The 125,894-nt window shown below is 50.1% G+C and overlaps 19 protein-coding genes, 1 long non-coding RNA gene and 1 other non-coding gene across 44 annotated transcripts; 12 read left to right on the top strand and 9 right to left on the bottom strand.

Annotated features, from left to right (window-relative positions):
- Nucleotides 1-9,270: 9,270 nt before the first annotated feature.
- On the top strand, nt 9,271-30,921 carry LOC6503742. 3 transcript variants are annotated; one of them, XM_032452527.2, is made up of 11 exons: nt 9,271-9,948; nt 20,088-20,264; nt 22,088-22,300; nt 23,235-24,053; nt 24,114-24,293; nt 24,351-24,746; nt 24,802-25,291; nt 26,011-26,634; nt 27,416-27,517; nt 29,121-29,279; nt 29,341-30,921. In XM_032452527.2, the coding sequence occupies exons 1-11, from the start codon at nt 9,846-9,848 to the stop codon at nt 29,555-29,557; spliced, it is 3,480 nt and encodes a 1,159-aa protein (XP_032308418.1). In that variant the 5' UTR covers nt 9,271-9,845; the 3' UTR covers nt 29,558-30,921. The 3 variants fall into 3 exon arrangements, with proteins under 3 accessions (XP_032308418.1, XP_001963824.3, XP_032308417.1); XM_001963788.4 differs by lacking the exon at nt 26,011-26,634 and having other exon boundaries at nt 9,272-9,948; XM_032452526.2 differs by lacking the exons at nt 9,271-9,948; nt 20,088-20,264; nt 26,011-26,634 and adding an exon at nt 21,493-21,739.
- A 251-nt stretch (nt 30,922-31,172) lies between these two features.
- Nucleotides 31,173-31,993, top strand: LOC6503743 (probable 60S ribosomal protein L37-A). The gene is made up of 3 exons (XM_001963787.4): nt 31,173-31,288; nt 31,493-31,628; nt 31,695-31,993. Exons 1-3 carry the CDS (start codon nt 31,286-31,288, stop codon nt 31,838-31,840), a joined length of 285 nt encoding a protein of 94 aa, XP_001963823.2. The 5' UTR covers nt 31,173-31,285; the 3' UTR covers nt 31,841-31,993.
- LOC6503908 (nose resistant to fluoxetine protein 6) lies at nt 31,901-41,801 on the bottom strand. 2 transcript variants are annotated; one of them, XM_001963786.4, is made up of 8 exons: nt 41,147-41,801; nt 37,776-37,922; nt 36,640-36,899; nt 34,773-35,061; nt 34,002-34,710; nt 33,627-33,943; nt 33,409-33,557; nt 31,901-33,351 (listed from the first exon to the last, which is right to left on the bottom strand). In XM_001963786.4, exons 1-8 carry the CDS (start codon nt 41,517-41,519, stop codon nt 33,160-33,162), a joined length of 2,436 nt encoding a protein of 811 aa, XP_001963822.1. In that variant the 5' UTR covers nt 41,520-41,801; the 3' UTR covers nt 31,901-33,159. The 2 variants fall into 2 exon arrangements, with proteins under 2 accessions (XP_001963822.1, XP_032308419.1); XM_032452528.2 differs by lacking the exon at nt 41,147-41,801 and adding an exon at nt 38,186-38,301.
- A 6,611-nt stretch (nt 41,802-48,412) lies between these two features.
- On the top strand, nt 48,413-50,624 carry LOC6503744 (probable cytochrome P450 4s3). The gene is made up of 4 exons (XM_001963785.4): nt 48,413-48,729; nt 48,852-49,305; nt 49,358-50,064; nt 50,337-50,624. The coding sequence occupies exons 1-4, from the start codon at nt 48,579-48,581 to the stop codon at nt 50,516-50,518; spliced, it is 1,494 nt and encodes a 497-aa protein (XP_001963821.1). The 5' UTR covers nt 48,413-48,578; the 3' UTR covers nt 50,519-50,624.
- A 185-nt stretch (nt 50,625-50,809) lies between these two features.
- LOC6503906 (MAP kinase-activating death domain protein) lies at nt 50,810-73,470 on the bottom strand. 16 transcript variants are annotated; one of them, XM_044716804.1, is made up of 24 exons: nt 73,108-73,468; nt 70,005-70,147; nt 69,529-69,938; nt 68,732-69,290; nt 68,309-68,670; nt 68,128-68,254; nt 66,448-66,480; nt 65,821-65,915; nt 64,640-65,756; nt 64,383-64,586; nt 64,103-64,153; nt 63,394-63,787; nt 62,947-63,332; nt 62,409-62,888; nt 61,909-62,025; nt 61,489-61,746; nt 61,192-61,431; nt 60,855-61,127; nt 60,625-60,792; nt 57,496-57,504; nt 54,289-54,361; nt 54,150-54,196; nt 53,298-53,518; nt 52,850-52,973 (listed from the first exon to the last, which is right to left on the bottom strand). In XM_044716804.1, the coding sequence occupies exons 2-23, from the start codon at nt 70,125-70,127 to the stop codon at nt 53,342-53,344; spliced, it is 5,703 nt and encodes a 1,900-aa protein (XP_044572739.1). In that variant the 5' UTR covers nt 70,128-70,147; nt 73,108-73,468; the 3' UTR covers nt 52,850-52,973; nt 53,298-53,341. The 16 variants fall into 16 exon arrangements, with proteins under 16 accessions (XP_044572734.1, XP_032308512.1, XP_032308513.1 ...); XM_044716799.1 differs by lacking the exon at nt 53,298-53,518 and having other exon boundaries at nt 50,810-52,973; nt 73,108-73,469; XM_032452621.2 differs by lacking the exon at nt 53,298-53,518 and having other exon boundaries at nt 50,810-52,973; nt 68,732-69,266; nt 73,108-73,469.
- Nucleotides 67,203-68,008, top strand: LOC6503745 (tubulin-specific chaperone A). Its single transcript, XM_001963784.4, has one exon. The coding sequence runs from the start codon at nt 67,334-67,336 to the stop codon at nt 67,781-67,783; it is 450 nt and encodes a 149-aa protein (XP_001963820.1). The 5' UTR covers nt 67,203-67,333; the 3' UTR covers nt 67,784-68,008.
- Nucleotides 73,471-74,343: 873 nt separating the features above from the next.
- Nucleotides 74,344-76,571, bottom strand: LOC6503905 (lipoamide acyltransferase component of branched-chain alpha-keto acid dehydrogenase complex, mitochondrial). Its single transcript, XM_001963782.4, has 4 exons — nt 76,401-76,571; nt 75,487-76,173; nt 75,026-75,424; nt 74,344-74,968 (listed from the first exon to the last, which is right to left on the bottom strand). The coding sequence occupies exons 1-4, from the start codon at nt 76,473-76,475 to the stop codon at nt 74,735-74,737; spliced, it is 1,395 nt and encodes a 464-aa protein (XP_001963818.1). The 5' UTR covers nt 76,476-76,571; the 3' UTR covers nt 74,344-74,734.
- A 123-nt stretch (nt 76,572-76,694) lies between these two features.
- Nucleotides 76,695-77,440, top strand: LOC6503746 (translation machinery-associated protein 16 homolog). Its single transcript, XM_001963781.4, has 2 exons — nt 76,695-76,810; nt 76,866-77,440. Exons 1-2 carry the CDS (start codon nt 76,808-76,810, stop codon nt 77,403-77,405), a joined length of 543 nt encoding a protein of 180 aa, XP_001963817.1. The 5' UTR covers nt 76,695-76,807; the 3' UTR covers nt 77,406-77,440.
- Nucleotides 77,441-77,615: 175 nt separating this feature from the next.
- On the top strand, nt 77,616-78,358 carry LOC6503747 (cytochrome c oxidase copper chaperone). Of its 2 annotated transcripts, XM_001963780.4 has the most exons (3): nt 77,616-77,820; nt 77,899-78,114; nt 78,184-78,358. In XM_001963780.4, the coding sequence occupies exons 2-3, from the start codon at nt 77,939-77,941 to the stop codon at nt 78,266-78,268; spliced, it is 261 nt and encodes an 86-aa protein (XP_001963816.1). In that variant the 5' UTR covers nt 77,616-77,820; nt 77,899-77,938; the 3' UTR covers nt 78,269-78,358. The 2 variants fall into 2 exon arrangements, with proteins under 2 accessions (XP_001963816.1, XP_044572742.1); XM_044716807.1 differs by having other exon boundaries at nt 77,713-78,114.
- A 441-nt stretch (nt 78,359-78,799) lies between these two features.
- Nucleotides 78,800-79,745, bottom strand: LOC6503904 (microsomal glutathione S-transferase 1). Of its 2 annotated transcripts, XM_014905627.3 has the most exons (4): nt 79,406-79,745; nt 79,301-79,336; nt 79,126-79,205; nt 78,800-79,069 (listed from the first exon to the last, which is right to left on the bottom strand). In XM_014905627.3, exons 1-4 carry the CDS (start codon nt 79,583-79,585, stop codon nt 78,817-78,819), a joined length of 549 nt encoding a protein of 182 aa, XP_014761113.1. In that variant the 5' UTR covers nt 79,586-79,745; the 3' UTR covers nt 78,800-78,816. The 2 variants fall into 2 exon arrangements, with proteins under 2 accessions (XP_014761113.1, XP_001963815.1); XM_001963779.4 differs by lacking the exon at nt 79,301-79,336 and having other exon boundaries at nt 79,406-79,741.
- Nucleotides 79,746-79,775: 30 nt separating this feature from the next.
- Nucleotides 79,776-80,513, bottom strand: LOC6503903 (microsomal glutathione S-transferase 1). Its single transcript, XM_001963778.4, has 2 exons — nt 80,085-80,513; nt 79,776-80,032 (listed from the first exon to the last, which is right to left on the bottom strand). The coding sequence occupies exons 1-2, from the start codon at nt 80,342-80,344 to the stop codon at nt 79,780-79,782; spliced, it is 513 nt and encodes a 170-aa protein (XP_001963814.1). The 5' UTR covers nt 80,345-80,513; the 3' UTR covers nt 79,776-79,779.
- Nucleotides 80,514-80,949: 436 nt separating this feature from the next.
- LOC116655177 lies at nt 80,950-82,700 on the bottom strand. Its single transcript, XR_004310334.2, has 2 exons — nt 81,856-82,700; nt 80,950-81,774 (listed from the first exon to the last, which is right to left on the bottom strand). It is a non-coding gene; the product is annotated as an uncharacterized LOC116655177 (long non-coding RNA).
- Nucleotides 82,701-83,887: 1,187 nt separating this feature from the next.
- LOC6503748 (lipid storage droplets surface-binding protein 2) lies at nt 83,888-89,399 on the top strand. 4 transcript variants are annotated; one of them, XM_014905582.3, is made up of 5 exons: nt 83,888-84,359; nt 85,540-85,977; nt 87,391-87,441; nt 87,832-88,013; nt 88,187-89,399. In XM_014905582.3, exons 1-5 carry the CDS (start codon nt 84,164-84,166, stop codon nt 88,328-88,330), a joined length of 1,011 nt encoding a protein of 336 aa, XP_014761068.1. In that variant the 5' UTR covers nt 83,888-84,163; the 3' UTR covers nt 88,331-89,399. The 4 variants fall into 4 exon arrangements, with proteins under 4 accessions (XP_014761068.1, XP_014761066.1, XP_001963813.1 ...); XM_014905580.3 differs by lacking the exon at nt 87,391-87,441; XM_001963777.4 differs by lacking the exon at nt 87,832-88,013 and having other exon boundaries at nt 83,892-84,359.
- Nucleotides 89,400-91,033: 1,634 nt separating this feature from the next.
- On the bottom strand, nt 91,034-92,804 carry LOC6503902 (1-acylglycerol-3-phosphate O-acyltransferase Pnpla3). The gene is made up of 2 exons (XM_001963776.4): nt 92,141-92,804; nt 91,034-92,084 (listed from the first exon to the last, which is right to left on the bottom strand). Exons 1-2 carry the CDS (start codon nt 92,597-92,599, stop codon nt 91,239-91,241), a joined length of 1,305 nt encoding a protein of 434 aa, XP_001963812.1. The 5' UTR covers nt 92,600-92,804; the 3' UTR covers nt 91,034-91,238.
- A 159-nt stretch (nt 92,805-92,963) lies between these two features.
- Nucleotides 92,964-96,743, bottom strand: LOC6503901 (T-complex protein 11-like protein 2). Its single transcript, XM_001963775.4, has 5 exons — nt 96,499-96,743; nt 94,712-95,702; nt 94,351-94,651; nt 94,120-94,286; nt 92,964-94,056 (listed from the first exon to the last, which is right to left on the bottom strand). Exons 2-5 carry the CDS (start codon nt 95,475-95,477, stop codon nt 93,788-93,790), a joined length of 1,503 nt encoding a protein of 500 aa, XP_001963811.1. The 5' UTR covers nt 95,478-95,702; nt 96,499-96,743; the 3' UTR covers nt 92,964-93,787.
- A 116-nt stretch (nt 96,744-96,859) lies between these two features.
- Nucleotides 96,860-99,931, top strand: LOC6503749 (ubiquitin carboxyl-terminal hydrolase 30 homolog). The gene is made up of 5 exons (XM_001963774.4): nt 96,860-97,590; nt 97,669-98,158; nt 98,222-99,038; nt 99,098-99,303; nt 99,361-99,931. Exons 1-5 carry the CDS (start codon nt 97,509-97,511, stop codon nt 99,476-99,478), a joined length of 1,713 nt encoding a protein of 570 aa, XP_001963810.1. The 5' UTR covers nt 96,860-97,508; the 3' UTR covers nt 99,479-99,931.
- Nucleotides 99,932-100,045: 114 nt separating this feature from the next.
- On the top strand, nt 100,046-102,878 carry LOC6503750 (males-absent on the first protein). Its single transcript, XM_001963773.4, has one exon. The coding sequence runs from the start codon at nt 100,154-100,156 to the stop codon at nt 102,704-102,706; it is 2,553 nt and encodes an 850-aa protein (XP_001963809.2). The 5' UTR covers nt 100,046-100,153; the 3' UTR covers nt 102,707-102,878.
- A 103-nt stretch (nt 102,879-102,981) lies between these two features.
- Nucleotides 102,982-105,592, top strand: LOC6503751 (glycosylphosphatidylinositol anchor attachment 1 protein). The gene is made up of 4 exons (XM_001963772.4): nt 102,982-103,331; nt 103,387-103,938; nt 104,002-105,134; nt 105,203-105,592. Exons 1-4 carry the CDS (start codon nt 103,154-103,156, stop codon nt 105,383-105,385), a joined length of 2,046 nt encoding a protein of 681 aa, XP_001963808.1. The 5' UTR covers nt 102,982-103,153; the 3' UTR covers nt 105,386-105,592.
- Nucleotides 105,593-106,068: 476 nt separating this feature from the next.
- On the bottom strand, nt 106,069-107,544 carry LOC6503900. Its single transcript, XM_001963771.3, has one exon. The coding sequence runs from the start codon at nt 107,289-107,291 to the stop codon at nt 106,098-106,100; it is 1,194 nt and encodes a 397-aa protein (XP_001963807.1). The 5' UTR covers nt 107,292-107,544; the 3' UTR covers nt 106,069-106,097.
- Nucleotides 107,545-108,160: 616 nt separating this feature from the next.
- Nucleotides 108,161-108,233, top strand: Trnar-ucg. Its single transcript has one exon. It is a non-coding gene; the product is annotated as a tRNA-Arg (tRNA).
- A 3,184-nt stretch (nt 108,234-111,417) lies between these two features.
- On the top strand, nt 111,418-111,863 carry LOC6503753. Its single transcript, XM_032452634.2, has one exon. The coding sequence runs from the start codon at nt 111,584-111,586 to the stop codon at nt 111,812-111,814; it is 231 nt and encodes a 76-aa protein (XP_032308525.1). The 5' UTR covers nt 111,418-111,583; the 3' UTR covers nt 111,815-111,863.
- Nucleotides 111,864-125,894: the final 14,031 nt, after the last annotated feature.

The raw sequence follows: 125,894 nt of genomic DNA, 5'->3' as shown, positions 1-125,894 counted from the left end.
CAAACGCATCTTAACGGCTCATTTTAATTCAGCGGTTCGACATTCAGGTCGGGCAGTCTTGAGCTTGAGCCAGAGCCCCTGGAATCGCAATGCCGGCCGCCAACTAACCGCCCATGGCCACGACAACCGCTACAGCATGTTGACAACTGGCGTCGATTTATATGCCCAGCTTTTCCCAAACCAAACTCCCCGATTTCCATGCCTGCCAGGGCACTTCCAGCCACTCACTCCCCGTCCCCCAGCTGAGCAGCTCAGCAACGTGCCTCGCATGCCGACTCGAATCCGCTTTGCGAAATTTGCCCCTCAATTGCAACTCGCGATGCCAATTGAAACCGAAACGGTAAACACAGCCTGGAGCGGACTGGAGTGCTATTCGTTGGGGCTCCTCCGGCTCAGCCACCTCCTCCTCCAGGCAACGTGCCAGCCAAAGACCAATAAGCCATCAATCAGAGGATCTGAGAAGGCACCTGAAGCCGTGAATGGTTCTCACCTAATACCTCATGCAGTTAATTCATTTTAAATAAAAAGAATCAAAGGATTAGTCCATCGTTTGGGGCCATACGGTGCCATTTGCAGGGGTACCCCTAGAAAAAATTTGAAAAATGGGGATCCAAAATTTTGTATCCAGGTTTTGATGCAGAATGATCAGGAATCCATCCACGATTCGTATTCCGCTTGAAATTCGGATGCGAATTGGCCAAGATATGGCCATCGTTTGGGGCCATATGGGGAAATCCAGGATTTCGCAGGGGTACCCCTAGGAAAAATTTGAAAAATGTGGATCCAAAATTTTGTATCCAGGTTTTGATGCAGAATGGTCAGGAATCGATCTACGATTCATTTAAGGTATTCCGCTTGAGAATCGGATGAGAATTGGCCAAGATATGGCCATCGTTTGGGGCCATATGGGGAAATCCAGGATTTCGCAGGGGTACCCCTAGGAAAAATTTGAAAAATGGGGATCCAAAATTTTGTATCCAGGTTTTGATGCAGAATGATCAGGAATCCATCCACGATTCGTTTAAGGTATTCCGCTTGAGAATCGGATGCGAATTGGCCAAGATATGGCCATCGTTTGGGGCCATATGGGGAAATCCGGGATTTCGCAGGGGTACCCCTAGGAAAAATTTGAAAAATGGGGATGACAAATTTTGTATCCAGGTTTTGAGGCAGAATGATCAGGAATCCATCCACGATTCGTTTAAGGTATTCCGCTTGAGAATCGGATGCGAATTGGCCAAGATATGGCCATCGTTTGGGGCCATATGGAGAAATCCAGGATTTCGCAGGGGTACCCCTAGGAAAAATTTGAAAAATGGGGATCCAAAATTTTGTATCCAGGTTTTGATGCAGAATGATCAGGAATCCATCCACGATTCGTTTAAGGTATTCCGCTTGAGAATCGGATGAGAATTGGCCAAGATATGGCCATCGTTTGGGGCCATATGGGGAAATCCAGGATTTCGCAGGGGTACCCCTAGGAAAAATTTGAAAAATGGGGATGAAAAATTTTGTATCCAGGTTTTGAGGCAGAATGGTCAGGAATCGATCTACGATTCATTTAAGGTATTCCGCTTGAGAATCGGATGAGAATTGGCCAAGATATGGCCATCGTTTGGGGCCATATGGGGAAATCCAGGATTTCGCAGGGGTACCCCTAGGAAAAATTTGAAAAATGGGGATGAAAAATTTTGTATCCAGGTTTTGAGGCAGAATGATCAGGAATCCATCCACGATTCGTTTAAGGTATTCCGCTTGAGAATCGGATGCGAATTGGCCAAGATATGGCCATCGTTTGGGGCCATATGGGGAAATCCGGGATTTCGCAGGGGTACCCCTAGGAAAAATTTGAAAAATGGGGATGACAAATTTTGTATCCAGGTTTTGAGGCAGAATGATCAGGAATCCATCCACGATTCGTTTAAGGTATTCCGCTTGAGAATCGGATGCGAATTGGCCAAGATATGGCCATCGTTTGGGGCCATATGGAGAAATCCAGGATTTCGCAGGGGTACCCCTAGGAAAAATTTGAAAAATGGGGATCCAAAATTTTGTATCCAGGTTTTGATGCAGAATGATCAGGAATCCATCCACGATTCGTTTAAGGTATTCCGCTTGAAATTCGGATGCGAATTGGCCATGGTTGGGGGCTCTCGAGGGATCAACGTGTTTCCTTTGGGAGACCCTGCCCCTGCAGCAGCACCTGCCCCACGCCTGGACCTGTCCCACCCCCCCAGAAGACAATCGCGTGTCGTTTATCGAACTTATGCAACCGAGAGATGCCTATCTGGGGCCGAGGCCCTCATCTGAATTGTAAAAAATTGTAAATCCGAGTCTATCCCAGTGGACCGCTAAGGTTTTATGATCGTTTTATGTATGAGAAATATTTGTGGAGGGGCTGCGGCGGGATTGATAAAAACTTTCGCATTTTTTCGTGTCAGTGGTGTTAACGCGGGTTAACTTAACTGATTCACATGCCCCCTCCCCCACGGGGGCGTGGCAGATTGAATCATCAATGGCCGCAAAAAGGCATTTCACTTTCGCTTCTTGTCATCGCCCGGTCGCTGTTCAATTTCTTTTCACGGCTGCGTCTCTCCGGTTTTTTCAGTGCGTTGTTTTCAGTCAGTTTTTGTATTTTCTTTCCATTTCGTATCTCGACTCCCCGAAAAGTTTCACTTTCTTTTGAGTCATCCTCCCGGCATGGACCGCTTCTGCTTCTGCCTGGTTTATGACTCCATTTTACGTGGGTGACAACTATTGCAGCATCACCCTAGCTCTATATAGCATCCCCGGAGACAATGCCCCGGCTCTGTGCACAGTTTGGGTCTCAGTTTCGGTTTCATCATCCGCGGTGCGACATCCATCACAACAATTAATGTGCATTATTATGGGATGGGACAAACAAAAAGCCAGAGAGGCCACAAAGCCAGAAAGCCAGAAAGAAACGGGCGAGTTTATTTATTTGTTACAGTAGAAATTGTTAAGCAAATATTTTGCTTCGAAAGCCCACCAAGAGATCGAGAAAAAAACAGAAACAGAAACCGAAACCGAAAAACCTGTCGAGAAATTCGAGAAAATTGCTCGGCTTGTTGTGTTTGTTGTGTTTGTATTTGCACAGTTGTTGTTGCCTTTTCGTCCCATGTTTTCGTTTTCATTGCAAAGGGCAGGGGGGGGCTCCTCATGAGTCAAAAACGGCCAGCGGCCAACGGCAACTTTCTTTCATCCGCTCCTCGATTCTGGCCAAAAAGGCCCGGGCTGGGGGCTGGGGGCTGGGGGCTTCGGGCTTTCGGGCCTTCAGTCGCGAAGTCACGTTCCTTGGCGATGCCCTGAATCGGCCAGAGTTCAGTTGCCTCTGCCTTTTGTTTTGCTTCGTTTTTTTGGCCGGGCCAAGTGCCTTGATCAGGGAGTCGGGCTGCGCACAGAAATCATAATTTGCTAATAAATTTTCATTTCCATGTCGCAGCGCCGTCTCGTTGTCGGCCTGGCAGGTTGAAGCGTTTGCCGGAGTGAAAGTCAGCCGGAATCCTCCATGGAATCCGACCCCGCCTCGCCCCTCTTTGTGGGCCAGGCATTCCGATCGAAGTAGGTGGCATTTCGGATTAAACGACTCCGTTGGCCAGGTGTTGTTCAGATAATGGCTAAGACTACTTATAATCTAATACTGCTCAGTCCAAATATGAGTCATAAAATGCAAGCTTTTTCCTCGGCAAACAAAAGACTTAGGCCACAAACTTGGCCAACAACCAACGACCAACGGCCAGCAGCCACTTCCGCTTCTCTTCTGCGTGGATTTTAGTTATTTTTGTCGGCCAACAATATGTTTTAACTACAAATTTCACTCTCGTTTTCTGCTTAGAAACTAAAATAGCCGCGCCGCGGCTCGTAAACTTGTTCCAGCAGCGAGAGAAAGAGAGACAATTTCACTTTTATTAAGTAATTCCAGCATAAGCCAGGCAAGCGCAGAGTGACACTTGCCGCTGCCAGCCACCGAGATGCTCAGATACAAAGATACTCAACGAAACAATTAAGAAATAAAGGCAATCGGTTAAATGCCGCATGCCAGATGCAGGTATGCTGATAGCCCGGAATCAGAAAAATCAGAGCCAGAACCGCAGCCAGAAACTTTCTTGGCTGCACATCGGGCACAAGCTCCACTGCGGCTGCTTTTTGCTTTTTTGACATCATGACATCGAAACGCGGCCAATGATAACAATCAGTGGCATAAATGAGCCAATTTCAGGCAAGACTAGGTTTCTGTGTCTCATCTGCGGCCACGACTCGTGCCTCCGAGCCGACCCCGTACTCGTCCTCGTCCTCCCATCCCATCTCCGTGCCACTCTCGATTTTCTCGAACTTCTCCAGCACTTTCTCCGAATCCGATTTTGGGGAAAGGGCTGCTCGCTTATCCCTCCTGGATGGCCAACTAGTACTACTACTAGCAGTGTCATAAGTCATAAGTAAGGTGTCGGGGCCTTGTCTTTCCATCTTTCCACAATCTCTGCTGTTTCTCAGCCCGGCCGGTTCTCACGCATTTGTCACGGGGGCTGGCACCGCGTTTTTCTCATTTAGCGACTGTTTTCGGCTGTAAATTATACCAGTGCGGCTCTTGCACAAGTTCCACTGTCTTTCTGGCTCTCCGGGCAACAGGATTTCGGCGGCAGAAGGATTTGTGAAAATAAATTCCATCCAAGCCAGGCAGCCAAGCAGCCAGGCCACAGACTTTCCCCCAAAATTTCGCCACTTTTTGGGTATTTTTTGTTCAAACAGCGACTGTTGCAGTTGATGTCATTGTTTACCTCTTGAGTTTTCCCTTTCCCAGACAGAGTTTCTGTTTAGTCTTGCCCGTTTTTTTTGGCACAATTGACACATCTCTGGGCTGTCAGCTGGCTGACCTTGTGGCCGCTTTCACGCTGCAGGTTGCAAGCTGCTCTCTGATCGTTGCACGCTGCAGGTTGCTCGCGATGCGGAAATGCCAAATTCAGGCCCCGATTCTGCCGCACTCACTGCACTTTCAGGCCAATCGTCACACGTCTCGATTCGCTGACAACTGCAATCCTCCCAGCAGCAGCAGCAGCAGCAACATCGGTCGCTGCAACATCTAGAGGCAGCCACACTAATCAACTTTTAGTCAATTTGGAAACAAGCGACAAGTGTTTTTTTCACTGTGATTCTCGCTGTTCGGTGACTTTCTCCCGACCTCGTTTAGTTCACCGGCGATTCCGATTCCAATTCCAATTCCGATTCCCAAAATAAGCTATTGACACAGAAATCGTGTGTGCCGCGGCCTGCCTCGTTTCTTCCAGTGCAGACTGTTTTGGTTTTTGGCTATTGACCTGCTGAATCACATACTTGATATCGCTTTTAGAAACTTTTCGGCAGGGCCATAATCATAAGTAGTCCCCCCGAAATCGCATTTGCATATATCAGAGCCTGCCTCCCCTCTGGCCAGGCCAGCCAGGGCACTGGTGGGGGGCAGGGAGAACTCCCAACTTGGAATGCGTTAATTGGCCGGGCAGGCAGCCAACTGAGTAAACAGTTAGCCATGTTTTCGGGTTCTTGTGGCTCCGGTCTTTGGACTTCTTCTGCTTCTGCTTCTGCCTCTGCCTCTGCCTCTGCTTCTCGTTTTCATTTTTTCATTTTTTATATTCAGGTGGCAGCCAATATTTCACCTGCCGCTGATGGGCAACGCTTAGCAGCCTAACGAGGCGTTACTGCGCTTGCCCAACAACACCGGGCTGGGGGTAAAGAGACACAAGCACTTGACACCGAGGGGCACGAGACCAGGGGCAGCTAGGGAGGGGCAGGAGGAGGAGGAGGCGATCGAAAGTGAAGCGCCATAAAACCATTGAAGACTCACAGCCCGGCCATAAAAGAATCTCGAGAATCCCCAAACGAAATTGATACGCACTTCTACGAATGCGGTATCCGAAAGTTTCGCCATAAATTCCAGGCCATTTAAGAACTATGCTGGTATCTTGATGGCCTCACCGTACACCGTACACCGTACACCGCACTTTTCGCACTCCGCGGCCTCTTCATTAAATTATCATTATCAAAACGAAAGTTCGACGACTGAGGAGGTTTCTTTTCGTCGGCCGCTGGCCGTGCGTGAGCCGGACAATGGGCACGTAACTGCCGGCCATCAATAAAATTGTCAAATTGTCAAATTGTCAAATTGGCAATTGGCAGGGCCCGGGGAAAAGCAGAAGCTCCGTGCATAGAATCGCCAAATCGGAAAGCCAAGCTCCTCGGCGTGAGCTCGGCGTGGGTGTGAGAGCGAGCCGGGCAATTAAATGCAAATTTCTCCAAACGAACCGAACGAAAGACTGAGGCAACGAACTCGGAGTGGAATGATTAGGGCCAGAGGCACAGGTCGCTGGGATCACTTAGCAGGGCCGCTGTTGGTCTGCTGGTGTGTGTATTGGTGTGTGCTAATGCCACGAATTATTGTTTTCCGAGCAGATGAAACATGTCATCTCAGTGGCATTTTTTTCGCTGCTCCAAATGAGCTGCGATTGCTCCACTAAGGTGACACAATCAACGACGCTAGCTCTGTCCAGAGCGACCTGATCTACTTGAGCTACTGCCAGTGCACAGAGAGAAATGTGTAGTTAGAAGATAGGTCACTACTCTGGCTTTTAACCTAAAAAGTAAAAGAGCCAGAATAAGTTCTGAAACAAATTACTAAACCAAACACCTTTCAAGACCCATTTTTTTTCAGTGCTGTGCCTTCTGCTTCAACTGCTTTGTTTTTCTTTGGCTGATTTTCTTTCAGTTTCCTCAGTTTTTAGCTTTTTCTGCAATGTTTATTGTTGCCACTGTCACACAGTCGCCGGTGGTTGGCGGCCTCTTGGTGGGTTACCCGCTTATGTAAGCCAGTGTCTAAATTCTCTCGACTCCGCTCTGGACATCCACTCGAGCCACTGGCGGCTGTTTCTGTGCCTGTTACTGTTGCTGTTGCTGTTGCTGTTGCTGTTGCATTCATCATCGTCATTAGTGTCCAAAAATGAAATGATTGCAAATATCAGAAACGCAACAAAGAGCACTTCACTTGTCAGAGAAGCGGGGGCTTGTGTGTGTCGTTCAGGAGCCGGAGTTGGAAAACCTCGAGTTGCTCAAGAGTTTTACTTTCGTTTCCCCGGCTAGTACACATTTCACTGGGATTTGGCACGGCTGTGGGGTGTGGGGTGGAGAGGGCTAAGGGCGGAGAACCTCCGCGGCGTACCGCCCCCAAAAGCCGCGCTCAAGTGCAGTCACTTTTTCTGCAGACCACTCGCACTCCGTTGCGCAATCATAACTATGTGCACTTGCCACACAGAGACCCCCCGTGCGCCCGCCACTGGCCGTGGATGGGAAAGCGTTTGGCAATCCGAAAACCACCAAACCTAACCGAAAACCAGGAAAGTGCCAAGTCGGATATTATCCAACGCGCCACTTTGCAAAACCCACGAAAATAATCAACAATTAGTGGCGAGCGATTGGTTGAGTAATCCCAGATTCTGGAAGGGATCGATCATAATCAAAAGGCCATTAGGACCAGCTTCAATCGGATCTCTGGCAGAATGGAATCTGGAGCACTGAGACTCCCCTGGAGCCAGTGCCAGAGCCAGTGCCAGAGCCAGAGCCCGGAGCCCCAGAAGACAGAAGGTAGAAAGGTAGCGACTCAGAACATTAATCTTGCGAGTCTTTGGAAATTAAAAATAATAAAGCACTAAATGGAAAATGAAGCTCGGGATAGTTGGGCGAGCAGTGAGCAGCGAACTCCAAGCCCCTTCGGGATGCAATTCTCTGCGCTTGGCTGCCGCTCTCCTCCCCCTGGAAGACTCCTCCCCTCGGGTTTCGTTGCGTGCGCCTGCCGCCCCTTGATTTCCTAGTTGTGGTCACTCCGCTCCGGACTCCGGAGCAACTCTGATCACCCATCCACACTGGTGGGCGGCAGCAGCACGTGGCCAGTGGCAAGTACAAGCTTGCTGGCCGGCCAAGCAAGCGGAACCAGCCACCGAGCATCCACCTCCCATATCCCACATCCCACATCCCAGCTTGCACCAGCGGTTTTCTAATTAAATGTTGCCACAAGTCGGCAGCTTTTGGGCGGTGTTCCAGGTGGAGATAATTGAATGCCAGAAAGGGGGATTAATTCAGGAGGTTCTTCCTCTATCTTTTATCCATCTATCTGTGTATCTATCTATCTTTGTATCTATCTATCTGTCGTTCCATCGATCCACCAATCAACTCCTCTCCAGAAGCCTTCCATCAATCGCCTTCCGCCCAGGGCACCCTGCTCGCCCGGAGCGGTCACGCTGACAGTGTCTGTCCAGATAATTCTCCGTTTGTTCCGTTTTTCCATTTTTCCATCTTACATTTTCCATTTTCCATTCTGCATTTTGCATTTTCCAGATCGTGTGGAATGCTCGACTGCACTTTGCTCGCAACCCAATTCAAACAGAGGCCCTGGGTGGCTGGCTGGCTGGCTGGCTGGCTTTTTGCGCTCTTCATTGGCTTCATTGGCTTCCGATGACCATTGGGCCGTGTTCTCTGGACCATTTTGCATTTGGCCCACATGTGTCAGAGCCATAAAGAGCTGGAAGTGTGCGTTGGCAGTGCCAGCCAGCCACAAAAACAAAATAAATGCCCACAACATTGGCAGCAAAAAGCGGCCTCCGAGATGCTGCCTCCGAGAACCTCGCTGCTGTCCGATGCTCTAATTTTCTGACCATTTGGCTTACTTTCCGCCCATTCGTGTGGCATGCAAATGCGGCGGCCATTGTGCAACGCTGGTGCCTGCCACGTCCAGTGGCACGACCACATCTCTCCAGAGCAGGTCTGCTCCGAGCAGGAATGCTTCTAAATTGGTCCACTTCAGCCGTTACACTGGGGGAAATAGGCTTGCAGCCTGGATTCGAGGGTCAAGTGGACATATTGGATAGAACTTGGCTCTCTACTTATCCCTACAGGATGAGCTACACCCTCAGACCTATCCAGACCACCTGTCCACCTTCTGAGGACCGATTTCTGCGAGTGTTCCGTTACAGTTGCATAACCTGTATTAGTGGTTATTACCGTTTTAGAGATGATGGCCCAAGAACCGATTGATCAGCGCGGAGGGGCAAGAGCAGGGGCACTCACTTGCCACTTGCCACTTGCCACTTGCCAAAAGCGCAGCAGTGGCAGTGGCAGCAAGTGCGCATGCGTGCACCTCTGCCGACGTCGACCGAGACTGAGACAGAGGCCGAGGCCGAGGCAGAGACTGAGCCAGGTGGGCAACCAGCTTACAAGACGCACGATCCAAGTTGTTCGACTTTCAGTTGCTTTCGAGCTGCACAAGACGACGGTTTGAATCCGGCTCTTCACCGCGAAGAAAGAAAGAGAAAACGAGTAGAGACTCCCAGAGCCCCCAGTGAGTGAGTGAGAGCGAGAGCGAGAGCGAGAGCGAGAGGGGAGCGCCAAGCGAAAGAGACCGCACGATAGGAAGACACCGACTTGGAGCGACTTGCGACTTCAGTTGCCCAGCGGACTTCCAAGCGAACGGTTCGACCACCGGATGCGGTGTCGCGACTTTTTTTTTTGTTGATCGTCAAGTTAACGGTGCTCGTGAACAGTGACCAAAGCCCACCTCTTTTTTTTCGAGTGCTCAAACACACAATACTCCGGTCTGGATGTCGATTCGAGCGGCCGTCCACTCCAAACTCCAGTGCTAGAAGTGCTAGAAGCCCCAAAGGAAGTTCACAGTGCGAAAGCCCGTTGCGAGTTGCAAGTCCGGCGAAAGGCTGCGGAGAAACTACACTGAGAAAAAGCCCCACCACTGACACCACTGACACACGGCAGGTGTGAGCGAGAGAGCCGCAATGCAACGCACGCAGCCCGAGTGGCTGCCGCTGGTGGTGCTGCTGCTGCCGCTGGCTCTGGCTCTGGCTGTGGCGCAGGCGCAGGCGCAGGCGCAGAATATAGGTGAGTGTGTCAAGCGAAAGACGAAAAAGTACGAAAACAACAAGAAAGTCGGCCTGCGAAAGGGGCTGGAACGACTGGGGGATACCCTACAAGGGGTTCTGGGTGGTATATCATGAAAATCAAGGATTGCAACCAGAACCTATAGAACTTGCAGCATGATCTTGTAGAGGCCTCGTTATCGCAACTATCCAAGAACCGATAGAGATCTCTGGGAGACCTTTGGGAGTCTCAAAGTAGCCACTTCATAATACTTCATAATATTATCTCTCACCATTTATCTCTTGAGTCCCAATTGAAGCCTTGACATGTGAGAGATTTTCTTGCAATTCTATGGCCAGTTGGCCTCAACTCCTATCCATTTGCATAATGTATGAAGACTTAATTAACTTAAGTTCAAGTCTTAAATCATTCGGCAACAATGCACCTTGCGATTATGGTTTCAAGGAGATCCCCAATCTCTCAAAGCCTAATCATGGGAATTCTTCCAAGATTTTTGAAGAAAGAAACCTCTAGGTTCTCCAAATTCATCCGAAACTGCATATGCCCCAGGTACTTAGGGTATTGGGGGAAAAAACCGCACCATCGTAGCCAAAGCAAACAAATTTTCTCTCGTTCTCGTTTGTTGTGGATCCCACTTGTTGCTGCCTCTGCTGGCTCTTTCTCCGGCCGCCTCTGTCTCTTTCTGCCCCTCGAACTGCTCCGTTCTCACCCCCTTTTCGGGCAGTGTATGTGCGAGGCGCACCTTCCCCCGAAACACTTCTCATCTTTTCACATTCAACTTTTTATTTGGTTTTTGCATACAATTTTGTTATTCTTCGTTTTTCGGTTGTTGATTTCCGGTTCTGGGTTCGAAACAAAAGCAGCACTTAACAAATTATATCCAGCGACTTTTGCATTTTTCCCACGTTAATAAAATGCGTCCAGGCTGTCAGCAAACTGGCCCGAAACTGCCCAGCAACTTGGACTGGGAGCCCCACTCCCAGTTCCAAGTCCAGTTTCGGGCCAGTTCCAGTTTCCGAGTCAAGTGCTCCCTGGTTAGTGGCTGATTGTGGTGCCAGAACGGCCCCAAGAAGAAGGGGGTGTGGCCAGGAAACGGATGTTTGCGTCGGCCGGCCAGCACTTGTCCGAAAAAATGTGCCAACACGAAAGACTTAGGCAACGAACTCGCTCGCTGCCTGCACGTGGCGGCGGGAAAATCAATTTTTGGCGCAAGCTCTCGGAAAACTCTCAACTATTTCCTGTTTCGGCGTACAGTTTTCACTGCTCCGGAGGAAAATCTGTTAATTAATTTGAATTAATCTCAACGGCGAGACAAGTCGTTAAAAAAATATTTATAAGCCGCAGAGAACAAGCTGAAACTGAAATTAAAAGAAAATTTATGATCTGCGGGAGCCGAGCAGCAGCTCACTACTCACTACTTACTACTTACTACTTACTACCCGGGCCTGTAATGTTGGGAAAGTTCGCTTCTGCGGCTTTCCTTCCAGCAATCACAACAGCAGTCGGCACCAGCCAACACTCGCTGACAATAAGAAAAGTAAAAGTGCCAGGGAAAGAGCCACAACAAACAGACAGTCGGTCGGCGGACAAAGGCTGTTCCTGCTTCTTGTCGGATGATCGGGCCCATGGCCAACATCCAATGGCCGAAACGTAATGGTCCCACTGTATGATAGTGTGCAGCCAGGGCAGATATGGAAATCATGCATGATAGCCCCCTGCTCACGGCTCATCATAATCATCATCAGCAGATGCGGAAACTCCCCGGCTAATTGCAATGCGAAACTACCTTTTGCAACCTGGAGATAGCTGGAGATACTCGGAGATACTTGGAGATACCTGGAGATATATCCAATATCTGCACAATGAACCGCAGCCAGCGAAAGGGCGGACATGGCCGGGGGCGTGGCAGTGTGCACGCATGCCTGCATTTGGCAATTGCAGCCTCTCCTTGCGGCTTACCGCTTGGCTTCTTTATATAAGTTGCAAGTTACAAGGAAGTAGGAAGCTGCAACAAATATTCAAATACTTGTTATTTGTGGGCTGTGGCAACTGCGACTGCAACTGCAACTGATTGCAGTGCTGCAGCTCTGAGCAACTGAGACCTTCGAAACTCTTGTTTTCGACTTCGACTCGTCGGGTTTTCACTTTCGGCTCATTAATGATGATGTTCATGCGGGTGACAGTGCCTGCCAAAAGCCTGCCCCCACCTGCCCACCTCGGCCTGTTTGTCTCAACAGTTTTACGCAACAGTTCGGTTTGTTTTTGGCACGTAGGAGGTCTTTCGAGAGGGAGGCGTTGCGCAAATGGCCTTGGAAGGCCCAGGCCAGGTACTTGTGCACTCGATATGTAAATCACTCGAAGTACTCACCAAATATTTGGGTTACCCTGAGAGTGTTTTGAATTCTATGCGAGCCAAGGCCGCCAAGAAGTTCCCACATTCTGCGGGGAACAGAGTCTAAAAGTCAAAGCTATTTTTCGCAGAAACAGCAATTAAGTGGCAAAGTGACACCTAGTCCCAGGGAACTAATGGCTTATATAGAATTTCTGTATCCCAGCGATGACATCATGGGACGCGGGAGTGTCATCCCATCCGATCAGAGATCTCCCGACCGTGTGGCACACATTTCAATCAATTTCGGGGCTGGGCACCTCCACCTCCACCTCCATCTGCCCGACTGGCAGGCGTGAGCGTCGTCGTTGGCTTTGAATATATATTTTTTAATTGCCATAAACATAAATGGGGGACTGGCTAAATATTTTCCATACACAAGACACTTTATCTTGATCGCCCCGCCGCACAACTTTCGCGTTTTGTTTGCCGCCGTTTGTTTGGAGTCGTGTGTGAAATTTTAATGTCGCAGAGAAATGCTCGAAAAGTGAAACTAACGTCTAATAAATAAATGAAATTGTTTGCCATTAGCAGCGCATTTAAATGCCACCAGCGGGCCACCAAGAAAGTCAGTGACAAGCAGCACATGCGTTTCATTTCTTTGTCGCTTCTGCAGTAATATTTTTTTGTAATTTAATTAATTGTAATGTATGTATGGTCGATCGACTGACTGACTGGCTTGCAGTGATTCACGACTTGTTTGGTAGCCACCAATGCCAGAGCAGCAGGTCTTAAGGCAAACAATTGAAATTGTTATTGGTAATTGCTTCGCTAATAACTTTAAACGGCGCGGTGCTCTTGGAGTTTCGTCACTAACCCACAAAAAGCCATAAACGCGATTGCCAATTGCCCTCAAACTCGAAAATATGAAAACCCACAGCGCAGCAGTGATTGATAATTTGGCGCAGCTGTCGTTAATTATTGATCGATCGATCGATCGATCGATCGATTGCACTGATCGAGTGTGAAAACGCAGGTCCCCCATTAGGGGCTCTTTCCCAACGACTTAATTTGTGGAAACCGCCATCGTGCCTCTCCTGCGCGGACTCCGAAGACTCCGCGGAAAACCCTAGCCCCAGTCCCTGCTTTTCAATATGTTTTCCTTTTGGCCACGACCATAACGATAACACTTGCCATAACAATGGCCATAACAATAACCGTAGATTATGATGGAGGGGCTGGCTACCTAATTGCGGACAGCGGACGGCGGCCGGCGGACGGCGGACGGCGGACACTGGGCATCTCTGGATTGATGGAAATTGCAATTTGCTTAGCTTGCTTTTGCTTCGGCCGTGCTTTGCTCGCCGGAGCTGCTTTTGTTCCGCTTGCCCGCTGAATGAAGGGGCGATGGCGCCATATCTTATCGCCAGTTCGTTGACTCCTTCTCGGGGATCGGCGATCGGAAGTGCAGCAGGATGAGTTGGCATTTTCCGAACAAGCCGACTAATTTATACAAGCTGCCACTTCCAGCCCGCTGCCACTTTTCTCTCAGTGCACACACAGGCCTGTATGGCCCGCAGCATGTGGCAAGTGGCAGGTTGCTGCCGTCATCTTCTCGCCGAGAGATTCCGATCCGAACCCCATCTCGATCTCGATCTTTTGATGTTGTAATGCCCCGCAACTAGCGGTAAACATATTCAAATGGAATTCCGAGCCGAATATCGATTTTATAATCGACCGAAAGACCGACCCCAAGAAATTCCCAAAGTGAAAATATTCATAACAAAGCCCCCCATCTCTGTCTGGCCTGAGACTAGTCGAGGGCCCGGCCTAGAGTCTCTCTCTCGCTGGCGACCCGGCTTTAATTTCCTTTCGAATCGGGGCCAAGCTTTGATTTGTGGCCAGCCATTTGCATAGAAAATAGTTGACAAAAGTCCAAAAGCCGCAGAGAAAGGCCGAGAAGCGACGAGTTCGTGGAGAACGACCAACAAATTCTCGGCTTTATTTAATGCGTTACGTTCTTTGTGTTCCCCCGTGGCTTTCTTATGCAAATTGCCCGGCAAACTGTTTTATTCCACCTCCAGTCCCCCCCGCCCCAGAACGCCGATTCTGAATCACTGATCTTGCATCTGGGGGCCCACAGCCGAGTGGTAAGTGGTCTGCCCAAAAGATGAGGCCCATAAAAGCCGAAAAACCCACAATCTTGGCTTAGCATTGAATCTCTTCGCAGCCCCAAGTCCCAAGCCCCAAGTCTCAAGCGGCAAACCAAAAACTGACAACTGAGAACCGAAATCCAAAAGCAAATTAGGCACACAGCCAAAAGCCGATGCAAAAAGCCGCAGAAATTAGCAACTGCAATGAGAACGCATCCGAGAACAGTGGCCCCTCGCTGGGGAGCCCCGGTTGCGTGCTCGGTGCGGGGGGCAGTTGCCCAGAACGAGGCCTCACTGTGGCACGAGCTGCGGAAAGCGGTGTTGCAGGTGTCTCGCAGCTGCCACACAAACAACGCACACACACACACACACCACAACGAGCGGCACTCGCATTCTATCTTAAACTGCATTTGGGCCGAAGTGACCCAGTTTCTCGGCACTGAGAGCACTGAGAAAAATTGCCTGAACTTTGGGTCCCAACTGGAACCTTGAAAACTCGTTTCTTTTTTGGCCATTAATTTTTAAAGACACATCTACGAGTCTCTAAATCAATTGGAATAAAAACTCGAAAAGAAAGACTCTTACAGCCGTGCAACATGGCCGATGTTGCTGATGTTGCTGCTGTCGATGCGGCTGCTTCCACACATTGCACATTGATTTGCGGGCTTTGGCTCTCGGAATGCGGTCAACTAGCAAACGGCAACGGCAACGTCGGCTTCCAGCTTCCAGCTTCCAGTTTGCAGCCTCCAGCTTGCGGCTCCCATCTTCTAGATTCCGTACTCCAACCAGCCGTCGTCGGTCAATGTCGTCGATCTTCGATCGCTGTCTTTTTGGCTTGCGCCGTCTGTCCGTGTGTCCGCCTGTCCGCCTGTCCACTTGTCCGCTTGTCCCCCTGTCCCCCTGTCCGCTTGTCCGCTAAAGACTGCCGTTGCTTGGCCTTGCTTTAGAAGCGGCAATCAAGCGTTTCCTTTGCGGCAAAAGTGCCGCAAAATCATATCGAACCTGTTATAGAGCTTAGAGGGAGACGCAGCACAGAATCCGTCGAGTGGGCGGGGCGGGGGCTTCAGGGGTTTGGGGGATGGTGTGTTGTCAGGTGAAAGATGTTGCCACCAGGGGGAATGAGTTGCTCTTGTGCCATGTTGCTGTTGCTGTTGCTGTTGCTGTTGCTGTTGCTGTCGATGCTGTCATTGTCAAGAAGAGACTCCTTCTTCTACCAGCTCTCCATGTTCTTCGTTTTTTATTTAATTTTTTGTTCTGTTTCTTTGTTGTTGTTGTTGTCTTGTTATTGTTATTGTTGTTGTTGTTTTACGTAACTGTTTACGCTTGAATTTATTGTTGTTGGTGCTGTCGTGCATACCGTTACATAAAAGAGCAGCCAGAAAGAGGCGGCGAGGAGGCAGGCACAGCGCATGTTTATTTAATACGCTTAGCAGCTTTTAGCCAGCCAACTAGCTCGCAGCCACGAGATACTCAACCTCACGGATGCCTCACGGACGGACGGACGGACGGTATTCGAGTCACAGGCGGCACATACACGTGTGTGCGTCTGGCAGACGTTCTTTGATGTCTCACTTAATGCGCATGATGGGCAATTTTTATGCGCAATTAATTCCAAAGAGCCACGATTGTGGCTGATACATGCTCCCAATAAGCCATACACTCATTTCTGCCAGTGTAGCTGGACGGTGCGTCGCTCTATTGGCCGGGGCGGAAGTTCAAATCAAAAGACTTAGGCAACGAACTTGCAGCTTGCACAAGCCGCGTCTGGCGAGGCGCATCCGCCGACCAGGCAGCAGAAACTCCAAAAACAATGCCAACTCCAGCGGAGTATTGCGCAAACGGAGCCACTTGCGAAACTTTTTCAAACTTCTCTCCACATGCGCGCTGTTCTCGCTGTGGCCGCCGAGCTAGCGATTTTAACGAGGTTCTACTAATTTGGCGGACAAGCCAAGCCGAAAGCCGAAAGCCGAAAACCGAAAACTGAGCGGCAGAAATGGAGAAGAAAAACAGAAAACTGGCCGTGCAACTGGGTCATGGAGAGGCAATGCCGCTAAAGGAGAAGCTGCGCGGCCAGATCCCGTCCAGCGCCAATTTATGTAAATCCGAAAACCAATCAGCGGCTCTCCATCACCATCATCATTACGATCATCGTTATTATGGGCTAACGGTTGTAGCCCCAAACTGTTTTTGATCTTTTCTTGTTGGTTTTTTCTTTTTTTTTGTTTAAAAGAAGGCAGAGCGGGAAAATTTCTTTGGCTTTTGTGAAGAAAATCTTAAGGAAGCCTCGGCGAGAAAGGGAAAACCCTATCAGATGACTATCAGATAGGGCACACTTGCACTTTCCAACTTGCCAGCTCTCCAGCCTTGCCTCGGTGCCCCTCCAGAAGATCTACTTGGCTGCCACGATTAGGGGCAACATCCACTAAGTAGCAACATCAGTGGCAATATCAGATCGGATGCGGAGCAGTCGTCGAAGCGTAGGCGCTTCGCAATCAGCGCATGACGTCCCAGAACTGCACTCACGCTGCAGAAACCTTTTCTGGGCTTAGTTTCTGATCCCCCCGCCCAGCTTGCCCCCTCTACCCCCCGAATAGGTACTAATTAGCGGCAGGGTCAAGCTGCCCAAAAAAAAAATAAAGAAGAAATCAAGACTCGGCCGAGACAATGGCGAGCTTGATGTGAACTCCGTTCGGAGACTCCCCACCCGGCAGATTGCATGGCCGAGACATTTGCGCCTCATTTAGATGCCACTGGCACACCCAGTTCCCCCCCGCTAAGCGCTAAGCCCTCCTCCACCTGCAACTGCCTTTCCCCCTCGACGGTATGGACTTGCATTTAAAATGAAATTAGCCGACATACGCAAATTGCGGACTCGGGAATGTGGAATGAACTAATGCGCAGGTTGGGCCTGGGACGAGGGGTCACGATTAGGCCCCGAGCCCCTCCGGCGCTGCCCCTGGGCGGGCTGGCTGTAGAAAGTTGCAACAGGTTGCAGGCTGCAAGTGGCGGAAATGGCGAGCCATTCACACTTCTCACGGGCCGGCAGGGGCAGGGGCTGGCTCAGGGGCGAAGTAAACGGAGCTCCCAATAGAATTGCAAAGCAATTAAATCACTTTAATTGGAAGACGAAATGAAGGCTGGGTCTGAACTCTTCGCTGCCACAAACCGCAAATTAATTCCCGCTTTCGTTTTCTTGCTACCTGCTTTTCAATCATTTTTCTTCTCATTCAATTGTGTCCCAAATACTCGCTTTTTTTGGAGTTTGCAGTTCGGTTTTCGCCAACAACTCCAATTCCGATCCAAAGCCGACTTGCCATTCAAAACGCTAAACAAATTGGGGAGCAGCGCCGAGCAATCAAAGAAAGGCCCGGCCGGCCGGGCCCGAGGCCGAGGCGTTGATGGGTAATTTGTTACAAAAAGCAGCGCTGAACGGACCATGTCCGAAACAAGTTGGAAATTATAACGGTTATTATGATTATAATGATTATTAGATGATTTTGATCCGCGCCAAGAGCCAAGAGCCAGCCGCACAATGAATATTCAGGCTTCCATAATACCAGCATGGGTATGTGCGTCCGAGCAGCGATCTCGGCGATACTCGGAGTAGTTGCTTGTTGTACAAATTGCTGCTCTTGTTTGTCAATCCCTGGCGTGCTGCACATGAGTGTGACTGGGTGTGCTGTGCTCTCAGTGTGTCTCAAGACAGTGTGTGTGTGCGGGGTATCACTTTCACTAAGTTCGCGCTCATAGAAAGCAAATGAAAGCACCACAAACGGCAATGGCAACGGCAACGGCTACGGCTACGGCTACGGCAACAAGTTGCTGCTGGTGCTGCCTTTGCACTTTAGGGTACTGGCGGTATTAGCTCCCACTCATGCTACACTGCGAGAATCGGCCTGGCCTGGGGAGAAACTGGCAGTAGAGACCCTCCACCAGCATTGCAGAGTGTAGTTTCGGCCAAAGTCTGGGCCACATTGTCATGCTTGGCCAAACTGGGCAACCTTTCGGGGCCTCGCGATCCGCGATGCCCCCCCCCCAGCTCTTTCGGTTTCTTTTGACGCACAGCGTGGGAGTCGTCATTAGAGGCGCCTCTTTGGGCTTTTTGCCTTCTTTTTATTCAGTCTTGGGCTCTTTGAGGCAACTGGCACTGGGAACTGCTGGCAGGGCAACTGAAACCGAAACCGAAACTGAAACTGAGCCGAAATTGAAAATGCCTCATGAACTTGATTTCTTAATTTGCGTTTGCCCTGCATGACAAATGACTCGTCTAAAGTTGGCTTTTGTTAATTTCAATTTGCCCGAACTAATTTGATTTGTTTTTCCAGGCGGGGGGCCAGCTCTTTTCTTTCTTTTTCTGCCTAATACCATGTAGTGTTCCATCTGAAAGCCAGCAACTAACGCGTGAATTGGAGTGGCTGGAGATCGGGGATTGGGGATCTGGAATCTGGAATCTGGAATCTGGGGAGAACCGAACCGTTATGATGAAATTGCATTGGCATTGGGGATTGTATAAGAAGCATCTGGAAATGTGTAGCGAGCTGGCTGAAAGACTTGTTTCTCATTTGGCGCTGCAGCTGCTTGGAAAGTTGCTGCTGCACTGTTGCTGGTCAAGTGATGTTGCAGTTATTCGACCATTTATGGCATGCCTCAGTGCCTGACTGCCTCAGTAATATATCCCCAGCTCTAATCAGCCTGGCTGTTGCTTTAATGCCATTCCCCAGTCTCCAGTCCCCAGTCTCTAGTCTCTAGTCTTTATAGCTCCAAACCCATCTCCATCTATCGCTGATTATGCAAAATCCCACTTAGCAGCTCTGAGCCAAGAACAATTTCAGCGATTTTCATTCCAATTCCAGCGATACATGCACACAAAAAAACGAACATCAAGTCATTGGAAGCTGTCAGCTTTTGCATAGATCGACGATAGGATTTGGCTCTCTGTAGGGATGAATCAAACTCATGACATTGGCCAGCGCTCTGGGCCTGGGAACAGCTCAATTGAATAACTAATCATACAAAGCAGCAGCCGCCACTGCGGCAGCAACACATTTGATTATTGCACACGGCTGGCTCGCATTTTGCCGAGATGCCGAGATGCCGAGACACCAGCAGCTCGGCAGCTCTGAGCCACTGCAGCTAAATTGATGGCTGTTTGTATTTTTTGTAGCTGTTGCCATTTTCTCACGCTTTGCATTGACAACAGCCGAGCTGCAACAACACAAGCACAAGGCACAAGGCAGCAACATCCATGGGGCCGAGAACATTTTGCAATCTGCGAATGCCAGAGATACTTGCTACTTGCAGGCGTCGAGTGACCAAACTGGAACGGAACTTGCTTAATTGCCGATCGATCGGGGGGCGGGGGAATCAATCACAGTCCACAGTCCGGTCCTCAACCAGAACGAACCAGAAGTCGCTGGCTGGGAGGTGAAAGGTTGCGGGAACTGAAGAGCTAAAATAAATATTTAATTTGGGAATCGGCGGGAATTAATTTGATGAATGATAGACAGCTTAGCGTCCAGATTGAGAAATCAATCAAGACTCTTAGGGTGCCCGAGGGGCCCGACCGCTGAGTTGCCAGCAATCGCAGAACATTTCCATATAATTGATGGTCTCGGATTCTAATTCTCCAATCTTCTGTTCTCTCCTCTGTCTTCCAGATGCCGGCTGCAGCTTCCCCGGATCGCCGGCGCACAGCAGCGTGGTCTTCTCGAACGCGAACCTCACCCAGGGCACGGTGGCCTCCTACAGCTGCGAGCGCGGCTTCGAGCTCCTGGGCCCGGCGCGGAGGGTCTGCGACAAAGGACAATGGGTGCCCGAGGGCATTCCCTTCTGCGGTGAGTGACTCATATTCGGTTTGTGAGTTTGTTTTCAGAGAAGCGCACGAGGGAAATAGAAATTATGGCGCTTTCGTGCGGCGAGCCAAACAAAAGACTTCGGACACGAACTTGCTGTTCGTCAACTCAATTAGCGCCTCGCTGGCGACTTTGATTCGGAATCGGACTTATAGTTGGACTCGGCCTGGGACTGCGACTGGGACTGGGAACAACTTTCACCGCCACAAAATTTGAAGCGTTCTCAAAATATCTCTTTCTCCGCAGAGGAACAGAGACAGAAGCGGCGAGAAGAAGCGAGAGACCAAATGGCATTCCAATTGAATGCAAAGTTGTTAACCAAAAGCGAAACATGATTAACAAAACGCGCGAAATTGGGCTGAAGTCCAGTGCGTGTGAGAGAGAGATCGAACGGGGGAGATCGAAGAATTCAACCAGATTGACCCACTTTGCCAGAAGTGAATGAAAAAAGTGGACAAACGGGCCAGACACGAAAACAAATAAATATTCTAGGCGAACTCCCAGCCAGACGTGCACTTCCGCGGCCGAAGAGCCAAACAACCAACAGCCGACAAGCCAATAGAAAAAAGGCCAAATTACCAAACTGATTGACAGAAACGGAGCAGCGGCTCCCAGTCTCACAGCCAGTTGCTGAATGAATTGATCGATGGGATTGTGGACTGGGAACTGGGAACTGAGGACTGGGGATTGGGGATTGGGGGGCGTGTTCTCCCACTATCGGCCGATCCATCAGGCCATTGTTGAAGCCATCAGATCAGACACCGAGGTAGTAGGTGTTGAGACGCGTGGATAAGGCTTCTGGGAAAACAGATTGATTGGACTGTAAGACCCTCCGCTAGAGGACCTGGTGAGGCCCCAACAAAGGCTCTTTCAATAACCGATTTATGGACTCATTACTATTCCGAAAAAAAGGCCGAATGGAATGCAATCGAGTCGTGAGACCGATGCAGCACACACTCGCTTGATTGCAAGTTGATGACGCTGGAAAAGCTGGAAAGAAAAGCACAACAGACAGACACAACAAAAAGAAAATAAATGGAAAAACAAAGCCAAACGATTTCCGACCTGAAAATTGCTCTCTGCGGAATGCCAGCCAGCTGATACGAATTCGAATTCGAATTAGACATGACACAGCAGGCCGGCAATGGGAAATTAATTAAAAGCAATTAAAAGGCATTTGTCACACCAGCCACACATACAGCAACACCTGCTGTTACCAGTTGCCAGAGCTGCTGCTGCTGCTGCCGGATCGTAAAAAGCCAGAGCCGGAGAAAAAGCAAGAAGCCAGACACCAGACACCAGAAGCCAGAAGGTTAGAAAGCAATGGCCAAGTTTCCGAGCCGCTGAGCAAAGGCAAGCTCTGGAGCTCTGGAGCCGAGTCTTATCCGACAGATGCATCTGATTAATGAATCCCAATGCCGCAAAAGTGCGTGGCGAGCGGAGTAATTAAGTCGCAGGTACGCCACAAGTGCCAGTTACACCGGCCGGGCAAGTAAAAGTCGAATTTCACTTTTGCTTTTCGGCCAGCGAGTATCACGGAGCCAGAACGAAGGTCTGCCGATGACTGGCCTGACAAATTCGCCAGCAGAACAGAGTCTATTTGCTGGCACAGCCCGGCAATCGGTGTCAGGGCCCGCAGCCAATTAGCCGGGCCTTGGGCCTCCAGCACTCTGGGAACTCCGGATCCACCAGCCAACAGCTAATTGCAGAAACCCAAGCCACTCATTCAATTCCCAAATAATTGCCTTGCTAGGGGATTTGCTTATAATTTCAAATTAAAATCCGAATCTCTTCTCTTCTTGCAGTTCTCAACGTGGCCGCCGGCAAGGCGCCGATGCAGATTTCCACGGAGGGGGCCGGAGCCCCCCAGAAGGCCATTGACGGCTCCACGTCCGCCTTCTTCACGCCGGAGACCTGCTCCCTGACGAAGGCCGAGCGGTCGCCGTGGTGGTACGTCAACCTCCTGGAGCCCTACATGGTGCAACTGGTGCGCCTGGACTTTGGCAAATCCTGCTGCGGTAAGTGCCTAGACTTAGCCAAGCTGCCGATCTCCGATTGCCGATTGCCCAAGAATTTCCCGAAAAGGAGCCTCAATTATCCATCATTTGGTGGCCCAAAAACGCCCGTAATAGCCCGCCAGACCGCATAAACAGCTCAGGGCAATTGATTAAATTGATCTGGCGGGCTTTTCGCTTTTATTGGGCCGCCCGGCCCAACCCTAAACCTGTCGCATGGCTGGGTAATGGCATTTTTGGCGAAAAGCCCAGGCAGCCAAGTGGCCAGGGACCCGACCGGACCGGATTCTGCGGGTCGGCGATAGAGAGTTTCTATCGGGCCAGTGGACAGTTCAATGCCCCGTTTTCCAAGCTGCCAGTTAGCCAGTTAGCCTGTTAGCCAGTTTTCGGTTTCCAGCTCTCCAACTTGCCAATGACTGGTGTCTGAAAAAAATGGCAAGAGCTGCACGATCGGTGGAATCCCTCCTGCCACAAGCACAGCGACTAAATAAAGGGTTGCCGAATCGGCTGCAAAAGCAAACAACTGCCAAGCCAGTTTTCCCTAATGCTTTCACTTGCAGCCACCAACCTGAAGTCTCGGAGTCTCCGAGTCCCCAATCGGCGCTGGTTATGTGATTTTCGTGCGGCTTTGCCTGACGACAGACGAGTCACAATCGGACGACTCAGTCGGTCCGAAATTTATGATTACTTTCACTTGGCTGGAGCTCGAAGAGCCCCAGCCGAACTGAGCCAACCTGAACCCGCCTGACCCGCTGACAGACAAAGCCATAACCATATAATAATGACGGAGTCGGGGGGGGGAGCACATGGGGGAATCTTCATTCAGTGCACTGGGACAAAAGAAGGCGCATAATGCATTAGAGAAACTCGGGGAGAGGAGACTCTCTTCCAAGACAACCCAAACCTTGTGCTAATTGAACGTATCCTCCTCTTCCAGGCAACAAGCCCGCCACTATTGTGGTCCGTGTGGGAAACAACCGCCCCGACCTGGGAACTAATCCCATTTGCAACCGATTCACCGGCCTCCTGGAGGCTGGCCAGCCCCTCTTCCTGCCCTGCAACCCGCCCATGCCGGGCGCCTTCGTCAGCGTCCACCTGGAGAACAGTTCCCCTAACCCGCTCTCCATCTGCGAGGCCTTCGTCTACACGGACCAGGCCCTGCCCATCGAGAGGTGCCCCACGTTCCGGGACCAGCCGCCCGGCGCCCTGGCCTCGTACAACGGCAAGTGCTACATCTTCTACAACCGCCAGCCGCTGAACTTCCTGGACGCTTTGTCCTTCTGCCGCTCGCGCGGCGGCACCCTGATCAGCGAGAGCAACCCGGCGCTCCAGGGCTTCATCAGCTGGGAGCTGTGGCGCCGGCACAGGAGCGACGTCAGCTCCCAGTACTGGATGGGAGCGGTGCGGGACGGCAGCGACAGGAGCAGCTGGAAGTGGGTGAACGGCGACGAGCTGACAGTCTCCTTCTGGAGCCACCCGGGCGGGGACGAGGACTGCGCCCGCTTCGACGGCTCCAAGGGATGGCTGTGGAGCGACACGAACTGCAACACGCTCCTGAACTTTATCTGCCAGCACCAGCCCAAGACCTGCGGCCGTCCGGAGCAGCCGCCCAACTCCACCATGGTGGCCCTCAACGGCTTCGAGGTGGGAGCCCAGATCAAGTACAGCTGCGACGCCAACCACCTGCTGGTGGGCCCAGCCACCAGGACCTGTCTGGAGACGGGCTTCTACAACGAGTTCCCGCCAGTTTGCAAGTGTAAGTCTTGGAATTTCCTAATCCCTCCAGTTCAAACACCTAATACCCTTCGTCCTTCAGACATCGAATGCGGTCTTCCTGCCAGCATCGCCCATGGATCGTACAACCTCCTGAACAACACCGTCGGCTACCTCAGCCTGGTGAAGTACTCCTGCGAGGAGGGGTACGAGATGATTGGCCGCGCCCTGCTCACCTGCGACTTCGACGAGCGCTGGAACGGACCCCCGCCCCGCTGCGAGAGTGAGTATCCTCAAGGAGTCCTTGACACAGTTCCCCTAATCCTCATCCCCCTTGCAGTCGTGGAGTGCGACACCTTGCCTGGCAACTACTACAACACCATCATCAACGCCCCCAACGGCACCTACTACGGCTCCAAGGCGGAGATCAGCTGTCCTCCGGGCTACCGCATGGAGGGACCTCGCGTGCTCAGCTGCCTGGCCAGCGGCCAGTGGAGCAGTGCCCTGCCCAGGTGCATTAAGCTGGAGCCCTCGACCCAACCGACAGCCGCCCCTACGGTGCCTGTTTCGGTGGCCACGCCGCCGCCCTTCCGCCCCAAGGTGCCTCAGGGTCCCAGCTCCACCACCAACAGGACGCCCTACCGCCCAGGCTCCACGCCGGGCAGCAGCACCTCCAGCAGCACCGTGGGCACCTTCCCCAGTCTCAGCCCCACCCAGGTGGAGATCAATGGCGAATGTGAGTAGACATGAGATAGGATATAGAGCAAAGATTACCCCAAATGATCTTCCAGCTGAATCCGAGGAGGAAATCAATGTCCCGGTTCCCGGAACAGTGCGCGAGGAGTTCCCCCGTCGCCCTGTGCGTCCGGTGCTCATTCCCAAGAAGCCCAGCAGCACGCCCTCCGCTCTGCCGCCCACCACGCCGAACATCCAGCAGGTGCCACCCCAGCCGCCGCAGGTGCCCTCTACCTACGCGCCCACGCCGCCTCGCAGCCGCCCGACTGGCGGACAAGCGGCCGGAGGAGTGGAGACCACCACCCGGAACACACAGCAGATCATCGCAAACTCGCACCCGCAGGACAACGAGATCCCCGACAGCGTCAACAGCGTCCAGCAGAACCAGTCGCCCAACGTCAACGTGCCCTTCGCCGTGGACAACCCCGACCGGAAGGAGACCAAGGAGGCCAAGCTCAACCTGGGCGCCATTGTGGCTCTGGGCGCCTTTGGTGGCTTCGTTTTCCTGGCCGCGGTCATCACCACGATCGTGATTTTGGTGCGAAGGTGAGTCTGCTGAGTCCACTGAGTCGGAAGCCGGCACAGAAAGGGATCCACTGATCCGGGCGTTAAGTCTCTAATGTGGGGATAGTACTGCCACGATCTTGATCTCATTACTTGGAAAACTTTGAAAAATATTTGGGAATGACGAGGGTTCCAGAGGGGTTCCTGCTCTTAAAGCTATTACATTCCTTCAGATTTTGGCTCTAGGGCAGTTTTGAACTTGGTCCTAATGAGATCGCAGATCGAATCGACCTGTACTCCTAAGTGCTTTAAAGTTTGGATAGAAGTGGATCGTTGCCGGGGTCACCACCTGCCCACCACACCGCCCTCCTTCTCTCACCCCCACTTCTTCTGTAGTTGTCTCTGTCTGACGCTGTCTCCTCCCTTCATCTGTTTTTGGTTCTTAACCCTTCTGTTTAACCCTTCTGAAGGTTTTGTTTCCAGTGACCCCCAGCCCAGTCCAGCCCAGCCCAGCCCAGCCCACACTCTCACACTCGTCCAGCTCGCAAAAAGAGAGTCTCTCCAGCACACACGCACACACCACGCCACACACACAGTCTCAGCCTCAGCCTCAGTCACAGCCACAGCCACAGCCACATCGAACGCTTTCTCTTTCTCGTTGTACAACTCTCTTTTTTCGTTTTTGCTTCTCCCACTCTCTGTCTTTTGGCAAACCAACCAACCAACCAACCAATCAACCAACCATCCATTCGCCATGAAAGCACCCCGAACAGCCAACGGCGGCACCTAGCCAAACACTTAACCGCTTACCAACATCACCATGCTCATCATCACCAGAAGCACCAGAAGCAGCCGAAGCAGCCAAAGCAGCCAAAGCAATCCAAGCAGCAGCGCCCCAAGAAGCACCAGCTCGAGGAGCAGCTCCACCACCATTCCCAGTACCAGTACCAGTACCAATACCAATACCAGTACCCGGACCAACTGCAGCTCCACCACCAGAAAGCGAAGGTCCTCGGTGTCGGGATTCCGCGGCCCAGTCGCCTGCCCAGCTATGCCACAGCGACGGCCACCAGTGCCACCAGCTATGCCTCCACCGCCCAACTGACCAAGCCCCACCCCAGGATGCGTCTCTTTGGCGGGCCGCCGGGCGTTGGGGAGTACGGCAGTCTGGGCTCCAGTACGGGCGGTGCGGCATGGGATAGGGAGCGAGAACGGGAGCGGATGGAGGAGCGCGAACGGGATCGGGAGCGGGACAGGGAGCCCTCGGTGTGGTGCAGCGTCCTGGCACTCCCGTTCGACGACCAGAAGTTGGGCAGGCGGGAGATAAACAGCTATGGGCGAGGCTATCGCAGCCGGGCGGGGCTCTTCAGCAGCTCCCAGAACATGTGAATGTGCTCCCCCGTCCCGCCCTCTGAGTCGAAACCAAAGAAGAGCCAAAAACAAGAGCAACAAGAGCAGAGAACAACCACCAACTACCTGACCTGACCTAACCTGACTGGGAACTAAAGTGCCAAAGAAGCAACACAAGACACAAGATAACCAAAACCGAGAAATCGCTATCACTAGATTCAATCAAAGCGGCCATACCATACCAGCAAATGTAAGAAACATTGAAATCCCAAACAAAAACCACCACAAACAACCAACCAAACAACCAAACACCACACGAAACTACAAACAGACAACCAACCAGTCAGCCAACACTGAAACACTCAACAAAGCTGCCAGTGCGAATGCCAAAAGCGAATGCGAATGCTGTGGATCCTTGCTGTTGCACCTCCATCAGTCCACCAGTCCACCAGTCCATCCATGCAATCATCCATCCATCAGCCCATCAAGCCATCAATCGCACAATCAGAAGCTCCACAACACACTGGGGACTCTCTTTCACACACACTGCACGCCCGGTTCGCTCTTCCTCTCTCTCTCACTGTCTGTCCTTGTCTCTGTCTCCTGGACTGCCTGTCTCTTTCGCCCGCTGTCTCCGCCACTTTCTCCTCATGCATTTCTCTCTGTCTCCGTGTTTGTAGTTCTCTGTGCCTAACCCGACTCTGTTTGTGCCTGATCTTGTGACTAACCCAACACTACTTCGTCCTGGCATTCTGATCTGAAATTAACTGAAAAAACACACTGCTAATGCCTTTCTTGGTCTCTTCCCCTCCGCAGAAATCGAACCACGCAACACTACCGCCATCGCGCCTCGCCCGACTGCAACACGGTCGCCAGCTTCGACAGCTCCACTTCCGGCTCCCGCAACGGACTCAACAGGTAGGTCCTTTTCAATCCCCTACAGGAACTATGATCTAAGAAAGCGAATAGTGTGTGGGGTATGATGACGTGGCTCCCTGGACAGACCATAACTTGGTCAATATTCATCCGATCCTCGAACGGAATACACCAAAAGACTCCTGGAATGATTCCCCGCCAATCTGCATCAAAATCTGGGAATGCAATTTTTGATAAATTTTTTGTTAATTTTTCTGATGGATCCCCTTCGAATAAGAGAAGGAGCCATGGGGTATGGGACAGGGGCCACCTGGGAAGACCATAACTTGGTCAATATTCATCCGATCCTCGAGCGGAATACACCAAAAGGCTCCTGGAATGATTCCCCGCCAATCTGCATCAAAATCTAAGAATGCAATTTTTGAAAAATTTTTTGTTCATTTTTCTGATGGATCCCCTTCGAATAAGAGAAGGAGCCATGGGATATGGGACAGGGGCCACCTGGGAAGACCATAACTTGGTCAATATTCGTCCGATCCTTGAGCGGGATACACCAAAAGACTCCTGGAATGATTCCCCGCCAATCTGCATCAAAATCTAAGAATGCAATTTTCGATCAATTTTTTGTTCATTTTTCTGATGGATCCCCTTCGAATAACAGAAGGAGCCATGGGGTATGGGACAGGGGCCACCTGGGAAGACCATAACTTGGTCAATATTCGTCCGATCCTTGAGCGGAATACACCAAAAGACTCCTGGAATGATTCCCCGCCAATCTGCATCAAAATCTAAGAATGCAATTTTTGAAAAATTTTTTGTTCATTTTTCTGATGGATCCCCTTCGAATAAGAGAAGGAGCCATGGGATATGGGACAGGGGCCACCTGGGAAGACCATAACTTGGTCAATATTTATCCGATCCTTGAGCGGAATACACCACAAGACTCCTGGAATGATTCCCCGCCAATCTGCATCAAAATCTAGGAATGCAATTTTCGATAAATTTTTTTTTAAATTTTTGGAAAAAGTGAAGGAGTCATGGATTAGGGGTACTGGCCACACGGGAAGACCATATTTTGGTCAAAATATATATCCGATCCTTTATCAGAAAGCTCTAAGAAAGTCGGTTATTAGCTATGTGTCATTTTCCAACACTCTCCCTTTTCCGATATCGATAGATTTCTTGTACCCGTTGAAAGTAAAGGAAGAAATGAATCACAGGGACTTATAATGGTTGGAGGTTGTATAATACCTGGCTCCTGGCTAACAGGACGTCACATTGGGGATAATAGGGTCGAGCCTTCCGACATTCCGAAATTTTAAATATGTCTTTTAAAATGTTAGTTTCAATATTAACACCGTCTAACACCAAACGTAAGGACTATATTTATAAGAACATAAGACTAGTTACAACGAAAAACATAACAAATTTAACGGATAATTCGAAGGATTTAAAATCCCTTGTTAACGGCGAACCGGAAAAAGAGGAAGTGGAAGAAAGCGCCACTCCACCCGGTGGGTGGCAAGCTTGCGTATTTTACAACACTAGCCAGGTGTTTGAATCGGGAAGGATATGAGGAAGGATCATAATATTTTATATCTTACAAAGACTTCATAATTAAATCAATATTAATCTGTATTTTTAGATACTACCGCCAGGCTTGGGAGAATCTGCACGAGTCCGCCTCGAAGAACAGCTCGCACAACGCCCTGCGCCGCAAGGAGACCCTCGATCCGCCCAGCATGACCCGATCCCGCGACAACCTGCGCGACAATATGCAGCGATCGCGTGAGAACCTCGACAGGTGAATATCTTCATTGAAAAATCAGTAAAAAGAAAAGAGAATAATCCATGTGAATCAACAGGTGCGGCCGTGATAACTACGGAATGCGAGACGACTCCGAGATGGTCGTGTCCGACGTCTGCCTGAAGGGCGAGAAGAAGCGCCACCATCATCACCACCACAAGAGCAGCTCCCGCAACGGGGACTACCGCGATCGGGATCCTTCCAACGGCAGACGCGATCACCACAGGCACAGCGGCGGCGGCGGCGGCGGAGGTGGTGGTGGCGGCCACTATTGACCTACCATGGTCATTACCATCAACGTGGAGCGGCAGTAACCCAAACGACAGTCGAGACGCGGAATCCAGGAGGAGGAGCAGCCACCGGTTGGGCGGAAGAACTCTCCGGAAATCGGGGAACTACAGCGAGCGCAACATCGAAAAGTTTTTTGTTTAATTTTAGCAACAGTTTTTTTTTTTGCGCTTTAGTTATTTAAGAAACAAACGTAAGAAACGATGCAAGATCGAGGAGACTTTCTGTTCATAGCGAAAACGAAATGTTAGACCAGCAGCAGAGCAAGGATCCTGTCCTTGCAAGTCAATACTTAGCTATACTTTAAAGGGGAGACGAGTCCCGGAATCTCTTGGGGCCTGGGCCAAAGCTGGGGGACTTCTTGAAGATTCAAAAGCGACTGGAGAACACAAACGCCTTAGAAGAATCAGTTAGACATTGATTTGAATTAGGGAATCAATGCCTACATGTCTAAACCCAAAGAAGGCGATTTCTATAAGTTATTATAGAGACACGCCTTGCCGGGAGTCTGACACACGGTGGCTTTTGAAGATCTAAGATGCCTGATGCTCCGGGAGAGCCTCCAGAGATTCGTGGAAGCCCCGCAGTTTACATATTGTACATGTGCACTCGTGCTTAGATTTGGTCCGAACTCGTATAATTTATTCGCAAAGCTTTCCATAAGGTTCTTAGTTAAATTCTGTCTATGAATTAGTTGTATGTAAAGAAGTGAACACAGGGCGCAATGGCGAGGCGAGGCAAGGCGTAGGCGTAGTAATTATTAGTTGCACCAGCACAAAACCCCATCATCCACTCAATCACCCCAAAGCCCCCCAATCACAATCACAATCACAATCAATCAATCGAGCAGACCGAAGCTGCAGCCAAATTATGTGCAACTTGGTTTCGTTTCAACGCAAGCCAAATCGACTTGCTCATAGTCGCAAATTAGTTACGTAAACTTAAACTAGATAAAATGTTCCACACCAATTGCAACCGACCAGCAGCAAGCAGCAAGAAATACAGGCTAAAAATACAAGTGTCGTAGTTCGTGTGCCACATCTGCACCGTTTTGAAACAAATTGTAGAGGTAATTCACCCGCGCACTGCTGCACAGACTCCATCCCATTATTTTTTTCGTATCCCTATCTATTATTATCCATTATATATTATGTGTATCGCCCTCTGTATTTTTATTTTTTTAGAGTCTTGTAATTTGTAGAATTTGTTTTTGAGTGTGTAAACGTCAAGAGCGGTTCAGTGCTAAGGAATGCCGCTCAGTATGCAATATTATTTGAATTTCGTGCATTATTTTCCAATGTAAATAATAATAATTTATTTCATAAATAAAACAATGAATATTTTTACTAAACAAGTTGAGTTGATCTTTTATTCTCCAAATTTAAAAGATTTTGAGGGAAAATGGGCTGAAAAAATGGCTTTAGACGATCAGATAAGATTGTTCTTATCAGGAATACTGATTATAATAATCAAACTCTTTTAAATCTCATGTTAGTTATTTAATTTTTTTGGCGGGCAGTCGATAGACGTCCGATAACATTACCGGTTCAGATTTAGATCATTAGTGATGTGGCAAATGGAACCGATGGTTCTAAATATATCGGTACGCCTAATCGATAGCCACTCACCTCTAGCAAAATGCAACCCTGACGCCACGCTATATTTTGACAGCTCCTCTCTTCGCTCTTTTTTCTTCAGCCGTTCGCCACTTCAAGATGGTAAATCCGTCCGCGGCCGAAATAAAATCTGTTATTTTCATAAACATCCGCTTGAATTTTGTGATGAAAACCAACCCAGCAAATACCTGGTGTTGCGGCCTATGTGATACAAATTTAGTTTTGCCAATTTCGAGCGTTTGATTGTGAAAATGTAGTGGCCCAGTTGCCCCGGACAAGTCGCTAATGGAATTCTTTTGATTACAGACGAAGGGTACCTCCAGCTTTGGTAAACGCCACAACAAGACGCACACACTGTGCCGTCGTTGTGGTCGCTCGTCCTACCACATCCAGAAGTCGACCTGTGCCCAGTGCGGCTACCCGGCAGCCAAGCTCCGTTCCTGTAAGTACATGGAGGAGTAGCTTTCTTGGTCTCTGATCCCTTACTGATTGTGTTTTCTATCCACAGACAACTGGTCCGTCAAGGCCAAGAGGAGGAAGACCACTGGCACCGGCCGCATGCGCCACCTGAAGGTTGTGCGCCGCCGTTTCCGCAACGGATTCCGCGAAGGCACCCAGGCCAAGCCCAGGAAGACCGTCCAGGCCGGCAAATAGACTCCCTCTAGCAGCCACTGAACGTCTTAGTAGCAACAGCATCAGCACCAGCACCTTTGGCATTTCCATCAGAAGCGGCGACTCAAAATCTTCAGTGCAGCAAGCTAATAAAAGCTCGAGCTAATAAATGAAACTTTTTTTTTATTAAGTGAACCACGGTGACTATTTTTTTGAAGTGCGACAGTGTGCGGCAAAGCAGCTACAACCGACACCCGACAGAGGTGTACCCCCTTTTTTTTTTTAATGTGAAACCGCCGAAAGCCCGCCAGCTGGGCGGCTCTAATGCTAGTGCTTGGACTCTGGGACTGCGCGCGTCGACTGCTCGCCACACGGCAGCAATAACTCATGGAAAGGAGGAACCGACGGAGCAGGCGCACCAAGGAGTTTACATAAGCCAAGTGGAAGTACTGGCTGGGTCCACGGGCAGCGGCGGAAGCACGTTCCATGAGTTATTGCCAGTCATGTGGTGAGTGGAGGGACGTGTTCCTTACAGTTCCCAAGCGGCCAGGCGAGAGCCTCGCTAGCTGGGCGTGTGGAGAGTGCCATGTAATGGCTGCGGTTTCCATTAAATTGTGGGTATACTTAACCTTAGGGCCCCATGTGTTTCCGCGCTTTCAGTTTGTTTTCATCCAGAGACTTCTGAAGCACTGGGCCCACGTTTAAGAGATACTTAGGAAGATTGTGTTCCGAACCCTCTTCTTGAAGAAGTTTAGATTCTGTTCACATATTTATGAATGAAAGATCCATGTGCCTTGTTCCGGCATGCAGTTTTTCCACTCTTGGCCAGTATATATTGGCCATCAACTAGGAATATTCATAAAAAACTAGCCTGGAAATATGTACTTGAACGAAACAGCAGAATAGATACAATTGGGAGCGCGGAATTTGTTTCTTTTTAGTTTCTGGATGTGAAGTCTCCAACGTTGCATACTTTCAGGGCGTCAGTATCTTCCAGTTCTACATCTTCTGGATACAAAAACAATCTATTTTATTTTGTAACATGTTTAAGTTTATTTATTAAATTACCATAAAAAAAACTGACATTCGACCTGGCTTAAAGTAAAGTAAGTATTCTACGAATCCTGGTCCGAGCAGGTCGGCCTGGGCCCCGGAGGCGGCGCCCCCAGGCTCCCGGCGCAAGTCCCAGACCCGTCTAGCAAGCAAGATAGTTGATGGTTGACTAACAGTACAGTAATTTACAAAGTATAAAGCGTTCCACTAAGCCTAGGGATGGGGAATGGACCGGACTTAATCCTAGTTGCCACTAAATGCTACAGAGGGAGACATTTACAAGATTAGAAGCTGTCGGACGGGCAGGACTAATCGGAGTGCGGGTGGAGGGGGGCAGTGATGGGCTGTGTCGTTGGGGCGGCCTCCTCCGCCTTGGGGGCCAGGGCGGTGGCGGCGGGGCGCTTGATGAGCAGCTTCTTCAGGTTCTGGAAGGGCGCGTCGAAGAGCACCGTCAGGGCCACGGAGGCCAGGAAGATCGAGATGAATTCGTTGGTGTCGAGCTGCGGAAAGAGAGTCTATAGGATCAGTGCCTCCGAGGAGCAACTCTGGGGACTCACGATTATCGAGACAAAGTTGTAGTAGTGGTGGATGTGACGCCTCCGGCCGACGTTGAAGAAAAAGACGGGGAACTGCGTCAGGTAGATGGCGTACGAGAGCTTTGTGGACACCTGGAAACCGCGCCAGGCAAACAGCTTCGTGAGTTTATCTGCGAATTGAATTACGAATTAATGTGTTGTCTTGTTGGTGGAAACCCCTTTCCAGGTCGGCGTCCTACTTTTGTATCCGTTGTGCGAGACAAAGACGATCCAGGAGAAGAACAGGCACCAGGCGATGGGCGCAAAGGCGGCGTAGATGGCTGCGTGGGTGGAGTTGTACACGTAGTTGATGTCGCCCATCGGGGCGGGGCCCAGGAGCGAGGCCAGAAGGCAGACGGTGGCTCCCAGCCAGCCGAGGCGCAGCTGTAGGCTGCTCAGCTTGGCGTTCTGGAACTTGCGCAGAACGTAGCCCAGCAGGATGCCCATGATGTAGACGGTGGATCGGTGGGGCGGGAAGGAGTACATGTAGTCGGCGGTCCGGAACAGGCGCTGGATGCTGCGGAAGACCAGAAGGATGTTAAGACAGAATGGGGGTCAGTGTCTATAGAACCTACTTGGTGCCAAAGTATATGTAGTTGGAGAGCTGGTTGACGATCGTGGTGTAGTACCGGGCCGCCGTGCCCACCGTGCAGAGGAGCAGCAGGAAGGCCAGTCCGCGGCGGGGCCAGCGCCAGAGCCCCAGGATGAGCAGGGGCGCCACGGCAAACAGCTCCGTGTCGATGCCCAGGTGGTGGGTGTGCGTGAGGCACATCTCGCTGAAGCCGAAGTAGTTGTGGATGAAGAGCAGGTTGCGCCACCAGTTCTTCTTGCAGATGTCGGCGTGGTGGCCCACCACCAGGTTCCACTGCGGCCCGCTGCCCCACAGCGGCAGGACGTAGGTGCAGAACAGGATGAGGGCGGCCAGCGGCGGGACGATCCTCATCAGCCGGCTGACGTACTCGTTCTTCAGCCGGATGGGCTGCTGCTTCATCAGGCGGCCGAACAGGGAGTAGGACGTGAGCATGCCACTGAACAGCAGGAAGGGATCCGTGTAGAGCGACGCCGCCCGTCCAATCACCGTCCACGGCTGGCCCAGGCTCTCGGACATGGCCGTCCGGTTGTTGTACGGGTTGAAGAACATGGCCATCGACTTGTGCGAGAAGATAAGCATCATGGCGTTGAGGAAGCGGATGCCATGCACCGCCTCAATGTCTCCGGGAGCACTGCTGGTGCTGAAGAGCCAGCGCAGGTTCTTGTCCAGCGAGAAGGCCGTGCACCAGGCATCTGTTTCGGGACGGAGATGGGTTTATATTGAAGCCTGCAGCTTGGAGGATCGGGCTACTCACTCTGCTTGGGCTGCGACTTGGTGGAGCGATCGTAGATGGTGGAGAGCACTGCGATGGAGAGAACCAGCAGGAAGAACCGCACCGCCCAGGTGGTGTTCCGGTCCCAGGGACGCTGATCACGCACCTGGCACATCTGAGGCTCCACTCGCACATTGAAGGTGATTCCCGTGGACGCCGTCTGGTTGGCCAGATACTCCGCCACGGTGTACTCCACGTCGCGGGCGGAGCAGCCGGAGGGCACGCAGATGCCCCAGTTGATCAGGGAGTAGCGGGGCACACGGTGTCCGGGCTGAAATGGAAGAGGCAAGACGGAGGCTTCATTATCCGGTTTCGGGAGCTCCTTTGTTTATCGTACGAGTCACGACTCCGGGTGCATTGACCTTCTACTTTCAATTAAAAGCAGCAATTAGAGCGATTAATCAAGCCAGAGTGACTTACTATCTGTAGCTGTTCCAGTTTTTAATTCGTAGCGCGACAGATATTAATTTCTTAGTAGCTTTGGCCTTCAACCCCCCGGAGGACCCAGAAACCAACTAAGAAACTACTAAATAGTGAAACTAGAGCTCCATGATTTCCAGCTCCAGCTCCTTTTTTGTAAGGCTTTTAGTTAAATAAATAAATGTTTATCACAAATTCCCTATCAATCTTCATTAATTTATCAGCCACGGAGGATGGGACAGGGGCCACCTGGGAAGATCATAACTTGGTCAATATTTATCCGATCCTTGAGCGGAATACAGCAAAAGACTCCTGGAATGATTCCCCGTCAATCTGCATTAAAATCTAAGAATGCAATTTTCGATCAATTTTTTGTTCATTTTTCTGATGGATCCCCTTCGAATAAGAGAAGGAGCCATGGGGTATGGCACAGAGGCCACCTGGGAAGACCATAACTTGGTCAATATTTATCCGATCCTTGAGCGGAATACAGCAAAAGACTCCTGGAATGATTCCCCGTCAATCTGCATTAAAATCTAAGAATGCAATTTTCGATACATAAATCGGTAATTTTTCTGTTGAACCCCCGTGGAAGAGTGGTGGAGCCACGGTTTATGGGATAGTGGCTACCTTTATTTGAAAGGTAGACGTCTATTTGGTCAAAATATAACCGGTCCTTTATCGGAAAGCTCTAAAGAAGTTTAAAATGAGATGTCCTTCACTTTCCAACACTGACCGATAATCGATTTCGATATGTATTTTTTCCCGGTTCAAAAAGATGGAGACAGGAAATGGAGGTTCTTAGGTCCTCAAAGGAGGTAAAAGGACCTTTGAGACCTAAGGGAATTGTATATAAAATAAAAACTTGTCACTTTATTTTTCATCTGTATCCAAGTGATTTGAGGTTTCTCAGGGGAACCCGTACTACCCCCGTATATGGGTTATTTAATTATGATTCCAATCCCTGTCTATATATTTGTCGATTCTGGTCCGAATCCTAAGAGGAGTAGACCGACTAATCGGTGTCGGGTTTCCCAGCCATAAATGAAACAATGCTAGTTCATATTTTAGCGCAACTTTTGTTTTTGGCGAGTTCAATGGCCGGAATAGCTTCGATTTCTGCGATTTGCATTTTATGGCCATCTGTCTATCGTGTTGATGGCTTGCTTTGCTTTCGTCTTATATTTCGCGGCTCTGCCCCTCGATATATATTCCTACGTTCAAGTTCAATGTCGGATTGGAAGCGTTTAGCGGTCCGATGTTAATCAATCTATTTGGCCGGCCCATAACTTTCACATACAATATGATTTTTTCCGCCGGCCCCAGTGACTCACTATCGGCGGGATCTTGGTCACGTTCTCCATTAAAGGAGCTTTCAACCGGGTGGAGTGGACACTTAATGGGTAGTCCATATAGAATATATACTCACGTCGTTGAACTCGCTCTTGAAGGGTCCGTGGGACTGGAGGAGCTTGAAGAAGCTCTGGAGGCGCTTCGATTTGTGGGGCAGGACTGGCTGGGCGTACGCGAGGCAGTACTGTCCCCGGAGAAGGTTCTCCCCATCCTGATCCTGATCCTGATCCTGCTCCCTCATGGGCTGCTGGATGCCCATACACTGGTCGAAGTCTCCCGGCTGATTGATGTTGCCGTTCAAAATGCCAGAGTTCAGCTTTCCGCTGGCGTCGTGCACTGCAAGAATAATTCAAGAGAATCGTAAGATTAATGGCCAAAGCCGGAGAGATATATGCTTCATTGTTTAGCGTCAATAAAAAGGAAATAAATTAGCATAATTTAAAGTCAATCGATTGATGAAAAAACAGCCAAAAGTTTGATGAACTGGCAGAGACACTTCGAAAGAGTGGATAAGCTCTTCTATTACTGACTCAGTTGCGTCAAGTGTACACTTGTGGGCGGTGGGCGGTGTGGGCTGAGCCCCGGGGCGTGGCGACCTTGACTGTGATCGCAACTCGTTCTGAGCTTTGCGGTCTTTTGTGTCAAGTTCGCGTGGAATCACAGATCGCAGCATTGCAAGCAGCAGTTGCAATTTCAGTTGCAGTTTCAGTTGCAATTGCAATGCGCTCCGATGCTTGCAATTTTGCCGATCTCGGCAGAAAAAACGAAATGCATTTGGCATTGCCACATGTGTTTAGTTGTTTTTTGTGCGAATATATGGGTAAAGTTCGACGGTTGGCCTTCGCAGCTGCGGCTACAGTGCCGGGCAAAAGTATCAGGCCGCGACGCCAGCCAACGCGACGCGGCCATGGAGCCAAGTTCAGAGTCGGCATTTAATTTGCCTGACTTTACATGGAATGCCAAGTTCTTTTCCTGCAATTGCCCGAAAATAGGTGTAATTGTTTTCAGTGCATGTGACTTTGGGGTCGATTAGTCTGGCGGTCGCCTGCTGCTGCTGCCGCTGCCAGTTGGCAATGACTCGAATTCTAACCAACTGGTTCTGGCCATTCATCCGATACCTGGCAGAACTTCTTGCTATTTTTTGTCTGTTTTGCCAATTTATTAGCTGTCTCGGAGCAACCTTGGAGCTTCTCTCCGTTCTTAGATACTCACTTTTCAAGGCCCACAGATCAAAGTTGTCCAAGGCGCTCAGATACTGTCGCATCTGCCGGCGACACAGCGAAGAGGCGTCGGGGTTCCTGGCAGGATCGAACGGCTGGGTTATGGCCAGGAATCGCTTCCCAATGTTGTACAGATAGACTGAAAGACAGGAAATTGTTTCGTATTAGTATCTTACAACTTATGATGCAATCTAGAGCAATCGAAAGTCTTTATATTTAACGATCTATTGCCGAAATTGCCGCCAAGTGGCTCTGATTTTTATAGAATTGCTGCTAAATATAATAGATCAATTTCCACGAGTGCTTAGTTATTAGACTCCATTGCTTTTTATGGCGCAATTTGTATCAATTTTTTTTGGTAATACAATAAGATTTTATTCGATTTCCCGAGTGACGCAATACCTGCTGTGAGTCTCCATCGAAAAGTGAAAGCAAAAATCTTAATCGAGTGGGGGTTGTATATTTTCCGATTTTAAAACTAAGCCGCAGAGACACCCCCTTTATTCTCAGTGCCCTAATGGTCCATAAAGCCTCGTAAGGCCTGCGACATTATGGTCTCCCGAAATTGGACAAGGTCGACGCTGGTGGGGCGGCACGTGGCGACCAGGAAGTGGCCGTGCGGACTCTCGCGGCGGGCGCCAGGCTTCTGAGAAGCTGGAGCCGCCGGAGGAGCTACCAGAGGCAGCCAAGCCGAGCCAGTTGGCATTCCAGCTGTCGTCTCTGATTAACATTTTCAAATTATCATGGCGGGCCTGTCGCTGGCCACTCGGAGCGACTTTTCGACTTTTATGCTAGCCATCCGACCCACATGGCTCATTTGGAATGCCGATCGCGTGCCGCCAACCATCGAACATCGATCCATCAGAGCCGCCTGCATCCGTCTGGACTTGAATTTTTTTTCACTGTACTTTTTGAGTGGCTTTGGGGGAGGGGGATGGGCGGTGGCTGGTGGCTGGTGGCTGGTGGGGAAAAAAGTGCTAAAATGCGTCAGAGTGGGACGAGCTCTGACTGCGGAATGCGACCTGTCGTCATATTCTAAATTTTGCTTTCCATATGGAGACGAGGAAGAATGGAGACGAGCTCCCCACTTGGCAGTCCCCGCATGGAGACTGTGGATGTGGTTGTGGATGGGGATGCGGACTTCTCCACAACAATGGCAGCCGTGCGAATCGCGGTTCCCTTCCCTCATTAGCATCGCAAATTATGAAGATTTTTAGAAAATGATACGAGATGACAAAACAGATCGCTGGAATGGGATTTTTCTGTAAAGTCCTATAGGAGGAGTTCTGGGTTCCCAGTTCCCCCAACACTCCCTAGAAGTATGGCCCCCTTTCTCGTTTCGTTTCTGACCCTATTTTAGCCAACTTTTGCTCTAAGTTTAATGACAAGAACTACACTATTTTTTAGCGTGTTCGATTAATTAAGTATCTCAGGTGAGCTGCTGAGTGTGCGTTTCGTACTTGTCTCTGACCCACTTGAGAACCAGTTGAATGTTCAATGAGAAACTGACTCACTGTGGCTCTAAAACCGAGAGTGCAGCTGGATGTCTGTTTTGGCCAGCATTGGCCAATATTCCTGCCGCAATCCTTGGCGCCACAATTAGGCAACATCGTTCTAGTTGTCGGATCTGGTCTCTGGCTTTCGGCCAGAGTGTAGTTACGGCCAATTGCGGCGGTGAATGGGCCATAAACGATCTGGCTTTTGAGCTTGATTTATGCCGCGGTCGGCATTAAGTTTATAAGCGATGACAGAACAGATTCCATATTGCCAATTAGCAGCGGCCCATCTACATCTAAAAACATTTAAAATGATTTCTGGCAAACATTTGAGTTGCCACTGACTTGCACTTATTAGCTTGTTTGTTTGAACGAGTCACACTGGGAGAAAAGAGCAGGGGCTTCCATCATATCCGACTCTATATCCGACTTGCAGTTGGTTGAGTTTCTCCGAGTGTCTGGGCCAACTTGTTTGGTTTGCCGAGTCAATATTTGGCCAATCACTTGGCGGCTTGCCACTGATTTTGATTCTTGCTATCTAAATGGGCTTTTGATACCGGAGATCATCGTAAAAAATATGAATACCCATCAGTCTCTACCCATCTACAAGTACAATTACAAGGCGGAGTAACATGTTTTGGGTTTTATGGCGACAGTTAACGGTACTTGGGCCGGTCAAGTGGTCAACTGGTCAACTGGTCGACTGGTCGTGGACTGATGGACAAACGATGCTACGACCATAAACTCATGGCAGGCGTGACAGGTTGGCAACAAAAACAACGGCCAGCGGAGATCAATTGCAAACAAACGAGCCACAAAGTGGGCAAAACCGAAGACCGAAACCGAAACCAAAGACCGAAAAACTGAAACCACTTAAGAGGGCCTGGAAATGGGCTGGGCTGGCTGAATTTATTGGGGGCCCAGCTGGGGAGCATCTCCGGTTAGAATCGTTCCTCCATCCCGATTACGTAGCCGCGACACTTGAGGTACTGTTTGCGGAAACGCCCTCGAGATGATTAGGTAATCTTTAGCTATCGAGGGATTGAACTGGCATTAAGGCTAGCCATGTAAAGAACTAAGACATTAGCCAATTAACGAGATAAAAATACGTCCGAGGGTTAACAGTCTATTGGATTACTGCTTACGTGCGCTTTATTAACGGGCCAAAAAATTGTCTAGTTTACGTGAGACTTTGCACATTGCCTTGACTTGGCCAATTCAAGGAGCGACTGTCCGAGGGGGCGTCCCAGGGCGGGGATGTCTGGCGGGGCTTTCCCCCAAGTTCGGCTGCCTCCTAACTTGAACTGCAAATATTGGCAACGGCTAAGAAAACAAGGCCGAACCTTTTAACAAGAATAAGTGGACAACAAAGATATAGACGCTGATTAGATAACTGCGGAGATATTGCCGGATCGATAGAGAGATGTGAGGATTTGGGAAGGGCAGCCGGAAGTGCCTTGTGAGTCAACTTGGCCGAAACCACCGCCGACCACTGGCCCTCTGCCGCTCCCCGATCAATTGATTTTATTTGAAGCACGCGCACTTCTTATGCAATTATTCGCTGTGGGTCACAATCAAAGGGGAAACAAAGAGCGAATGTCGTCAGTACTCGACAGCATTAAACGCTTTACACGAATTACAATTGCAGAAATTGGTCGAAATGCCCAAGGTTTCCACTGCCCCATGTTGGCCGTGTGGGCGGCGTGAGAAAGCGGCTATGATCCGGCTATGGCAGCGGATAAGCCAAGTGATCGGGCAATTATTTCGACAAAAACACCTATCATTGATCGGTTTTGACATTTCATAAGCGGCGGGTAGTTTGTGGTCAAATTGGGCTTTCTTCTGGCCAGATATTGTGGGAACTTACCTCTCTCATCCTCCTCCACCTGGTCGTCCTCCTCCAGGCTCTTCTCCAGCTGGTGGATCGAAAAGTTCCCCAGAGGTCCTGCGTGCAGGTCGCTGAGATTGGCCGTCTGATACTCCAGGATCGTGGTGGTGGCGTCGTCCGCAAACAGCTTCAGACTGTAGTTGACCTTATCCTCGAAGATGGAGGCTATCTTGCTCTCCAGCTTGTCGCCAGACACGTCGACGGAGCCATCGGCCCCGCCAGGATTCGTGAGGAGGTTCTCGCCCAGATTACAGTTGTCCTTGAGGCTACAGGTGGGCTGAACCACGCTCTCCAGAGCCTGGCCGAGGCCCAGGGCCACGGCTAGGACGAAGACCAGAGTTGGCCAGGACATTTTAGGACCAAAAAAGGACACCCTTTCGTTTAGACTCGAATTCGTTTTCAAAGCTTTCCACTTCTCTGGCACATAATACACGCACAGAACACTCAGGAACAACTGACAGAACACCAGAAAAAAATGGTCTATTTTAGATTTTAGCCAAGAAGCTATGTGATTGGGGGGTCTTCGGCCCGATCGAAGATTCTGCCAGCGGTTTGTTTTCAGCGACCGCCAAGACGAAACATTCAACGTCAACTGATTGTCCAAATGCCGCCGAGCATACGAAGTCCGCTCAGGTTCGGCGGCTCAGTGGCTCAGTGGCTCAGCGGTTCGGCGGCTCAGCGGCTGATAGTCTCTATGTGGCTGTTCGAGTGTGTGTGTGTGTGTGTGTTAGCCACAAACCGAATTTCAAAACCAAATGCAAGCCGAATTTTGAGCAAGTCAGACTGAGAGCTAAAGCAGCGTTTCCCATTCCCATTCCCATTCCCGACCTGATACGATCCGATCTGAGCTGCAGCTTGGCTCAGAGCCACTGCAACTACTTGGCCAGAACGGCTCTGTCTGGCCTGCTAATTTGTTCACCTGTGAGTTCCCAGCATCACTGCTAATTGCTCATAATCGCAGCAGCCGAAGCCTACTTGAGGCCCTAACAAATGGCACAAGATTGAGATCTTGATCTGGAGCTCATGTAAACACAGCTATAATTAAACACAAATTGCAATAAATTTCTATTCAGAATGCGTAACGATTACTGGCCATAATCTGCTCAGAACTTGAACCAGAATGAACCAGAGTGAGATTTGGCAAACGGGCATGACGCGACAGAATCTGGATTTGGATTTGGGAGAAAGGTGGGTGACTTGGGGCTCTAGAAGTCTTCCAAAGTCCATCCGGGGGCGGTGTTGCAACGGACGGAGATGAGCCTTAAAGGCCAAGTCAGGCACCAGAAGTTTGGCAATGTAATTGCTGGCCATCTAGCATTGTTGGCCAATAACTCGTTTGATACTCGATGACAACAGAAAACAAACAAGTTCCATGGATGACTGTCAATCAAATGGGATGAAGCAGAAGCAGAAGCCTCAGCCCCAGCCTCAGCCCATGAGGCATTCAATCACTCAAGCACTGGCCCCGGCCAGAATGCATCGCATTGTTGCAAGCACACATTGGCAACACGAGACTGACGCAAATGCATCGAAAGTGAGACCCGCTCTGGTCTGGTCTGGTCTGGTCTGGTTGCCAATATCAAATTACTCAAGTCCGACCCGACGCCAGCAATTTGCAGCCCAGTTGGCCACACAGACAGACATATCTCAGCCGGCGTATATATATCCGTCTAAATGGCTATATGGCTCAAATGTTGCTCTCGGTTCTTGCAACAGGGGCGCACAAATTGCAATCGGAACCTGCCAAAAAAATATAAAAACACAGAGAGCCACTAAATATTTATAAACAGTCTTGGGAACAAGCCATGAGGCACGACTAGCCATTACTTATTATCTAAAAATAAATAATTGCCCATTAGCTCATAAGAATATTAAATAAACTAAACTAAAGTCACGGCTATAAAAGTGTCACTTTTCAAGTGGGGTTTTGCTTTTTTTTTGACACTTTTGACGGATAAGCTTCGCAGTTTCTGAGTCTCTGATGGACTTTCGACTACCCTGGAAGCGGGGTAGGCCCAAATAACCATTCTCTTTGGCCAAAAGGAAGAATGTGGCAATTGCCGGCCATGTCTGTTTGTGGGGGGGCCTGAAGCAATCTGAGCCAGTTTGGTTCCGCGGAACTGTCTAGCCCGTTCTCATTAACAGGCCAAGTTGCAAGTGGCAAGTTGCAAGTTGTTAGTTGCCAGTTGCCAGTTGCCAGTTGCTGTTGCTAGTTTCCAGTTGCTGGTTGCTGGTTGCATGCTCGGCCTTTTCAAGAGGCAACAACCAACGATGAACGTCGAACGTGCAACGTGCAGCGAGTGTGGCAATTTTTCTTTGCGGCTGCGTTGCCAATTGAAATGTTGCCGTCTTGGCTTTTTGGCATTTCGTGCGAATTTGGCTTTCGGATTATGGAGCCGATCGGCTCCATTAGTCTCCAAAAAAAAAAACAAAACATTCTTGTTTGTCCATCAAAGTGCATGGACGGCACTGGAGCTGGAGCTGGAGCTGGAGCTTGCGATGATGTGGCTGAGACCCTTCATGCAAATGCACCTCCAACCGGTTGTCTTGGCCAAACAAAGCGCTGTTACCAAATATTGTCCGACAAGCTTGGGCCAACAAATTCCGTATCAGACACCATCCGACCCATCCGAAAATTAGTCCCGGCCCGGCTGAGACCAATGGGGCTGAAACCGCACTGATAACATGCCCAAATGTTTGCGGGCCAAACAACGACCCCAAACAAACCGAATACCGAGGAGATTCGAATAAAAGCCGTGTAAACACGGCAGGGAAACCACAAAGTTGCAAATAAAAAGCGAGCCAATATCGCAGAAAAATACTAAAAGTAAAGAGTTCTTGGAAAACAAAGTGAGCAATTCTATCCAATAATACGGGTGATATAATGGAAGCAGATGCCTCTGTTTGGTTTTCCCAACAACCTCCAAGTCCAATCAGAAATCCAAAAACCTGTGGGAAGTCAACGGGTTAAGCGTGCCCTTTCTTAACCCTTGGCTGCATAAAAGAAAACCCAAATAGAAATAATCAAAGACGACGCTGATCGTAAATGATGGGGAATCAAGTTTGTGTCTTGGACAAGTCTTTTGTTTTTTTTCAAGAGGAAGTGTTGCGTGTCCTACACAGGAAGAAAATCTATCAAGAGTAGACTAAAAATGGATAAAAGAGGTTAACTATTGAGTAGTACTACATTGTATGATTACTTAAATTTAATATGAATGCCCCCTTTTATGCCCTCTTTGTTTTCAGTGCACAAATGCATTGGTGGCTGAGGCCTCTTCCCCCAGGCCCCTGCCCACTGCCTCAGCTTTCCACTTTTGCATCGACCTTGGCAGTTGTAACCCATTTTTTCCGTTTTTTGTATTTTGTTTTCAATTTCGATTTCAGCTTCAATTTCGTTTTCAACAGCGGCCACTGCAACGATTTGTATGTGGAATTTTAAGCAGTTTCTTTGTCGATTGCTGGGCGTGAGTGTGAGTGTGTCTGTGAGTGTGTGTGTTGGCCACGTTATGCAGATGATGATGGCTTTCGGCCAATAGGTGCACCTTGAAGGGCAGCAGGGTGGAGGCCCAGGCCATGCTCACTTTTCGACTGCTTTAATGTTGAAGCTTCCTGCTTAATGGCCCAACTAATGCTAAAGTTCAAATCCGAATTCCGCCGCGCAATTAAATATAATTAAATTTAAGATTCTGCGTGGCGTTCTCCCGTAAATTTGTTTGTCTTTTCGTTTAATGCACGGATTTAATGAGCTATTAAATCATCGCCACCAGAAATAAAACAAACTGGCTCCTACGACTATGCTGCGATTAAAATTTACCTTTCAAGAGTCCAAAAACCTCTCTAGAGCCAAGAATGTAGAAGACACTATGATGATTGATGGCTTTTAAATCATTCGTGATTGTGGACACGCGTGCAGTCGTCGGAGGGATCTGAGCCTCCTCCTCTGGAGGCTCTAGGCCTAAAACAGAGTGCCTCTTACCCCAATTGAGGCCTCGTTGAGGAAGTACTCCATACGTTATGACTATATTCCAGGCCGTAATGCTTAATGGCAGCGTTTACACTTCAAAGTGGCTGGGACGGCGATGGCTCGTAAAGTTTTTTGTTACCCGGAAGAACACATGCCCGAATTGCTCCACACTGTCAATGAGCGACTGACAACCACAACAAAGTGCCGGACAACTAGACAAGCTTAAGCCCCCAACAAAATTAAAAACGAACAACTAACAAACTAAGCAGCAGCAGCCCAAGTCGCTGGCAAAAAGATGAAGAGCAGGCAACAATTTAAATGCCGTAAAGACGATTTATGTTCGCGTATTTTACGCCTCGAACAAATCCCAGCGATCCGTATAGTCCGTACAGTGCGTTTCGAGAGGGTAGGTTCCGGCCAACAAGCTATAAGTGTTAAAATGGATAGCAGTCTTCCCAGCCACCTAGCTTTTCACTTCCAAATAAGAGCCCTTTTATAGGAATGTCTCGCACTGTCTTCGCTGGTATGTACGCTCATGTGGACATGGCTTTGTCTGTTTGCTGATCAATTCACAAAGTTGATTCGGCCAAGATCCCTCCGCGACCAAGTACGCCTCCCCCACCGGCAGGTTCAAGGTCTGGGCCAGAAAAGACAAAGAGCTCTGTTTACTCGGCCACCGGAATAGGCCGAAGAACAAGCCACATTCCGCGGAGACCCGAAAGTTGTTTGCCAAATCGGATGCGGAGATTAATTGGCAGATGATTTGCATAAATCTGATTGAAGTCAGTGTCTGGGAAAGTCAACACAGCCCCACCCACTCCGCCCGGTCCGCCCGGAAGTGCAATAGAGCTTGACGTCACGATGCCAGATCCAAAGGTCGATTAGTCGCTAATAAAAACAAGTAATTCCGCGAATATAGTTCAAATAGCGGTCAGTGAAGCCCATCGGAGTGGGCCACGCCCTAGATCTGAAAGCCTTCCTATTCATATGATCGAGTCACTTCGACCCGCGTTGACTCAAGTCATTGACACATCTATAATAGAGTCTCCGCATCTATTTCCAGCGCTGAATTAATTTCTGAAGCGGCCCGATCTCTGATCTGCATAAAGAGAGTATCCCCATTTGCATTTAAATCTAATTTAATTTTATAACTCTCTGCGAATTAAGTCAGAAAGCTGGCCCGTCCAGAAACTAGGACTCCAAACCCGAAACAATTGGACCGAACTGGACCTCCGATCTCCGATCTAGCGGAGTGGCACTTCCACTTTCCGTTCTAGCCGGGCGGGGAATTGTCATCGTTGCCTGGCAAATCGCTATTTAATAAACAAGGCAATATCCAAGTATTTAGAAGCCAGTTAACAGCAAACAGCCAATGATCGAACGGCTTAAATATATGCATAAATAATGATTCAGCAGATTGCCGGAATATGCTAATCACCTCCGAGGATTTCCTATTTCTGGACTCTCCGATTCTTGCCATTTAAGGGTTACTCTTCTGATTTATTCTTCTAGACTCTGTCAGCCTCTTCTGGGTTTTCTGCTGATCTGCTATGGTTTCTTCTGTGGACTTTGCAGTCTTCAGCAGTCTTTCAGTCTTTTCTGGAATGCCAGGCCGGGCCAAGGCCGCTATTCATTTTCGCCGAGTTCTGCGACTTCAATTCACATAAATAAATAAACTTCAAGCCCATCAACCGGTTCAGGGTGATCGTTATCTAATCTAAGGGTTTCTGGCTTTGGGTTTTGGATTTTGGGCATTGGGCATTGGGCTTTGGGCATTGGCCGCCATCGGCAACCGGTTCAATTTGGCCAACACCTGTCAGCACGTCCGAGTGCGAAATCGCCTGGACTTGTTACCAAAGCAATTGTTTTGGCCAGGGGTTTGGCAATTGGCCGATTGGCCAGTTGGGTGGCCAGCTCGACCTTGACCCACCTGATAAGGCCATGTTTCGCTGGTTTCTGCCAAGTTAACAACATGGGAATGTGCAGATGCCTTGACTCTCTACATTTGCTTTAGTTTCGCATTTAAGTCAATGTCAGATGATAGCCAGATCTCAGTGGCGGATAAAAAACTTAGGTGTGGACTAAGCATAGTTTAAAAGTAAGGTTGGTAGTTCTGGAAATCAGCCCAAAAGTATCTTAAGACATTCAACTCTTTGAAGCTCAAGCCCGAAAGCTTTTTGTAGTGCTCAGGTGTATCGAAGTGAGTTAATACGCGCTTTAAAAATTATTATACACGAACGGGTCAATTAAGCGTTCTGCTCATAAAAGTATTTTAGAAATGTGCATTTACTGCCAGTTTGTTGGCCACAAGACCTACAATTAAACCAAAAAGTAAACTGCAGGCAGATAAGCTTCGCTCGCAACTTTATTGGGCTTAGTGATAGTTGCGAGTGGATTAGAGCCGTGTTTTATGGGGGCTATCAGCAGATACGCCTTCGAGTAGCTCGATTACAGAACAGATCAACTACTAGAATGCTTAGAAATATCTTATGATATCTCTGGAAGCACTTTTGTAGTCGTCAAGAGGGCTTGAATGGGTAAGAGAATGCCATAACTCTTAACAGAGAAATTTGCAAGTCAAGTGGATGCCTTAAAGCAGAGAATCTGCTGGCTCATTCCACTGACAGTCTTCTTCTGTAGGAGCTTCATAAGGCAGCTCTAGACACCCCTTAAATATTAAATATTTTATTGTAATCACTTAATAATTTAATCTAGCACTCTCCAAGTGGGTCAACGTCAACTGGCATTGCAACTGCACTTGTCGCAGTGATAGAACTCGTTTGTCAGTCTCCGACTATGCTTTTTACATTCAAATGCATGCGGTCTGGTACCTCGCATCCCCAACTTGCCGATCGGGCCTCCATTCTGGGAGAGTATGCTCGCCCAGCCGACTATCAGTTTGTTTTCAACATAATCTAAGTGGCTAGGCCCCCTTGGGTTTTTTGATAATGACCTGCTTTTCGGGCGTGTACTTTAAACCTTAGGTTTAATCAGCCGGCCTACGCATTATTTTATGGGGCTTTTGATGGCGTAGTTATAAACGGTTTTGGGGAAACTGGATCGCCTGATCCGAGTCAGGAGCCAGAGTCAGATCCGAGCGCTACTCTCGGGGCCAGAGACCTCTCTCCGGCGACGGGGTCTGTCATCCACCCGATTCGTGGAGCAGACACCTCCATTTCCGCGGATCCCCAGATAACCGGAGGGCATTCACAGTGCCGCACCTTTCCAGAGCGCCGGAGTCTGATCTGATCGGATCGCACCCGAACCCAGAATGTGGCTTTAAAGTTGCGAACGCGATTTAGTTGTAAACGAGCCACAAAGCCGAGCGGTTGCGAAAAGTATTCCGCTAACTAGTCACCAGAGCCACAAGTACCCCCGACTAGCCCACTTCATACCCCAAGTGCAACAGGTTTCTGGCCTCAATCCATCTGTAGTCAGAGCTCCACCATGAACACTCTGGCGCTGCTGGCCTTCGCCTTCTGGGTCCTGTTCCTGCGCTACCTGCCGCGCATCCTCAACTTCCTCAGGATGCACAGGTTCGCCAACACGCTGCCAGGACCGTCGATTGGAGAGCTCATAGCCACTGTGAAGAAAGGAGGTGGGTGGTGCCAGACTACTATGTGCCAGATGTACTATAGTTACTCTCTGCAAATGAAATCTGAAAGCTATACCTTATATACCATATTACTTATATGACTCCCTTTTCCTTCCCTTCGAAAGAAATCCTCAACTGGCTGAAGGAAATGCGCGAGAAACACGGCTCCGTCTTCCGCATTTGGTTCGGCAAGGACCTCACAGTGCTGTTCAGCGATCCGGAGGACATCAAGCAGCTGCTGAGCAACAACACGCTGCTGACCAAGTCGAGGAACTACGAGCTCCTGGAGCCCTGGCTGGGCAAGGGCTTGCTGACCAATGGAGGAGAGTCCTGGCACAGGAGGCGCAAGCTCCTCACGCCTGGCTTTCACTTCCGCATCCTGGGCGAGTTCAAGGAGCCGATGGAGGAGAACTGCCGCATCCTGGTGCGTCGCCTGCAGGAGAAGGCCAACGGAGAGTCCTTCGACATCTACCCTTACATAACCCTCTTCGCCCTGGACGCCATTTGCGAGACGGCGATGGGAATCAAGAAGCACGCCCAGCTCCAGAGCGACTCGGAGTACGTAAAGGCCGTCCAGACGTAAGTTGGTGCTCCATTAGTCCTGGGCAGTAGTAAACAATTCCATCCCCAGGATCTGCCGTGTCCTGCACAAGCAGAGCTTCTCCTTCTGGCAGCGGTTGAACGTCTTTTTCAAGTACACCCAGGCGGGCCGGGAGCGGGACAACTGCCTGAAGGTCCTGCACGATGAGACGACGAGGGTCATACGGCTGCGCCGGGAGCAGCTTCTCCAGGAGCGGGCCGAGTCCCGTCCGGAGGCCGAGCAGGACGATGTGGGCGGCAAGCGGCGCCTGGCCTTCCTCGACATGCTCCTCCTCACCCAAATGGATGGCGGGGCCGAGCTGAGCGACACGGACATCCGGGAGGAGGTGGACACCTTCATGTTCGAGGGCCACGACACCACCAGCTCGGCCATCGCCTTCACCCTCAGCCTGCTGTCCAAGAACGCGGCGGTGCAGCAGCGGGCCTACGAGGAGGCCTGCGAGATGGAGGGCCGCGAGAAGGAGCCGATGCCCTACCTGGAGGCGGTCATCAAGGAGTCGCTGCGCATCTACCCCGCCGTCCCCTTCTTCTCGCGCAAGCTACTCGAGGACCTGCAGATGGGCAAGATGACCTTGCCCAAGGGCACTGCGATCAGCTGCCTCCTCTACATGGTGCACCGCGACCCCAAGAACTTCCCGGAGCCGGAGAAGTTCGACCCGGACCGGTTCCTCCTCAACGAGAAGGAAATCCATCCCTTCGCCTTTGCCGCCTTCAGCGCGGGGCCCAGGAACTGCATAGGTGGGTTACTGCTCGAGATTATGATCGGAAGCACTCCTCTTTTCGGATCTCTGGTCTATTTGAAGAGATTGCCCATGTTCTGTTCTTATCAGTCTGGTGTTTAAAAATAACTAGCGGAAATTTTCAGCTCAAAGCCATTGATTATTTTTAGTCCAAAACACAGATAAGAATTGGAGGTCAATGGGTTTGAACTTCCAAAAATCATTTTTCTGCTAAATGACACCTATTTCTAGAGACGATAGTAACTTTCCATTCCCTTCTTGCACTTATAGGCCAGAAATTCGCGATGCTGGAACTGAAGACCTCGCTCTCCATGCTCCTCAGGAGCTACCGCTTCCTGCCGGACGAGGAGCACAAGCCACGACCCCTGGCCGAGATCGTGATGAAGAGCGGCAACGGCATCCACCTGCGGATTCTTCCACGCGACGAGAAGGAATCTCCCAGCTCAGCCTGATTCTCCCTTCGATTACCACGATTATCTCTTTTTTTTGTTTGGCCTCGTTTTAAACTAAAACTATGTATATACTTAGGCAGTAAATTAATAAAATACTAAACATTAATCAGAGCCGTTGTAAACACCAGGTGGCTGGGCAATCGGCTCCAAAGTGACGCATGTGACGGGCCCCGCCGGAGGTCTGTCGCAAATTGTGCCAGGGGCTATCAGCGCCATGTAGTGCGGGGTGGTGGACCCCCACTCCGACCTTGGACCCCCCGGGACTGGGAAGTAAAGATTACACGGAAAGAGCACACTTTCTTTGTTTTGTTTATTATTTCTGTTTGAACTTTGAAAAATACAATCAACCGATCATATAGTTGGTATATACACGATTAGGTCAAGTACCATATATATGTATATTATATTTTTATGGGTGCTCGCAGGAGAGTCACTATTGTTGTTGGATTATCCTTACAATCTTACAATGTTTTTGTCAACATCCAGAACCAGCAAACAAAAATAGTTATTACTCGGTATGTATATTATATAGTATATTGTATAGTATATATCTTGTATTGTATATGACAGACATGCGTATTGCTCTCCTTGGAGTCCCCTCGTCCTTAGTGTTCCCTGACAATTCCTTAAAAGTGTAACTCGCTTACTCCCAAGGACCTTGGGCCTAATACCTTAAGCTTCCACCTCCTCTTCCCTTCTTCTGTTTGGATTGGTTTAGATTGTAGAACTAGTTAAATTCCTTTACCACAAATATATATATATATAATTTTATTTATATTTAAGTTTAGATTTCTGATCGTAGATACACAGACACAGCGAAGATGTGGGTGTTGGGTCTACCTGGTGTAGATACTTTATCCCTAACTAGATTGCCTTCAATTTCTGTTTGTGGTTTGTGCCCTGCTGGGCATATGTACAATATGCCCCGATCCCAAAGTCGAGTCCCCGTGTCTACTATGATCTATAGATAGGTAGGTAAAGCGAGTAAGTGGTTCTCAGTGGCGCCATCTGCCTTAAAGCTTAGCAGGAAACAATTCGTCTATGGGGCTTAGTAGCTGACTGAAGCGGCTAATGCGGCTAATGATATGATTTGGCTAGAATCGAATATAGTTCATTACTGTATATATATATAGCATAACTGGCATATGGAAACAATGCGCCACAGGACCTCCGGACTCCTTGCAGCGAAAGGGAGGCTCTGGAAACTCTACATATACTCTTAAAACTCTCAACAAGAACACTCGTCTACCCCTCGAATAAAATATTGTTATTAACTAAAACCTACACTTCTCAACAACAAATATACTGTATTTAAGCCACTGCAAGGATATCCTGGAGGTCCTTTCTGTTTGGCCTTTTTCTAGCTAAGTTAACGCGAACTGAACGGCTCCTGCGGCGGCTGCGACCTCTTCGATCACAGCCACGGGATGCAAATGGTGCGGCACACCTCGCGACGGGGGTGGGGATGGGGGTGCGGCTCCTCCCCCATGTGTCCGCCACCCCCGCCCCCCGCTGGGGCTGGGGCTGCGGCGGCACCCCCTCCGAACTTGAAGAACGAACTCCTTCGTCAGTGCTTGCGGTGGGCCAGCGGGGAGGCGCTGGCAATGGAGCCCGAGGCCGAGCCGGAGCCTGAACTCGAACCGGAGCCGGATCCAGATCCGTAGCCGGGCTCCGTCTCCGGCATGGACTGGAGCACAGAGGCAGCGACGCTGCCATGGCTGGCGCGCTGCTGCGCCTGCGGATGGGCGTGCCCGAAGGGGGAGCCGGAGGAGGCGGAGGCCGGAGCCGCCGACAAGGTGGAGGCTCGGGCCAGGCCGCCTCCGTGCCGCTTGGGTATGACGAAGGGCGGCGGCGGCTGTGGTGTGTACTGCGGCGGCGTCGAGTTGGCGGAAGCCTGGCGGACGAAGGCCCGGGAGGCTGCCGGCACCGATCCGCTTCGGGCGATGGCTCCGGTGCGGGGTGGGATGGCTGGCGGGGGTCCGGTCCGGAGCTTGGGCGGCGGCGAGCTGATGGAGGCCAGGCTCTCGGTCGATGGTTGGGAGGGCACTCGCGGCGGCAGCTGGGGCAGCTTTCCGGGCGGCGGTGGCGCAGCGGCGGCCACAGGGGGAGGAGCTACTGTTTGCAGGGGCATCCTGGCCTGCGGCTGCACCGTGGACATGGTGATGGTGGGCTTCTGCATGGGCACAGTATGCCGTATGGAGATGTTGCCTCCGGTACCTCCTTGGGCCTTGGGTTTGGCTTGGACAGGGGGCGGGGTAGACGCGGCTGAAGGTCCTGGATGAGATTGCGGCGAGGGATGGGGCTGCTGCTTCTGCTGCTGCTGCTGATGCTTCTGCTTCTGCTGGGCGTGGATGTCCTGGATCTGGGGCGTTATGACCACCGGGTTCTTCTTCTGGTCCTGGCCAGCCGCCACGTAGGAGAAGACGCACAGCACCGAGTAGCAAATCTGATCGGACTGCGGAGCGTATACGTGATTTTAAAGCGCGTGGGCTTCCAAAGGGATTCGTTCTGTTTGTTTTCTTTTGTTTTGTTTGTTGGTTGATGAGCTGTGTGTGGGTGTGGTTCGGGGAGGTGCTTGGACGAACACAACAAAGCACAAACAGGCCACGGAAAGCATGCTTCTTGCAAACATTGAAAACGAACTGAACCGAAATCAACTGAAAATTCAACCAAAAATAAAAAGGCTTCTGTTCAATGTTGGATGTGTCGATTGTGGTTGCAGTGTCGCTGTTTTACAGACATAGTAGATACATAAAGAGGATTCTTGGATTTTATTTACATAGGCACATAGACTTGATTCAAATTTGGCATTAGGCACCCGCTTCAGGCACTCCCTGGTGGCTGCACTGGTGGAGGACGCTGCTCCACTTCCGTCGTCTCCCGGGCGGAGCCCCGCTTTCCGGCGCCGACTACGCCTCGCTGGCTGGCCTCGTTCAGGTGGCAGATGTAGGCGAACTGCACGGATGTGACCCGGTGGAAGCTCAGTACGATCTCCGCCGCCTTGGGTTTCAATTAGGCATACATTTTGGTTTTTTTTCAATTACAAGATTCGATAATTTCGTTGGGTTTCAGTTTTGATCAGTTTTCAGTTGTTTTTTTCAGTGTTTTTCGGTTTGCGAGATGATTTGCGATGTTGATTTGATGAGGTGGTGTTGGTGGTGTGTTGGTGTGGTGTGTTTTTGGTGGTTGTTGCAGGCATTGTTGTTGTTGTTGTTGTTGTTGTCGTTGTTTGACATAGAAATATATTCACAGAAAACGAATGCAAAGAACGGAAACGGAGGGAACCGAAAAATGAAAAAGAAAAACGGAAAATCAAAGAGATTATCTCAATATATAGTATCTGTATATACAATGTACAAAGGTGTCGTTTCAGGTGCAAAGTGCCAAAAATACAAAGTGTGAATGCTCCTGGCCAGTATGTATTATATATTCTTGATAGATATAAGCGAATATGCTGGGAGCTCTTGGATCTGTATTCTGTATTGTACACAAATCTGCAAGTCACGATAGGCCTAAGCATGTTTATGTACAGTCCCGTAGTGGTGGAAACAGTGCAAGTGGTGGTGGTGGTGTGACCATGGCTGTGGTGGCGAGCTGTGGTGAGCTGGGGTGGTGAGATCGCAGTACTTACCATGCTAGACTGGTACTTCCTTTGGATGAGATTGCGCGTTTTGGGATCTGGGAAGAGCGGAGGGAAATAAACCATAGAGTTAGTTGTGAATCGAGGCAGGAAATCCGTAGGATGCTGTTTTCACATATACAGTACTTACTGTACTCCTCCAGCACAAAGATACCGCCCTTCTGGGTGAAGCACTTGCGGATGTGGTCCAGCCGAACGAAGAACTGAAATTACGGGCGGAAAACAGAGTCAGTTTAGCTTCACTGCGACTGGCTGGCAGTTTTTTTTATTGCTTTTGGGTTCATGACTCCGTCACGGAACAGAACGCAAGAGTGGAACGGAACGAAACGAAACGTAACGTAACGAAAGGGATACGGAACGGAACGGAAGGTACGAAAGGTAACGCAACCGAAACGGAAACGGAACGGAAAGCAAATCATAAGGCACAAGGCGGCTTAAATCAAAAAGCTTTCACACCAAAACAACTTTTTGTTCAACTGAGGAGGGGGTTACGGGGGAATAGAGAGAAAGAGATAGCTCGATAGCGTTAGAGAGAGACAGTAAACATGACAAATAATAATGGGGGAGGCATATCTTAGGGGGATATTCGTTCAATCAGTTATTTAATGACATTTTCAGGTGTATACAACTAGAAATCAGAAATCAGCATGCAAGGCAACCCAACGGAACGAAATGGAATCAAAACAAAGGCAGGCAGGCAAATTCTAAAGCTACGTAAGCGGTTGGGTGAAAAGTACAGTCAACGACATTCACATATGTACACGGCCCGGATTCGGGCCATTTGGCGGTTATCAGTGCGCAAGGATCGAATGGAACCAAGTCGAACCCAAAAGGACATCAAATGAATGGTAAAGGAAACAAAACGGAACTCAGGGAAACATAAAAACCGATAGAGAACAGAGAGAGAATGCAGCAAAATCAAAAAAAAGTTTGGTTAACTTGATCTTGTTCCAAAAATCTTTTGTTTTTTTTAGTTTTTGGTTCCATATTTAAGTTATATTAGGGCATATATATTAGCAATATGTATGCTTGGTTTGACTATGGAATTATTTAGTAATTTTTGTTCGAGGGATCGGGGATTCTAATTAGCACTTGTGAGATGGTCGTATACTAAGTAGCTTGGATTTGGATACGAAGGCGTTGGCTCTATGCATATTATATATATGGTAGTACATATTAACGAGAGTTGTTCACCTGAGCAACCCCAATTCGCACTAATACAAAACGCAAAACAACTAGTTGTAAATTAAGCTACAGTGTACAGTGGTGTCTGGGTGTGTGTGTTCATTTCATAGTTGCTCTAGAGAGAAAAAAAAATCGTAAATCGTAAATCGTAAATCGTAAATGGAAACACGTAAACTAAAGTAGGACAACCAAACGTATGTTTCGTTCCAAGGCATCTAGCAAGTCAGTTTGGAGGACGATGAGTCGAGAAGACTGCACAGGATACCCCAGGATCCATCCCTGGGGACAATTGCCCTTAAAATCCCATTGGGAACTGGACTAGTTTAGTGTTGTATTAGTTTGGGAAGGACTGGTTGATGGGAGGATGACTGGATGGAAGTGATGAAGAGGGTCAGGCATGGGGCTTCACATGTAACGGCATGCAACATGTGGCTCTACCATTTAAACTAATGGAAATAATCGAATGAGAGCGACATTCGGGCGTCGATTACTTCAAGCGCGATTTCGATATTATAGAGATGGAACAAAACTGGAAACGAAACAATAGAGATAGTGAAACACATAGACAGCAAGAGAGACAGAGAGAATGAGAAAGAAGTCTGCCTGGACAGATTCAGATACATCTTATAGATACGTTGTTCAAGGCAAAGCATCAGAGTCTGAAATCAAGTTTAGTATTTGTGGTTTTTATATTAGGTTTGTCAGTTTAGGTTTAAAGGTTTCTAGGGTTCGTTTTCTCTAAGAGTTAGGCTTCGTTTAAGATTTGTTGGTATTTATTTATGGTATTGGTTTTCATTTATTTCTTAGTTGGTAAACTACAACTACTATTGGTGGGCAATCTTTGTCATACAAGTAACGCTACACAAGCAAACTGAAAGGCAAAATCAACACTAAGGAAACTTTGTATTGTCTATGGTTGGTACATAACTCGGTACATTGTCGTCTGGCACACTCTGCGGCAAAGTACTAAGCGCAAAAAAACAAAACATAAAAGTTGACTAGGTCCTAGGCTCTTGTCTGTTTATTATAAGTCTCGAGGACTCCCTCCGGGGGTAGAAGCCCAACTACCTCGGGCGCCAGCTAACAAAAAATATGAAACAGAACAGAATGGAACAGAAACTGAGGGAATGGAACAGCACAACCATGTGTATATGCAAAGTCCTCTAGGATTAGAGGGGGATTCTTTGAGCTAAGTGCCTGGATGGGTAGCGTATCGGACTGACTGTGTTTGGCATGCTCCGGGGCTCGATGCTGGGGGTTTTTGGGCCCACAGTGTGACCAGGCTTGTCATTTCCGCACCTCAGTGTGGCCAGGCTCGGGTGTGAGTGTAACAGTGTGGGCTACAGTGTGATCTGGCTAACACCAAAAATGAACAGTAACAGTAATCGCTGGTGAAGGGGTGAATAACAAACTAAATAAAAAGTGAAGAGACAACTGTGAGCGGAAATGATAATGGTAATCTGCTAATCAGTAATCAATAACAGGTAATCGGTAATCGGTAATCAGTAATCAGTAGTTGGTAATTGGTAATCTGCAGTAAGGTATACAAAGTGTACGGCTTCAATTCAGTTTCAATTCAATTCAATTCAACAAAGAAACCAACTAACCAACCAACCAATCAACCAATCAATTAATCAATCAATCAATCAACCAACAGTTCAAAAAAGAAAATCTCAGTTGGGTTAGAGAGATAGAGAGTCAAAAGAGATGGTAACACAAAAGATATATTTAGGTAAATAATATACATTATGGTATATTTATTATTTTCGGCTTAATGCTTAAATTCAATATCACTACTTGGTTTTTGTCATCAACTGATCAATGCCATATCAGAGATTTTGTATACTTTTTGTTTTTACCTTTTTTTTTTTATTTTTTGGTTGGTGAAAGAGAAGGATAAATCAAGTGTTAATTTAAAACTCAAGAGCAACGCAAACTAAAATATATATTCTATTATTATTATTTAATTTTTTATTGTTGTGAGGGGTGGGGTGGGTTCTGGGTGGTTGGGTGGTTGGGTGGTCTGGGGTTACTAGTGAGGGATTCGGTGGATGGGATGGCAGTGACTGGGTGGGTGACAGGGCGTTAAAAGAACAATAGTTGCTTATAAATTTAAATTCAAATATAACAAGAAATTTGTTCATTTCAATACCTCGAAATCCTTTATCGTATTTTCAGACATTTTCAGATCGTATTTATTTTTTACATAGATATTTGTTAGTTATTTTTTCGGTTTTTGCGTTTTCGTATCGTTTGAGAAGTAGACCAATCATTGGAATAATGCAATTCGTTTCGGATCAGTTCGGTTTCGGTTCGAGACGGAACGTAATTTTGGTTGATTTTTGTTCGTTTGTATGTAATACATATATAGTTTTTGATTTTTTGGTCAATTTTTGATTCGTATCCACAAAGGAGGGAGAGCGAGCAGCGGTGCAGCGTTCCGCGTTCGACAGAGAACATTAAACAAACAACAAAGAAAATTATAAAAAGGAAATTTGATAAGACTTTGTTTTAAAAACTTTTCGATCGTATATTTTAGTTGCTTGTTAGTTTTATTTTCAGGGATTTTTCTCTGTTTGATTTCTGGGTCTAATTTACTGGCGAATTTTTTGTTTTTGGAATTTAATTGATTATTTTTTTGTTTGGTAGTATCTACTAAATAGAAACGATATGAAATGTGCTTGTTGTTGTTGTTGTTGTTATGTTAGAGTCGTTTGCTTAGACGAGGGGACATTTTAGGGGATTTATTTTTTAGATCAACGTTTGGTTTCGCCTTTATATTCGGTAATCGGCAATCGGCAATCGGCAATCGATAATCGATAATCGATAATCGGTAACAATATAGAGATGTCATGGGTAGGACAAGGCAACGATAACTTAAATTACGTTTTGTGGTTTGTACTTGTTTTCTGTTACCATACTTTAAAGAAATTGAAGAATTTAAAGAAATTGAATTGCAATAAAAATTGAATAAATAAACGCTACAGAAAAGGAATGAACGGAAACTAAATTACAATGGGACTCGGAATGACGTAAGACAGAAGAAGTTTCTGGGCTCACGAAAGTCTCATTCACCGGGAAAAAGTTAGAGAAAGAAGAAAGTCGGAAGCATATATATTCACTCTATATATCTATCCATATTTTATAAAAAAGAGAAAAAACGAATAAGCAAAACTCAACATAAATCAGAACTTTGGAGGAATTATCACAAGGACCATCTCAAAAGTTACCAGCTTAGAATACTTTCATCTTGAACTTATTATTCTTAAACATTTCAATGTCATTTTCTTTTCATTTTTCACATTAACACATAAATTATTCGGTTGGGAGGGATGGGCTTCAGGGGATTTAAGGATAAAACGAGAAAGAGATAAGCGATAAGAACTTAACAAGTTATCGGATTGGTATTCCCCCAAAACCGGATTATCCGCGTGATCGATACCCAGATGGTCTATAGTCGATATATGTACAGGGAGCAGGGACGTATTTTGGCTACCTAATATTAAGTTATACCTAAATTCATGGGGGTATGAGGGGGTGTTTTGTTTCTTGGGAGTACATACAAAGTTTGATTGCTTGTTCTATCGATAAAAATCTTTAATCAGTAATCGGTAATCGAAATAATCAATAAAGGTAATCAAGACAAATATGATGAGAGTAGGATGACAATATCAACAAATATCAAACGGTGAGTGTAAGTAACCAAACGATAAGTAAGGATCGTAAGAATGTCAATCGTAATCGAAAAGAATGAAAAGGAGAAATGCGATTTCTTATTTTTTGTTTTGTTCTTTTGCTATTTTGATTTGATGTTATCATTGAATCGATTAGATAATAAATAAAATAGAGAGTATAATGAATACAGCATTCAGTACATTCACTAGCACAATATATGGGAATGATATAGATGGAGTTTTCTGCATATATAATATATATATTTTTGATTTTTTTCATATATACTTTCACTTGATCGATTAGAGATTGGATAAGATAATAGATTCGGTTTTGATTATTTTCATTTTTTATTTTTGATTCGATTTGTGGATTGTATGATGTCTTACGAATAATATAACTAGATATTTAAGAAGGCGAGTAAAAAAAATGCCAAAACCAAAGCCAATAAACGGAACAAAAAACAAATAGAAAGAGCGAGACAGACAGAGAGAGAGATAGTGTGTGATAGAGAGAGAGAGATAGAGAGATAATACGTAATTGGATGGGATTACGGATTTCGGATACGGATACGGATTGGGGTTCCGGTTCTGGGGGCCAAAACACAAAAAGAAACTCTCGAAAGGAAACGGTTGAGATCGAGACATTTTCGGCCTGGAAAGCAAATACGTCATCATATATCATATATATATATTTTTTTTTTGAGCCAGACTCGGTTATAGATTTGGTTTTTTGAATAAATAGACACTGGTTCGACGGGCCTACTTCTGTCCTAGAGATCTGTGACTGTGGTTCATTCGCATAACGATTACATAAGTTAGACATATCGGAAAAGCATGAACTGAAAACCAAACATAATATCGGGTTTATATAGTACGTATGTATATGTATGCCTATACATATAGATGTATGTATATTGAGAGGGTCCTTGATCTTGATGCAGTCGATACACACACACAACAAGGAAATTATCAGAAATCGATAGGTTCAACCAAAGCGATAAGTTCGAAAAAAAGACCAAAACGGAACGGAATGGAACGGAAGAGGAAATGAAACGAAAGGAAAAGAAATCGCTGAGTTAACACAGAGTGGGAAGGGTATGTATCGATGGGATATGTTCGGGTATATCCCTCGTCTCGGGATTTGTACAAAAGCAAAGAAAATACACATCCTAACTGCTAATTAAGACTAGTCTTTCGATTTGTTCGAGACAACCATCCCAATCACAGGCGAGTGTCTGTTTCGGGAGGGCATCTATTGTGGCAACACCAACTCTGGGGGTGATATCTGGGGGGTATTCTAGGATACAGTAATCGATCTTGGGTCTATAAAGTGTGTCTGTACTCAATAGATTATGGATTTGGTTTGGGGGATTCGATTTTGGAGGTGATTGATGACTTTCATATATATTTTGGTAAGGAAAAAATTACATATACATATACTAGTATGATACGCGTGTTCATGTTTGTAGGTGTCTGTGTGTGAGTGTGAGTGTGAGTGTATGTGTGTGTGTGTGCCAAGTGTTGGTGAGGGATCTTCGATCGACTTAGAGAGAAAGAGAGATAGAGCGAGAGAGTAGGAGCGACAGAGAGATCTGGAAAGGACTCACCTTGCTGTTGGAGAACAACAAACCGACACCCTCGAGGCACACCTGCAGCAGGCCGCCCTCGCCCGTGTTCATGTCCTGGACGGGAAACTCGCCGCCCAGCTCGGGGACATTGGTGGGCGTGCCACCGCGCTCCATTGCCTCCTTTATGCAATTGTAAAGCTCTTTGCACTGAAAATGAAACACATATGAGGTTTACGATTAATACCCGGTCCTGCTGGGGAGTCTCATACCTTCCTTGTGTAGTACTTGTGCAACTGGGTCTGACCCCCATTGCGGCGCCACAGGCAGAGCAGCTTGGTCTTCGGAGAGTACGTCATGTTGACCAGCCGCTCGTACCACCAGCGCTCCACAATGGTACCGTCCACCGAGCGGAGCACCAGGCCGTCGTCCCGCACTTCCATGAACCGGAGCGGTCCGTTCACGTCCGTGCCCTGGTGGACGGTGAAGCTCTGGCGGTGAAGGAGCCGCGAGCCCAGTGGCTTCAGGTCAATGTCGTTGCCATTCTGGAAAGGGGAGAGTGTGACTCTACGTGAAATCCTCTTGACAGGATGGCCGAGGATTACTCACCAAATTGTTGATTTGATCGACCACATTGTGCACCTCCTGCGAGTACACCAGGCCTATGTGGCTCTTGCCCAGCAGTCGGCGGATCTTGCGCCGGATCTCGTCCTTGCTGACGTTCAGCATCACCAGGATGGCCGTCAGGTTGTACAGCATGGTCGAGAGCAGGCGATCCTCGTCGTGCTCCAGCCTCTTGCGTTCCGATTCGCTCAGGGACTTGTACCGTTCCATCATCTCAATTGGGCCCTAGGAAGGATAATGTGAGTTTTCTGAAAGCCCAACGATCTCAGATGCACGACTCACCTGGTCCATTCCAATCATGTCACGTTCCTGGCTAACTGCATCCAAGAAAGCGTCCTCCCAGAACTGCATCTGGTTCCACAGATTCAGGCGGTCCTTGCCCAGTAGCCCCTCGAACAGGTACACCCGGGGACTGTCCGGAGAAGGCGAAGACGAGGTGTTGATCAGGTGTCCGCCCGTATACCGGAAGCCGGCGCTCAGTGTTGACTTGCCTGACCACAGGTTTCCGGTACTCTTCTTTGAGTCCTTTGACGTGGTTGTCTGGAAAGTCAGTTCTTGGTAAGGCAGGATTCTATTTACGGGGTCTGAGACATACGATGGGGTAGAATTTTTTTGAGGGCAAATTGTGGGGGACCATTTCTGAATTTTGGGGCTAATTCTTGGAGGTCTACCAGAGCTTTATCCTGCCTGCGAGGTACTTACATTTTCGTACTCGGTGTCCGAGACGGTGGACCGGCAGCTGGAGGGCAAGCGGACGCCCAGACTGCCGGTCGGGAGGAGATCGCTGACCACGGAGAGCGCGCCCGTAGATCCGGCTGCCTAGGGATCCCAAAAACACACACACGATTGTAAAAAACAGTACGGATTACGGATCGGATCGAAACAGATGGAATCGGGACAGGGATACGGTAACGGTTACGATTACGCTTACGAAATACTATTACGTTACGATAACGATAACGATAACGGTTACGATTGCGGTTGTGGTTCTCCAGATATATATTTATGCTATATATTGATAAATACTGGTTATATCTAGTCGATAGCTATTTACTGAGATGCGATAAAGCGGTTGCTACACATACGGATATACAGTACGATACGATACGATTTACACAACTGGCATGATGGATGGGCGTGGACAAGGACTAAGGAGCTACTGGTGACCCCAATGGGGGGAGCCCAAAGCAGGGAAAACTTACATCCGAGTCGAAGGAGGTGAGCATGTTCTTCAAGGCACTTCTCTTCTGCGACAGCATATCCTTGAACATCTCCGTCGTGGACTGGCCGTCCTGGCTGTCCGCCGAGGACAAGCGCCGGTTGGCGGCCGGAGTGCCTCCAGCACCAGCTCCTGAGGGCGGCAGCTGGGTGGAGCTCTTGCGCGACTCCTGGGGCGAAGCCCACTCGCTCCCCAGCCCGGAATGGGAGCCGTTGGGAGAGCTAGGGGAGCGTAGGTTCTCCCGACTGCCCATGGGACTTGCCGCGTGGCTGGAGAGAAGACTGGAGGACATGTCGCTGCCGTCGTTGATCTCCTTGCTCCAGTAGTGGGTGTGGGCTACCTCCATCAGCTGGAACACGGATGCCATACCGCCCAAGCCGTAGTTCCCGAAGGTGACGTCCAACCCAGCGGCTATGGCCTGGACGCACTTGAGCATTCCCTTCCAAATGGGCTTGGTGACGCACTGAAAAGGGTCCCCGATTAGTATTTATGGATGAGGACTCTCAAGGCAAGGTACTAACCACGTCATCGATGTGGTCGTCGGGCGCTATCTTCTTGTCCAGTGTCTTGTTGAGCTTGCTGAGCACCAGGGTGCGGTAGGACTCGTCCTCCATCAGTTTTTTGAAGCGGTTCAGCTTCAGCCAGCCCACCCCCTCACCGGCCAGGACCTGGTTAGTGACGTCCTTCAGGAAAGCCTGGTTCTCTGCGTTGCTGTGCGAGCGCTCCTGGTTCTGTTGCCGAGTCAGCTCCTCCTGGGTCTGTCGCGGACCCGAGTGCTTGATCAGCGGTGTGCGCTCGACCAAACCCTTCCTGCCCGGGAAGGGATCAAAGTTAAGACCTCCGGTCTTAGCCTTTGCGGAGGGCACTGGTGCTTTGTGAGGCACTGCAGCCTGCTTCTGCTGGTTCTCTGTCGGATTTTCATAGGAAATATATAGTCTGTGCCTTCAGAAGTTCCATTCAAGACCTACTTTTGCCAAACATCCCGGAGAACATGGTGGAGGTGGAGGAGGCCAGCCCATTGAAGTCACTGCCTATGGAGGAGAAGAAGTTGTTGCCTCCGGTGCCGCCGCTCTGCTGGACCTGCTTCTGAGTCGCCAGCTGGGATCCGGGAGGAGCCTTCAACGGAGGCACAGATCCCCCCGGTACCGGCGAAGACGGTGGCCCTCCATGGTGATCCTCGATTTTGATGATGCCCTTCTTGGTAGCCGCCTCCTTGGCCGTCTTCGTCAGATCGCCCAGGGTGGACTTTCCCACGTAGGTGAGATCCTCCAGGGTGTTCTTGCTCACCCCTGCTGCCTGTTTGGACACCTCCAGGGCCTGCTTGGAGGCCTCGCCGGCTGCCTTTTTGGCGTGGAGCGTGAACTGTGGAGACGAATCAGAAGAGGATTAGAGGAAGTCGACACATTCCTTCGAGGCAACTGAATTCTACACATGAATAAAGCAAAGCTACCAGTTCCCCAAAAACCCAACTATAAGGTACTACGAGTCCCATGACGAGATTGGTGGAAGGTTACGGCCAGGATGAGGATGGGGCTGAGGCACCTCCAGGCAGGAGGGGATGTGGCGTGTAAGGACTTCGAATTCATGGAATGTCATGGAATGTGAGCTACGAGTGGGAATGTGTGTTTGGAATGTGGGGAATGGGTGGGGTGGAGTAAGTGCGGCGGGAGTACCAACCTTTTCGAAGGTATGACGCATTTTGTCGTCAAGATCTTCGTCCTGCGCATGCTACAGTATCAAGTATCAGTACAGTACAGTACGGTACATTCATATTAGTGTCAATCAACCAACAATCAGCAAAACGGAAACCAAAAAGGCACATGGCACAAATGGAAAAGAAAACAAATGAATATTAAGTCACGAAAGAAAGGAAAACAGATCACAACATCGGCACATCAATACCCATAATCGGTTCAGGCTCCGGGTCATCCGGAACAGCCCGGAACCCAAGACCCACCTTGTCCACGTGCGCCAGGAGACCCTCCTGACTGCTCTGGCGCGTCGTCTCTCTCACCAGCTCCTTGGCGTGGGAGGCAAAGTTCTCGAAGAGCGAACTCTGTGAGCTCTGGCGACCCGGACTGCTGGAACTGGATCCGGAGCTGCCCGTCCTGGCCAGGATGTTGCTGACACCCGGCTGCTTGATCGGCGGAGTAAGTGGTGGCTACGTAAGCAAAGGGATTAGGACATACATTGAGGCATTTTTCCTCCTCTTACCGGAAGCTTCTTTTCGTGTCGCTCCGAATCGCTGGGATGCCGCTGAAGCTTGCCCGGCGGCACCTTGGAGCTTCTGGTATCCGGCTCCGCCTCTTGTTCCACGCTGGCCAACTTGATGGTGGCCTCCAGCCGTGTGGCCAGTTCGAAGCCAGCTCCTCCGCCGGCTCCCGGGCCAGGAACTCCCGCCTGGGCGCTGCCCTTCGGCTGAAAGTCGAACTCCGAGTCCCGATTGAAACTGGGCGAGCTGAGGTCCGAGCGACTGGACGAGGAGGAGACTGGTGAGTCGGCCCGTTCGTCCTCCTCCTCCTCCTCTTTTTTGCTAGCCGCGGCGTCCTGAATGCCTTCGGGGTACTGCAGCTTGCTGGGCGGATGGTAAACGAGGGCGGGATCCAGGTTGGAGGAAAGGGTTTGGGGCACCACGTGCGGCCGGTTGTAGGAGCCGAAGACGTCGTGGAGGCTGGGTGAGAGGTCCGAAGAGGCCATCTCCGACACGAAGTCGCTCAGGGAGCTGTACGAGGAGCTGCTGCTGTCCGCCCCCTCTGAGTCGGAGCCACTCTCATCCGTGGGCTGGCACTCTAGCTGTTTCAGGGAGCGGAGAGCTCCGTTGAGGGAGCTGCCGTCGTCCCACACCGAGAACCGGATGGGGGTCAGGGCGTGGGCGAACCACTTGGGCTTGTCACCCACCTGCATGGGGTCCATCACTCCGGTTTGGACCCGCAGGAAGGCCACGTTGGTGGGGGTCAGAGACCACTCCGCCAGGAACTCCACGGCCTGGGTGCGGGCAAACTGGTTGAGGAACTGGGAGGCCCTCGGCCTGGACCGCAGGAAACTGTTGATCTGGAAGGCGACCACCGGACGCGGATAGAGGCGCAGAGTGCGCGTGTGCTCCGCAAAGTTGGCCAGTGTGTTCTGGGCGTTGAAGAACCGCACCATGGCCACTCGGGTGGCTACGTCCACGGAGTCGACATCCGTTCCGTAGACGAAGGGATTCAGAGCCGGCGAATTCATCGGACTGGGCTGTCGAGAACTGATGGTGCCCTGGGCGGACACGGAGTTCCTCTGGCTAGCCTGGGCCGAGTGGGGAGGCGTCTGCAGTGGCAGCCGGACTTGGGAGACCCTGGAGTGGTTATAACTCATAGTATTCCCTTTTATTCCTGGAGTTTTCCCCAAACCATACTTACCCCAGCAAGGGCGGCTCCTGAAGACTATCCCGCACGGATGGCAGGAGCTGCTGGGAGGACACCGCCTGGTTGGTGGCCGTCATCGAAGTGAGTGCCTGTGGAGACCAGGACAATAGATTAGACAAAGCAGGAAAGGTCTACACTAGCCATATCTAAATGACAGGGACAAGGACTCGAGGGGTTTCCGGGGTCGGTTAGACTACATCTTAACATCAGTTATTGGTTAGTTTTTTGATTCAAATACTCTATGGAAGCTCTGATAGGGAAAGTATCAAGAATTAGAGAGAGACAGGGCATGCACACGGAACTCGGAACACTAAAGACAGAGAGAACGATAGATACAGAAACAGAAAGAGAGGGAGATAGAATGGTAGAAGTTATCGGAGGGAAACCCGGGGCTTCCCCTTCCTACATCCCATTTCCGACTGATTAATGGATCTATGACTATGCGGAGTGACTGTATGCATGCGATTAGTTCTATGTTAGATATAATTTACACAAATTCGATATATTCGATATATTCGATATATAGGTTAGTACGAGTTAGTATTATGGGCTATGTCGTATGTACAAACGGTTTCAACTCAAATATAACGATAAACGAGAAACCAAACGAACGATATTTACACCAAGTCCAGCTTCATCCATCAGTAGCATAGCCTGCCGTAACGAGTTTCGTTGTTATCGAATGTTATCGATTGGTATCGGTGGTTGTTGTAGTTGGAGGAGTAGTAGTAGTAGTAGTAGTTGATTGTTGTTGTAGTTCAAGTTGTGATCGAGTATAACAAGTATCATATAACAGATAATGCATGAGTGTCAAAAGTATAGCATTAGAGTGGGTAGACAGAGATGGAGACACATCGATAGGCAGAAAGAGAGGCATATAACACAAGTAAAGAAAAAGAGAGAGAAGATAGAGTTGTACAAGTGTTTGGGGCTCGGGGCTTACGAAATTAAAAAACAATACAAAATCGTTGTATGACTCTCTCGATGTCGGTCGGACCTCGGTACTCGGTACTCGGTACTCCATATGAATAGATATCATTAATGTACATTGAAAATAATCACACCCAAAGTTGAGAGTGGAGCAACGATAGCGATTACATATGACAGCGATAACGTTAGCGTTAGCGGTCGATATATTATCGACGCTCTCGAAGGAGTCTGCTTCTATCTGATGATCTATGGAGGCATATGTACTCTCCCAAAAGCAGAGACCTTTGTATTCGATCATAGATACACACATTTACATATATAGATATACAAATGTGAAAAAGCGTTTCAGTGAGAAGAGTAATAATATTTGAATCTTAGCCTAAGTACACCTATTTATGTATGTTTGAAGTTCAAGAGAAATTCAAGAGAAAGCAGGCCCCGACTTTTATTTCCTAGAGACTTCCACCCGAGAAGGTTCCCCCCGCCTGAGATCCAGTATCTTATAGAAATCCGACAGAGTCGCATTCATTTCGTAATTGTACGCTCAGTCGAGTCCAATCCGGAGTTAGTCAGAGCCATGTACAGTCCCCACATTGCCCTCCTGTCGACCGTGCAGGCCAGCGACACCCGCACCCGGGCCCGGCTGCGGTTCCGGCGCCGTCCCTCCGACACCACCTTCACGGACCCTCGTGTCGAGCAGTTGATCGTTCATCGCGCCCTCCTTGAGCACATGCTGCAGCAGAAGGAGCACTACGACCACGAGCGAGACCTGGAACAGCAGAGGCTGGAGCGATTCCGGTGCGAGGGCGCCAACGAGCGGCGCCTCCAGGTGCAGGAGCAGGTGGTGAAGAAGGCAAAGGCCATGCTGCCGGGCATCGTGTTCAAGATGCGCAACCAGGTGGACAAGCTGAAGCGCTTCCTCGAGGCCGACCAGGACCAGGAGCTGCAGCAGTTGGACGCGAATCTCTACAATACCTGCAACGAGCTGCTCAAGACCTGCCAGACCACCCTCGACAATCCCATGTGAGTGGCTGTCCCTGTCCCCAATTGACCTCAAAGATCTCAAGGAGCTCGAGGACATCCCACTACGATTGCATTTCATTTACTCACACAGACCATGCGTTGAAGTCGTCTAGAAAATATTCCCAAATTTTAATGTAAACGAAGAAGTGCAAAAAAAATTTTAAATTCAAACCCCAGTTAGTCCAGTATTTTATCCCATCGCTCGCAAATAAAACATAATTAGTCGGAAGATTTCCATTTTTCTGTCCAACTTTCTCTTGAATTTCCAAAACGGAATATTTCAAAAATATAGACTCATACGGTTATGTACAAAAAAAAGCTCAGAAGCGAATGTAATTAGGGACTAACCTGCTTCAGGTGGTTCTTCAGGATGGTGCCCTCTGGCTCAGGTAGCGGTGGTATCTCCTCATAGCCCCCAGTTGGCGGCGTCAGCTTGGTGGAGTCCAGGTCCACCACCCAGATATCATCCGGTAGGCTACAAGAAAAGAGTTAGAACCGAGGGCCTTCACTTTCTAGCAGAGCTACCCACCGGAAGTTCTTCTTGTAGACCAGGAAGGAGGCCGGCACTCCGATCACGAAAGGAGTGGGCGCCAGCAGCAACTGTTCCGCGCAGCTCAGGCAGGTGGGCAGGAGCGGGATCACCGGAAACATGTACTCCAGGGGATACAGCATGGTGACGAAGGCCATGACCGACATCGACAGGGCGTTGTAGTCGCGCGACTGGAACAGCACCTTGTTCTCCTGCATGATCAGGGTCCAGACCTTCAGGCAGGTCTCCACGCCGAGCAGCTCCAGGGGCAGGTGGAGCGGAAAGTCCACCAGCGAGAAGCGTGTGTGGTCTGGCAGGGCGAAGAGCAAGGGTTCGTGCACCGTGGGGGATAGTACCTCGACCTGGAACATGTCCACAGTGCGTATGAGTGATATTTTCAAAGGGCTTCCAATCCCGACTTACCTCTACTCTGGTGGAACCTGGAACTGGGACCGGAGTCGAGAGCAGTCGCAGGATCCAGGTCTCGATCTCCCGCACATCGTGCAGGACAATCGAGGGCGTGGCCTCGCTGGCATGTCCCGTCAGCACCGTCCACACATTGTCCCTGTTGATCTTCTGGGAGGCGCCCACCCGCTTCGGGGAGGAGGACTCGTTGCAGGCATCGATCAGCTTCTTCAGGATGAACAGGCACTCCCGGAAGGTGGTGAAGAACGGGTGGTGCGAGATGATGCAGAGCGAGGTGAGCGACTGGTTGCGCAGCTTCGTCCGCTTCCGCGAGGCGCGCGGCGAGGGCGAGTGGCTGCCCCCCGACTCCGAGTCCGCCGAGGGGGCCATCAGGCCGAGCTTGGGCACGTGGTGGTGGCCCGGATGGCCGGGGTGGCCGTGGTGGCCCTGGTGGTGGTGCTGCGACTGGTGGTGCAGCCGCTGCTGGTCGGAGTCGCGGCGCGAGGTTAGTTCACGGTCCGAATCGCTGGGCGCTACGTTACTTCTGTAGTCGCTAGAAGTAGTTAAGAGGCCGTAACTATTATGGAAATGGTTTGAAATGCGTTAGACGGGCATTTGGGCCAATTGTGTCGATTTTGTATGCTACTTTTTGGTCATTTTGATTCTTTCTCTTAAGGAGCTCTACTTCATTACCTTAAGCATTTAAAGACACTACGAAACTCGACATTTAAGGTCTATTCTCTTCAAGAAATCGAATCAAATTGACCATCATGAATAAGAATTAACTCAAGTCTTGAATTAAAACAAACACTTGCCTGCTAAAAGCGGAGTCCGAGCTGCGCTCCATGCTCTTCCGCCAGGACTCGCGTCTGAAGGCCGAGGAGCGCCTGCCGCCCCGGCCACCGCCGCCACCGCCTCCAGCTCCGCCGCCACCTCCGTGACCGCCACCGTTGCCCGACCGGTCGCCCCCAACTCCCGCCCCTCCAGCCGCGGAGCTGGGACGCTCGATGGGCCTGTAAAAGTTCACGCAGATGCCGTAGCGCGTCTTGCCCGAGTCCTTGTCCGTCAGGGCGAAGACGAAGGAGGTCATGTCCCGGATGGCGGATCCCGTGCGCCGGGGTCCTACGCTGGTGCAGCCCTCCGGCTGGCAGAAGTAGACCATGTCCAGGGGCAGGGGGAAGTCGGCATGATCGGAGGGCGGATACCGTCGCAGTAGATCGGGCACCTGCAAGGAGAGGTAATTTGGGAGAGTCCTTGAAAGCTCCTAGGGATTGGCAGCTAGGAGACCCACCTGCACGGGAGGGGCCTTGAGGCCCTGGAGGCCCTTCGGCATGGGCGGCGTCGTGTGGGCCCCCACAATGGCCATGTAATCCACCAGGCGGGGACACAGGGAGGCTCTCTGCTGGTCCGACATCCTGCGCTTGGGTTCTGCGGCTGTGGGAATAGTTGTAAGAGCATGAAAGTGGTGACATGGTGGGGGGTGGGACTATTTGTTCAAGGATTATTCCGTCCCAAGGATGCGCATCACGTAGAACAAAGCTTAGAGCCTCTCAAGGTTTTAATTTTCATTCAAACTTTTCTAGTCAGAAGCCCAACTTGCAGCAACTAATTTCCCAGCAGCTAAATTATTTACGAGTCTGCCTCCTCTGCTCTGGCACTGGAACTGGCCATTTAAGCGGATCACTCCCCCGTGAATCCCTGCATAAAATCAAATTAATCGAGTCGGAGCACAACAGCTCCCCCAGGACGCCGTTTTCGGGTTAAGGCGAGTCAGTGGCCTCCTCTTTGTTGGCGGATGACCTTTACTTTGCCTTTCCGCGGCACAGAGCCTCGGGCAAATTGAATGTCAAAAGCTGGAGTACTTTAAAGTGGCCCAATCACAAATTCCAAATCCCCATTGACGTCAGCCAAAGTCAAATGGAATGGCATGCGAATCCCTAGCTAATTCGCCACGTGGAGCTCGAGAGCGCCAAGGACACAGAAAAGCACGAACTAAAGTCCACATCAACCGTCACCAGCACATCCATCACTGAGCCCGAGCATCCTGGCATCCAGGGTGCCCGACTGCCTGGCTGCCTGACTGCCTGGCTTGCACTCGGAGAAAGTGGAGTGCCAGGAGTGCTTCAATCAAGGGGAAGATTATCAAATGCAAGACTTAAGTGTGTATTTTTGTAATCCTCTTAGCGTCGGTCGGGGAAAGTGCCAGGAGGAGCTTAACTATTGTTCATGCAACACAAATTGAAGTAGAAAATAAACCTCTCAAGGTGCTTATATAATATATACTATTTTTTTTCGAGTGCAAGGACAAGGGAGAACAGTTCGCACACATTCCTTTGGTCATCAGGACCTCCAACGTCTAAACACCCAGCAGCCGCCCACTCCATGTCAGGGCGAATCATGTCAAGGCTACTGATGCAGTTACTTCGCCCGTCAATTGGCCAGCGAAGAAGGGAGGATGCCCTACGTCCTGCCACCCACGGACATCAGACTCCGCGGAATGACATCAGCCCGGCTGATGGCTGTCAGAGGCGTCCAAATGCCACTTGCCGCGCTGATCGGAGCTATAAATAGACACTGGAGGGGGAAGGATGGCGAAACTGTCATTAACCGAAAAATTGTCAACGTCGTTGTTATGAAATCATCCATCCCAGTCCATCCCAGTCCATCCCAGTCCATCTAAGGCCATCCCACCCCATCCCAACCATTGGAAACCGAGATGTGACGCGTGGCCTGAGTTTTGATTGCGGGGTTTCGAGTGTCGGGCAAGGATATCTGTTTATAGCTTCCGCCAAGACACATGTGAGTCTTCTGGCAAGCAATTCGCCCAGTATGTCGCTGGAATTTTAAGTGAGGACACACAAGGATTATTCTCACATCGTTCTCTAAAGTTTCACAAACTGGGATGGGAAATATATACACTTTGTAGCGCTGTTGTTTCCGCTGCACAATGAAATCCCATAACAATGCCACTCGAAGGAGATTCCAGGATAATGCGAGCAAATGCGAAATGCTCCCAGATGCCAGGACACAAGCTTAGCGTTGTGCAAGCGCCTTGGGCCCCGCTCAGAAGTATGCTATGGAATTTTTCGCTGAATTAAGCACCTTGCAGGAAAAACAAGAAAGACGCCAGCAAGGATTCCTCCCAACAACAGAAACAAAAATAATAATAAAAAGAAGGAAGAAGGAAGCTCTCCTGTCACCACTCAGGAAACTTTAAGTGGGAGTCCCGTCATTCAGTCCCTCATTCTTCTTTTGGGTTGTCTGTCACTGCGCCAGTTATCCTGGCTCCTGTTCCTGCTCCTCTGCTCGGCAATTTCCATTCGCCCGCCCCCTAGCCGGTGTGAATGACTGACTGACTTGCTCTTCTCTTTCGGGTCCTGCACGTGCCGGTGCAGGGGGCGTGGCTGGGCTCGAAAGGCGGCATGTAGATGCGGCGCTATCTACGTGGTATCATTAAATCAATAAAGGGCTCGGCAGTTGCATTCCCAGCCCAAGCATGACAACAAGCCGAAGCCACATCACCAGAAGGACATATGTACGTATGTGAGTACACCCTATCACACATCAAGGCCAGGCCACAATTGCTGATGCTCGATGGCCTTATCATTGGGGTATTAACATTCCCCGGGCCCATAGTACAGTAGGGCTTACTCCGATAGCATCGGGGGGAGCTCCAACAATTATTCCCTATGAAATGGTCGAAAAGGGGCAGTACGACCACCATTACGAAAGGATAATTAAGGACCCGCAGTGCGGGAAACCTTAGACACTCCACCATTTGGATGTAAAATCTATTCTGGATAACGCCAATCAAGCCAATTATGGGTACATGCTTTTGGGGGGCTATTATCGCGGCCCCAGCTGTGGCGCATGGAATGCGAAGCTGGGGCAGGAAAAAAAAAACCCTGGCGGGAACTGGCAATATGCTAAGTGAAATGCCTTGGCTGCTCGGCCTCCGAAAACTCCCGCATAAATTCCGACTCTGCTCGCTCTGCCCTGAAAAGTATGCTACGGAAATTTTGGCCCCAGAAAGCACACACAGACACACACAACACATGGACATCGGTACTTGTATGCGCAGGAATACAACACTCGCACACTTGTGTAGAGAAAGAGGAATGCGGATAAAAGGGGGAGGACAAGGCTAAGCAGGCTACATACACACACAGATGCATATACATATACACCGAATTTGTACGTTCTGGCGTACGCAACAAGGTCACTGGAAAAATCGTTAAGTACGAACCGAAAAAAAACACACTCACCACAAAAAACAACACACACACACACACATACACACACTCCAACCACAAAGCCACATTATTATACACACTCATAAACGCTTTCTTTATTCGGTCCAATCCAATGGCTAAGCTCTAGTGCCTAGTACTTACCTAAGATCACTAATTATTGCTAGGCTTTGGGACTCTGGCTCTCGGCTTTACTTTACATTTTTGAGGCGAGCTCGTAGCACTGACACTGGGTGCGATTCTTGGCAATAAAAAACAACAAAAACAGCAAAAAAATAACAACAGTAACTGTAACTTTGTGTTTCTGGGCGCCCCTGCGCGTCCCCTGGCTTTCTCGTGTTGCAGGTTCTCTCTCCTCGGGCTTTCAGCTGCGCCTTGACGTGGTCTCTGGTGCTTACTGCGCGCTGGCCGTGGTGTGACTGAATTTGCTAACGGTATCAGCGGCCAGCAAAGCCAAAGGACGCCCCTTACCAACAGCCGACAGCCGAAACCAGAAACCCACCCCAGCACTGCAATGGGCCGACTGGGGGGATGATGAAATTCCTCTGCTCAGGGGTCTGGAAATCCCCCGAACGGTGGCGACGGGAGCCGAGTGGCAGTTCCATGCCGCACTTGTTGGATTCTTGCTGCGGGTCCTCCACTGCGCATGCCCTGCTGTGCTGGCTCCCCAGCTTTTTACAGCTGGATCTGGCTAGAGATCTGGCGGTACAATTTCGTTATAAAATGATATATCTCCAGGTCCTACCTATAGGATATGATACATTAAAAATTCTGGAAAAAGGACATCATCATCATGTTTTTACACTCATTTCTGCTGGGAAACTCATCACATTTCCAGACCCAAAACTTAATCACTCCATTAATCCAAACACTCTCTATGCCGTCCTCTCTATGAAGGATTTGTTGCTGCGGCCACGAGTTAAGTAACGTGCTCCATGCGTATATGTGCGTAATGCGAACATGGCCCTGGCATCCGGAGCGGTGGCCAGGGGAAGGAGCAGCAGGACCAGGACTGCCAGGCCACGGTCTAAATGAAATTAAACATGCGGCAAAAGCGTATACATGCTCGCTTGGCAAGCAAAGAATGTTGAACCAATAAATGTTCTGGCAAACACGCTCATTAGGGAGTTGCTGGAAAGACGAGTCGAGAAAAGTTGAAACTCCATTAAAATTTATTAAATTCTTTTTTGAAATCCATTAAACCCCTACCAGGTCCCCCAATCTCACCATGTACAGTTGGAGGCATGACCAACAGGCAGGCCGAGTACAAAGGAAAGTCCAAGGTCCAAAACTATGTTACCTACAAGCCACTCCACAACTCAGCTATGTAGGCTATTTTTCAACAAAATACTAAGAAGAATCTAAAGTAATCTGGCACAATTTTTCACATAAACCGTTTTAATATTTATTGGACAGCCATTGAAAACAAAGCTTTAAAATAAATGCACACACTACAGTTGAACTGTAGGCTAAAGCTGATGCTTAAAAAACTACGCAAAAAACTTGAAATAAATGCAGGATAACTGGAGCAGATTGATACACGAAGAGACCGGCCGCGTGCCCACCAGGAGCTTAAAGCTATCGAGGAGCCGCTCAGAGCAGCAGCCTCCTATAAATGCACATTTTTGGGGAGGGCGGCGCGACACGCGGCGGCCCAAATTGTTCTACAAAACAAACGGATCGTAGCCCTTTAACTTTAAAAATCGAATATGCCTATAAATGCAGAGGAACAGCCTTATCCGTAGCAGGAGTTCGCGATGGTCACGTTGGATTAGTGCAGCAGGAAGAGAGCCGGCTGCTCCAGGTACTGCTTCCACACGTTCGAGAAGCTGGCCATGGTCACGCCGTCGATGACGCGGTGATCGGCCGACCAGCTCACGCTCATCACGTACGCCTTCACCACCTCGTCCTTGTCGTTGAAGCGGGGCACCGCCTTGGTCCGGCCCATGGCTCCGATGGCCACCTGAGGCGCCATAATGCAGGGATGGGTATAGGTGCCGCCAATCTAATACAGGTTTAGTGAAAACGGTTTCTGATACGAAAGGATGTGAGGTATTCTTACGATTCCAATGTTGGAGAGCGAGAAAGTGCCGTCAGCAAAGTCGGAAGGCGTCAAGGAGCCAGTGCGTCCTCGCTCCACAAGAGCGTTCAGATCCTTGGCTATCTCGATGATGCTCTTGGTCTGACAGTTCTTGATGTTCGGCACCACAAGCCCCTGGGGCGTATCGATGGCCACGCTGATGTTATGGGCTCCCTTGTAGATCAGCGACTCGCTGGCCAGATCCAAGGAGCTGTTCACGATGGGATACTTGCCCAGCGCCACGCTGGCGGCCTTGATGCAGAACGGCATAAACGTCAGCTTGGGCACGCCGTTTTCCTGGGCCACCTTCTGTAGCTGCGCCCGGAATTTGACCAACTCACTCATGTCGATCTCGTCGCTGTAGGCAAAGTGCGGGATTTTCTGGAGGGGATTCCGTAATAGAGAATGTGTGTCGGAGCAATAGCAGAAAAAAGTACACTCACCAGGGACTCCGACATGGATTTCAGCATGGCCTTGCGCACTCCCTTGAGTACCTCTACGCGATCGGCGGGTGCGGCAGGCTTGGGAGGAGCGGCAGGGGCGGCTGAAGCTGCCTTGGGAGCTTGCGCCGTCTTGGCAGCCAGCGTGGGATGTGGTACATTGGTGCCAGGCGGCACTTGGCCAAGGTACTCCAAAATATCGCCTTTGAGAACACGGCCTTGGCGTCCTGTAGCCGGCACCTTGGACAGGTCCAACTGGTGCTCCTTGGCCAATCGGCGGACAGCGGGAGTGGCAAGGGTGATCACGCGACCCGAACTGGGGGTCTCTGATGCCTTCTCCGCCTCGTTAGCAGATCCCTCAGAGGAGGAGGAGGAGGACGAAGAGCTTGAAGAGTCCTCCTCATCACCCTCTTCGTCCTGGACATCAAAGTCGAGCAGGGGCTTTCCCACCAGGGCAATCTCGTCTATGTTGTGGTGGATCTTAATGATCTTGCCGTCGTAGCGGCTGGTGATCGTCACCGAGGCCTTGTCAGACTGGACCTCGCACAGGTTGTCGAACTGCTCCACGGTGTCGCCCACCTTGACGAACCACTCCTTGACCGTCACTTCTCGGATTCCCTCGCCGATGTCGCTGAGATGGAATGAAACGGTCTTGTCCAAGCGGGATGTCACATTCAGGCAGCGTTTCAACTGAAAAGGAGAAAATGTCAGGCTGGTTTACGTTCAACGGCAGGCACCTGTTGCGGGATCCAGAACTCATTTTTGCTTAACAAGCAACATCAAAACAACACCAAAGAGAGAAGCTCGGCAGATAGGCCTGCTCCCTCTCGCTCTGGGGTGTTTGTGAGATTACATAATAGTATAATAGAAGTTCCATGTTTGTATCGACGCGACGCCCGCCTTCATTGTGCACTCACTTGGGCGGCCTGGTGTGGCAAGTAGTTCCTCAGGAGCCAGCCGGAGGCACTATTTCGGAGCAGGTGGGAGGCCATTTAGCGGGATCGCGATCGTTTTTTGGAGACTTAAAAATTAGCGAGTCGGATCTGCGATCGCGCAGGTTGCTTCAAAACATATGATTCCGCATAGGGATGGTGTAGCGATTTTATTATCGATATCGACATGATCGGTTGCTGTTTTTCAATTTTAAAAATTATTTAAGATATTAAACAGTGTACTGCTTAATAATTTAATTAAATCTCTTTTTATTTATTTGAAAAACATTGCGTTCAAATATTGTGCCACCACTAGAAGCCCCGCTGATCGTTGAAAACATGTGCCTGGTGGCGTTTATCAACACTTCGACAAAAACGTGAAGTTGAACAAAATGGTAAGGTTCATGCCAGAAGTAATGAAATTATAATTAAACCTCATATTTTATCCAGACCAATCTACGCAAGGAACTGGAAAAGTGTAAGCACCCCAATAGTCGCAAAACAAAAGCGCTAGGCAAGAAGGCACGTCGTCAGAACAACAAACACAAAACACGTCTCGGTCATGCCATCAAAAGCAACATCACCGGCGAGAAACTGAGCTGGTTTTTGGGACACATCGATGAGAAGCGTACGGAGCCCCTAGCGCCGCAGGAATTGGAGGACCTTATTGCCCTGTACTTCAAGCGCTTCGACGAGGAACTGGAGCAGATCAATCTAAAACAGTCGATAGGAAAACATCGAGCCAATCAGCACGCCGCCCGCAAGGATGTGATCACAATAACCCTGGAAAAGGAGCAGAACGAGTACCGCAGTGGAGGCCTGGAGCTAATGAACCTCTGCGACCCATTAAAGCTAAAAATTCTCCGTGATTGGGATGGTAGCGCGCTTAGTGTCCAGCATTTGAAATTGGATCTTATTTCTCACAACATGCTGCAGCGCCTCAAGGAGCAGTCGAAGGAGAAGGGACAGGAGGAAATGGAGACCTCCTAAAAGATTTTGTTGATAAATAAACTATTAAAAACAAACAACTTTTTGTTGACATTGCATTCGGGTATTGCCCAACACTGCCATTGCGGACTATCGGTTTTGCTAAACATCCCACGTGCTCAAGGGTTGTCAACAGATAAATATATCAGTTAAATATATAATAGTATAAATAATATTTAGATTATTGCATTGCTTAATATATTATGATGATTGGCTTGATTCAGTTTGAAAGATAAAGCAGAAATTTAAAAGATAAAGCAGCCCCACTTAATTCTGTCAAAAACCCATTTCAAATCCATATTCATTGTGTTCGACTTTAGTGTAGGTCTGACAACCCTATGCTGTGAACTTGAAATTCTAGCAGATTTTTTGGTGTGCGCCGATAAACCGAATTGTGGTGAAATATTCCCATCGTAGCGTGAGTTTTATTATATAAACAAATGCCGCGAAAAGGCAGAGGACAACGTACTTAACGGATTAAACCATTCTCCCGCAGTGTGAACTTCTAGCTGAACAGAGATATATCACCAAATACAATGGGAGCCAGTACCTCGAAGGGAGTCGGAGTGGCCCAGGCAGCGGCCGCTCCTGTTGTCTCCGCCGCCCAGCCGGATCAGGCCAGTGGAGCCACTGCAGCCGCCGCTGGCGGTGAGAAGCCGAAGTGCAAGGCCTGCTGCGCTTGTCCCGAGACCAAGCGGGCACGTGATGCCTGGTGAGTGGAGTGCCCCCTGCAAGGATGACGCAACAGAAAGACTAATTTTGTTTATTTCTTATCCCTCAGCATCGTGGAGAACGGCGAGGAGAACTGCTCGGCGCTGATTGAGGCACACAAGAAGTGCATGCGTGATGCCGGCTTCAATATCTAAGTTGGGCTAGTGCCACCACATCCCCAGATTCTCCTCACTGTTGTTTTCTGTTGTATCTCAAGCTAATTATAGAACTAAATTAATTGACGACCAAGCAGTGTCCTTCTTTTGGGAAAGCCAACGGATTTCAAGTTTATACAACAGCAGGAGAATCCATACATGGACAGCGTCTCTCCCTTGGTTGTTCCTTATACCTCAAGAACTCCAGGCACCTAGATAGCACTGAACTCGTAGATAAAATTAATCAATCACTTCTGTTTCCCAACGACTCATGCCATTACTTAACTGGGTTGCTGCCCAAAGTTTCTGTTATATCACTCTTGCAACTGCAGATTATAATTCTCTATGGAGGCTGATAGATTCCCTGACAAAGTCCATACTTTCCTACTTTATAGAGCTCTAGGGAGTCTATAGACCTCCTCGCAGTCTGCTAATCATACGAGGCAATTAGTATATTCCAAAGTAGCTAGGAATTCTAGAGTAGCTGGAGACTCAGGGTGAGCCCAAAACCCATTCTATAAAGCCTCAAGGTTGCGGGTCAGGTTTATTTAGATAAAGCTCAAGGTGCGCAGGGCAACGACGGCGGCCATGTAGAAGGTGATTAGAAGCATGGTGCCAAAGGCGAGGATCCTCGAGGGCTGCGGAACGGGATACACGGCGTAGACCAGAGTGTGCACAATCCTGGCGACCGAGGCCACGCGGAACAGGTTGCAGGCAACGTCCTGGTTCGGGTTGGTGCTGATGTAGATCAGGGCCATGATGAAGTACGGCAGGATGTTCTCCATATCGTTGCGATGGGCTCTGCAAGGAGGATGAGACTGTAAACTGGGGGATGGCTTGAATATGTCCTACCATACCTTCTCACACGCTCCACATGCGGATCGTCGAACTGGACTTCGATGTTCTTGAAGAACAGATCCTCCTCGTTGGGGAAAATCTAAAAGTTCGAGATAAAATTGGTCATTTGGATGTTTTAGAACCCCGCCAAACAGGTTAGAATGCGATGACTTGTGGGTTTTGCTGGATGGTTACCTTGCGCCGTAGTTTCAGCGGAACTAGAGCCAGCAGCTGCGAACGGAATGGCGAAATGATGACCTTTGAAGCAAGTGCAGTCACTCATGCATATGTATGCCTTACCTTGTACCGGAAACGCTGCAGGGCTGTGAGCAGTGACATCAGCAGCATCTTGGCCACCAGGACCGTGGCCCAGAAGAGGTAGCAGCAGAAGACCCTGTTCTCCAGGGTGAACAGATTCCCTGCCGTCGGGACGGTGCCATTGGAGGGAGTCGAAAGAGGAGCTAGAGCTGGAGCTGGCATAGCGTGTGTGTGGTTGCGGGGAGGCGACTTGGCCGAGTGATGGAGCTGGGCTGAGCTGCTGCCGCCAAGATCGTTAGCTTGTGGCCAAACTGGTTACGAATTGCGTCGGAGCTAGAAGCATAGGTGCTGGTCTATTAACTGTGCGAGTGCCGAGAGCCATTGCTGGCCACCAGCATCTCTCTCCCTCTCCCTCTCTAAATGAATCTCAGACAGCAGACGAACACATAGCCCGCCTCGAAGCAGGTGATGCCGAAGGTGGTGAAGAAGGCCAGGGCTCGGGCTGGCTGGGGCACAGGTATGATGGCATAGACCACCGTGTGCAGCAGCCGGGCGCTGGCGCCGATGCGAATGAGCAGCCGGGCGGTCAACGGATGCGGTCCGCTAGCCACATAAACGAGCGACATCAATACGAAGGGCAGGACGTTTTCCAAGTCGTTGCGATGGGCTCTGCGGAAGATGATTGCTGGATTGGGTTCTTCTTGTTTTGTTTCCTACTCACCGTCGCACCCGCTCCACACAGGGATCCCCGAAGCGAACCTCCGGGCTCCGGCTTATCCGCAGGTCCTCCGGATTGGCAAACGTCTTGGTCTTCATCCTTTGGCGCGCCGTCAGCAGGGACATCAGCAGCATTTTGAGGACCAGCAGACTGGTCCAGAACATGTAGCATCCGAAAACGGGGTTCGATTTGCTCAGAAGCACCAGGGGCGCCATGGCCGTGGGCATGTCACCAGCCGCCGTATTTTCGGTTCCCGCTTCCATGTGCGTTCGATTCCAGTCAGAGTTCAAAGTTTATTACTGGGCCGAAGGGGCCCAAGTAGGTTATAAGCCTGCAGGACAACAGGTGATCCGGTTCCCTGACCTGACCTTCTTTTCCGGGCGTATACTTTCATAGGTCCTTATTTCTTATTTATGCCCATTTATTAAATGCCTTGAAGGGAGTTCAGTGAAAATAAAAGTTATCCTTTTCAGTTTTTGTATTGATTTTACAATTTTAGATTGGGAATAAAATATTTTATAATAATATATATTTTTTTTTATATATTTATATATTTTTTGAGTTGAGAAAAACAAATTTCTCGCAGTGTAAAGGGGGAGTGTTGCAAAATTAATGTAGATATGTGTAGATGTTTCATACATTCTACTTTTAGAGCGCCCCCTTTCGGAGAGTGGCACTTAACGATCATTAACATAATAGTGAGAAAATATATTATTTATTTACTAATCAATTGCATTTAAATGCCAGCTTATCAGGCCCATTAGTTAATTCTTTTAATAACTTAAACTTGATGGAAAATACCACAGACTAGCCCAACCAAAAATAAAACTCAAGGACGGCCGAACGGAAGACCGCCCCAGACGCACACGGATGTGGAACAGGAGTACGGGGCTGTCGGGGAGCTCTTCACGCACCCAGTGAGTGGGGCAACTACTATATGATACATGGGGCAGTATCACCAGAAGACCGGGCACAGAAACCGCAGACCCATGTGCGTTTGTTTGTATAGTCTTTGGGTGTCAGCCGACGTCCAGACAGGCGAAAATTGAGACTGAAATTGAAAAACGAGGCGATTCGCGCGTCTGATTAGATGTCTGCCCCCTCAATGGAGCTCCATTCAAAGTCTGATCAGAGCCGAGATCCCAGATCTGGAGCACTGGAAGGGGCTGGCTTATCTCCTGGCGTTTGTGTGCAGAATTTTTACAAGTGTACTGATAGGAGCACCCATTTATCTACCTCGCAGTGACGTATCCGCCAGAACGGGTAGTCTTTGGCCCCCGTCTAAAATTAGCCAAAGAGTTCCATTTGATTCTGGTTCGTTCTGCGCTGTTTTTTATTTTGTTTGTGCTCTTTTTTTTTTTTCGTTTTTTAATTAAATACACGCTCCAACGTCGACGTCGCATTTTCGCTGCCACCGCCACCGCCGCCGTCATCGTCATCACGTAGTACGTCCAAAGTCCATCGTTTTTGCTGGGTCCCTCGGTTCTTGTTCTTTCTAGACTGCGGTGGGCTTCTGCCATATGACGAATCTGCTTCCATACACGTACTCCCAGTCCGGCAGACATGCCCCAGTAGCCCGATATACATATTTTTGTTATATAGAAGACCCATGGAGTGGGCATTGAGGGAGTAGGAGTAGAACTCCCTGGGAATGCAAAGGCAGTTCCATAATCACCTCTTCTCGACTTGGACCCTGGGAGTTATATGAACCCGTGTGTCATTTGATTGCGATAAGCATGGCGAACTTTTTTTAATAAGTGGCTTAAAGACTTACACTCATAACGATAACCGGCGACAATTAAAAAAGTATTCAAACCCCTTATCAGCTCGGTAGAATCCGTCCGCAAAAATTAAAAACAAAAATAAAAACCTAATGGAATCCAGCGGCGGTCGGCGATTCATTCGCACATATGTATGTACATATATGTAGGAGAACATTCACTCACTCATGCCGCTTCAAAGTCCGTCTATATGTCGTCGTTACCTGAAGGTTTCCTCCTTCTATATATAGACTTTGGCTAGGCCTCTTGGAGCTACGGGTCCAAGAGGCTGGCCGGAGGACCGAAAATGGTACAAGTTGAAAACAGAGTGCAGTCCTAGGCCCGAACACTTGTTCAGCCGATAACGCCTCACATGTGTCTATATAATTATATATGTATAGGCGATGCATGTACGCCATGCCGGGGCCTGCTGGCTCCATAAAACAATAAGATCTGATTATTGTCTACGTGCAGCCAGCTGTTAATCTTGGATCTGAGTAATATAGAGGGCTCTATTTCGTAACACGCAAAGGGCTCCACGTAAGGGACCTTCGGCTTCTGGAGAGGTCCTCTTCAGAGCAGGGCTACGGCTCACCGGTTTCATCATCTAACCTCGTATATGAATCGAACCGAACACAATAATATCGTTATCTGACCAGGGAATCAGTTCAGTTAACGGGTTTGAAGTGATTTCAAGATTCCGAGTGCTTGTAATGCAACCGACGGGAAAGATAGCGCCCGAATCCAAAGTTCAGCACCAATCATGGAGGGGGCCATGGAGGAGGAGGCGTTGTGGTATCAGTTACATTGCTTATTTACGGCCGATATCGGCCAGACCGATTTGCGATAAGCCCAGACTGCACCCGGTCTTCGTTACAACATAAACAAACCTGTGACGACAGTGCCGGACTTTGGATCGTGATCCGAGTGGCGGTGGTAGCCCAGCCCAGTCCGCCCCTCTCGAAGCCGTTTGAAGGGTCTGGGGAATGTGCGCCTTTATGGTCGTCTGGCCGGACGGGGGAGCCTTATCGGGTAGTCATAATTGGCTCTATATTGCGCATAATTAGCATTGTGGCAAGAGCATTTAGATTTAGCACATCCCCTTAGGGCCTTAAAGATTTCCAACAGTTGTTAAGTAATAAAGAAAGTTGCTGAACGCCATTGGGGGATGGAGGGTGTGCCCCGTGGGAGGTGGCCGATGGGCGAGCCTGGGTGGGCTGACGACACGTTTTGCTCATAGTATAATGATTCCATATAAATAGTTTGTTTTCGTTTTGTCACGCCGGACTTTGGATGGCCATGCGAATTACACAGCATTCAGGAATATTACGTTGAGGAGCAGCCCCTGGGGGCGGGCGTGGTGGAGGTGCGGATGAACGGAAGAGAGCTGTGTGCAGTGGCGTATTATCGATGCTGTCGCAGGGGTTCAAAGGTCCCACGAACCATTTGCGTGCCCATTGCCCATTGATAATGGAAGTGCCCCCATACGAAAATGTACTTCAATCTAAACTTGGTTTGTCGCCCGACTGCGTATTAATCTAGTTGTCAAGTAAAAAAAAAACACAACAAACAATCTCACTGCCTCTCTGTGGCCCCGCCTTTTTGTTCTCCCCACAAGGATTCAAAAAAAGCTAATGATTCTTGCCAGGGAATAAGAAATGGCTAAAAGTCTTATATTTTTAACATAAAAAATCTATTTAATTTCTAAAAAACATTTAGTTTAAGAGAAAAATAAGCTAAATTTTTTGTAACGGCTCCTTGGTATTCAAATTTTCCCAAAATGCGCCCCACATTGCTAGAGATGGGACTTTATTCATTTTATCGATAGCGCAATCACAAAAGAAAAAGAGTTTATTTGTTGAGAAAACGTAGCTGAATAGTAGGCAAATTCACGTCAAAAGTATATAAAATCATTTCAATTCAGTCGTTAGTAATATATAGAAGAAATAACAGCTAGACGGAACTTTTTCTGCGCAGTATTCAAACGATACTTCAAGTGGAACTATCGATTTCGAGGATCGATAGGCCAACGCAACGACGATTATTGGGGCAGCCCTGCCGACGAGCATATATTGAGGAGGCCACTGCAGCTTTTACGATTAATTGCGATTCAGACGTTCGAGACATTATTCGTATTCCCAGATACTCCGAGATATAACCTCCGCGAACCTCGCTGTTTTTTTATTCGTGAAAGAAACAAGAAACAAGGAGAAAAGTGCCGTGCAAAGCGAAAGAGCGCTCATAAGAAAAGTGAAAACGCAGAGGAGATCAGACAGCAGAGAACTGCAAGAAAACAAAAGGAACAGAACTAATTACAGAAGCATGGCTAGTGCAGAGCAGAAACACGCCACCGGCAATGGCACCACCGCCAACGGAAGTGCATCAGTGGTGGATGCTGAGCAGCCCAAGGATGCGAAGGACCTGCTGCCGCACCTGGAGTCCCTGGAGAGGATCATCAAGCTGCCGGTTGTGAACGCCGCCTGGGACAAGTCGCAGGACGTCTATGGCAAAGTAAAAGGTAAGTGCAGTTCGGGTGCAAAAGTGCATTGAACTCGGGTAACGGCGCCCCGCCTAACGGCACAGAAACACAGACAGAGACAGAAATGCAACGAAACGAAAGAAATCACAAAGCGCAGCCCCACTAACAACAACAACAACAACAACAAGAACAACAGAGTGCATGCAATCGAAACCGTTGCTTCGCCTTCGCCATCGCCATTTTGTCTCTTTTTTTTCGGTTTCGAATTCGAGCTGGCTGGTGGGGCCAGCAACTCCATCCAATTGCCCGGCGACGGGCGGGAATTGGGCTCAATTGGAGCCAATTGATTGAGGATTGCGGGCCGAGCCCGATCGAATAATCGAAGTCGGAGCTGCGGCGGCGGCGGGAGAGCGCCAGCAACAACAACCATGACCTAGCAACGGCGCGAGCTGCCGTCTCCGGCACTTTGCCCTCGTGACGCGCCGCGTTCAAAGTTCATCTGCTCTCGGAGATTTATATAATAGACCTGGCCGGCCAAGCCGAAGAGCTGACGCAAACCCGACGGCGAGCGGCGGATGGCGAACGGAGGCGCAAGAGAACGGGCGATAAACGGCGGCACGTAGCACACCCAAAGAGGGGCGACTGCAGAGTCGCAGAGGCGCCGACGGCAGCCGCGGGGGGTGCTCCCCAGCCAGATCTCGCCCCGAAAACATCTAACCTATCTGTGTGGAGACTGCCCCCACCCGGGAGAAGAATCTGCTGCAATCCAGCTCCACTGGCTCGGCAGCCTGAAACAGTAGTTGGACTTTCGACTTGTTTGTGATACGAGAGCAGTAGTGGTTGTTGTTGTTGGGGAAGCAGGGGTAGCAGGGTCTGGGGACTGGGAACTGGGGACTCGGATGGGATGATGTGTTTGCCGTATGACGAACTAAAGCTATCAAAGTCTAAACTTGTCGGGCAGACTGGCGATGGGGCAGGGCAGGGCGAGCAGGGCAGAGGAGGCCCCGCAATCATGGAACTGCGCAGTTGCTTATCACCTTCCGAGTTCTTTCCTTTGTACGGCTGATAAGCGGCGGAGCAGCTCCCCCCACCCGGAGCAGCTGCTATGTGGCACTAAATTCCATTCCAGAAATTTCATAAGCAACAGCCCGAGCAAACAAATCAATTAATATCAGCCCACAATGACACCTCCCTCCCTACCTCCCTCGTCTACTTGCAGGCAAGAACCGCGTCTTCGAATGGGCCCTGACCGCCGCCGAGGACTGCGTGACACGCGCCGTGACGACCGCCGCCCCCTTCGTCACCAAGCTGGACAAGCCGATCGCCTACGTGGACCAGACCCTCGTCAAGGGCATCGACAAGCTGGAGGTCAAGGCGCCGATCATCAAGGACACGCCCCAGGAGATCTACAACCAGGCCAAGAGCAAGGTCATCGACGTCGTCCAGCCCCATCTGGAGCGCGTGGTCAAGTTCAAGGCCGCCGGCCAGCAGAAGGCGGCCTCCCTGAAGGACCTCGCCTGGCAGAAGGCCAACGAGGTGCTCGCCACCCAGTACGGCAGCCTGGCCGTGAACGGAGTCGACACCACCACTGCTCTGGCCGAGCGGCTCCTGGAGTACTACTTCCCCAAGTGCGAGTCCGATGTGGAGGAGGATAATGGTGAGTGTCGAGTTCCAAGATGCCGCCTTCGCTTCGGATCACTTTTTTCGCTCCATGATTTTCCAAAATTCTTATCTTAAGTGGGCCTGGCAGAATTCTTCCAAAAATTTCCAAAACATTTTCCTCAAAGATTTTCAACCAGGTGTATAGGGAATCGATTCTCAAAACTTTTAAGGTGTTCCGCTTGAGGATCGGATCAGAATCGGCCGAGATATAGTCTTCCCAGTAGGCCATATATAAGATATCATCATTTTGCAAGGTGTCTGATCAGAAAATTTGAGAAAAAATTGAAAAAAAAATTATTTTCTAGATTTTAGAAGAGATGGACAGGGAATCGATCCACAAAACTTTTAAGGTACTTCGCTGAAGGATCGGATCAGAATCGGCCGAGATATAGCTATCCTAGTGGGCCCCATATGAGATCTCCTCATTCTTCAAGGGGTCCCATCAGAAAATTTGAGAAAAAATTGAAAAAAAATTTCGTTTCTAGATTTAACTGCAGATCGAAAGAGAATTGGTCCACGAAGATTTCAAGGTATTCCGCTTGAATCGGCCAAGATATAGCCTTCCCAGTGGGCCCCATACGGGATCTAATCATTTTTGTAGGGGTCCCATCAGAAAATTTGAGAAAAAAACGAAAAAAAATTTAGTTTCTAGATTTTAATGCAGTTTTAAAGAGAATCGATCCACAAAACTTTTAAGGTATTCCACTTTAGAATCGGATCAGAATCGGGCAAGATATAGCCTTGCCAGTGGGCCACAGGAGACATATCATCATTTTGCAAGGGGTCTGATCAGAAAATTTTACAAAAAATCTAAAAAAAATTTTGTTTCTGGATTTGAATGGAGATTGATAGGAAATCGATCCACAAATCTTTTAAGGTATTCCACTCTAGAATCGGATCAGAATCGGCCAAGATATAGCCTTGCCAGTGGGCCACAGGAGACATATCATCATTTTGCAAGGGGTCTGATCAGAAAATTTGACAAAAAATGTGAAAAAAAAATCGTTTCTAGATTTAAATGCAGATCGATAGGGGATCGATCCACGAAGGTTTTGAGGTATTCCGCTTGAGGATCGGATAAGAATTGTGAGAGGTATAGGAGTCGTTTGTGGACAAGCTAGTTGTAGTGGAACAGGCACCTTGTGGCAGTGTCTGGAGGAGGGCAAACAAAAACTAAAATAATAGATAGAAAATAAAGCCTGGTTGAGGTGGAACAGGCACCTTGGGGCGGTGTCTGTAGGACGGCGAACAGAAAAGTGTGTAGACATTATGCGAACCTATATTTCGAAGCATATTAGTTGGCTTCCTTCCAGTGGGACAGAAGCGCTCTGTTCTCTGGCTGCTCTCCACTGCTCGCGCTGTGTAAACAAGATGCTAAATTTAAATCGTAAATATTTTTAATTCTCAGATGATAAACAAAATGCCGTCGTGCAGAATGGCAAAAGTTCTGAAAATGACAGTAAGTTCCACCTCCCGCTCTCCCGCTCCAGGTCGATCTGGTGCTTGCTCGCCCGTCTTTGTTTGTCCACTAACACATTGTCTAATAAAAATAGCTAGTAAACTCGAAGCATGAACACTAATCACGCATGGCCATAACTCTTGTTCCCCGGCACAGAAAAATAGAACAGATCGGGAGGCAAATTGTGGGAAATTAAACAGAAATATATGCGATTTCGATGGGATTAGGGATGAATTTTGGTTAGAATGCGAACTTATCCCGACCCTGATCCTGATCCTGGTCCTGGTCCTGGTCCTACCCCCCCTCTAATTAACCAAGTTCCAAAAAGTGACTAATTTTCTAAATTAATCTCTCTCTCTCTCTCTTTCTCTTTCTGTACTATCTTGTTAGTTGTTGTTGTTGGGGAGAGCTACGACCAGGATCTCGATCAAGAGATTGACGATAGATTCTTAGTGGCCGCCTCGACGGTATTCCTTTCCATGTCCCTGAAAATCATAACCGAAATTGTTGAGTACGTTAGAAGAAATCCAGAGATAATAGGCATTATCGATAGGGAACTCAACAAGTTTATGGTAAGCATACACCTACATGGATGGTATAAGGACGCATCCTTTCCTGCTTTTCCCGACTAAATACCAATTAAAACTAGTAGATTAACTTGGCTGCTAAAATAGTTATTGCTTCTTCATGCCCAGCCCCCTTGTTGCAACACCTCCATCTAACCACATCCTTTTGGGTCTTGCAGTGCCAGTTCCCGCCAGCGAGGACCCAGTCCTACACACAGTTCAGACAGTCGGACGGCTATCCAACAAGATCTCCCGTCGCGTCTATCGAAATGTCTCCCGGCAGATCAAGCAGGTCCAGAAGGGCAACATCAACGACTATCTGAGCTCCCTGATAGCCGCCCTCAAGCTCCACCAGTACATCAACTTCATCAACTCCTCGATGGGCACCAACGTGGAGCAGTCGACGCTCCCCAGTGACATTTGCTCGCCGTTCGGACCAGGTGGCACTACCAGCAGCAGCACCACCACCACCACCAACAGCAACAGCAACAGCAACCACGCCACCAGCAACAGCAACTCCAACTCGAACTCTTCGTCGGCGGTGGTCGTCCAGAAGGGTCCTCCCAAGGCGGCCAAGAGCAAACCGACGGCGGCTCAGTAGTGCGCCCCCCAGAAGAGCCCCATATTTCATATCTAAAGCTAGATATTATCCACCCACAACACCCACACTAGAGCGCACACACCACCCCCCACGACGCCCATTTTAAAATTGTATTTAGAGTTTTTTTTTCGTAAATTGAGGATCAGAGGATCACCAGAAGGGCAGGAAGGAGAGGGTTCTTGAAGAGATTCCCCTTCCTCCACCCCAATGTTTGCTTTGTAAATATTTATTTGAAGTAGCCCCCGACCCCGCCCCCTCCTCACACACACACACACCCCCCCAGAACACCACACACACCTGTAGCTCTAAGGATCGCATTATGTTTAGTAAGGATCGGGAGAAGTAGGAGAGCATCATTTAGCTGTGCTAAATTCGAACGTCAGAGTGCCACGAATGCATTGAATAATCCGTACTATATACGCCTATATATGCCTAATATATACACTGATATATATACTAAATATACACACGCACACACTAGCAGTGTGGGTTAGCTGTACGTATCCGTAACCTAATACCTAAAGCTATTTCTATTTCTATTTCTATCTCTATTTAATTTCCACTGAGCGCTCCCTAGAAGCTGGAAGCCGAACCAGAAGATTTCAAATCGCTAATCGCTTAAAAGCTAAATGCTAAACGCTAATGAACATGAATTATGCCCCCAACACGCACCCCTATGGTCTAAACTATACTCTATACTAAACTAAACTAAACTAAACTAGAATGATAATGTTAACGATTAAAAATAAAAAAGGAAAAACCCAAACAGAAATTGGAACGATGAACAAGAAGTCGCTGTGCATTTTTTAATTCTGGAATCTAGCAACCTGGACGATAGCTCCTAGCCACATATATCTCTATAGTATAGACTCCAGGCCTTATCAGATCGGAGGCCTTATCGCGGCCAGCTTGATTTATAATTATATACAGTTCAGAGTGGAGTTCAGAGCGCGTAATTGCCCGGCAGTGCAGGGAATTTATAGAACATTTCACGATAATGCTATATGTGTTTCAGATAGTACAGTGCGTTCCATCGGCGTAAGTGGGTGAGTGAGTCTTCGAGCGTCTACCTGGCGGAGAGTGCCCCTCGATAATGTCGATAATGACGGCGTTAATGGGCCCACAATTATCCCATTTCGGCTTCCTTTCTACTCCTCCGGATCCACTCCTGCTCCTGCCCCTCATTTGTATGCTCCACGGCCGCCTTGATCATTTTAATTTGCACTCCCGACCAGACGAACATGCCATCCATGTCTGGCCGCCCTGCCACGGGGGAGCGGAATCAATCTGGAACAAGCCGGCCCGGCATACTTGGCATAATTTTGAGGCTTCGTGGACTGCATTTGGGGGAAAAATATTCATGAGACGACTGCCCCAGAAGGGAGAATGCCAGCGAAGAAGGGCTTCGCAGGGGTCTTGGTATTCGTTTCTCAGTTTACTTATTTCATTCTGGCTTTTTTGTGGAGCCCGTGACTGGTCGGACGGGTTCCTGGCAGACCGCAGACATACACACACGTGCACTCGGAAAAGTGGTAGAGCACTACCATGAGAGGGGATCTTCCACAGAAACTAGTTTCTTCTTCGGGGGAATAGGCGATAGTCATGAGCGGTGTGTGTAATGGAAGTGCCAACCGCAAGGCGGAGTGCCCGCGGAATGAGTCGGAATATGCTAATGGCTCGGACTTTGGACCCGACTCAGCCTCAGTTCCCCTAGGCCTCTGCCGAGAGCGATGACGAGGCCTCCTCGGCCTCCTCCAGTTGCCAACGGGCATCGGGCAGTCTTATCGCGACGACTGGGAGGTTTCGACGACTACACTGGAACAAACTGGTAATCAGGAGCGCACAGAAGTAGTTTCCACCTCGAAGCTATGAATAAGGCCACAACCCATTGATACCCACTTCAGAGTACCCAAGTCCATACCCATTTCCCGCAGTGTAGAACAAAATGAATGACTTTTTAAAATGGAAAGTGGGGTGGAAGTCGGGGAAAGAGCGCGATAAGCGTCAGGATGAGTCTCCGCAGGGCGGCGGAAGAGGCGTGGCAATCAGCCGCAATCAGAAGAGAAGAACCCGGGAGAGAAGGAGAGGGCGAGAGCGGGAAGAATCGAGTGCAAAGTACACAAAGTGGCGTGATTCTTATTATTCATTCTCGGGCCTCTGATTATTGGGAACGGTGTTGTATTATGTGTTATGAGTGCCAATTAGGGGGGCCAAGAGCTGGCTGCACTGCCTCCCAGCCACCCACTCTCGAAGACTGCCATCCCCCAGTCTTCCCCATCATGGGAACTCATTTAGGACAGCTCTACTCGCAGCTTCACTTGAACACTTACTAACTTAATGGTCTTAATGACCAGGTTTAAGACCTTACGCTTTCGTTCCACAGGTTCTACCTGGCTCTGAAGTGCCTCCCATAAAGATAGAACTGTCTCTCCTCAGTAATTTTATTAAAGTCACAGCGATTGAAGCTTACAATGTCTAGCTACCCTAACTTACTGCAGAATCACTTAATCGAACAGGTTAACATTAACAGGTAAACATAAAACACTAGACTCTTAACTAACGAGATTCCGACACACAAACACAAAATACTAAGTACCAAGTACTGACCGCCTAACGACCGCCGCCTCCGGCTAGTCCAGTTCCCCAAATACCGCTCTCCCGCCGCTGGCCTTGACTCGGCCCTTATCGCGCGAGCTGGCGCTATCGGTCAAGGGGGCGTGGGCGTGGGCGCGGCCGGTGGAGGCCTGCATCATGGCGAGATCAAAGTGCGGCTGGTCGCAGAGCGTCAGGCTGTGGCCGAGGCGGCGCACGATCCTTCCCAGCCGCGGCGGGGCAACCACGAGCTGGCGCAGGAGGTACCAGGGCCTGGTCAGAAGGGAGAGGGAGTAGCCGTCGTCCAGACGACGGTCCGGCCTCACCGGCTCCAGCACTTGGTGTAGACTCTCCTTCTCCAGTTTCAGTTCCGCATAGTCCTCCTTGTTCCTGTCCTTCTGAAGTAGCTCCTCCTTGGGGTTCTCTGGCTCCTTCTCCTCTGGGTATTCGATAGCTCTGTTGCCTTCCATTACCTCCTGATCGTCCTGATTATCCTGCTGCTCCTGCAGTGCAGCCTCTGGCTCGTCCTGCTGGCGCATCCAGTTCATGAGCTCCCTCTCCTGAGCCACCAGAGAGCACGACTCGTCCTTGAGAAGATTGTTCTTGCGCAGAAAGTACAAGGCATCGTCGTAGCCCTGCTGGCAGAAGGACGCCATAAAGTCCGTGCGACCGGGCAGGACAATGCGCACCATCCGCCTCAGGTTGCGTCTGGACAACCGGATGCAGGTGTTCGCCCAGTTCAGGTTCAGCTGCAGGATGTGCGGACTCCGGTCCCGGGGACAGATGTCGCTCTCCCCGCAGAAGGGACTCACGGTCACCGTGTGCTCGTCCAGCAGCGGCAGGTTGTCGGAGAAGGCGCCGTCCATGTAGCGGACTCCGCGCACCTGAAAGAGACAAGCTGGGAGGTTGAATCCACTCCTCGGAGAAACGGAAGCCTAACCTTGGGCGGCAGTAGTCCGGAGAGCCCGGGAATGAAGCAGGAGCAGAGCAGGGCCTGCAGCAGCTCGTAGCGACTGGCGAATTCCGACATGACCACGTTCCGGCGGTCCCTGACCCGGGTGAGGGAGATGTGCAGCCGACCGCTGACCCGCTCGTGGGCGTCGTCCGGCAGCCGGCGCTGCATTCCCTCCAGCAGGCAATCCGGCAGGTTGAACCACGGACTGAAGGCGCCCAGGGAGTGGCGGCGCGTCTCCTGGACGATGCGCAGGAAGTCGCCGGCCATCGTCTCCAGCGGCAGGTCGCACAGCAGGCAGCAGGCGGCTAGGGCTCCGGCCGAGGCTCCGCCGATCCGCTCCAACAGCAGCTGGGGGGCGTGCTGGCGCAGGCAGACTGCCACGCCTACGTGGTAGATGCCCAGGAAGCCGCAGCCGGCGAAGGACACGCTGGTTCTGGGCCTCATCTTGGATCTAGGGGGTGCTGCTCTTGGTGCGTGGCATAAAGCGTCCAGATCTTCGAATTCGTTGTCTTCTTCTTCGGCTGCCTCGTTTTCTTTCCAAGCTTCTGGCTTGGCCTTGACTGTGTGACCGTGCGAGGGTCGGAAAAGCGATCCAGTGAAGCCCCATTAAAATACCGCTTGAAGGGGGGGTCTGATGTTCGGTTTTTCATTTTATTCCATATTTTGAAAGCCTACTTTATGGGGATTATGAGGATCTTTGTAGTTTGTATGATTTTTTCAAGACTAGAATCATTTTCGAAATCTCTTCTCTTCAAAAACGCATTTTTCGAAAGAATTTCGCCCCCTAGACCCTATAAGAACACAGAACTCTATTGTAATATGATTATTACTTTATTAAATTATAATTTTAAGACAAAAATGAAGTATATTTTAAGAAATAAAGAACTTAACAATAAACCGAATTCTATCACAAATAAAAGATAAGAAAGAGTCCCCAGGAATAGGGGTTATGAACTATTTGTTAAATTCATTGTATTTATTTGTTCGGCGCAGATATACGCCACTTGTATAAGGATAGTCTAAGATACTCATAGGCATCTATGCTTGCACATGTTCCGAGTTCCGAGTTCCGAGTCACAGTCGATCAATAGAACCATTTAACTAAACTAGATCCTGGTTACAGACATGGGGTTTGTGGGGTTAGTCTAGAGGAGTACACGTATATTTCAATGGTAAGTATATAGTTAAGATCTGTAGCTGTCAGAGTGAAGTTGGGAGCCCACGAGGGGCACCTCTTTATACATAAAAACGATTATTCTTTATCACAGTCGCCCCGGCAAAGTTGATTCTCGCGGTTTCCAAAAATCCGGAGGCTCCGAGAATTCCGGGGGCTAGGTTTTGGTTTCTTGTTTTCCGTTTTTCATTTCTTGTTTGGTGGTTAAGGATGTGGGCCGAATGTATACGCCAGAGTCACATGAAGCTATCGGGGAGGTGTACATTACATATATGGAGAAGGGGCACTCGCACGCGAGTCTCCGAGTGAGTTCTACTCTTGTTCCGGCTCGTCCAAACACTGGATCACATCCTCCGATTCCGGTAGTTCCGGTTGTGTAATACAGGTATGTTAGAGGGTTTGTGTGCTTTTCTTTTTGTTTTTTCCTACGTCCTGAGAAGGGGTGTCTCCTCCGCCCTCTATGGCTTGGCCACTTGAGCCTGCCCAGCAGCGGAGATGCCAGTGCCAGATGCGGCTGCCTCGGAAGCCTCATCGACGGCGCCCACAGTCTGGCTAAGGATCTCGTGGAAGTGCTCGCCGAAGACGGCGTGATTGTAGGAGACCAGGCGCCGGAAAGAGGCGATAAATGCAACCAGCTCCTCCTGGAAGTCAACGAATCCGGCTGGCGGCGGCGGGATGCTGCCGTTGGAGCGCAAGGCCACGCGCACATAGCCGTCCAGTCGCTTGGCTGAAGGTGATCAGAGGTTATAGTCTTGCATCTTTGTGGAAAGTGTCATCTGAGGAAACTCACCCATCAGGCTGGGCACGGGCGAAGCCTTGTTGGCCAGACGGAGCACATGGCTCTTCAGCGCCTCCTGGTCGGCCTCGCTCATGGCCGGCAGTTGCTCCTGCACCAGGACCTTGTTAACAAAGGAGCGTATTTGCTCGTAGCAGCTTTCCATGGCAGTGGGAACTTGGCTGTGGGGCGAGAAGAGCAGTGGATTAGAGAACGGGGATCGGATTTTGGAAAGGAAGGACCTACTCTTCATTCTTGACATCCTGAACTATGATGTCCAGCTGCTGGGCCAGTTGGATGCGATTCTCGCGTCTCTGCGAAATGATTGGGGTGCTCTGGGCGATCGAGATGAGCGAGGCGCACAGGATCAGGCGCTGGGCCCTCCAGGTGAGGCCCACGAAGCGATCCTTGTCCATGCGGAGCAGCTCCGGGAACTCCTTGTCGGCCGGGTAGTCGAGTAGCTGCATGTAGGCATTGTAAATGGTCTCGTCCATGTTGCCGCCGGAGCGGTGGCGCTTCAGCCAATCCTCGGTGGCCGGGAAGCCAGCTGGAAAATGTTCTCCATTAAATATCTCCTTTTCCCAGCCCACAATATTGAGTGACTTACCGTTTCCATGGAACTCGCGTAGGTACTTGCTGAACTTCTCCTTCTCGTACTGAACCGAGTTGGCAGCGATCTGTTTGCGGGCCAGGGCCAGCATGAAGTTGGCCATGTCCAGCTTCATGAGGGTCATCAGCTCCAGGATGCTGCGGAAGGTGTCAACCACATCCTCGATCTCGCGCAGCTTGGCCACGGCGTCGTCCCGGGCCGGGGAGCAGGACTTGGCCAGAATGTTGATCACGAAATTGGCGTACGACTTGAAGTCGAGGACTCCGCGCTCCGCCTGCTGACGGATGACGGCGTCGTCGAGCACCTCGTTGATGTGGGCCAGAGCCCGTTCGTTGCTTGGCGACAGTAGCTGGGGGAAGCACTCCTTGATCTCGGCGAGCAGACGGATGGCCTGGTCGTAGGACGGGGGCTGGCGCTCCAGCTGCTGGCGGAGCAGGTCCCAGAACGCCTTGTGGACCATGGTCTTGATGCGGCCCTCCAGACTGTCCAGTGGGGGCTCGTACTGCTGCAACTTGAAGTCCGGGTTGAGGGCTATCTCGTGGGCCAGCTCCATGTTGCGCAGGTTCTTGAACATGCTCGAGACCTCGTCCAGGGTGACAATCTTTGGGGGACTCCCGTCCAGGCTGGGGAGCACGAAGCGGGTCATGCTGTCGATGGAGCTCTCGCTGTCCGTGCGGATGCGACGCTCGTCGAGGTCCTCCTGGAGGTGGCTAGGCTCCTGCGGCTGCTTCTGGCCTTGGTTTCCGTTGTCCTTGGCGTCCATATTTGGAGCTCTTTGTCTGTGGCTGCTTGCGGAATCGCGGAAGTGCGACGCAAATAAGAGAGTTGCTAACTGGTTCTGACCAAATTCGGTTGGCACTGGTTCTGGCCAGTTAAGTTGCTCGGCTGCTGCAGTTACGTTGTTGCCAGTGATGCACTGGGCCTGCGCCTTCCTTTGTTCGGGGTCGTCGCCGAAGCACCTCTCAGGGTCAGTTTCAGTTCAGTTGGCCTGGGAAATGTTCGAATGGGGTTCAGATACAGTGGCTATTGGGCGAGTGGGAGGAGTGGGAGGTGTGTTTGGAAATATTTCGCCTATAACTATGTATATTCATTGGGAAACAGTGCGCTAGATTCTAAAAATACTCAACTAGTGTACGAACTGTCTATATGTAACGAGTGTGGCAACAATATAACAAAAAATATGTAATCAAATTTGAAAAGAAAAAAACTGTCAAAAAACCTTGATTTATTTTTGTCGACTATTGCTCATGGGCTTCACCATGTCGCTCTTAGGCAATACCCACTGTACCCGCGAAAGCCCGTTAAACGTGACACGCACACAGGCACAGGGAAACAAGTGAGTGCGCACGTGTGGTCGTGTGTGTGAGAGGGAACAAAGAAGCGAACAGCTTGAGAAAGGGGGAGCAAAACAAAGACTGCAACTAACCGTTCAATTTGAAATCGAATACGCTCGAATATTCTCGAAAATTTGGTTTCAGAAAATCTGCACCCGCCGTGACACAGATTCCAAAATTAAAAGCGAACTAATTGGAGCGAATTGCACAACGACGCCACCGAAGGGGCGACATAAACAAACGGCGCAATAAAGCAGCCAGCAAAACAGAAGAGACGAAAAACCCTCGAGAGTGTGTGCGTAATTTCCTATTGCGCAGCAATCTCTCAGCTGGCAAGTGGGGGAAAATGGACACAAGGACAGGGAAAAGTGGGTGGAAAACAGAATCGGGGGAAACAGGAAGGGGGCAGCCCTGTAAGCTGCAATTAGGCCTTCGAAATTGAAAACTTACCACAGAAGATTCCGGAAATTAGAGCCCCGCTGAATCACTTTCGAATTTAGAGCAAATTGAAATTTAATAATAAAATCCTTCTGGATCTAGCACGCCCGAGCTGCTACACGGTGCTGTCACAACGGCGACTAATTTCCTAATAGTGCAATCGTATCTAACAATTCAAATGGACTGCTCAGCGCCAGCTTTGTTTGTTTTTTGTGCTTTATGTTTTTCTACCCTTCTCTCTCTGCCTTTCACATTCAGCTGGCTGGCTAGTGTGGCCAGGTGGCGAACACAGGGGGGTTTTTTGGAACTGTACTAAAAATTAAAAGACATTCACAATATTATTCAGTGTTTTGGATATGGAAACTAGCCACTTTGATTTCAGTGTCATTTATAACCGTTGATATATTTATTTTATACAAGACACATAGCCTTTCGCTGAGTGACACCAAAGAGCTTGCACTTTTCGTGACAAAAACTAAGCGGATATTACTGAAGACCCCTCAACCTTCTTATAACTTTTTGGTAACAGATTAGAGGAGCTCCGAAATGTGATTTAAAGCTAACGACTAGCAGGTTTAGAGCATTTGTAACATTTTATTAAGTTTCTTCGCCTTTTGCTATTGCAAACCACATTTTCAAAGAGAATATAGGGATAAAATCCAGTAAATTGGCGCCAATATTTTAAACTTCCCAGCTAAATAAGTGTTGTACAGCGGCCGTGACAACAGCTGCCTGTTGGGGCGTAGTGTTGCGAAGACCTCCCAGTACATCAGTGAAAAATTTCTGGGAAAAAGTGGTTTTCCAGTATTATTGTTCGTTGGAGGACGAAAACATAGAAATTCAAGTAATTTTCAGCAACAAGGACAGCCGTGTTGGTGGTCGCCAATTGGCAACGAGTGGAGCAGCAGCAATTTCGAAGACAATAACCGGATAGACACGGCAGGACACCCAATGCTGTAGTTCTTCCACCCCCGCCCGCTGTTAGCCTCCGCCAGCCCCGAGAATCAGGACACCAGGATCCAATGGAAAGCGAGAAGATTCTAATGGCTGCCGGGGTGACGGTGGCCGCCGTTGTAGGAGCCTTTGTCTTCTGGGGGCCCTCAGGTGAGTGCAGAGTGCCGGTCTTCTGACGCAACTATATCCACAAAACGAATATTATATGGTATTCCCCTTTTTCCCCAGGCTCCCGCCTGCGCCAGCGTCGCGGCCAGATAGCCGGACTTCACAACTTCGGCCGCACCTGCTTCCTGAACACTCTGCTGCAGGCTCTGGCAGCCTGTCCGCAGTTCATCGCTTGGCTGCAATTGTACAACGGCGCCTCGCCGGACCGCCGGAGTCTGATCAGCTCCATGCTGAACACCCTGGAGGTGGTCAACGGCACGCATGCCACTCTGCGCGGAGACCCGCACTCGCCCGGCGCCGTTCTCCGTGCTCTGAACACCCTTGGATGGGTGATACCCCAGGAGGAGCACGACGCCCATGAGCTGTTCCACGTTCTGCTCTCCTCCTTGGAGGAGGAGGCCACTCGGCCGCAGCCCATAGGTTGTTTATCGGATGCTTTGCCCCTGGCCGGTGGGGGAGAAAACGATGACACCAGCAGCATTGGATTGGGAGCGGGTACGGCCACGCCTGTGGGTGGTTTCCGACCCATTAGCTCCATGGCAGGTCCCAGGTAAGCATCAGAGTGTCTTATTGCTCCATTATTCATCGAACCCCCTCTTTTGCCCTTTCCAAGTCAACGGATTGGAGATCAGCCGAACAGACCGTCGAGTGCCATGCTCACCGACTTCCTCAACATGGAATACGACGAGAGCACCAGCCTGACGCGCCTGGTGCGCTCCGAGGCACACACCCCGGACTCGCCGGCCTCGGTCTGCGAGCGGGAAGGCAACGATCGCTTGGGCACTATGCTCCTTGATGCCGTGTCGCCTGGGACTCCCTTTGGCTTTCCGCTTTCGTCGGCGGCTGCAGCCGACTCGATGCCCATCGATGTGCTGAACTCGTCTGGCGGCGGGCCAGGGGGAGAGAGAATGTCGCGGACGCGTCTGCCGCAATCCCAGGAGCTCGGACTGAATCGACGAGTGTCCAGCTCCTGTCGGTCGCTGGAGCGACTGCATCGCGGACCTGGGCGCGTCTCTATCTGGTCCAACATGATGCCCAGCCAGGTGGCGCATCCCTTCCAGGGCGCCATGGGGGCGCAGATCGTCTGCAACGGGTGTGGCTCCAAGTCGGCAGTGCGCTACGACAAGTTCGACAGTGTCACTCTGAACCTGCCTCCGCAGCGCCGCACGGGATTGAGCCTGGGCCACTTGCTCAGCGACTACATAACGTCCGAGGACCTGAGTGACGTCAAGTGCGACTCCTGCAACGAGACCACCACCCACACCAAGTCGGTCACCTTCGCCAAGCTGCCGGCGTGCCTCTGCATACATGTGGCGCGCACAGTCTGGCTGCCCACAGGCCAGGTGTGCAAGCGGCAGGACTACGTCCACTTCCCCGAGAGCCTCTCGATGGCGCCCTACAGCTTCGTGCAGCCGCATCTCAACAGCCAGGTGATGGCCTTCTGTCTCTTTCCATTTGGCGCATACACTAACTTCTCTGTTTATTTTAGGCTGGGACCCCGTGGGGCTCTACCATGTCCCTGTACTCATCCAGTCTGCCGATGAACAATGGCGTAAGCGTGGGCGGGGGCGAAGGCTTCGGCACCATGTTCCCCAAGAATCTGTACCGTCTCCTCGCGGTGGTGGTGCACTCCGGCGAGGCAAACAGCGGGCACTTTGTGACCTACCGGCGCGGCTCGCTAAGGAACGCGCATCGGTAAGTAGGCTAGCAGCTTGATCATGGCAACTAAAGACGTGTCTCTTGCTCCTCCAGCTGGTTCTACACATCGGACACGATTGTGCGAGAGGTGAGCATCGACGAGGTGCTCAGCGTGCCCGCCTACCTGCTCTTCTATGATCGGGGCCCGCAGCGGCAACTGCCCCTCCGCTAGGCCGCTGACGTGGGAGCGGATGAAGGAGCAGGAGCAGCAAATGGGTTCGGGATCGGGATCATCCTAGTCAGAAGTCACTCAGCCGTCGAGGGCGACACACTCATTCGATGTGATGGAAATCCAAATCCACTTCTCTTTACTCGTGGCCATAGAGAACACGCGACGTAGCCATACCCATAGACCCGTATAAAGTCGTATATAACATATATATGTGTAACAGTCCTATGATTTGTTCAATAAGGCTATATTGCAAGATGCAGTAGCAGCCCACACCGGTACACCAAAGCATAAATATTCATTTGTTATCGATGCATTTAAGATTTTTTAAGAATTCCAAATTCATAACGTGCTTTTAGCTGTCTGTATGTAGCAATATACACACACATAAATCTACCAATAATTGTTTGCGAGTTATCTCCATAGGATAGATGTTCAATAAAAATTTCGAAAATATTTAACGGATTTTATTCTGATATCTAAGATGTGATTTTCAAATTATGTTTTATTGGAGGCGGTTAGGGTCTAAAATTTAGATCAATGGTCTAAAACATAAGCATTGTTCAACACTGACTGTCAGCTTATCGATATGTCGATAACCATAGAAACGACGCGAAAGAATCAAGAAGAAGAGAGAAGCGAAACAGAACGCATTAGCTGAGGAAATAAATTATTTATATGATGTCCGACGCGGAGCAGGAACAGAGTGGCGTTGGGGATATAGAGGAGGAAGAGCAGGACCTGGGCCAAGGCCAAGAGCAAGAGCAGGAGCAGGAACTGGAGCAGCACCACGGCGAAGAGGAGATGGGCGAACCCGGAGGTGAGCAGGCGGGAGAAGAAGAAGTCTACACTATTCAGGCGGGACCGCCCCGGACGCCGGTAGACGACGCGGCGGCGGAGCTGAACTCCAGTCTGGACATCAGCAGCTCGGATCAGTCGGCGGAGTATCAAACCCTGGATCTAACTTGTGCCAAGGCTGTGCGTGAGGAAGGGCTTCCCGCGGCTGAAGCGGAAGCGGAGGTGGAGCCGGAGGCAGTGGCGGAGGCGGAGGCCGACGCGGAATTGGAAGGGCCCCCTCCCAAACGCGAAAGGATGCACACCAGCCCCATTTCCGAGGACTACAGCAACCCCAGCCGCAGTTCCACCTCCTCGAGCAGCGGGGACAGCTGCTCCCGCTACGACGAAGTCAGCGAGGGGGAAGTGGAGGTGGTGCCGGAGCAGATGCAAATGCAGGAAGAAATTATGCCAGAGATGGAGCCAGCGGAGATAGAGACTGTGGAGACGGACGAGCCAGCAGATCCGGAGCTGGACGAGGACATGGAGACGGAGGACGTGCCCTCGCCGAATACGGTGGTGTGCATGAGCGACATCGACGATTTGTCCCACGCTCCCACCAAAGCCATCATAACGGAGGTGGTTACCATTCCCGCGCCACTGTGTCTAAAGCTGCCACTGGGTCCTCCGGCCCCGCCACCACCTCGAGGGGGCATGAATGATATCCCAGACACGCCGGCCTCGCCCACGGGAGCGGGCGCAGGTACATCCATGGCCATTCCGTCGTATCTAGGTGGCCGCTACGTCTACGATAGGATCACGGAGCTGCAGCAGTCGTCGATGTTTGCTATGCCACCTCGTCTGGCGCCGCGGGATCCCCGCCAGCGCATTATGCCGCCTCCGATGCCCATTGGAACGGTGCTCAGCGCCAACATTGAGACCATCTCGGACGACAGCAACCAGGGTGAGGAGAGCAGCAGCGAGGAGGAGGAGGAGGAGGACGACGACTGCATCGCCGTAGAGAACGACAGCACCTCGGGGGAGGCGACGGCCGCCACAGCCGATCCGATGCTCCAGAAGATCGACATTAGCGAGAAGTCCGAGAAAATCTACTACATACGACGCGACGATGGCACCGTCCACGCCGGGCAGGTGCTGCAGGTTCGCAGCTCGGACAACTCTGCCTCGCCGGACGAGTACTATGTGCACTACGTGGGACTCAACAAGAGGTTGGACGGCTGGGTGGGTCGCCACCGCATTTCCGACAACGCCGAGGACCTGGGCGGGGTCACGATGACGCCCCAGCAGGCTGCGATAAACGACCAGCCTGGCACGAGCAGCCAGATGCTGGCCCAACAGGCAGCAGCGGCGGCGGCGGCTACGGCGGCTGCGGCGCAGCGACCGAAGAGGGCGGGCAACAAGGACTACTATCTGTCGAAGTGCGAGACCAATCGCTATGACTACAGCGACCGGAAGATGACCCGCTACCAGAAGCGGCGCTACGACGAGATCAACCACGTCCAGAAAAGCCACACCGAGCTGACGGCGTTGGAGGCGGCGCTGGAGAAGGAGCACGAATCGATCACCAAAGTTAGGAACATTGACAAGCTCCAGTTCGGCAACTACGAGATAGACCCCTGGTACTACAGCCCGTTCCCGGGGCAGTACGGCACCGCCAAGACGCTCTACGTCTGCGAGTACTGCCTGAAGTACATGTCGCTGCGGAAGAGCTATGCCTACCACCAGTACCAGTGCGAGAAGCGGCGGCCGCCGGGCAGGGAGATCTACCGCAAGGGCAACATCTCCATCTTCGAGGTGAACGGAAAGGAGGAGCCGCTCTACTGCCAGCTGCTCTGCCTGATGGCCAAGCTCTTCCTCGACCACAAGGTCCTCTACTTCGACATGGACCCGTTCTTCTTCTACATACTGTGCGAGACGGATCGCGAGGGCAGCCACATCGTGGGCTACTTCTCCAAGGAGAAGAAGTCGCTGGACAACAACAACGTGGCCTGCATCCTGGTCCTGCCGCCCCACCAGCGCAAGGGCTTCGGCAAGCTGCTTATCGCCTTCAGCTACGTGCTGTCCCGCAAGGAGGGCGTGATCGGGAGTCCGGAGATGCCGCTGTCGGACCTGGGCAGGCTCAGCTATCGCAGCTACTGGGCGTACACGCTGCTCGAGCTGATGAAGAACCGGTGCTCGCCGGAGCAGACCACCATCAAGGAGCTGAGCGAGATGAGCGGCATCACCCACGACGACATCATCTACACGCTGCAGTCGATGGCTATGATCAAGTACTGGAAGGGCCAGAACGTGATCTGCGTCACCGCCAAGACCATCCACGACCACCTCCAGTTGCCGCAGTTCAAGCAGCCGAAGCTCACCATCGACCTGGACTATCTCGCGTGGAAGCCGCACAACACGGCGTCCACTTCCCGGCTGTCCGGAGTCTCCGGCTGAGCTCTCCCCGCAATCGTATACATTTTTTTTTATAGAATAACCAATTTTATTTTATAGTTTGTAGCTATAAACATAAATACATTCGTACTCGTAAGAAATTCAAATAGGCTGTTGTAACGCAATCAGGTTTATGATTTATTCAAAAACACGACATAAATTCCCCCCAACTCAATGTGTTACGCGCTTTTTCTACTTTAATTCTTTATTTGGTTGAACAATAAAGCTTCTAGACAACAGATTTTCTTTTATTTTTAAAAAACACGAAAATCCCGGGCAAAGCTTTCGTGAGAACTATCGCCTGATGCCTCCGCCCTAGGCAGTGCACCCGATTGCCGGTTATCGATAACGCCCGCATTCTGCCGGTCACTGTTTGTTGTTGCCACTGTCGTTCCTGGCGATTCCTGTTGGTTGGAGATCGGCGCTGGACACACGCATATAGCTGACAACATGGGCCTCCTGTCCGACCCATCTATTTCGACGCAGAGCAAGCTGGTAGACGGCCTGGCGCGTCATGTGCGGAAAGTGTGTCTTGTGCTCTATGTGGCGGGTGTGGTCTGGTTCTTCTGCCTAGCCCTGCCGGAGTTCAACCACGGCACCTACCTCTCAGAGAACGCCCTGTCCCCAGGTAAGAGGCTGTGGTTTTCCCTCTCCCCCATGGACTACAAGGACTTCCTTTGCAGGCCTTGTTTACCCGGAGATTCGCGTGGATGCCAATCGGCTGGCCATCCAGTTGCTGGAGGAGCTGCATCGCGAGCGGACGAATCATGTGTCGACGACGCCCCACGCCTGGATAGCGGCCAAGATGAACGAGTTCGGCCTGGAGACGCACACCCATAACTACACCCTGAGATATCCCTTTGGAGGCGGCAAGGAGTACCACGGAAAGAATGTCTACGGGATTCTGCGCGCGCCCCGCATTGCCTCCACGGAGGGCATTGTTTTCACTGCTCCTTACCGTGCTGCCAGCTCCGTGCACACGGACATCTCGCCCAGCGTTCCCCTGCTGCTGGCTTTTGCCGACTTCGCCCGGCGCAAGAACTACTGGGCCAAGGACCTCATCTTCCTCGTCACCGAGCAGGAGCAGCTGGGCATGCAGGCCTGGCTGGAGGCCTACCACGATGGCGACCGGGTGCCGGATGCCAACAGGACCTACTTGCGCCCGGGGAATCTGCCCGCTAGAGCCGGTTCCCTGCAGGCTGCTCTGAATATTGAAGTGCAGGACCTGGAGATTGGTGAGTGGGGGGCAAATTGTGGGATTGAGAGGAGCTAAGTCACATATGGCGGCTTAATTTTAGACTATGTGGATGTGAGGATCGAGGGGCTGAACGGCAAGCTGCCCAACCTGGACATGTTCAACCTGGTGCAGCGCATCATGGCCCGCGAGGGTATCGCTTCCGGCTACAAGCAGGCGCCGCGCAAGAAGCGCCGCCACAGCCAGTCCGTCTACGAGCAGAACCTCCGCGGGATGCTCTCCATGCTGGCCAGCCAGGCTTCGGGTGTACCGACCGGCAATCACGGACTATTCCACCGTTACAGGATTGACGCCCTCACCATAGCCGCTGCCAGGCGGCAGACACATGCCACGCTGAAGGGGAACCCCGGATCGGCGGCAGTTCCGCTGCTGAAGGCCATCGAGGGCATCTCCAGGAGCCTGAACAACCTGCTGGAGCGCTTCCACCAGAGCTTCTTCTTCTACGTGATTGTGAACAACGACCGCTACATCTCGATTGGGGACTACATGCCGGCCTTGGTGGCGTTGGTGGCTTGCGCCTTCGTAAAAGCCTACTTGAAGTGGGCCACGCTCCCGTCCGCCTCCGAAATGGAAGCAGCAGCGGCGGCGGCCTCAGCAGCTGGCTCAGAGAGCGAGCTCCCGTCTCCTGGGGAAGCGGAGCCCGACGAACCCTTCGACCTGCCCTACGGTTCGGTGCTCATTTATCTGGTGGCCACTCTGGCGATAGGGTATCTGTGCAACGTGCTGCCCCTGCAGCAGTACTTCCTGGAGATCCCCATGGGCGCCGCTCCGCTGACCACCTCTGTGCTCAGCTTCCTCTCCCTCATCGGCTTCATCCTGCCGTTCGTGGTGGTTCTGCCGCCGGGTGGCCTGGAGCTGCTGCACGTGGCCTTCCTCTTGATATACGGCTGTGCCATGATCGCCATCGGGCTGCTGAACTTCGCCCTTGGATTCTTCGTGGCGGTGCTGACGGTGCCGCTGGTAATCTCCCTGGAGACCTCCGAGGAGAACACGAAGAGCTCGTTCCGAAACTCGATCAGGCTGCTCACCCTGATCCTGAATCCCATGATGATTGTGTACGTGATAGTGCTGGCGATGACCTTCTACCAATTCCCCGAGCTGCCTATGCAGAAGATCATGCTCCGGGCGGCCACGGCGGCCATGGATGCCTCTGCCTACGGCCTCATCGATTCCGTGGTGAGTGTTTTCTGGGGGGGATTACTCGGATGGGCCATTTGATTCATGTTCCATGTTTTCTCGCGCAGATTTATGGAAACTTCCTGTACTTTGTCGTCTCTACGGTGCTGCTGCCCCTGTGGATCCTCTGCTGGACACTGGCGCTGTCCAAGAGGCGGGACTACGCCGACTACCTGGACTTCGACGAGGCGCCTTCGCCGCAGCCTCCGGCTCCGCCCGCGCAGCGACAGGCCAAGCTGAAGAGGAACTGAACTGGGCCGCAGGAGGTGGTCGCCGTCTACATATATCAACCGGAAGTTATCCTAAGATTGAGTGTGATACAACAACAAAACAAAGCGGGAGGTGGTGGTGTGCGAGGAGGAGGGCGCGCCAGGCACTCCCATCTGAAATTCCATTTAAATGTTATGCATTTGATTAAATGTCTAAATAAATGAAACCTATTTATTAGTTGGAAACTATCTATAATCCTGTCCTTGCGCTACCCTTTGTCTTCGGTGCATCTTTGTCAGCAGGAGGTGGCTTATAGTTCGGGACAGGAGCAGCCTGGCGGAACACGTGCCTCTTTTGAATAAGTGGAAAACTTTTCGACTATGACACGCAACTTAATTTAAACTTTGCACCCCAGCCAGCGAGTGCTCCAGCGCCGACGTCGGCAATTAGTTATGAGCCTGGATTTGGCTCAATCAGGGACGGATGCAGGGGGTGGCCCCATCCCCGGGTGCCGCATCCCGCCTGTGCACTCGCCGCGCCGTGTTTACCGGCGGCATTCAATCTGCAACTTAACAAGAAAACTTTTCTCGAAAACACACACATTCGACGGCACAAAGTTGCCCGCACAGTGGGGAGAGTCCTGGCTAATCCTGAACGAATCCTTGATTAAAAAACTACAAATTAATGCTGGCGAGTGCCAGTCCAGACCACAAAACAACCAGCCTCTGGTGAATAAAACTTTATAAACATTATTCAAATGCTATCCGATTTGGTTACTGCATCCTGGGCCACCTCTCTGGCGTCGCCGGCGCCCAGGTCAGCTTCTTCGGTGGCGGCTTCTGGCAGGACACTATCCGGAGGTTCGGCGCCCGGTTCCATGTCCATTTTCAGGCCCAGGCCGGCCGGCTCGCCTGGTATGTTGGACAGGATCTCGTCCTCGACGTAGTGCATCATGTGGTAGAAGAGGGTACTCCGGCCCGAGCGGAGGCTGCTGCTGCTGCTGCTCTTCGGCGACGAGCGGTAGTCGGAGGAGCACATGGGCTCCAAGTCGGTTTGGGTGGCCTTGCCGTTGCCCCGATCGTCAGCCCCTTCCAGCTCCGACGCAGACTCGTCCTCCTCCGCCATCGCCTCTGCGTCCGCTTCGGTGTCCGTCTCGCTGTTGGTGTTGGTGTCCGTGTCATCGTCCTCGCCGTCCATCTCATCCACCTGGTATGCGAAGCGACTCTCGCTGCGAGCCAGAGATTGGAGGCACCGTTCTCGGATGGCCTGAACATCCTCGCTGTCGCACTCCGCCCGGATGGCTTCAATGAGGTAGAGCAGGGACCGGCCGTTGGCCTCCACCTCCAAGTCGCGCACCAGCTCCACGTCGCGATGGAGCTGGCACTGCAGCTCCAGGTCCCGCTTGATGGCCTCCGCCTGCCTGAGCAGGCTGTCGGTCAGCTGCTCCGTCTGCTGGTAGTCGGCCATCAGCTTGTCGGCCTGCTCCAGGGCCTGGAATAGCTCGCGGGCCTGCGGGCACCGCGGCGACGGGGGCGGCGGTGGCGGCGGCACTGGCAGATTGCCGGTCAGGGACTGGGCGCTACGCGGAGTCCGGTGGTAGGGCGCCGAGTCTATCTTCTTCAGGCGGCGCACGGTCGAGCTGCCGCCTCCCCCACCGGTGGCCGTGTTCCGTTGGGCTCCCGACTGGGTGGATCTGCCTGACATTCCGGGCCGCCGGCCGTAACGGCCACCGCTGTTGGTCGTCCGGGCGGAGACACTTGGCGTGGCGGAGGAACTCGACTTACCCCCCGGATAATCGTAGCCCTCCAGGCTGGACATCTTGAGGCGACGAGCCCGCTCCACCACGCTGGCCATGGCACGTCCCACCACCACCAGCTTGGCATCCATCTCAGGAGAGTCACCGGGTGCCCTGCTGGGGTCGTCGCCGCCACCCGGTTCCACACTCATCTCTTCGGATAATTTGGATAAAAACGGTTCCTGTTACGGTTTCGTGCGCGGTTCGTGTGTCCTTTCCTGGGAGCGTCCTTGGGGGCCGTGGACAACTCCTTGTGCCGTTTCTAGTGTAGTTTTCTTTTTGTTTTAGTTGATTTTAGATTTTGGTTTTCGAGTCCGAATTTTTGGGGAAACCGTGTGGGTTGTGTCGAGCTATATGGCACCAGAGCGTTAGCCAACCTAGTGGAGCAAGGCCTACTCCTAAACTGGCGATGATTCCCAACGAACCTGAAAGCCAGAGTCCTGTACTGAAAATGAACTGGAAGAGCCAACAAATTAAGCGGAAAATGTTTCAGTTTCGAACCACGGTCGGGGCTCCTTCTGCTTTCGCAAGCTGCGAGAGTGCAGGATAAAAGATGGCGGATTGCGAACGGCGGCGAGTGGAGGCCGTGGCTCAAGGATGCAGGAGTCAGGATGCAGAAAGAGCTGCCGGGTGCTGTGGGGTTAAAATTGGCAAGTTGATGTCACATAATTGCCCCTCGAGCGCTCGTCTTAATTATTGTGCTGGCTGACTTCCTGTTGCCCGACTTAATTCCCCGTTAAAGCCAACACACCACAAGCCACGCCCACACTGCGGTCCGCCATCGTTCTCGCCCCTCGCCCCTTCCTGCCCCATTGCGTTTGGCATGGAAATAATTAAAATTGTTTGAGGTTCGAGTGCAGCTCGAAGAACGGGAGGTGCTCCACAGGATGGGGAGTATATTTACATGACAGTAAACAGAATCTCCGTGGATTACCAGCCAGGATCCGGAGAGGGGGATTACTGGGCCTGGGAGTCGGATGTGGCCTTCAAAACGAATGTGGGGGGGACGGAAGCCAACTCAGGCCATGTAGCCTAACGGATAGGGCGTCGGACTTCGGATCCGGAGGTTGCGGGTTCGAATCCCGTCATGGTCAGTCAGCAGTCACTTTTTTGTTTATTTTCTCGATACTCATGTGGAGTTTATAACTCTAGAAGGTTAATAATTCAAATTGTTCAATTATAGACAAACAGGACTCGCACAAGAGCCCCCCAAGACCCATCAATATTAATAGACTCTGGCTACCGCGACTCCAGAGTTCTCTGTTGACTTTCTTTGCTTTGTTTGTGTTTTAATGAAAAGTGAAAAGCGGGAAAACAAGTGCAGAATAGGGGAATAGCAATCGAAAGCTTTCAATTTGTTCGCCCATTGTTTTCCTGTTGTTTGCTTTGGATTTTCCGCCATTTTTCCATTTTTCCACTTTTCCGGGCTTTGCTTTCGCCGAGAATTGAAACTTTGACAGTTATTTGTGTGTTTTGTCCGCCCACGCCCACGCCCACGCCCCCGCCTACACACACACATCCCACACACCCGTATAGTGGCTATAGCCGTGGCCTCGCACCGGAGGAGTCACGTGGCAGTGCATTTTTGGGAATGCCGGCGAGGATAACAAAAAATTGGGCAGGTGAAATGGAAAATAAGCGCCACAAGAATCAGAAAACAAAGCCCAGGCTGTATGGATATGCGGGTGGCACATGAAAAAATCATAGGGGGCCACTCGAATATCGAGTATACGCACTGTTGATTCAACTGGGCTGTACTTTTATTCTTTTAAAATTATTTAAAAAATCTTCAAATAAAACTTTATCCTTTAAAGTATCCTTTAAACTTATAATACTCCTAATTTCTCCCAGTGTCCAGCCAAAGCGAGCAAATAACAAAATAATATTGCATGCGAATAAAAATGCCGTCAAAACTGCCAATTTTTCTCAATTTGTAAAGTTTGTTGAATTTCCATTTTTGTTTGTTTTTTTTTCGCTGATATGTTTGGGTGTGAGGGGGTGTGCGGATTCCTGTTACGTGAAAAGTTTCAACTAGTTTTTGGGGGGTGTTTTTGTATTTCAATACCCTTGAAAAGAGCATTCTAATTTTCTCCATGTCCTATGCCCTAAAAGGTATGCTATAATTAGAGGGTTATCTGAAATAAGATACTTGTAGCTGATTAGTATTAAAAATACCAGCAATAAAAAATATGCCCACTGTGTACTAAATAGTATGACCTTCTCTGCCTCCTGCTCTCAATCGCCATTGCTCTCTCCGATCGGACATTTTTGATCCTTTACTCTCTCCTTCTTCCGCTCTTCCGTAAATCTGAGTTGGCAGCGCCATTGGCTTAGTTTCAGTGAATTAAGTGGAGATTTCACTTAATAGGAATTTTTAATTGATTTGGACGAAAGGATTTGGATAAGATCGCTCTGAATATAAGCATAGTCGAGTAATTGCGTGAAGTAAGCCCAGTGTTGAGTAATCACATATAGTTAAAATGTGTTGCTGCGGTTGCTCCTCTTTCCGTCCTCGTGTATGTGTGTGAGAGACACTTGGAGCCCCAGCTCAAAGTACCGTTACCCAAAGACAAGATATGTGTAAAAAGGCATGTAAAATGACAATGTAAAACGACTGTTTGGATGTAAAATGTCAGGTAAGTTTGTTTATTTTTTATTATTGCTTAAATTGAATGATTTTTAGTTTTAAAACTGTGATTATTAATTAAGATTCAATATGTGGAACTACTAGTGTATAAGAGATTCGTCTTGGCCCCAAAGTCACCCCTCCCTAGTCCCCCTTTTTTTTCGCTTTTCGGGGCCACCAATCTTGAAAATTCATTTGGAGTTACTTTCCCTCAGACTTTTTCAATACTTTGGCGCTGCTCTTAATCAAAGTTTGCACAGCGACAATAAAACTGACGATTTTATTTACAAACAATCAGAGCCTGAGCCTGCGACGCCCCAAGCCCCCGCGCCCCGCAAAACTGAAAACAAAGCCGGGACAAAGGAATCAGGCACTCCAAAGGACCTGAGCTGCCATGGAGGCGGGACGAGAGGCCGTTAGATGAATGACAAACGAGGCCGGAGTAGGCTGGAGTGGACTAGAGGGCGGGGCGGGGAGGCAGGGGCCGAATTTGGCAAATTGAGCGAAAAAGACCGAGGCAGTGGGCTACAGTGGAGCCTCTCCGAAGCCTCTATGGAAACTGGGCTTTAAAGTGTCTCCCTTAGCCACGGATGACTGTCTGTCGGGGGATGGGAGGCTTGGAGGCTTGGAGGCTAGGAGGCTGGGAGGCTGGGTGGGCGGCGACTACCCGCATGATGTTTTTTTATTGCCGCAAACTCTCGACGTGGGAGCCTTTCCGTGAGTGTCTTTTCTTAGTCCTTAGTCCTTAAATTCTGCTGGAATTCAATGCCTTCCGCCTTCTGCCCTGTCCCTTGTCCCTTGTCCCTTTACAGAGCAGTTGTTTAGCACATTAAGCCACTAAGACAACGTGGCCAGGGGGAGGCGAGTTGCCACCAGTTACCGGGCATAACACATCCTTGCTCCTTCGGCTCCCTGGCTCCTTGGCTCCTTGGCTCCCAGTTGTCAGCTGTTTTACGGCCAAGTTATGACGTGCCTCCGTCACGGGCTCAAGTATCTACAACGAGGAGACGAAAAATAAGAGTGTACACAAGATAAAAAGTGAAGTCCAAAGGAGCGACGGCAAGAGTCGGGACATGGGCTCGGGAAAGAAGGGCTCAGAACCACATTTTGATGGAGGAAAGTCTGAAAAGGGACAAGCTCAGAGGGGAGAGGCAGGAACTCCTCTAATCCTTGCATTTATAGGCAAAAAATTAAGATGATTCGAACTTCGTGGCTTGAAGACTGGTTCAAAAATGCCACTTTTCTCGCTTAACAGCCATAACTACCACTACTCCCTGGGAGGGTGGGAAGTCGCGGAAAAACCTGGCCAGAAAGGTGGCCGGGGAGAAGGAAAAACTTTTATGCGCTGCTCTGCTTCCCAGTTCTCTGCTGGCGTACACAACTTTTGCCTTTTATGTCCTTGTCCCGTGTCGTTCCTGTCGTCTCCCATCAGAGTATATATGTATCTGCTATGTACCCACATATGTATGTATGTGCCCGGAGTGCGGCGGGAGGGCGGTGCTTATGGCGTTTTGTGTGACATTTATTGTCATTTAACTGTGACAAAGTTTAGGGATAAGCATTCACCGAGCCATCTGTACGTCGTGTCACTGGCATCGTTCTCCGGATTGATGGGCGGACCAGGCGGGCCAGCCAGCAGCCAGGGGCGAGTGGGCGGGGCAGTTGACAGACTGTCCCCGAAAACGAAAAACGAACAGCTCCGGGCACAACATCACTTCGACTTAATTGTCTAGAGCAATCGAGAAATAGAAGGGACCCTTTTGGAAAATATTAACCGCAGTCAGGAGTTGCGACCGCAGGTCCTTGCTGTGCGGGAGAATGCTAATCGATGGTCTCGGCGATCAGGTCCTTCCCGCGGAAACGGCAGCCACCGGAGACGAAGCTGAGGCGGCCACGCCCGCGGAGAAGGCCGGCACGACGAAAGGACTGGCCAGGACCAAGGGACGGCTGCTGATGATCTTCCGCCTGGGAGCCCACCCGAGCTGCGAGTTCGTCAACGGGCTGCCGCCCCCTGGGCAGGGCGGGGGGTCTGGCCAGGACAAGGTGTAGGACTCAATAACTGTAATTAGAAATACAAGGACGAGGGCCTTCTCCAATATCCTGTTCTGTAATCTCTTTAAGAAGCTCCCCAGGTTTATTTGCTTTATTGATGAGTCATCGCTGGGCCAGGATGAACGGATACGATAGAAAGGATGCTTGCTGAGCTGGCCGGGTTATGGCCGGATTTTACGACTCGAGAGGAAAACGCTTTCGCTTTACACGGCCGGTGATGGGGCGAGGTGACGGCGAGCATGTGTTCCGAGGACATCAACTGTGGATGGGGGAATTGATTGATAATTGATAGCCCTGTAGCTCGTGCAGTGTCCTGGCAATCAGCTGTCAGAGGAGCCCTGGGACAGAGTATATTTTCAGAATTATTTATAATAATTTGGGCTTGCGGCCGAGGACTGGCGCTCTTTCTTTCGAATTTTGGCTCCGGCATCAAGTGCTGCGGTAAATCAAAGTCAACCGAAAGTGACTTGGATTTTGTTATGTTTGGGCAAGGACTTGCATCGATTTGCCAAAAAAGAGTGCAGTGGCTGGCGCGGGCGGGGAGGGGCTGTGCTGGGGCAGGTCCTTCCTCTGGACTGGCTCCTCTGCAATTTATGTTGCCGGAGTCCGGCCAGATGTTTGGTCGCATATGCAGATTAAGTTGAAAGCAGATCATGTTGGCCGGCAAAAAGGAACAGGGCCAAAAGAAAGGACCAGCAGGAGCACAGGCAGACGGGTGGCGGGAGGCGGAAGCAGGGGGGAAGTGGTCGAGGAAGTGGGGCAAACTAAACTGTTGTTGTTGGCTTGTTAGGCAGATGGTAGACATATCTCCGGCCGGATGTGCGCCAAGGATATGCTTACAAGGCAAACAAATTTACCCATAATGCTGTCAGATGCATATCGGAACCAACACAAAGTCCTGGATGCCTCCCCAGCCTCCCTCTCCTCTCCTCACTCCCTGCCTGCCTGTCCCTGTCCCTGTCCAAGTCCATGTCCTGCCGCCTGCAACCATTATTTGTATATACTCTAACTCCGAGTTAAACGGCAGTCAGTCTACTGTTTTATCCCCGCATTATGTCGGCCATTTTATCCTGCGGAGTGATGCCCGGAGAGGGTGTAGAGTGCCGGCATTATCCTGCCGAAGGACATCCGAGTGGGCCTAGGCGAGAGCTGCTGGCTTCCTTGGAAGTCGCCTGAATTTGTTGATTTCACTGCTGCTGTTGCCAAGACAGGCCACCAGGCTCCGGATTCAAAATCAGATGCAGCTGCATTAGATATTTTTGCACTGAGAGAAAAGTCACTCGGTTTCAGTTCGAAACGCATTTAGCTTATTAAAATTCCTTCGGGGGCTGTATCTCCTGCAATATTCATCCGATTCTTGATCGGAATACACCAAACGATTTGTATTTCGATTCTCTGTAAATCTGCATCAAACCCTAGAATCGAATTTCGGGATCGATTTTTTCAAAAATTTTCTGATACTCTTTTGCACTTGGGGAATATATCGCACTTGTCTCCCAGCGACGTCCATATCTTTGCCAATTTTCATCCGATTCTTGATCGGAATACACCAAACGATTTGTATTTCGATTCTCCGTAAATCTGCATCAAAACCTGGAATCGAATTTTGGGATCGATTTTTTTCAAAAATTTTTCTGATGGTACCTCTTCAAAAAGTGGGGATATTCGTATATGGCCCTACCACTGTCTATATCTTTGTCAATTCTCCTCCGATCCTTGCGGGTAATGCCTTAAAATATTCTCAGATCGATTCTCTGTAAATCTGCATCGAAATCTCCTAAAGCCAATTTTAGTAGCGATTAAATCCAATTCCGTTAAAGGAGCCTGCACTTTTTCTCAGTGCAGGAGAGTTTTGAAATATTCACAAAGCAAAAGAGTATATGTCGTGGGCGGACGGGGGAGGGAATTGGCTGCCCGTTGGGATACGTATCCGTTAGTTGTTTATGCTTTTGTTGTTGCTTCTGGCGAGATGGCCAGATGGCCACGCCCCGCTCCGCCCACATCCTTTGGGACGCACACTTCTTGCTGGGAGCGGCTTGCTGCTTTTTTGGTTCTGGCAGATGAATGATGCTGCCTTGAATGCTGGCTCCGGCTCCGGCTCGAGCTTGGGTTCTGAGGTTCTGGGGTTCCGGTTGTGGCCACTCCGGGCCGGAGCCTGGACTGCGGCACGGACTCCGGGCCATCATTTGTGTATTTGCAGACAAATTGGATTTCAACTGCGGCCTGCTCTCGCCAGCCGGTTTGCTCAATTAACTTTGTGTTGCCCAGGATCCAAGCAGGCCATTTCTCAGAATCTATCTCTTCGTCCTGCGACTCCTTGTTCTTTTTCTCTGGCCGTCTTGCACATGTACTTGCCCACATGGACACACATAGACCCATATATCCTTTTGCGGAAGTGCATGCTTGATAAACGGCCTGTGATTAGGCCGCGCCTCCTCCGCCGCCCGGAAGATTAGTGATGTAAGCCACAAGCGCTGCGATGGAGTGTTGTGTTGCAATCGAAGGGGCAGATAGCAGGATCGATAGCAGAGGCCACGACTCTCCGCATGGCAGTCTAATTCCACTCAGAGCTGCCACCAACTAATTGGATTTAAATTTCGGGAACAAAGCACCGGCCCGGCCTGCTTTATTAAATAATGCAATTTCGGATTTGGTTCGGATCTATTTGCAGAGCAGCCCGCATCGCTTCGGCGTCGGAGTCGGAATCGGAATCGGCCAACTGCACAAACTGGCAATATTTATTTATCGGAACGTGTGATACGGCCGGAGTCCGCCCGCGGCGATAATGTTTGAACAGACACCGCAAAAAAGGATAATCGCGGAGGGGAGGGGCCTGAAACACAAGCTTACTGTCGCGTTAAAGCTTTAAATAATAAATAAAATAATAATATAGTTTAGTGGCTAAACGTGAGGGCGGTGCGGGAGGGGATTAAATATTAAGTGGAGGGGGCGAGGGGGCTGCCGAAATGTATACTCTTGCCGGAAAAAAGGCGGACGGGGGCGGGGCAGAGGTGTCTCTCGGCGAGGAGATGACAGAAACGCGATAATGATTTCCGTTTTCACACCTCGCTGCGACACAAAGGATGTGGCGCGAGGAACAAAAAAGTGCAGGCCTTGCAAGGACCGGGGCTGCCACTTCGAGGGGGTGCTGTGGGGGGCGGACTTTGGGGACACTGGGGCAGGGGCAGGGGCAGGAGCAGGAGCCAGCGCCTGTGGCTGTAGCTGTGGCGGAAGCGCTGCATTTGCACATTTCCGGCGCTGCTCACTCAGCCCGTGCATAATCGATTAACTGGCGCGCATAAACATGACCGCAAATGTGCAAATGGAGGGCGGGAGGCAGGAGGTGGGAGGTCCTGGGCTAGAGTCCTGCCGGCAGGATGGCTTTGTAGCGGGCGATGTCGACATGCATAAATGCAAATGCCATGGCAATACATATGCAAATTACTTTTCACACACTCTGCTTCACAAAAATGCACCGCAATCCGGACGGATACGCGGATCCGGATGCGAATGCGGGTGCCAGTACACGGCGGGGCCACTGCGAGAAACAGAGGACCATCCTAATGATAATAGTCACTGTTATTAGCCTGGCTTTTCTCTCAGTGGCCTCAGTGGTTATGGAGCGGTAGCTGATTATAGTCTGCCACTAATTCTGTGTTTTCTCTGCGGGCTGGCAGCCCTAAACTAATTGCAAAGTGAGACTCCGCCGGAATGTATCCGCCGCCTCTACCTATCCCATCCGACTGCATCTGGCTGCCTCGCAAAGTGCCTGCGGCGCGTTAAAAGCTGGAAAATCTGCAGAGCACGTCGGTATCCGGGATATGCGCGCATATCCTTTCGGATCGAACGGCAAACAATTAGCCATGCCTGGCCAAGTTGCACGACATTTCGAATGAAGAGTCCGGAAAGTCTGTCAAAGCCTACCGTTTATACTCCCAACGGAGTAATCGATCTGGCCCTGGGGTCAGCCCTGTCCGAGATGCGGCCGGAGAGGGTCCTGCTTGGGCCTTCCATTGACAAAAGGGCTCGGCTCGGAGTCCCAACCAAATCCCAACCAAATTTATGGCCCTGTTCGAGGGGGGCCGGCCCGGAGGCGAAAGGTAACATAAAGTGGCTGGCAGCACCCGCCGGAGAATCAAATCAGAGAGCAGGAATGGCGCAAACTTTCGCCTTGATTTTTGGCAAATTAATTTTAGTTAAATTTCAACACGTTTATTCTGAGGCATTTGGGCTGGAAAACCGAGAAACTTCTCGGCAGCCGGAGTCCTGGCAGCCCTGGCAACCTGAAGGGAAAGTTCCGTACGTACTCCGGGTCGGAAGAGTCGGGACTTTCTGGCATATTGTTTTTGGTCGGAGGGCGGAATTGAAAAGCCAAAGGCTGGCGGTAAGTTTCGGTAAGGAGGAAATTACAGAGTGGGAGCTACAGCTTCGGAATGGAACCAGAACGAGAACCAGAACCAGAATGGAATCTAGCAATTAACGAGCTCTCGTCATTAGGACCTTGGCTTTCCGATGTTTGAATGTTCAATGTCCGTGTTTTATGATTCCTCGCTGATAGAATCTATTAATTTCCTCTTCGGAAAAAGAAAGCGATGATGAGTTCTGGCCTGAATGGAGGCCCAGAAGAGGGGCTTTTCCGGGAAGATGTCCCTTCCCTATCGTCCTTAAAAACGGCAGAAAGTTAAAGACGCCGAGACTGTGATTTTTAAGCACACAGCTTGGGACAACCGACTCCATTAATTGAATCCTTGGAGGCAACTAGGTGATGGATGTGTTTTCGTAGCACACTTTCTGGGGCGGGGCTCTGTGTGTTTTAATCAAATATTCTCTTGCTATTTTCACTCGGAGTGCTGTCTTCTAAACTGAAGTATTTTTTCTGGAAACTTTTCTTTGAAAACATTTGCATTTTATTTCTGTTTTTTTTTTTGTTGTTTAAAGTCTGGCCGAGAGCTCCTCGAGTTGTGAAGTTCCTCGGAAAGAGAACACTGTTTAAAGTTGGCCAAAACAGCATTCAACTGGCCAGCATCTCCGCAGGATTCTCCTTCTCCTGCTCCTGCTCCTGCTCCTGCTCCCACTCCACTCTACTCCTCCTGCGAATTCCTTTTTCTGTGGCATTGTCATTATGGCCACGCCTCCGCCTCTGGCTCCGTGCCCCTCCAGTAGGAACAGGTCCCTTTCCGGCTGCTGTTGTCGGTTTTGTTGATTCCTAATCAGAAACGTGTTTGCATGCACAGCGGCAGCCGCGGGCGGGCCGGAGCGGGGAGGCGGTGGCCACCCGTTGCTGTCGCTTGAGTAATGGCTGCAATAGGCAACGTGCTGTCTTCAGCAACTGTGGGGAAGCCAAGAAAGAAGCTACCAGGGCAGGGGGCGACACTGGAAGGTATTCCTAGAAGTTCTTGGATCTGAAAGTGGCATAAAATGAGGCAAACCTTTATCTCTAGTTCCTGCTTCCAAACACCAAGTCCACTTTGTTTCTCTCAGTGTGACAAACATGTAAGTGGGTGGCTGGGAGCAGGGTCCTAGCTGGAGGAGTGCTGTCTGGAAAAAGACAGAAGAATCCAACTGCAAGGAGTAGCCGGCGAGCAGAGAGTACAATGTGTTTTGCTGCGTGCGTGGTTTCATTTTCAATTCTGTTTTCCGTTTGGCAGTCGCCCTGGCCCCCCCTCCAGGCTCTCCAGGATCTCCGGATCTCCAGGCCCTCCAGCCTCCTTCTACAGTACCAAAGGTCCCGGAATAAAGATGAAACTCCGGCGGAAGTGACTTTATGCAACATGCATTCGACAATCAGGCGGAAGGCGGGTCAAAGGGCAAACTGTATATTCCACAAAAGGACAAAGGAAAAGGACACCGAATTCTTAGTACCCTCGGAACTAGAATGGAAATGGCGGCGAAAAAATATGACGGACGGGCGGGAAACACAAATGGGACGGAGGGCCGAAAATTCGAATTGAAATCGAAGTCGAAACATTCATTCATTTATTCATGGCCCTAGTTCGGGGGCTGGGGGCTGGGGGCGGCTCTCCTCGGTCCTGCCACGCCCATGCCGGGCACAGATGCTGCCCCAAGTTATGCCAAGATGGTTTTTGTGCTCCGAGTTCCCCATATTCCAGGGAATCGGGGTGTATTCGACCACAATGAAGCTGGAATTAAGAGAAATAGTAATATGTTGCAGTCCTGGGAGGCCCTAGGCTACAGTCCTTTCGGAAGCTGCTTTTTCGGCAGGACCCTGCCGGGCCGAAGGACCGGAAATAGGTTGGAGTTGGGCCGAAAGGTGAAGAGGTGAAAGCGGCGGCAGCTGATTCAACTAATCGTTATATTCCACACTCGAATACACTCCACTCAACGACCCTTGACAAGGACATGGCCGCTCCCAGTTTCCCAGTGTCTTGTCCTTTGTCTCTCCGCCTGGCAGCTACACTGAGCGAAGTGCACTTGAAGACGAAAGGCAGAGGAATTCCATAAATTTCCAGATGTGAGCAGCAAAAACCAGAGACCAGAGAACAGTAACCAGAAACCAAATGGCAGCTGCAGCTGCTGCTTCCTATTCAGGATTCAGTAGAGCTCCTTGGCTCGTCCCGGCACATCCTAACGATGTGCTGAGTGGTCAGTTGTCTGTCCGGCTGTCCGACTGTCCGAGTGTCCGACGACTCACACACACTCGGCGCTGTGTACACACAATTTGGTCAAAATTGTTTTTTATGCATCATCAAGTTGAGTTTTGTTTCCATGCGGCCTTTTGTTATTATTGATGTTGGCCAGGACCGAGTTGTGAGCGAGCTCCGAGCCCGGCTAATTGTTTCTGGCCAAATAAATGCGAGAGCTGGCGCCAGACGGCGATAAATCAATACAATACATTGTGCAGCGCTCCTAAAATGCAAAATGCAAAATGCAAATATGCGACTGTGCCCGGGACAGAAGCACAATCAACGCTCGAATTAATCCATTGAGGAATCAAATCGCATCGTTTGTTAATCAGCCAGAGCGGAATTAAATTTAATTGCCGGCTCTGCTCCGGATTACACAACAAACACCAGGGCGGTGTTTTAATTTCTTGCTTTGATTGTGTTTTAAATGGCAGAGGGCTGGGGCAGGGAGTGGGGAGTGGGCAACAGGATGCTCCTGGCAGCAGGAGTCCACATCCACATCCACATCCACATCCACATTTGTGTAATTTCCCCCGGCTGCGATGCCAACTTTATGCAACTTTGTGCGGCGGCTTCAGTTGCAGCTGCAAAGTGCTGGCAACATGCAAAGTTCGGATGATAAACAAGTGGAAATTATGGCAATGCTTTTCCAATCTGCTGCACGGAGCGGTGCAGCTTCCTCAGGGCCAGAGTGCCAGAGTGCCAGAGTGCCAGAGTGGCGTGGGGCGGGGGCAGGACTGCCATCCTGTGGCAATCATGGAAGGGCAAACCCATCGCGATTCCACATCAGGATATCAGGACTGATGCTGATGATGTGGTTGATGATGATGACTAAGTTGATGATGCGGTTGCCAAGGAGCAGTCGACAGTCTGGGACATAGCTGTAGCTCCTCCTAATGCGTTGTGTCGCTTCCCCGAGACCCTAAGCTTAGAGTGGCTTGTGGTTGAAGCCCCTCCAGACTAGGCTGGGCCCTTGAGTTCCTCCACCGACTTACACTCCTGCCACGCACTGTCTCCGCCGCCGAGTCCTGGCTGTGCGTGGCCTGGTGCGTGTGTGTGCGTGACCAAGCATCCTGCTACTAGACCGCAGCCATAAAAGACATAATAATCGTAATAAGCCGGGCCGGGAGGCGAGCTCCAGGCAGGGCCCAGAGGAGCCGAATGGCGACAATGCGGTAAACTTGGCTTAAGTCCTTCACTTGCAACCCTGCCTGCCACAAGGCTACAGAACAGAGACACAGAGAGAGGGGGAGGCGGTTGCAGTGCCGGAATTGGGAATGTCCTTGCAGCTCCTAGCCCATCCGTATCCATATCAGTTGTCCGCATTTTCGGAACCGGAATTCCCAATCTGGAGACCCGGGCATCCATTTGTGGGCCTCTAGCCACTAGCTAGTGCCCGGTAGCCACTGGCCAGTGTCCAGTATCCAGAGTAACGGAACGGAATGTCCGACTGCCCTTCTGTCCGTCCTTGTCGCCATGGCGGATGGTCTGTCGAAGGATTTCAAATTCAGGTACATAAACAATGACAGAGGAGCAGCAAGAAATGCCAAAGCACTGAAAAAAAAACATTTCGAATAGAGTAGAGCAGAGTTCTTCGGTGGAACAGGTGGAGCAGGAGACTGCCTCCCCGTTTCCCGCAGTGCACCGACAGAATCAGAGTCAGTCTCCACGGGCCCCGAGGCAGTGACAGAACGAGGAGCATCGGGGGCGGGGCAGGCCACATTGCTGGCTGCATTGCAAATGGAGATTATTTATGGAACATGTAGGTATGGTGCTCACTGGCGACTCGGTGGGTCGGTGCTCGGGTCCCATCCTGCAGTGGCGGAATATTCACAAAAGTCTGCCGCCCACAAGGGGGCCGGGCAGGTGGGGCGGCCGTCCTGCAGCAAGTGTTGCAAGTGCTGCTGTTGCTGCAACAGACGGTTGACAGGCACAGGGCACTGGAAGAAAGCCAGCACAGCTTGAAGGTTAAACTAACAAGGGGACAGACTTACAGGACTTCAAAGGAGGTTCTAGTTCAAGAAGGACTAGTATTCTACAGGGTTTTCATTTAATTTCTTTCCTGTCCACCAAGTAATAGCTCTACAGACCCCTTTTCCCTCTGTGTATCTGCCAAATCATGACGGCACTTTGCGGCTTTATGAGCTACGGGTCCAGAGACCAGAGACCAGAGTCCGGAGTCTCGAGCCCGAAGTCCCGGTCCCGGGTCCTTCATTATTTAACGCTAAAAATGTCGAACGCGAGGCCTGCTGCACTCAGCCGGAGGAGATGCGGCAAATGAGGCTCTCCCCTGCTTTCCCTGTCTCATCGGGATGGAGCCAATTTTCCGGCCAGGCCACGGCAAAGGAATGCAGAATTAAGAGCCAGTTCGAGTTCATTTCGGCCCACTTGACAATAACTCATCTAGCCGAATGTGGAATGCAATCATTTAATATTATCAGCAGCCCCACGGGGAGGACTAATGGAAGTGCCTCGGTCTGTGTCAAGAGTTAGGCAAACGATTGGCGGGATTGTGGCCCGGCCCAGGGCTTAATCAAGTTCGCAGAAATTACACTTTTTCGCCCTCGACCCGGCGGAGCTGGGAGGGTAAAAATTTCAATTATTGGAATGCAAATGGAATACAAATATTTGCATAAACACTGGCGGAGCGCAAAAAAGGCGGACTGCCCTCGCGCAGGATGCTCACCTTGGGCTAGGGATGTGTATCGAAACTGTCAATCGATTGAAATCGATTTTTTAGATAGCTTTCGCTTTAGAGTCAAAGTTTTCAGACTTAGTCAGACTTGGCACATCATCAAAAAACACAAGGAATTAGGGAAAAAGTTATGGGGAACTTGGAAGGGGGCTGCCAAGTCCTTGGCAACACCCTCATCCTCCCAGTTCTAGGCCAAAAGAGTGGAAAATCTGGTCCGTTTGTTTTCTGCAATTAGAATGCCAAGCACATGCCTCACAGGATGTACAAGGAAGAAGGATATGCCCCAATTATATCAAAAATATTATGCAACAAATGGGAAAAGTACAAGTGGGAGAGTTCTCCCCCCAAAATCACGCCAAAAAGGCAATATCAAAAGGATTTCCCGCTATTTGGCTTATATTTTCGGGAGACCTCAATAAAAGCCAGGAGTCGCCGCGGGCTGGCCAATTGGCGGCACTTGTTGCATGCACCATTGGCGCTGCTGCCCGAAAATGTTAATTAAGCGAGCGTGCCCCTCAGAAATCCTCCTCCGGCACTATTAATGTGAAGCGTTTGGGGCTTATATCAGGGCAGGCGGGCAGGACTCGCAGCGAGGAGGGTAACAGAATTCAAATTGGAAAATATTTGATGCTCCTGGCTGGTCGTCCTGTGAAGTCCTGCTCAGTCCTGCTCAGTCCGGAGTGCATTCCCGGCGGAGGGCAAATAATAGCCAAAAAGGGGAAAATAACCGGCGTGTGATGGACAGGTGAAAAATGAGTGTAGTGGCCAGGGAGGAGCGACGGCAGGTCGCAGGTGAAAAGGGACCGGGGTCAGGGTCCAATCAATATGGAAAGCACTTTAAAAGCATGATTCATATTCAACACGCGCAGAACTCGCGCCGAGGCATTAAGACGCCCAAATGAAATGGAACGAAATGAGCAGCTGCCATAAGGTTGCAAAAAACGGATAGATCACTGAGAGAAGTGACTTTTAACCTTAAAAATGAATAGGTTAAAAAGGGGGATAGGCTAAGGAGCTTCTTTGCTATCCAAAACATAAAATCCTGCACTCTGAAAACCCTTTTCAACACCTTTTCTCTCTGTGCAATCGAACTCGCTTCGAAAGGAAATTAAGTACACATTGTTTTGGATGATTATTGTTGGGGAAGTGGGTCGGGGCGGGGCTCGCGGGGACAGCCGCCATTACGTTTTCCATTCGGTTTCGGAAAATTACGGATGACTGGCCAGGAACAGGGAACAGGGAACAGGGACCTGGACCAGGACCAGGACCAGCTCTCCGAAGGACAAGCTAATGCAATCAGCGCCATGCAAATGTCCGTGCTGGATTTATGGGGGGGGCGAGGCGGGCTGGCTGCTCGTCGAATCGTTCAATATTGTACATATATATATATAGATATTCCAAATTAAGCGAGAAAAAAGTCGGCAGAATAAATTATTTCCTCCGCTGTGTGTTTTTTTTTCAGCAAAATGGATAAAATTTTAAAATAGAAAAATGATTTCCTTGTTGCCCGTGCCTTTCGGCACCCTCGTGGATAATGATGTGAATAAATGAACAATAAATTGTTCCCCGGATCTGCGGCAGATTGTTTCTCCTGGTTGTTGTTGCTTTGTACTTTGTACTTTGTACTCGAATGAGTACATCCATCCTCCTTCACTGCCACGCCCCCTACCCCAGCCCATGCCGCACAGGCTGATTGTTTTTGCCACTCGAGAAAGCATCTTCATGTCGCCAGCAAAGCCGCAATTTATTGTCCTCCTAATGCCTGCGAATTGCGAATGGGAGCGGAGAATTCCCAGAACGACACGGTTCTCCACGGAGTCTCCAGAGTCGAAGGGGAGAGCCTGGGCCTGGCCACGCCCATCTGCCTATTTGTGGCATATTGCTTAGGGGGAGTGGCAGTCTGGGCCAGAGGAGGCGCATTGTTTTCTATTTTTCCATCGGAAAGTGCGGAAAAAACATAAACAAGGAAATGAATACGAATAAAAATCATTGAATTACAGCTGATATATGTACTAGGAGTGCTACTAGTGAGTACTAGACTAAATCCTCTTTGAATTTCAAGCCTGTGACTCGCTGGGATCATGAACCCTTTTAGCCAAGCAACCTCTCAAGGGGCCTCAAGTATCCGGCAGCCTTTCAGCCATCCATCCGTCCATCATTCCATCTATCCCACCATCCATCCATTCATCCATCCATCCATCCATCTATCCTTCATTACAAGGGCAAGAACCTCCCGACGGCTCCAGTAATGGCAGATGCGATTTCTCCGCGGACCTCGTAATTGACAGGCAACGTGGCTCGATTAGTGCCACAGCCACGGGCGGGGGCTGCGGCTGCGGCGGGAGGAGGGCCAGGAGCAGTGCAAATTTCAGGCTATTCGGCAACCGTTTCGGCCCGAAACCGACACCGAAACCGCACACAAAATGCAATGCTTAATTAAGCCTCCATTAAAATGCAGCCCAGCCCCACGAAAATGGCAAATATGCGTCAGCATTTCGCAAAACTTCCAATTCCATTAAAGCGATTTAAGAGACCTATTAAAGCCGTTTAGCTTGGCCGGAAACAGTCTGCTCTGGGCTTAAATAAATCGGCTGTCGATGGCGAAACCACTCCAATACCTTTCATAACTTCTCTCCGAATTCACATCCACATATTTTTGAGATTTTGAGAAACGCTTTTAACGAGATTGCAAGAAGAATGGTGGCCGAGTGACGGGGCAGTTTTCGATCGGGAAGAACGCCTTCCAGCTCCAGAGCTTCTCCACTTTAATTTTTGTTCTCGCAGATTCGCAGTGGCATTGTTGCAGTTGCCAGGACTGCCAGGACTGCCCGGACTGCCCGGGCCTGGCAATATTGTGGCTGCTGTTACCGTTCCTGTTAACAGTTACCGAAATGGCCAACAACCGCCGCAGGCATTTCATAATGCCGCTGCTTATGTTTCGGCGAACAAATGCGAGCTGGGGTGTGTGTGCACTGGGAGAAACCGAAGGACTTCAGTACGAAGCTCTTCTATTTCAGAATATTCAAGAAGACAACTTTTCAGGGGAAAACACTGGCTTGTTGGCTTCGAAAATAGTCGAAATGAGGTGTTGTTTTTCTCCGAGTGGCCTGAAAAGGCGAAAATTCTGCTCTTTACTGCGGCTTGTGGTCGCCGCTTTTTGGGGAGAGTAATGGGGGCATGAACAGCAGGAGCCAGGGACCGGTGCAGGGGGTAGAGTTGTACAATAAAAAGGGCCAATTTGGCGGCTCACCCCCCCGTCCTCCGCCCCTCTGGCGGGGTGCTGCAGCTGGGCCGTTGTCTAAGCCAACATGAAAATTTGCTTGAGCTTTGCCATTAACAAACAGCCGGCGGGCCAGGGCCAGAGCCAGAGCCATGGCCAAAGCCAAAGCCGAACTGGAAGCCAAGTGCTGAGACAACGCAGTCTGTCTCTTTCTCCTCCCCGGCAACTGTCTCTTTCCGGCCGATAATATAATGTATAATTCTTCTTTTCTTGTTCGCTAGGTGGTGTCCTTTTCGGGTATATAGGGCCTTCTTAAATGTAACAAAAATATTAGCCACTCGCTGTTTCCCTTCCGAAGCGTTTAGCAACGTTTTTTATCGTGTTTTTTATTAATAAAAATAATAAAAAAAATAAAAACAAACTCCAGGCCAGCGGCAGGTCACTAAATAGTCTGTATTGTGTTTGCGGAAAAAGCGCCGCTTGTTTTTCCCTCTGTTTTTTGTAGTTTTTTTCACTTTTCGCCAAGGGCATTCAATTAAGCGGCTCGCTGCTCGCCCCCTGCCCCGCCCACTGGCCGCCCATTACACCCGACCCCCAGCCAACCCTGGGCTGCCGAAATATGGCCAGAAATCGCTGGAAGCGGCTATTAGTTTGGTACATTGTACCCCGACCATCGCAAATGGCAACTGGCGACTGGAAACTGGTAATGCCAATGCCTGATGGCCGATTCCAGGACCTAATTAAATGCAGCGTCCAAAACTTTGTAATGGCCTGCACGCAAGATGGCGCCACCGGCAAAGGATATTATTTTGCAAGGAGGGATTGGACAGCCACCCCTGCCGTGGATTAGCTTTAAATTATTTTTAGTTCAGTGGCCCGACGCACACGAGTAACATGTACATCTATTCAATATTAATTCTCCCCCTGAGCTGTGGCTGCTTACTTTCCGTTTCCTTGGCTTCCTTGGTCCGCCGCAAATGTCCTTGTTGTAACATGTGGATTTTAGTGCCGCCATATCGCTAAACTCTTGTTGCTTTTGTGGCTGTCTGGTTTATTATCGTCCCTGTAGCCATTTCTCTGGAGTTCTCTGGAGCCACTGGCCCCCTTCGCTTCACAGCCCAGGCATCCTTTTCGCAGGACGAACAAATGGCGCGGGACCTGCCTTATCCTGCTTCTGGTATTTGTTAATATCGCTAGCTTAACTAAGTCCCAATGACTTTTATATGATTTTCGGCGGCTCCGTGTGTGTGTGTCGTACACGCTTTTGGATTGCCATTACGAAACTGAAATGGTCGTAAAAATACCGCAGCAACTTGTTCTTGTTCTGGCAGCGCCTTTGATGTGCCTTTGGCTGCCACATCCTTGTCCTTGTCTCGTCCTATTCAGTCCTGCTCCCGCACTGCCCCTCCCAGTAATGAAAAGCGCGTTAAACCGCAATGCGTGCCGTTGTCTATGCCACGCACACACACTTCCCCAGATCCCCCTCTTGTCCTATATACTTGTGTGTGTATATATCCT

The sequence above is a fragment of the Drosophila ananassae genome, chromosome XL (genome assembly GCF_017639315.1).
Source record: "Drosophila ananassae strain 14024-0371.13 chromosome XL, ASM1763931v2, whole genome shotgun sequence".
Lineage (NCBI taxonomy): Eukaryota > Metazoa > Arthropoda > Insecta > Diptera > Drosophilidae > Drosophila > Drosophila ananassae.
This window is presented reverse-complemented; position numbering and strand designations above follow the sequence as displayed.

What these genes read in the sequence shown, in the direction of transcription:
- LOC6503747 (XM_001963780.4), top strand. Translation starts at nt 77,939, where the DNA reads ATGGGAGCCAGTACCTCGAAGGGAGTCGGAGTGGCCCAGGCAGCGGCC. An exon ending in AAGCGGGCACGTGATGCCTG is followed by an intron (nt 78,115 to 78,183) that starts GTGAGTGGAGTG and finishes CTTATCCCTCAG; the next exon opens with CATCGTGGAGAACGGCGAGG.
- LOC6503745 (XM_001963784.4), top strand. Translation starts at nt 67,334, where the DNA reads ATGTACAGTCCCCACATTGCCCTCCTGTCGACCGTGCAGGCCAGCGAC.
- LOC6503908 (XM_001963786.4), bottom strand. Translation starts at nt 41,519, where the DNA reads ATGTCCTGGCCAACTCTGGTCTTCGTCCTAGCCGTGGCCCTGGGCCTC. An exon ending in TACATATACTTTGGCACCAA is followed by an intron (nt 33,944 to 34,001) that starts GTAGGTTCTATA and finishes GGTCTTCCGCAG; the next exon opens with CATCCAGCGCCTGTTCCGGA. An exon ending in CTCGCACAACGGATACAAAA is followed by an intron (nt 33,558 to 33,626) that starts GTAGGACGCCGA and finishes TTCAATTCGCAG; the next exon opens with ATAAACTCACGAAGCTGTTT.
- LOC6503753 (XM_032452634.2), top strand. Translation starts at nt 111,584, where the DNA reads ATGCTAATCGATGGTCTCGGCGATCAGGTCCTTCCCGCGGAAACGGCA.
- LOC6503744 (XM_001963785.4), top strand. Translation starts at nt 48,579, where the DNA reads ATGAACACTCTGGCGCTGCTGGCCTTCGCCTTCTGGGTCCTGTTCCTG. An exon ending in AGCCACTGTGAAGAAAGGAG is followed by an intron (nt 48,730 to 48,851) that starts GTGGGTGGTGCC and finishes TCCCTTCGAAAG; the next exon opens with AAATCCTCAACTGGCTGAAG. An exon ending in TACGTAAAGGCCGTCCAGAC is followed by an intron (nt 49,306 to 49,357) that starts GTAAGTTGGTGC and finishes TTCCATCCCCAG; the next exon opens with GATCTGCCGTGTCCTGCACA.
- LOC6503743 (XM_001963787.4), top strand. An exon ending in GGCAGCCAAGCTCCGTTCCT is followed by an intron (nt 31,629 to 31,694) that starts GTAAGTACATGG and finishes TTCTATCCACAG; the next exon opens with ACAACTGGTCCGTCAAGGCC.
- LOC6503742 (XM_032452527.2), top strand. Translation starts at nt 9,846, where the DNA reads ATGCAACGCACGCAGCCCGAGTGGCTGCCGCTGGTGGTGCTGCTGCTG. An exon ending in CGAGGGCATTCCCTTCTGCG is followed by an intron (nt 20,265 to 22,087) that starts GTGAGTGACTCA and finishes CTCTTCTTGCAG; the next exon opens with TTCTCAACGTGGCCGCCGGC. An exon ending in CTTTGGCAAATCCTGCTGCG is followed by an intron (nt 22,301 to 23,234) that starts GTAAGTGCCTAG and finishes CTCCTCTTCCAG; the next exon opens with GCAACAAGCCCGCCACTATT.
- LOC6503904 (XM_014905627.3), bottom strand. Translation starts at nt 79,585, where the DNA reads ATGCCAGCTCCAGCTCTAGCTCCTCTTTCGACTCCCTCCAATGGCACC. An exon ending in TGCAGCGTTTCCGGTACAAG is followed by an intron (nt 79,337 to 79,405) that starts GTAAGGCATACA and finishes TTCCGTTCGCAG; the next exon opens with CTGCTGGCTCTAGTTCCGCT. An exon ending in CGCTGAAACTACGGCGCAAG is followed by an intron (nt 79,206 to 79,300) that starts GTAACCATCCAG and finishes TCGAACTTTTAG; the next exon opens with ATTTTCCCCAACGAGGAGGA.
- LOC6503900 (XM_001963771.3), bottom strand. Translation starts at nt 107,291, where the DNA reads ATGAGTGTGGAACCGGGTGGCGGCGACGACCCCAGCAGGGCACCCGGT.
- LOC6503906 (XM_044716799.1), bottom strand. Translation starts at nt 70,127, where the DNA reads ATGTCGGACCAGCAGAGAGCCTCCCTGTGTCCCCGCCTGGTGGATTAC. An exon ending in TGCGTCATACCTTCGAAAAG is followed by an intron (nt 63,788 to 64,102) that starts GTTGGTACTCCC and finishes TCGTCTCCACAG; the next exon opens with TTCACGCTCCACGCCAAAAA. An exon ending in ACGACCACATCGATGACGTG is followed by an intron (nt 62,889 to 62,946) that starts GTTAGTACCTTG and finishes GACCCTTTTCAG; the next exon opens with TGCGTCACCAAGCCCATTTG.
- LOC6503901 (XM_001963775.4), bottom strand. Translation starts at nt 95,477, where the DNA reads ATGGACGCCAAGGACAACGGAAACCAAGGCCAGAAGCAGCCGCAGGAG. An exon ending in ACGCGAGTTCCATGGAAACG is followed by an intron (nt 94,652 to 94,711) that starts GTAAGTCACTCA and finishes AACATTTTCCAG; the next exon opens with CTGGCTTCCCGGCCACCGAG. An exon ending in GCCCGTGCCCAGCCTGATGG is followed by an intron (nt 94,057 to 94,119) that starts GTGAGTTTCCTC and finishes GATCACCTTCAG; the next exon opens with CCAAGCGACTGGACGGCTAT.
- LOC6503903 (XM_001963778.4), bottom strand. Translation starts at nt 80,344, where the DNA reads ATGGAAGCGGGAACCGAAAATACGGCGGCTGGTGACATGCCCACGGCC. An exon ending in TGTGTGGAGCGGGTGCGACG is followed by an intron (nt 80,033 to 80,084) that starts GTGAGTAGGAAA and finishes CATCTTCCGCAG; the next exon opens with AGCCCATCGCAACGACTTGG.
- LOC6503751 (XM_001963772.4), top strand. Translation starts at nt 103,154, where the DNA reads ATGGGCCTCCTGTCCGACCCATCTATTTCGACGCAGAGCAAGCTGGTA. An exon ending in AGAGAACGCCCTGTCCCCAG is followed by an intron (nt 103,332 to 103,386) that starts GTAAGAGGCTGT and finishes CTTCCTTTGCAG; the next exon opens with GCCTTGTTTACCCGGAGATT. An exon ending in ACGGCCTCATCGATTCCGTG is followed by an intron (nt 105,135 to 105,202) that starts GTGAGTGTTTTC and finishes TTTCTCGCGCAG; the next exon opens with ATTTATGGAAACTTCCTGTA.
- LOC6503905 (XM_001963782.4), bottom strand. Translation starts at nt 76,475, where the DNA reads ATGGCCTCCCACCTGCTCCGAAATAGTGCCTCCGGCTGGCTCCTGAGG. An exon ending in TGCCACACCAGGCCGCCCAA is followed by an intron (nt 76,174 to 76,400) that starts GTGAGTGCACAA and finishes TCTCCTTTTCAG; the next exon opens with TTGAAACGCTGCCTGAATGT. An exon ending in AATCCATGTCGGAGTCCCTG is followed by an intron (nt 75,425 to 75,486) that starts GTGAGTGTACTT and finishes AATCCCCTCCAG; the next exon opens with AAAATCCCGCACTTTGCCTA.
- LOC6503902 (XM_001963776.4), bottom strand. Translation starts at nt 92,599, where the DNA reads ATGAGGCCCAGAACCAGCGTGTCCTTCGCCGGCTGCGGCTTCCTGGGC. An exon ending in CCGGACTACTGCCGCCCAAG is followed by an intron (nt 92,085 to 92,140) that starts GTTAGGCTTCCG and finishes TGTCTCTTTCAG; the next exon opens with GTGCGCGGAGTCCGCTACAT.
- LOC6503749 (XM_001963774.4), top strand. Translation starts at nt 97,509, where the DNA reads ATGGAAAGCGAGAAGATTCTAATGGCTGCCGGGGTGACGGTGGCCGCC. An exon ending in TGTCTTCTGGGGGCCCTCAG is followed by an intron (nt 97,591 to 97,668) that starts GTGAGTGCAGAG and finishes CTTTTTCCCCAG; the next exon opens with GCTCCCGCCTGCGCCAGCGT. An exon ending in TCGCTAAGGAACGCGCATCG is followed by an intron (nt 99,304 to 99,360) that starts GTAAGTAGGCTA and finishes TTGCTCCTCCAG; the next exon opens with CTGGTTCTACACATCGGACA.
- LOC6503750 (XM_001963773.4), top strand. Translation starts at nt 100,154, where the DNA reads ATGATGTCCGACGCGGAGCAGGAACAGAGTGGCGTTGGGGATATAGAG.
- LOC6503748 (XM_001963777.4), top strand. Translation starts at nt 84,164, where the DNA reads ATGGCTAGTGCAGAGCAGAAACACGCCACCGGCAATGGCACCACCGCC. An exon ending in CGATGTGGAGGAGGATAATG is followed by an intron (nt 85,978 to 87,390) that starts GTGAGTGTCGAG and finishes TTTAATTCTCAG; the next exon opens with ATGATAAACAAAATGCCGTC. An exon ending in CAAAAGTTCTGAAAATGACA is followed by an intron (nt 87,442 to 88,186) that starts GTAAGTTCCACC and finishes TGGGTCTTGCAG; the next exon opens with TGCCAGTTCCCGCCAGCGAG.